Source organism: Choloepus didactylus, chromosome 2 (genome assembly GCF_015220235.1).
Source record: "Choloepus didactylus isolate mChoDid1 chromosome 2, mChoDid1.pri, whole genome shotgun sequence".
NCBI lineage: Eukaryota > Metazoa > Chordata > Mammalia > Pilosa > Megalonychidae > Choloepus > Choloepus didactylus.
In genome coordinates this window covers 93,258,209-93,402,387 of record NC_051308.1, presented here as the reverse complement: position 1 = coordinate 93,402,387, position 144,179 = coordinate 93,258,209, and the positions used below count along the sequence as shown (strand labels likewise).

The window sequence follows — 144,179 nt, the reverse complement described above, 5'->3', positions numbered from 1 at the left end:
AACACCACTACCACCACCACCAACAGTATTATCACTTACTTAGTGTCGACTATGCACCCGTCACTGTGCTAGGAGTTTCACACTGACCTTTTTAGGACTATTTGAGATGAATGCTCTTATCCCTATTTTAGAGATGAGAAAATTGACACTCAGAGAGGCTAACATTCTCAGGTTGCAGAGCCAGTAAATAATGGAAGCAGAATTCCAACCCAGTTCTTCCTGATTCTAAAATCTTTATTCTTTTCATATTGATGCAGTTTGTCTGAAGGGTTATATTAGTAGAGAATGTGGTGCAGGAAATTCTACTCTTTGAAGGAAGCAGAATGAAATAGAGTAGATGTTGATGATTCTAGAAATATTCCTGAGCTGGAAATTAGACCTAAGTTTCTATTTTCTGCTATTTTCACTAATTAACTTAACCTTGAGCAAGCCATCTCACATGGGCTTTGGTTGTATCATCTCTTCTATCAATTAAGAAGATATATTTAATGCTATTAAAGATTTCATTGGGAGGTTTTGTAGTACAAATTCCAACCCATCCCTGAGGTTCTCTTTGAAGGAGCTATTTGTGCTGTCTGTGAAAGGCTAAATTGTCAACTGGGAAATGATTTGCCAGTGTTTCAGTTGCAGGGTTCTAGGCTAAATCATACTAGAGACTCTTGGGCCTTGAAGCTGGACTTTTCTCTATTCCCATCTAGAATGATGAGGTCTGCATGGCATATGCCAAATTTACTTAAATAGCCTCATGGATAAGGACAGCCAACCTGCCTCAGACAGCCAAGCTCAAAGGAACATAAGGTAAACAATATGAGTGGAATTTCCTCCTGATCAGATGAAGGCAGAATCAGGGGATGGAAGAGAAGCAGAGAAGAGAACTTTTTCTCCTCCACAATGGCTTCTAGGCTCTTTGCTGGTATTAACGGTCTATGAATCTAGGAAGCCACTGACCATAAACAACCACAACCAACAGTTAATGAGCAGTACTCAAACTGAAGCACATAGTGAAACTGCTATTTACCAATCTTGATTACCAACAAAGAAATAGCAATGAGATTAAAGGCAGACTTTAATTTTTTATTAGAGCAGTTGTAGGTTTATAGGAAAAATAATGCAGAAGGTACAGAGTTCACCGTATCTTTGGACTCATATTTTCTGTCACAAAACACTATCCAGGAGTTTCCAGGTTACGATGGCAGAAAGGAGCTTAAGCACAGATTTTCCCTCTCATGATACCTAAAAAAATGAACAAAAATCATTTTTAAAAGATAAACTGTACATATGTGTGTATTTTTTTAAATGAAGATGAATTGTTACCCAACTGAGATGGTTTACACATGATCCCAGAGGTCAAGAGGCTAGACTTAAAATTTTTTAAAAAACATTGTGCTTTCTGAATTTATGGTGTTGCATGTGTGTATCTGTGTGTTTCTACACGTAAAGCTATCTGTCTCTAAAGGGAAATTTGCAACCTAATATAATTTCTCTTAATCTAGCTGAATTAGTACATATCAATTCAGTACAGGCCAGAACAGCTCATTTTGGTTTAACTAAATGTGACTACTTGTTCTAATCTTGGTCCACTTCCACATTTGTGTAAGAAAGTAAAAATCTAGCCCCAGATAATAACTCTCTTTGCCAATGTTTCCTCTAGCCACCCTCCCGCTTCACCACTTACTCACTTAACCAACTTTTTCCAGCTTTCACCTAATGGACCTTTGATCTCTTGGCTTTGTGATTCAGCTTCTGTTACCTGCTAATCCCTTATTGTTTTAGCAACCTATTTGGACCAGTTTCTGTGTCCTAACCAATTTCAGTTTATTTCAATAATCTTTTGACTTCTTATGATCCATTCAATTTCAGAGACTCTGCAACTTGAAATAAGAGAAACTTCGCCTAAACAGCTAGTTTTAAAAATAATCACCGGTTTGTACCTTGGCCTCCTGATGTAATGCACAATGTTGGGGAAGACATAAAATGGAAAAGAAAGACCATGTATGCCGTGGACTAAGAAAGCAATGATGCCTCGTCTTGTTAACCACTATGCTTACATTTGCTTCTTTGTCCTTGATTATTTACACCCATAGCTTCCAATAATTGGACAGAGCCAGAAAGGCTAGGCCCAACCTAAAACTCCTTTTATGTGTGCCAGTGCAAGTCCTTAAGAAGGAATTGGGAGAGGCAGGCACATAACTGAGAACCAGCATCAGTCCAAAGTGTCTCAAAATAAATTACTTTCCAAATAGTTCAAAGGGATTGAGAAACCAGACAGACTTTCTATGGTTGGTAAATGTTGGCATCAAAGGCAGATGATCAATCTGAATTGCAGTTTGCTGTATTTTTATGCTTTGATTGGCAGCATAAGTGTCTTTCTGTTATTCTTGGCAAGGTAGAAAACTCAAATTTTGCCTTTGGTAATTTTTTTCTTTATTATTTTTAACTGTGGTAATGCAGTATTTTCCAACATTGAGAAAAAGCATTAAATCATCTTCTCTATTGCTCTGGCCAAATAATTATTCCTATGATGTGTATTCTAGGACTTTTCTGAACTAAGTTAACCTTAAATTAATGTGATACTGTCATTATTTTCTCTGGGACATGACTCTGAAATTTAATGATTCTTATTATTGGATATTTCTTTCTGATTCTGTTTCCTTTCTTAATTTTCAAAATTTCTGTTCATAGTTTCTTGAACGACATGTGGCTATATTATGCTGTAACTCTGATGTGGTACTATGTCCTTATGTCCTTCAAATTAAGAAAGGTATTTCAACATTTTCCTCAGCTATTGTACCAACAGCAGGGATAGAGTTATGTAAGGGGGTGGGGTGCGATAGAATTTGATTAAGAACGTACCGTTCCCAAGATACATAAAATAATAATTGAGAGGTACCTCGAAGGAATAATAACCATCAAAAGACAGGTAGGTGGATGAATGCAGTAGAGCAGTTCTAATTCTTCACGACGGTAGGGGGAGCAAGTCAACAACCGGTTAGGCTTAGCATTTATGGGGTCTTTTTTTGAATTCTCAGTGTTTTCTGTAATGTCTCTCCACTCTGTTTCCCACCCCTGTGTGAGCTCTAGTAACTTGTTCAGTGCCCAGCTTCTCAGTAGCTGTTCTTTCCTTATTAGATGTGCTTTGCCTCGCCCTGCAGATTCTGGCCCTGAACGAGGTACATCTTACTATTAGGCTAAAGATTCAATACAGATTTCTGGAGCAGAAAAGGCAAAACATTCACTTCACCACTTCTATTCAACATTTTTCTGGAGATCTTAGCCAATAGACAAAGCAAAGCAAAAATAAAAGACTGAGATTGGAACGGAAAAAATAAAATTGTCTTTAATCATAGATGAAATGATCAGGTACACAGGAAATCCTAAGGAAGCTATAAACAATCTACTATAACTAATATGTGAATTTGGCGAGGTCACAGGATACAAGGTCAATATACAAAAAATTAATTGCATTTCTAGATACTAACAATGGCGTTTGGAAAAAAAAATTAAGAAAAGTTACATTTATAATGGCAGATAACATACTTAGAGCTAAATTCAGTGATCTATATTTGTACATGCAAAACTACAAATGCTACTGAGAGAAATTAAAGACCTAAATAAATGGAGAGAATTGTTGTGTTCATAGATTAAACATGTCAATTATTATTCTAATGTCAATCCTCTTGAAATTAAAATGGATTCAAAACAATATCAACCCAAATCGACAGGCTTTTTATCACATTGACAGGTTGTTTCTAAAATCTATAGGAAAATGCAGAGAACCCAAAATAATCAAAACAACTTTGAAAAAGACCTAACTTAAAGGAAGCACACTACCTTATTTCAAGTCTTACTATAAGGGAATGATAATCAAGATGGTGTGACATTAATGTAAATAAGTTAATGAAAAAAAATAGAGAGTTCAGGAAAAAAAACATATGTTTTAGCTTCATAATTGCTAAAACAAATACCATACAATGGGTTAACTCCTTAACAGGAGTGTGTTGGTTCTTGGTTTCAAAAGCTGAGAGGCTTGCTTCCTCCCAGGGTTGGTATCTTCTGCCTGGCTGGCAATCTTTGGGTTCCATGGCTTCTCTGTCACATGGCAACACATGTTTCCTTTCTCCTCCAGGTTCTGCTGACTTCCAGCTTCTGGCTGCTCCCCATGGCTTCTCTCTGTGTCCAATTTCCTTTGCATATAGGACTTCAGCCATATTGGATTAAGGCCCACCCTCATTCAGTTTGGGCACATCTTAACTAACAACACCTTCAAAGGTCCTATTTATAAAAGGATTAAAACCTGCAGGACCAGGGGGTTGGGACCTGAACATGCCTTTTGTGGAGGACATGATTCAATTTTCAATGCCATACTTTTATAGTCAATTGACTTTTCTTTTACTAAAGATCCAAAACAACTCAAGGAGGGGAAAGAAAGTGTTTTCAACAATTAGTGCTAGATAAATGGTGCAAAATGAAAATAAATAAATCAACCTTGACCTACCTCTCAAAACATGCAATTATTTTGAGAAGGATCATAGAGCTAAATACAAAAGTTAAAACCATATAGCTTCTAGTAGAAAACATAGGAGAATAACTCCACAATGTTGGTTTAAGCAATAATTTCTTAGACTGGACACAGTAAACTATAACAACAAAGAAAAATACTAAGACTTTATTAAAATTAAAAAAATTTGTCCCTATAAAGAGTATGTTAGGAATATTAAAAGGCAAGTCACACAATACTGACTGCAATCGTCTTCAAGAATCAAGGCTACTGGGTTACAGTTCGACAGTTACAGGTATTTCCCTCTAGCCACTCCAACACACTAAAAACTAAAAAGGGATATCTACATAGCACATAAAAACACCTTCCAGAGTGACCTCTCAACTCCATTTGAAGTAGCCTTGATTTTTGAAAATGATTGTATAACTATATAGGTCACACAGTGTGACTGTATGATTGTGAAAACCTTGTGGCTTACACTTCCTTTATCTAGCGTGTGGACAGATGGGTAGTAAAATGGGAACAAAAATTAAGTGAATAATAAGAGGGATCGGGGGGATGGGATGTTTTGGGTGTTCTTCTTTACTCATATTTTTATTCTTATTTTTATTTTTTGGAGTAATGAAAATGTTCAAAAATTGATTTTGGTGATCAATGCACAACTATGATGGTACTGTGAACAACTGATTGTACACTGTGGATGATTGTAGGGTATGTGAATATATCTCAATATAACTGAATTAATAAAAAAAGAAAGGCAAGTCACAGACTAGGTGACTATATCTAGAAAATTTAAAAATGGAAACAAGACTTGAACAGGGATTTTACAAGAAAGGTACACAAATGCCACTATGGACATGAAAAAGTGCTCAACATAATTAGTCATCAGAGAAAGCAAATTAAAATCACAATGATAGACCAATTCACACCCTCTAGAATGGTTAAATTTAAAGACTGATAGCACCAATTGTTGATGAAGATGTGAAATGATTTAAACGTTGAGATACTGCTGGTGACAAAATTGCATGGGGAAACCACTTTTGAAACATTTTGGCAGTTTTCATAAAGTTAGACATATACCTATCCACAATCCAGGAATCCCACTTTTAAGAACATGAAAACACATGTTCCAGAAAAGACTTGTACATAAATTTTTAGTGCCACTTCATTGTTAGTACTTAAAAAAATTGTTAATGACCCAAGTTTCCGTCAACAGGCAAATGAATAGACAATCTATGGTATACAATGGATTACTACAGCAACAACATGGTTGAACCCCCAAAACATGCTGATTTAAGAAATCAGACACAAAAGAGTTCATATTGTTTGACTTTACTTAATAGTGTTTGATTTTCATTCAACTATGTTGTATCAGTTAAAACTCATCTATGCTGGAAGTAATCAGAACAATGGCTCCCTGGGGCAAGGAAAGGGGTGGGCAGCAGGGACTGACTGTGAAGGAGCAGAAGGAGTTTCTCTGATGTGTTTAAAATGTTAGATATCTTGGAAAAAAATATAGGTTACACAGGTATATGCAATTGTCCAAACTCATCAACCCTTAAAATCTGTGCATTTCACTTGATGTAAATTTTACCTCAAATTTAAGAAAAAAATTATAACGAAAAAAATTTGTACCATAAGTTTACTCTTTGATCTCATCTCTACAAATGCCTACCCTATATTTTCCTCTCTTGATGAGTAATTGAGTGTAAAATTAAAGTTCATTTACTTACAAAATTTGTGACTGTATTTATTTAAGTCAAAATATATAGAGAGTACCAGTGCCATGTTTTGTTATATGTCTTGGAAATGCAGCAATGAAAACACAAAGTTCACACTCTCATGAAGCTAACATTTAGTTGAAAAGCTCAGAAAATAAATAAGAAAATAGATATATATCAATTTATAGCCAGGATAAGAACAAAAACAAAGCAGTATAAGAGAATGAAAGGATGGGACATGACCACTGGTACAATACAATAAAACATTTGCAACATCACCTGTGACTTGCCCTTGCAAAAATCAAAAGTGTATCTGATTGAGGAGATAGAAAGAGGGCAGAGACCAGCCATTTGATGCTGAAGGGCTACAAAATGTTTAGGATTGATTGTATAGATCCAGAAATAGATAGCATAATACTGTGTGGTGGTAGCACAATACTGTGTGGTGGTAGCACAGTATTGTAAGTACGCTGAACAAAGATGTCTGTAAGTAAAGCTGAAAGAAGTGGGATAGAATGCAGGACACCAGAGGTAAAGATAGATGATAAAGACTGGGACTGTATAACTTGGCAAAAACTGGAGTGGCCAATGACTGTTACTAAATATACAAATACAAAAGTGTTTTTGCATGTGGGAGAGCAAATGAATGTCAACCATGTAGAGTGTTTAAAAAGGGATGGTATTTGGGAAAAAACATAATCAAAGCAAACTCGAGTCTATGGTCAACAATAACATTGTAATATACCTCCATTAAATGTAACAAAGGCAATGCGCCAATGCTAAGTGTATATGAGAGGGAGATACATGGGAGGAATATGGGATTCTTGGTAGTGGTGTTATTTTCTGTCCTTACTATTATATTGTATTGTATGATGTTATTTTTCTTTTTATCATTTTTTGTTATTGCTAAAAAAAACAATCTTTCTTGTAGTAATAAATATATTCAAGTGCTGATTGTGATGATAAATGTACAACTTTATGATGATACCATGAACAACTGATTGTACACTGTGGATAAATGTATGGTATATGAATATAACTCTATAAAATTGTAGGAAAAATATACATAGGAGTAAAAGTGTTGGAGAAAATATGGTGAGAGGGATGTACCTATTTACTGTTGATGAGCAGGTAGAATGGTGTAGCCTTTCTGAAGGTCAGTGTGGTGGTTCCACAAAAAGTTAAGTATGTGGGGACCATAAGGTCCTGCAACCTCATTATGGGGTATGTCATTTGAAGATCTGAGCGCAGAGACATGAATGGACATTTGCAAATTGGTGTTCATGGAGACAGTAATCATGATTTGCAATGGGTGGAGGTGACCTGAGGGTACATAGACTGAGGGACAGAATGGTTAACTGTGGCATATGGATACAGTGGAACATTGAGCAACTACGAGAAAGAGTGAAGCTGTGCGACACACAACGAGGTGAATGGATCCTGTACACAGTATCTGAGTGAAGTATGCCAGAAATAAAGGCAAACACTATAATGCCTCACCAATATGGACTAACTACAATGTGTAAACTCAGAATTGAATCTGAGAACATAGCCTAACGTGGACATGATTATTGTCTAGATTGTAAGCTCTTACAGCAGTCAACTCTATTCCTGAATTGTAATGCCTATCTCTAACTTTGAGATGCTGATCCCCTAGTGTATATAACCTGATTGGTCTCTGGAACAATGTGTATCTCTGAGACACCTGAAACTGACAGCTAGAGCTCAGCAGATATGAACGTCAGTATTAGTGCATACAGCAACTGTTAAAAAAAAAGCTGAAAAAGAGCCCAGACTTCAATTAGTGACATGAATGAAGCAGATCTGGTTAAGATTAAGGCAAACCAGGCCAAAGGGTAAAGGTCGAAACTTTGTGTTTTAAAACTTCAGCTTCCATATGAGACCAAGGGAAGAGATGTCTATTTGGTGCAAGATCTATATTTTTTAAACAGTATAACTCTACAGTCGGTTTATTCAAACACCACAATTACATGCAACTTTGAACAGGAGGTGAGATACAGTAGGTTAGTATAGGATGGAGTGAAATAGTGACACATCCCAAAGTAATTTGGGCAGAGAATAAAAAATATATTTACAGCCTCCCCCCCACCCCCACCTCAAGGAGCTGAGGGAAGATGCAAAAGTGTTGGACTTCCTCACCTGGACTGGTGTTCATGTTGTCACAAACATTGGGACTGGTGGTTTGATGTGCTGAGCCCTCGATTGTGTGACTTGCCCTTATGAAGCTCATTACCGCAAAGGAGAGGCTAAACTTGCATACAATTATGCCTAAGAGTCTCCTCCTGAGTACCTCTTTGTTGCTCAGCTGTGGCCCTCTCTCTCTCTAACTGAGCCACCTCGGCAGGTGAACTCGCTGCCCTCCCCCCTACATGGGACCCAACTCCCAGGGGTGTAAATCTCCCTGGCAACATAGGATATGACTCCCAGGGATGAATCTGAACCCAGCATCGTGGGACTGAGAATATCTTCTTGACCAAAAGGGGGATGCAAAATGAGACGAAATAGTTTCAGTGGCTGAGAGATTTCAAATGGAGTTGAGAGGTCACTCTGGTGGACATTCTTATGCACTATATAGATAACACCTCTTAGGTTTTAATGTATTGGAATAGCTAGAAGTAAATACCTGAAACTACCAAACTCCAACCCAGTAGTCTGGACTCCTGAAGACAATTATATAATAATGTAGATTACAAGGGGTGACAGTGTGATTGTGAAGACCTTGTGGATCACACTCCCTTTATTTAGTGTATGGATGGATGAGTAGAAAAATAGGGATAAAAACTAAATGACAAATAGGGTGGGATGGGGGGGATGGTTTGGGTGTTCTTTTTTCACTTTCATTTTTTATTCTTATTCCGATTCTTAAGATGTAAGGGAAATGTTCAGAAATAGATTGTGGTGATGAACGCATAACTATATGATCATCCTGTGAACAGTTGATTGTATACCAGGGACGATTGTATGGTATGTAAACATATTTCAATAAAACTGAATTTAAAAAAAAAACTGTATCTGATTGAGCCTCTAGAGGAAATTACTGGATTACAGGAAATACGGGAGACAAATGTGTTAGTGACACCACACAATACAATATGTAAAATCCAAACTGTGGTAAATTCTACAGAATAAACAGCTCAGTTTCTTCCAAAAATATATGGCAAGGGTGGAAAAGAGAGACAGGGTAAATCTATAGTTTGAAAGAGATTTAAAAGACATAACAACCAAATGCAATGTGAGAACGATTTTGGATCCTAATTTGAACAAACTACAAAAAATTAAAAAAAAGTTTTGTGGGCAATCAGGAAAGTTTTAACCCTTGCTTAATATTTGCTTGCAATAAGGAATTATTTATTAATTGTTTTAGGTGTGAATATGGTATTTCTAGTATATAGAGATATATACTAAAGCATTTATGGATGAAATAATTTGATGTGTGGGATTTGTTTCAAAATAATCTTATTGCAGAAGGTAAGTAAGGAATGTACAGATAAAACATGCATAGATAAAATATAATTATTGAGGCTAATGATAGGCATATGCAGATTTATTATAATGTTCTCTCTACTTTCATATGTTTTAATATTTACATAAATAAACAGTATAAAGGAGGAAAATAGGCAGAAATGAAGATTGGAAAGAGTACAGTGTTGTGGTTCAGAATGCCTGAGATTTAATTTCAGTTCTAACTACTTACTAGCTTACTGACCTCAGCACATACTAAAATCTTTCTGTGCTTCGGTCTCCCCATCTGCTCAATGGGGATAATAATGACACTTGCCAACCAAGGTTGTCAAGATTCAGTGAATTAACACTACATATAAAGCATTTAGAACAATGACAGTTACATAGTATGTGCTGATAAACACCAGGTATTAAAAGAGAATTCATTGAAACCAGGAGTTAATTTTGAAGCTCAGCTGCAAAATGTATTTTTATTGTATGCCTATCCCAAACTGGTTTAGTTACTTTCTAAAGACTTGAGTTGAATATGATTGTTAGATAAAATGTGGGCAAGAGAAAAGATTACTCTGCAAAGGTGGGTTGGGGGTGTGAATGTGAAGATATTTACCAACTCCCTTCTTTGGAGCACAAGAACCAATCGTAGGATAGTCTTCAGATAATTTTGGCTCTTTGGAACTGGAATCATCTACTTTACCCCTTACTTTTGCTAAGGAATAAAAATGGGGTCCAGAGAAGTCGGGTAATTTGCTAAATATCATATCGCTAGCAATTAAATAGGCCCTAGAATCTAGGTATCAAGATTCCAGTTAAGACAAGTCATGTGTTTCTTATATTCTAGAGTTGCATCCATGGGGAAAATCCATTCATCCACGAAGCCAATTATGACTAGAGTTGTAAGTTATCTTACATCTTATCTTATTTTGCAATTTGGCAAATGGTGCTAAAAATTGGAAACAGGAAAGAAATCAGCGCTGTGAGGGCTGAAGAGGGCTGGAGCAGACAACCAGGGCATCACTCCCTGGCTAGCAAGGAACCGAATCATTCCCCATCACTCATCTCTTTGTTCTACAGGGTCAACTTTCCAAAGGATCTGGTTAAGTCAAACCTCAGGCAGTAATGACTATTATCTTTGGGGTCTCAGGTTTCCTTCCTTGTTTGAACCCTCATGACTGATCAGGCCCCTTTAATTGGCCACTCCACAAACTCAGTAACTACAGTGGCATGGATCATTTGAGGTCTGTTGGGAGGCATCTGAAAATATCATTTATTTGCCTTGAAATTCAGGAAGTATTTGTTTTATTTGATAGTGTCCTAACTGTTCACAGGGAACATCCAAAGTAAGCATGTTCTTTCCCAGCAGGGGTTTTCGAGGAGTGTGTATTTCTTGCACTGCCAAGAACAAAGCATTAATTTGCAAGGCACTTGGGAGGTTGAGTATATTTCAAAGGCATACTCAAACTTATTTCCTACAGATCAGTTGTTCTTGGGGGATTTTAGTGGCTGAATTAAAAAAAAAAAAATGTTTACAAGGAAACTAAAAATTGTAGGCATTACTCAAAATACTGTCTTTAAAAACATACTATTAGTCAAAATGGGCCTTTACAAGGATCTGTAAAACCCTCTGTATGCTTCCTCACTATGTAAATTGTTGACAGGAAGAAAATTATGAAGCAGTTACTACTCTTAGAGACTACTTGCCCACAGACAAGCATTTCCTAAACTCAGCAGGATTATCAACAAAATATTTTAGTGGTTTAAACAACTTTTCAATAGAAAATAAGCTTGCAAGAGAACTTTTGTTGTAGTAATTTTTGTAGTTTGTAGTAATTCTAGTAATTTGCAGCCCCCTTGACATCATGTCTTTTATATGCCAGTGATTCCTAAAGTGTGGACCAGCAGTATCCACATGCCTGGAAATCTGATAGAAATAAAAATTCTCAAGCCCCACCAGAGACTTACAGAATCAGAAACTCTAGGGAAAAGATCCTGAGATCTGTATTTTAACAAGACTTCTGGGTGACTTTAAAGTGTACTGAATTTTGAGAACTTTACGTTTTTCCTGAACATTAACATAATGAAGTTCATTTACCAGACCAATTCCCACTGATTTTTAAGTCTCACAGATAAATGCAAATACTGTCTTCTCCAATAATACCCTGTATTTATCTATATGATTGAAATCGGTTTTTATGATAAATACCTGCTTATGTTTCAGTGTTAACCAAGAGATTGTGTGTGAACTACTTGAGAGCAAGAATTCTGTGTTATTCATCTCAAAATTCCAAGTGATTAATGCCATGCCTGGGGCAGAGTAGACAGTAAAAAATTTTAATGGAGTCATTGCCTGAGAAAGTCATCTCTTATCCTATGATTAAATGTGAAGTTTGGGTTTATAACTGGACACATCCAGTTAAAATGTCTAACCATTGTGTTGAGCTGTTCTGAAGAACGAAGCACTGTTTTAAAATTGCCTGTCTCTGAGATCCCAGCACCCATAATGGTGGATCTTAAGCCTCTTGATCTCAAGACTCCTTTACATTGTTAAAAAAGTATTGAGAACCTCAAAGAACTTTGGTTTATCTCTTGGTATTTATAGCATCAGAAAACTGAGAAATTTTTAAAATATGTATACATTAATTATTTTAAAATAACAATAATAAAACATCAATAAAAGCAACAATAATAAAATAACGCATTACATTTTAAAAATGACATTTTTATTTTTAAAACCTATGTTTTCCAAAACAAAAAAGTCATGAAAAGAGTGCATTTTACATTTTTTAAAATCTTTCTAATGTCTTTCTCAATAGAAGACTGTTGGATTTTCAAATTAGCCCCTGCATTGAATTTCTTGTGATATGTTGTTTCGGTTGTAGTTTATGCAGAATATCAGACATGACACAGATATACAGTTAGAAAAGAGAGTAGTATTTTGATAACATTTTCAGATCCTATTCTTTTTAAGTACTACGTGAAAACATGTTAAGCAGTAATTTATTAATGGTGTTGCAATGTGGAATTGAAACCATCTCAATAAACTGTGCCTACTCCATAACATTAAAATCAATTTGTCCTGCACTTTGGGGAAATCTTTTACCCAAGCATGACTGTATCATCATGCACTGGAAATTTGGAACAAACTGGTTTACCGAGTTATGTAGATCTTCCAAATGTTGACACATTTCATTATACAATATCAAAAAACCACATTCGTTAACATAACCACTGATCTCATCAGAAAAGACTTCAAGTATTATGATGTTCTCAAGCACTGGATGGTGGATGAAAGTTTTCCAAAATTCTAATTTTTCTCTTGAAATTTTATCATTGGCAGCATTACTTGTTTTTCCTGAATTAACAGACTAACTTCATTCATTTTTGAGAAAATGTCTGTCAAATACCCATCTGAATAATCATAATCTGCTATTTGTCCTTTCAAGTAAAAAAGATGTTTCACATATAAAGTGACTAGTTCAGTTCATGTTACTCAATCATGTAAATACTTTTCCTTGTAACAACCATGTATTTCATTATGTAGCAAAAGTACTTTATTTGTACTCCCAATTTCATTACAAAGAATACTAAAAGATGTATATTGATACTGTCTTTATTTTCCTTTTTTTTCTTTTTTTTCTTTATTGTTAGTGTATGGTGGTGAAGAATATAATGATTACTAATACAGTTTGATGCCACTGTAGTGATTCATGCTAAGGGATTACCAGTTTTAAGCATCAGTGCATTTGCACCATTAGTGCAAATAATATCTTAACATTATTATGAAAATAGCTTTGACCCCCTAATAGGTTCTCATTGGCCTCCAGGAGTCTGTTAACACACTTTGAAAACTGCTGCTCTATAATAAAATAAATCTTGGATAATAATTCTGATAGAATTTTATTTGAAATGAAGATATAATTTTAAAAAGGAGTATGGGAGAAAAGAAAAGAGGAAAAACCCTAGCTTCGGCCCTCAAAAGAATAGAGTGTGGTTTCCTACTGGGATTGTGTCCAAGTAACTTTTAATGGAAGATGCTTAAGGGATTATATCTTAGGGGCATACTATGAACCTGATCATTGCAGTTTAATGATAAAAATGCAATGAAAAATAAATAAAAATCTAATACAGAATTACAGAGTAAATGAAATACGATGAAAAGAATTTTGCATCTGAAATGCAAAAAATACATTTTGGATTATCCCTTTTATTTCCTTTTTACCATGGAATAATGTTGATTTGACAATACCGCACTGGACAAATTTAGGAAAGGCTCTTGTCTTTTCTTGTATAGCATATGAGAATGACAATTTTTTTTTAAACATTTAGAATTGCACTTTAACTTTTCAAAGAAATGTAAAATCCATGGCTTCAATTTATCAGCATTGGACAGCAACACTACTACCAACCTCAGAACTGGGGGGAAATTTACCCCAAAGTATTGCCAACAGATAAAGTCAGTTTACATGCAAATTGTACCTCGTTTCATAAATAGGTGTATGGATCAAATAAAAAGTATATTTTTGCATGTGACACATTTAAATTTCATCAAGGATGCTTAGTTTTGAAAGGAATTCTAAACTGAGCCTTTGTCAAGCATGTAATTCCTATTTTTTCAAAACTTTTCTACTGGTTCTGGTTCTTTTCTAAACATAAAGTATTTTTCTTGTAAAAGTGCAAAAAAGATTTTACATTTTTTTCTAGGAAAAAAGGGAAAGAGTAATGGGAATAAATATAATAAGAAAAGAAATAAATTTTCATTAGGGAAAAATACATACTCACTATAGAGAAATATACAAATAAAAATTTACATAAGAAATAGGAATCATAAAAAGTGGTAACCACTGTTAAACCCCTCCCTTTAATTAAACCTGTTAACTAAACAATCTGAACTTGATGGAGATAAAAGCATTATGTTTTTTCTAATCTTTGCCTTCAACTAGGACAGATTGAAGCTTTATTTTCTGTCCCTTACTGATATATAATACCTAACACAAAGCTTTACAATTTCAATGTCACAGCCAATGCAGCATTCAGAGCCTCCTGCATCCCCAGAGCCAGCCCGACCCGGAGTGGAGAGAGGGCATTGTCTACTAATTTACTCCTCCTTCCCCATTTCCCACCCCTTAGTAATCATTAGCAATCATTGCTAATGTTCTTTCATGCTGTTTTTGACCTTCATGTTTGTGCTCTTTCTCTCTCTCTATATATATATACATATATATATATATATATACACACACATGCACACACACACATTTTCTCATGTTGGAACAGTTTTATGACTGCATATTATGTTGTCTGTCATTTGATTATTCTATAGATCACTGTTATTATTGGACTCACTTTGTTTTTTTTTCTTTTTTTTCTTTTTTTTGCATTTTTTTATTATTGTAAACTTTAACATATATACATAACAGTGATAACTTTCAAAGTACGATTTCACAAGTAGTTAGAGAGCAAATTTCAAAGAATGTCATGGGTCACAGTTCCACAACTTCAGCCATTTCCATTATGGTTAAAACATAACATGCATACAGAAAGGTGTTGAATCTCAATGTACAACTCAACAAGCAGTTACATAGGTAATTTCAAAAATTTTTATGGGTTACAGTTCCACAGTCTCAGTCCCTACTATGCAATTCAAGGTATATACAGAAAGGTGTGGATCTTCAAGGCACAATTTAATGAGCAGCTATAGAGCAAATCCCAAAGGATGCTATAGGCTACAGTGCCACCATGTCATTTACCTCCTTCTAGCCACTCCAACACCCCAGAATCCAAAAAAATATAAAATTTCAGTATTCATAGACCTTTGTTAAATCTTATCTTGTTTGTTGTTGCCCCTTCCTCTCAATCTCTTTCTCCATCTTCAGGGGTGTCTAGGCAGTGAGCACCCTAACTTGTTCATATTGAAATGGGGTGTTGACAGTATGGGGAAGGGGGCTGCATCTGATTGTTGTTCTTAAAGAAGTTGTTGTGTCTGGGTTTTAGGACTTGTTTGGTATAGTAACATTGGTGGATTTAAGTTTCTGAAAGGTAAAACTTTGTGACTGCATCTTTTATAGAATCTCAGGTAGGGACCTAGGTATTTGGGAACTACTTTTGGTAAGAGCATGGCATACTGTGGCCATTTGGGTTGTCTAGCTTGAGCTTGCATAAGAGAAACCTCTAGCAGAGCCTCTCAACTCTATTTGGGATCTCTCAGCCACTGTGACTTCAGCTTGTTAACTTTCTTTTTTCCCCCTTTTGGTCAAGTAGGCATTTTCAATCCCTCACTACCAGAGCCTGGCTCACTCCTGGGAATCATGTCCCACATTGCTAGGGATATTCATTCCCCTGGGAATCATGTCCATTGTGGGGATAGGTTATTTGCCAAGTTGGGTTTAGAGAGAGAAAGGGCACATCTGAGCAACAAAAGAGATTCCCTGGAGATGTCTCTTAGGCATAATTATAGGAGGGCTCAGCCTCCTATTTACAACCCTAAATTTCACAATAGCAAGCCTCAAGTTGAGGGCTTGATTTCTTAAGCAGTGGGTTCCTAACTTCACTTAATCTATATTCTATCCCAAGATAATGGTCAATTTCTTACATTATCTTCATTTTGTTGTACAATCATCACTCTCGAGTTTAAACAATTATAACATAATACATCCTAGAGCTCTTATTAGCTGCTAATTACTCATCCCCAGTATTAGTGTAGAGTTAGTAAGATATTCATATTAAATATAATCTTTAATACATAATGGATAGTTTTTCCATACCACTCTGTTGTTAATCCTCTGCACCAGTGTTCTACCTTATAAGTATATCGTGCTAACACTTACTTAGGTTTGTGGAGCTGCTCTGTAGGTTACATGCCTTTAAACAACCATTTACAAACATGTTCGCCTTTAATGCATCACTGACACTTATAATCCCATTAACAAACCATAGTCACACCTAACCATTCCCATTTCGTTAAGATCACCTTGATTATCATATCTGTACATATTAGATTATTATTCCCCCTTCACTAGCTTCTGTCTATCTCTAGGCCCCTTATATTCTACATTAAGAAACAACTTAATTTACATTTTTCACAGAGTTCACATTAGTGGTAACATACAGTATCTCTTCTTTTGTGTTTGGCTTATTTCACACGGCATTATGTCTTCAAAGTTCATCCATGTTGTCATACGTTTCATGACCTCATTCATTCTTACTGCTGCATAGTATTCCATCATGTGTATATACCACATTTTGTTTATCTACTCATCTGTTAAAGGACATTTGGATTGTTTCCATCTCGTGGCAATTGTGAACAATGCCGCTATGAACATTGGTGTGCAAATATCTGTTTGTGTCACTGTTTCAGATCATCTGGGTATATACCAAGAATTGCAATTGCTGGATCATAGGGTAACTCGATATCTAGTTTTCCGAGGAAACTCCAAACTGTCTTCCAGAGTGGCTGTACTATTGTACAGTCCCACCAGCAATGAATAAGTGTTGCAATTTCTCCACATCCTCTTCAGCCTTTGTAGTTTCCTGTTTATTTAATGGCAGTCAATCTAGTTGTTGTGAGATGATATCTCATGGTGGTCTTAATTTGCGTCTCCCTAATAGCTAGTGAGGATGAAAATTTTTTCATGTGTTTTTTAGCCATTTGTATTTCCCCTCCAGAGAACTGTCTTTTCATATCTTTTGCCCATTTTATAATTGGTCTGTTTGTACTATTGCCGTTGAGTTGTAGGTTTTCTTTATATATGCAAGATATCAGTCTCTTATCAGATACATGGTTTCCAAATATTTTCTCCCATTGAGTTTGCTGTCTCTTTACCTTTTTGACAAATTCCTTTGAGGTACAGAAGCTTTCAATTTTGAGGATTTCCCATTTATCTATTTTTTTCTTTTGTTGTTTGTGCTTTGAGTGTAGGGTCTAAGAAGTGACCTCCTATTACTAGGTTTGGAAGATGTTTCCCTACCTTATTTTCTAGGAGTTTCATGGTACTGTCTCTTATATTGAGATCTTTGATCCACTTTGAGTTAATTTTTGTATCGGGTGTGCGGTAGGGATTCCTCTTTCATTCTTTTGGGTATGAATATCCAGTTCTCCCAGCCCCATTTGTTGAAGAGACTGTTATGTCCCTGAAGTTCAGTGGATTTGGGGACCTTATCAAAGCTCAGTTGACCACAGATCTGGAAGTCTATTTCCAAATTCTCATTTCTATTCCCTTGATCTCTATATGTCTGTCTTTGTGCCAATACCATGCTGTTTTAGCTGCTGTGGCTTTATAGTAAACTTCAAAGGTAGGAACTCATTTTGCTTTATAAATCTGACTTCTGTACATAAGATATTTTTTTAAAACCAGAGCATAGTTAAGGCATAATGAAACCCTACAGTACCCTTCTAGAGGATTTCTTACCTATAGAATTTCAATTTGGCTGCAATGGTCTTAGTTGGACATGTGTTTATCTGTCAGACTTCAGAATATTGACTCCATTGGTGTTATTTTCTAGAAAGAAATATGTGTAATCTCCTCTTTTTTCAACCCTCAGGCACAAACCAATGCTTGAGGAGATTCTTGAGTGCCTCTTTTTTGTCTGCTGCAAAATGAAAAGCTTTACCAGTTAGACACCAAAAATCACAGTTCCCAGCAATTCTGACCAAATATGAAGGCCTATGGCTTCAAAGACTGAGCCAAAGGGTGGTGTGTGTGTGTGTGCGCATGTGTGTGTGTTCTGAGAAGTAAGTTCCCAAAGACTCCTTTTGAAGTTTTAGCTTCACATAGTGTCTGAATTTGGGATTTTTTTTTTCCTGTAAGTTCCATCTAATATGAATGCTTTTCAAGTTAATTTCAGAGAAATCTGGTCCTTGGGGCTTCCTGGGAACTGTGCTGACTTCCTCAGCAGCCAGAGCCACTTCAAGCACTGGCCAGATGTGGGGTTGGGTCATCCCAGATGCAGGCAAGTAAACTCTAGGGTAGCACAGCCCACCCCCACCCACCCACCCCCAACCACAGGGAGGGTGATGAAGTCTCCACAGATGAGGAGGAATTCCCAGCCTGAATTAATAATGGGCTTTTCCCACATTGAGAAAGAGGATAAGAGCTTGACCTTGAGCATGTATTTCTAATCTTATAAGTCTTTGTGTATCTGGAACGCAGGATTATTGAAGGGTTATACCATATAGACCCTCAATGCAAGCAAAGGCTTAGTGGATCTGCCATGGGATGCTGTTATCTCAGAGCATGTCACACTGAAAGCAAACAGCTCTGCAGCTAGAGATGGAAATGTGGTAAGGACTGCATCTATGTCTGGGATGCAGCACCCCATTACCCACCTGGCTTAATAGGCTTTAAGTCTTGTTCCAGTAGAAGGCCTCCTTATTATGACAGCAGATAAGTCTTATCAAGTCAAATTTTTGACATGATCCAAATTCTTATGGGATTTACAGGGAAATTCCGTAGTATGTCTCTCAGTAATTAAGTTCACCTGAGAACATATTCCTAGCTGGAAAGGAAGGATTCGGGGATCTGTTCAATGAAATCTGTGGTCATTCTTGGATATCCGCCTAATCTGACTCAGTGAGATATGTGCGCTCAGCCTGAAGGCTGAGTGAGTGAGTCTGAGGTTGGGTGTTTTGAATTCATGCAGTTCTCTTGAGAGTCTTGCTTTCTAAGGCCACTCTCCTCTTCTCCGACCACATGCCCTGTCAGAGGTTGTTTCCATAGAGACTTTTACACAATATTGGGCCACTATTGTATGCATTTGGATATTGACTGACTTCTTTTGCAGTAACAATCAATTAGGAAAAAAAACAAACCCTCAGGTACAATATCCTTTTTCAGTGTAACCTCCATACTTATGTTGGGTTTCTCAGTCTGAGAAAATCCATTAAGCCCTTATCTGCTTAATCCTACTCACCCTTTAGGGTGCAGCTTGAATATCATACCTGGTATAGATTGAATTGTGTCCCCCAAAAAGACATGTTCAAGTCCTAATCCCTAGTCCAATAAATATGGCCCTATTTGGAAATGGGATTTTTGAAGATGGGATTAGGAGGGGACCAAGCTGAATTAGGCTGGGTCCTAATCCAAGGTGGTGTTCTTATAAGAAGGGGAGACTTGGACACAGGCCCAGAGAGAGGATGGCCCCATGCAGACTAAGGTGGAGAGTGCTGTGGGTTGCTGGCACACCAGCAGAAGTTGGAAAGGGAACAGGACAGATTCTTCCCTATGGATTTTAATTGAAGCATGCGCCTACCGACACCTTAATTTTGCACTGGGTGGGACAATACACCCAGTTCATGGTACTTTGTTACAGTAGCCCTGGAAACTAAAATAACTCCTTAACACTGAAACGTTGCTAAGCCTCTACCCTGGGAATCCTCTCCTCATCCCTTGAACTCCTAGAGAGCTGTCTTTATTATCATTTTACCAAAGCAATGTTATTATATTGAAATACCGAGATGAAAGCACATGCTGTTTCCAGAGGCTATGTTTTCCTCTCCACCTTACAAAGGTCTTAAAAATATTATATCCTCAGTGAAGTGTTTGTCAAACAGGTGAAAGGTGATTTCTTTCCCTGATACAGAGTTTTATTTAACCCTTTGCTAAGAGAGTTTTATATATTAGTGACTTTGGGGAGTAGGAGGACTATAAAAATTATTTCCTAAAATTGGTGAATTTTATGGGCTTTTTAAATGATTATTCTGGAATAATAGATTTAACCTAGAAGTGACTGCTCTGGTCAAATGGGAACATGGGACTCCCCTCCTTAAAAGCGAACACTATTTAAAAGCACAAGCATCTTCTTGTTTGCTCATAAACTAGTTCCTTACCTGCAAACCAACTAGTTACCCCCTTCCTCCTTATAGGTCTTCTAAAAGCAAAGTCAATGGTTCCAATCATGTGTCATTTAATTAAGAAATATTTCTTTTACCTAAAAAGTGCTTATCACAACAGGAATGCTATGCACATTAGTAACAATAAAGTCCCAAACTGCAGGATCTAGAAAGGAGCCCCTGCTTTTTACTAATAATAGCTAACATTTACTGTGTGTGCTGCATGCCAAAGATTTTTAATGCACCATAAATAAATTAAATCATTTAATCCATATAATAACCCTGGGGAAGTAGATACTAGGCAGATTAAAAAAAAAATAAAATAAAGAGGTATGGAGGTGTTCAACATTTTACCCCAAGTCTACAGCTAGCAAGTGTCAGAGTTGAGATTTAAACCCAGACCACCTTCGCGTAGGACCCAGTTACATAACCACTGTGCTGGAGCTATCTACCTGATCCACAGAGCCTGCCTTTTCTCCCTCCCTCAGAATGTGGGGAAGAGAGGCAGCACAAACGCAGGTGAAATGGCTATGTGAAATGACTATGGGCCCATTGTCTCTAATTACAGTCTCTCATCTTGGATGACATTGATAATTTTCACAGACAGATCCCTGAGGAAGATGAACACTTAAAGGGCAGATAGAGGAAAAGGGGTCCCTGAAGGAAACCAAGCCAACAGACAGGTAAGAAAAGAGTCAGTGGAGTGGTGCCCTGGGAATCTGCTTAGGAGAGCTGGTTTGCAAAGTAAGACGCCCCCTAATATTCAGTGCAATGGAGACATCAAGAGGAACATGCCCTGCCACGTGCCCCCTGCCTGTAGATGTGTTAATGGAGCTCATTGGGCACCCTCAGCAAGAAAAGTTTTAATTTTTATTAACCCTGGAATTGAGACAGATTTTAGGAGTTGCGCAGTGTTTGAGAGATCAAAGCATGAATGGAAAGAGAGTGGGTTAATCTTCCTAGAATCTCGGTTAAAGGGGAGGTGATAGAATGGTATAGAGACAGAGGGTTAAGGAAGAGTCTTTAAATAGGACACCTGTGTTTGCTTATATCTTGATCAGAAGGCAGCAGTTGAGAAAGAGTACATAAGAGTGAGGATAATTGATGGATCGAATTATCTGAAGGGGATATTGGAATAGGATATAGGGGACAAATGAATGAAATGATTTAGGAAAGGAGGCAGGATGATGCTCCTCTATCATTCAGTGCTTTTCTCTAGAAGTGTTCATCAGATTGAGTCCATTCAACGTCACTAAATAGATTACTTAATTCTTTCCAGGAGAATATTCTTCTCTCCTGGGCTACAAGGGTTGCTCCAAGTGAGTTATCATAGTTCTTACTGAACTTAGGTACTTATGTACACATCCTCTTAGGCCTAGAGTCCTTTATCATTTCCAGAATGGTCTGAACATTCTTTTCCCCAAAGTAATTCCTAGTTGCTTAGGGCCACCAGGACCATCTGGTTTTCTTCATTTTGTTCTATCAAGTAGGGGGAGCATTAAAGTAACTTATCCAGGTGAGCCTCATTTCCCACATGAAGTTGCATTCCAGTAGTTTTCCCAGGGAGCACTTCCTCTAAGTGTGTGTGCTCTCTGGGAGAGGCAAGGTTCAGAATTTGTTCTTCCAGTAAATGGAATCATCTTTTAAAGGCTCACTGGAAACAGTTTTAAAAAAACATTGTCATGAGTTAAGTGTAAATGAATCACAAACATTAGGATTGACTTTCTCTGGAAATGCCCATGGGCAGAAAAATAAGGGGAGGGAAAAATTTCTACCCAAAGTTCTTAAGAAAGAACTGAAATGTGTTGCAAAGAAATGACAACCTGATTTTCCAACATTCAAACTCCCTGCCTTTCCTTTTCAGGCACCTGACAAAAAAAATGTTCAATGTTCAGATGCTTTCTACCTCTCCAAGGGTGACTTTATTAGTTTAATTTACTCAGGTCCATCTTTTCCCCACTAAGTAAGCTAAAGGGCACCAGGAGTCTTACAACCACAGCTGATGGAGCCGTGGGAAGCAGGCAGTCCTCGCAAGGTTCTTAAGCTTTGGTGAGCCTTGGTGCACAGGATTCTCACAGGGCACATACAGCATTATGTTACCACTCATAGTTAAAAAGGAAAAACTTCCTTCCCTGATAAATCCAGTCTTTCTTGAGGGGAAAAGTGTGGGTGATGAGGTAGGGGACCCCAGACTCTGCCCTTTGCCTGCTGGTTCACTTACACCATTCCTCTTATTGAAAATTGAATCCTTCCTTTCCCAGATTTACAATAATTGGCTTGGGTAAGTAAGTGTAAACATTAGCTTTTGTGATGTAACAAATCATACCAAAACTCAGTAGCTTAAAACAACAACGATTTATTATTTCTCAATAGTCTATGGATTGCCTGGGAGGTTCATTTACTCTGCACTGGCTCAGCCAGGGCTGGATGGTCTAGAATGGCCTCACTTGCATGTCTGGGGCTTCAGCTGGACAGCAGGGACAGCTGGGCCTCTCTTTGTGGTCGCTTATTGTCCAGAAGCTAGTCTAGGATTCTTTTTTTTTGATACAATTTTATTGAGATATATTCACATACCAGATAATCATCCAAACTGTACAATCAGTGGTTCATGGTATCATCATATAGTTGTGCATTCATCACCACAATCAATTATTGAACATTTTCATTGCTCCCCCAAAATAAAAATAATAATAAAAAAGAGCACCCAAAACATCCCATACCCCTTATTCACCTCCCCTGCCCCGTTATTTATCTAGCCTGGGATTCTTCACATGGTGATCATATTCCCAACAGCAAGAGAGGCCAAGCCCCAATGTGCAAGGACTTTTCAAGATTCCTCTTGCATGATTGCTAATGCCCATTGGTCAAAGCAAGTAATATGCTTAGAAGCTAGTCAAGAGAGAGGAGAAATCAACCACCTCTTGATGGAAGAGAGGCAAAGTCACATTGTAGAGGGGCATGTGGGCAGGGATGAGAAGAATATGTGTGTGTGTGCATTTCTCTTTCAATCCCTGTCTCTAAGAATAAGGTGTTGGATTGTTATTTAATGTCATCTCAGGCCTCAGATAAGTGTATGTTATTTAAGTCACCTTAACTAGACTGTCACTTGTTTGAGGATGGGGGTTTGCCTTGTACAGTCTTCACTGCAGCTATTCACGGGTACACACAGTTAGATTTACCATGAAGTGAATTAAATTTCAGCCTCAGGTCCCTTACTTGGAATGTAACATCCTTACAACATCCTGGGAGAAACCCTGGGAGGAGCCCCAGCAATGTATTCACATGATCATGTTTTTATGCACCTTGCAAAACTAAGATATTTTAACTCTAATCAGTTACAGCCATTTCCTTTCACCTTCCCCTTCTATCATACTTCCTCTTGTATAAACAATATTGAAATGGCTGTGGGCAGTTTTGAGATCTGGCTAAAGGGAAATTGAGTTGGGAATACATTTAGTTTGGTTTCATTGGAATCAATTTATGTGTTTCATAACATTTCTGTGTACTGCTAAGTTGTATTTAGCATTCCTGGTGTAGGAAAGGCATCCAGGAATATCTTATTAATCTAATATATTGACATGAAGGTGCAGGAAGTATCAGGATATGAATGTGCTGCACTGGAAGAAGGTGGTAAGTGAAGGAAAAACAAGGTTTGTAATATAGAGAGCCTGAAGTCAGTCTGACAATTTTTCCAGTCATCAAACATGGAAATTTTAAGTGAGGATTCTGTTTTCATCAAGGTTCACTCAAAATGGATATTCTCTTCTGTCAGGAATATATGCAGTAATGCAGCTCTAAGTGTGTTTTGTTTTTTTTTTTTCTTTTCTGCTGGCAATCATGAGAAATAGTTTATCAGAATTCCTACATTTGAAGGACACAACTCTAGCAGTACTACAAAAAGTGAGTTTATCTTTGTGTGGAGCTGCATGGTCTTTATGCATTCCAACTTATCGAATCATAACTTTACATATGTATTATTTTGTTTTTTGATATTTGTGGTATTTTTGGCTTTTTAAAATGTGCCGTTTATTGTGATTTTTCTCACATTAAGTAAATATTAACTTTCATTATGAATTTTGCATTCATATTTTCATACTCTTTTTCTTAAAAAGGGTCTCCCCAAATTGCACAAGCTTCAGATTAAAAAAAAAATATATATATATATATAGAATCCACTTCTGGAAAAGCACGTAATTCACCTACATCAAAAATAGTGAAAGATTTCATCATCAAAGAGCAAATGTGTGCTAGGGTTGGGATGGGCAGTAAGGTCCTGGGGGAGGGTGGGGAGGGTCTGGCAGGCCTTGCACATGTGGACTGTGAGAAGTGAAGTCATTTGCACCTTGGCTCAATAGCCAAGGCTAAAGTAGTAGCAGTCCCATGGATGGCCATTCCAGCTTGGAAGAAGAAGGATAGATTTTTCTCCAATAATTCTTTATTTCATTTTGAGCATCATGTTTTAATCATTAATGGAATATTAATATATATGATTTCAAACACATAGGAAAGTAAAAATAAGACAATGAAAATAACTCAGAACCCAGAGATTACCATAATAAATTTTTTTTTTTAATATGGGAAGGTATTTTTTTATAACATTTTTTTCTTTAATGATTACATAATTAGATTCATGATGAATCTAGTTTGGCATTCTACTTTTATTGACTAAACTTTACATTGTTAGAGTTTCCTTATCTTTAAAAATTCTCCAAAACATAATTTTAATGGCTACATAATATTCTTTATTTTAGATGTGCCTCATAATTGGGTAAATCATTTTACTTTTGTTCATACTTACATTATTCCTAATTTTCACAGTATAGATAATAGTCTTGTCTGATAATGTCTTTGTAAAAAAAGTTTTGTCTGATAACTATTTCTTTTAGATTTCTGAAGTGCAAGTATTGTGTCACAGGGTGTGAATGCTTCCAAGCCTCTTGATTTATATATCTGAATTGCAAAATTGCAAGGCAGGAAGATGTACATGTGTGTTCCCATCCATGATGGAAAAGGCCCAGTCTGAGTGTGGCCCCACTCAGTGTTCTCATGCAGTGCTGCTGGGACACACATTCTGACAAGCGGGAGAGGAGGGAGGAAGCTTTGCTTTAATTCTCAAAATTTTAATTATTGGTCAGTTTGAACATTTAAAAATATACTTATTGGCCTTTTTCCATTAGCTGTATGCTAGTGAGCTTTCCATTAGTTATTAGGGTTTTTATCATTGATTTCTAAGGCTTCTTTATATAAGAGTATTGATACATTGTCTTCCATATTTTTGATACATTTTTCCCCAGATTTTTATTCACATTTTATACTTTTGATGGCATTTCAAATTTGTAGGTAAATCTATCTTCCCTTTTGATTATTTTCCATTATTTTTATACTCAGACAGTATTTTCTTCATTCGGAGGTCAGAAATTTACTCATATTTTCTGCTGTTACTATTTTTTTTTTACATTTACCTCTTTAATTCAACTTGAATTTATTTTGGAATACTGTGTGAATTTAAGCTCTAAACTGATTTTCTCCCAAATAACTATTTTGCCTGCATGCTTTGTTGACTAATCCATTCTTTCTACACAGTCTTGTGATGTGTCCTGCATCATAAAATAATTTCTCTTGTTCAAACATGTACTTGACACATCTATTAGGACATCTGCCAGTTAACACATGAAAACGAAGCTCTTTATCTTCTACACCACCTTGCTCCTCCCACAGGCTTTCCTTAGAGAACGGGAGAGCTATCCTTTTATTTGCTCATGACTTCTCCGCTTTCCCTCACACCTCCACATTTAATCCATGAGCAAATATAGTAGATCTGCTTTCAGAATAGAGTCAGAATCTGATCACTGTTTTTACCGCTTCCGCTCTGGTCCAGCCACCATCATTTCTTGCCTGAATTAGTATAACAGCATTTTCACTTGTATGTGTACTTCATTCTGACAACTTCTGGCAGCAGCCAGAAAGATATGTGAGATCACATCCCTCCTCTGCACTATTCCCCAATGGTTACCTTCTCATGCATTGCAAAAGCAAGGCAGCCATGATAGCTTACAGGCACTCTCTCTGCCCTCCTCTCCTCACACTTGACACCTCTCTCACATGTGCCCACCTACAGTAGTAACCTTGAGGTCCTTCGAGATGTCCAAGCATGCTGCAGCCTCACAGCCTTTACAGGTGCTTTTCCTCTACCTGGAATGCCCTCCCCCCAGATATATGCATGGCTCTCACCCTCCCTGCCTTTAGTCTTTGCTTAAATATTACTGCCTCACCAAGGCATTTGCTGTCCACACTATTTAGAATTGTAAACCACACCCACCATTTCCTTATGCCCTAAATCTCTGCCCCCTTCTTTACCTTGTTTTTCTATGCTAGCACATCAACCATCTGACATTCTACATTCTGATCTTACTTATTTACATACTTATTGTCTGTCTTCCCACATTAGCAGGTAGTCTCCATGAGGGCAGGGACCATGTTTCTTTCTTTTTTAGGTCATTTAAAATAGTCTTTATTTCAAATTCACTCTTTTTTAATAAATAAACTTCATTTTTAAGATGGTTTTAGGCTTATATAAAATTTGCACAGAAAGTACAGAGTTCCCATATACCTCCCCCAACACAGTTTCCCCTGTTATTATTATCTTTCACCAGTGTGGTAAATTTGTTACAATTGATCCAGTATTGACACATAATTAGTAACTAAAGTCCATAGTTTACATAAAGACTCACTCTTTGTGGTGAACAGTTCTATGGGTTATGACTAATGCATAGTGTCACGTATCCGCCATTATAGAATCATATAGAATAGTTTCACTGCCGTAAAATGGCCTTGTCTTCCACCTTTTCATCCCTTCCCCAATCCCATACCCCAACCTTTGGCAACCACTGATCGTTCTACTGTCTCTATTAGTTTTGCCTTTTCCACAATATCGTAGCGTTAGAATAATACAGATTATAGCCTTTTCAGACTGGTTTCTTTCACTTAGCAATGTGCAAATTTAAGGTTCCTCTGTGACTCTGCTTGGCTCGATAGCTCATTTCTTTTCATACCTGATTGATATTCCATTGTATGGATATACCACAGCTTGTTTATCCATTCACCTTTGGAAAGGCATCTTGGTTGCTTCCAATTTTTGACAATTATGAATAAAACTGCTGTAAACATTCATGGGCAAGTTTTTGTGTGGACATAAATTTTCAGTTCCTTTGGATAAATACCTATGTGTGCAATTACTGGATCATATAGTACACCTATGTTTAGCTTAGAAAGAAACTCTCAAACTGTCTTGCAAAATGACAGTACCATTTTGAATTCCCACCAGCAATGAATGAGAATTCCTATTGCTCTATATTCTTGCCAGCATTTGGTATGGCTAGTGTTTTGGATTTTAGCCATTCTATAGATGTATAGTATTATCTTATTGTTGTTTTAATTTGTAATTCCCTAATGATATATGATGTGGAGCATCTTTTCATGTTTATTTGCCATCTATATATCTTCTTTGGTGAGGTGACTGTTCAGCTCTTTTGCCCATTTTGTAGTTGGGATACTTGTTTTCTTATTGACGTTTTAAAGTTTTAAAGCTTTTTTTTTTAATTAGAGAAGTTGTGGGTTTACAGAACAATCATGCATGAAGTACAACATTCCTAATACCTTGCTTTGGTGTGGAACATGTGTTACAATTGAAGATAGCAATAGCACATTTTTATTATTGTACTTTTAATTAAAGGCCAGGGTTTAACTTAGGGTTCACCATTTGTGTAGCATAGTTCCATGGATTTTTTAAAATTTATTCTGTTACTATATATACAATCTAACATTTCTAATCACATTAAGATATATATTTCAGTACTATTAATTGCATTCACAATGTTGTGCTACCATCCCCACTATCCATTACCAAAACATTTCCAACATTCCTAAAAGGAACCATGTACATTTTAAGCCTTAACTTTTCATTCCCTAACCCCACTGTGTCCTGTGGTAACCTATATTCTAGATTCTGACTCTATGACTATGCTTATTCTAATTGTTTCAATACAGTGAGATCATACAGTATTTGTCCTTTTGTGCCTAGCTTATTTCACTCAACATGATGGCTTCAAGGTTCATCCATGTTGTTGGGTTTATCAGGAGTTCATTTCTTTTTACAGCTGAATAATATTCCATTGCATGTATATACCACCTTTTATTTATCCATTCATTGGATGATGTACACTTGGGTTGTTTCTATTTTTTGGCAACTGTGAATAATGCTGCTATGAACATTGGTGTACAAATATCTGTTCAAGTCCCTGCTTTCAGTTCTTTTGGGTATACCTAATAGTGGGATTGCTGGGTCATATGGTAGTTCTATACTTAACTTTCCAAGGAACCACCAACTGTCTTCCACAGGGCTGTACCATTTTACATTGCCAGCAGGAATAAATGGGTGTTCCTATTTCTCTGCATCCTCTTCAACACTTGTAATTTTCCATTTTTTAAATATCAGCCATTTGCATTTCCCTGATGGCTAATGATGTAGAATGTCTTTTCATGTGCTTTCTAGCCATTTATATATCTTCTTTGGAGAGATTTCTGTTCAAGTCTTTTGCCCATGTTTTAATTGGGTGGTCTTTTTGTTTTTAAGTTGAAGGATTTCTTTATGTATTCTCAATATTAATCCTTTATGCGATATGTGGTTTCCAAATATTTTCTTCTGTTTTGTTGGTTGTCATTTTACTTTCATGATAAAGCCCTTTGGGGCACAGAAGTTTTTAATTTTAATGGTGTCCCATTTATCTATTCTTTGTTGTTGCTTGTGCTTTGTGTGCAAAGTCAAAGAAAACATTGCCTAACGCAAAGTCCTGAAGATGCTTCCCTTTGTTTTCTTCTAGGAATTTGATAGTTCTAGTTCTTACATTAATTTTTGTTTTGTTTTGTTTTTCACAAATGGAGATCCAGTTTTCCAGCACCATTTTGTTGAAGAGACTATTCTTTCCCAGTTGAGTGGTCTTTGCCACTTTGTAATAAATGTGAGGGTTGGCCATTGTCCTAGTTTGCTAATGCTGCAGAATGCAAAACAACGGAGATGGATAGGCTTTTATAAAACGGGGGTTTATTTCACTACACAGTTACAGTCTTAAGGCCACAAAGCGTCCAAGGTAACACATCAGCAATCGGGTACCCTCACCGGAGGATGGCCAATGGCCTCTGGAAAAACTCTGTTAGCTAGGAAGGCAGCTGGCATCTGCTCCAAAGCTCCGGCCTCAAAACGGCTTTCTCCCAGGACGTTCCTCTCTAGCAAGCTTGCTCCTCTTCAAAACATCACTCCCAGCTGCACTCTCTTTTCTCTCTTTGAGTCAGCTCATTTATATAGCTCCACCAATCAAGGCCCACCCCGAATGGGTGGGGCCACGCCTCCATGGGAACATCTCATCAAAATTATCTCCCACAGCTGGGTGGGGCACACTCCAAGCAAATCTAACCAACACCAAAACTTCTGCCCCACACAAGACTACAAAGATAATGGCATTTGGGGGACACAATACACTCAAACCGGCACATTCCACCCCCTGGACCCCAAAATGACATTATCTTTCCAAATACAAAATATATTCATTCCATCACAATATCACAAAAACTTAAATCATTTCAGTAACAAAAGTTAAGTACAAAATCCCATCAAAATCAATTTAGGCTTGGTCAGTCCTAAGGCATAATTCCCCTCTAGCTGTGGATCTGTGAACCTAGAACAAGTTATGTGCTTCCAATATACAAAGGAGAGACATTCATAGGATGAACATTTCCATTGCCATAAGGAGAAACAGTAAGGAAAACAGGGTTAACAGGAGCAAAACAGTTCCTAAAACCCGCAGGACAAACTCCATTAGATTTCAAAGTCTGAGAGTCACTAACAAAACAACGTTGCATCCTTGGGGCTTGAGAGAGCGGGAGCCTAACCCTTCCCAAGGGCCTTTTCGGCAGCCCGTTCCTCTCCAAACGCTTGGGTGAGTGCTCCAACATATCCACACATTGGGGAGACCACCTTCTCGGCTCCACCCTCCTCAAACCTCGGGGCAGCTCCCGGATTCCCTTCCATCTCCGGGGCACACGCTCAACCCCTTCAGAACAGTGTCATGGCAGCCAGGCTCTCCTCAATTCCCTGGAAATGTGCTCCACCCTCTTTGGGACCTGAGGTGGCAAAACTCTTCCAGAGCATCGAGGCGGAAAGCCCGCCCTCGACCTCCAGGGCAAACTCACCCTTTCCATGCATATGGGCTGCTCTGCTCTTCCAGCCCGAGACCTCCTGACTCCAGACCTCAACCTCCATGGCTCTGTCTTTGAAGAGATTTTTCCTTTAATTTTTTCCTTGTCTGTCTCCTCCAGTCCAGACTGGCAATGGCTCTGTCTATAAAGATCTCGCAAAAATTCTGTTGGCTTTGCATGAAGCATGAAGGGGTCAAAGCCATCAGACAATAGGACTTTCCACAAATCCTTTCTGCTTAACTCCTTTTCCAATCTTGGCTTGTACTGAAATGGCGGCTGGCTTCCACGTTTGGTTACATCCTCATGTTGGGCTGTAGCTTCTGGGATTCCACCCCCTGGAAGCCTGTAATTTTCCAAGCCATCAACTTCTGGTTTCTTTGAACCCAAGAGTTCAGTTCTAAGTTTATCTCTCTCTGCTCGCATTTTACTATAAGCTGCAAGGAGAAGCCAGGATACGTCCTCCACACATAGTCTGGAGATCTCCTCAGCTAAGTATTCCAGGTTGTTGCTTCCAGATTCTTCCTTCCATCTCACACCAGGACTCAATTTTGCCAAATTCTGTGCCACTTTAAAACAAGGATCATCTTTATTCCAGTTTGCAACAACACATTCATCATTTCTGCTCAAGTCCTCATCAGAAGTATCTTTAGAGTCCATATTTCCACAAACAGTCTCTTTAAAGCAGTTTTGGCCTTTTCTATCAAGCTTCTCACAATTCTTCCAGAATCTTCCCCTTATCCATTTGAAAAGCCGTTCCAACATGTTTGGTATCTGCAAACTCAGCAGCAAAAGCACCCCACTTCTCCGGTACCAAAATCTGTCCTAGTTTGCTAATGCTGCAGAATGCAAAACACCAGAGACGGATAGGCTTTTGTAAAACGGGGGTTTATTTCACTACACAGTTACAGTCTTAAGGCCACAAAGCGTCCAAGGTAACACATCAGCAATCGGGTACCCTCACCGGAGGATGGCCAATGGCCTCTGGAAAACCTCTGTTAGCTAGGAAGGCAGCTGGCATCTGCTCCAAAGCTCTGGCCTCAAAACGGCTTTCTCCCAGGACGTTCCTCTCTAGAAAGCTTGCTTCTCTTCAAAACATCACTCCCAGCTGCACTCTCTTTTCTCTCTTTGAGTCAGCTCATTTATATAGCTCCACCAATCAAGGCCCACCCCGAATGGGTGGGGCCACGCCTCCATGGGAACATCTCATCAAAATCATCTCCCACAGCTGGGTGGGGCACACTCCAAGCAAATCTAACCAACACCAAAACTTCTGCCCCACACAAGACTACAAAGATAATGGCATTTGGGGGACACAATACACTCAAACCGGCACAGCCATATATTCTGAGCTCTCAATTAAATTCCAGTGGTCTGTATGTCTGTCCTCATGCCAGTACCATGATGTTCTGATAATGGTGGCTTTGTAATAAGTTTCAAGATCAGGAAGCATGAGTCCTCCAACTTCATTCTTCTTTTTCAAGATAGCTTTGGCTATTCAGTGCCTCTTACCCTTCCATATAATTTGATGATTGTCTTCCATTTCTGCAAAGAAGGTTAGTGGAATTTTGATTAGGATAGCATTAAATCTATAAATTGCTTTTTTTCTTCATTCTGTTAATGTGGTGTATTGCAACTTGCATAACTGGGATAAATCCCACTTAATCATGCTCATAATTCTTTTAATATGCTCTTGGCTTCAGTTTGCTAGTATTTTGTTGAGGATTCTTTGCATCTATAGTCATAAGAGTTATTGCTCTGTAGTTTTCTTTCCTTATGGTATCGTTATCTGGCTTGGTATAAAGGTGAAGTTGGCCTCATAGAATGCATTAGGGAATGTTCTCTCCTCTTCAATTTTTTGAGGTTTGAGCAGAATTGAAGTCTTCTTGGAATGCTTGATAGAATGCCACTGTGAGGCAATCTGGTCCTAGGCTTTTCTTTGTTGGGAAGTTTTTGATTACTGATTTAATCTCTTTAAGTAATTAGTTTGTTGAGATCTTCTATTTCTTCTTAAGTCAACGTAGGTACTTTGTGTGTTTATAAAATTCGGCTATTTCATCTAGGTTAGCTAATTTAGTTGTCCATTGTGTCCTCTTATACTCCTTTTTATTTCAGCAGGGTTGGTAGTAATGCTGCCCTTTTCATTTCCTATTTTCATTATAATGTCCTTTCCCCTTTTCTTTGTCAGTCTAGCTAAAGTTTTGTCAATTTTATTGATCTTTTCAAACAATCAACTTTTGGTTTTGCTGCTTCTATTTTTTTTGTTTTTTCATTTATCTCTGCTCTAATCTTTGTTTTCTTATTCCTTCTGCTGGCTTTTGGTTTAGTTGGCTTTTCTTTTCTAGTTCTTCCAGTTTTGAAATTAGGTATTTGATTCAAAGTCTTTCTTCTTTTTAATGCAAACATTTAGAGCTATATTTTTCCTCTCAGCACTGCTTTTTCTGCATCCCATAAGTTTTGGTATGTTGTATTTTTATTTCCACTCACCTCAAGATATTTTCTAATTTCGTTTCTGATTTCTTTTTTAATGCTTTGGTTATTTAAGAGAAAGTTATTCAATTTCCAGATATCTGTGATTTTTTCCATTTCTCCCTCTGATAGTGATTTCTAGCTTCATTTCATTGTGGTTGCAGAATATACATTGCATGATTTCAATATTTTTGAATTTACTGAGACTTGTTTTGTGACCCAATATTTGGTCTATCCTGGAGAATGATCCATTTGCATTTGAAAAGAATGTGTATTCTGTTTTCATTGGTGCAATCTTCTATGTATGTCTGTTAGGTCTGGTTGATTTAGTGTATCATGCAAGTCCTATACTTCCTTACTGATCTTCTGAATAGATGTTTTATCCGTTATTGAGAGGGGTGTGCTAAAGTTTCCTAATATTAATATGGAGCTGTCAATTTCTTCCTTTAAATCTGTCAGTATTTGTTTGCTTTATGTATTTGGGGGCTCTGCTGTTAGGTGCATATATATTAATAATTGTCACATTTTCCTGTTGAATGGTTCTCTATAAAATGACCATCCATACAATGTCCCTTGTAACTGTTTTTGACTTGACATCTGTTTCATCTGATATTAGTGTAGCCACCTCAGCTCTCTGATGAATACTACTGGCATGGTTTATTTTTTCCACCCTTTCACCCTCAATCTACTTGTATCTTTGACTTTATGGTGAGTCTCTTGCAGACAGTATATATTTGGGTCATGCTTTTTAATCCATTCTGTCAATCTCTGTGTTTTTGTTGGGAAGTTTAATTCATTTACACTTAAAGTAGCTACTGATAATCTAGGACTTTCTCTGCCATTTTTCTGTTTAGTCATTGTCAGTCATATCTTTTTTGTCCCTCACTTCCAGTAAAGCCTGCTTTTATATTTGTCTTGTTTTGTTTTGTTTTTTTGAGTGTTGTACCATATTCAGTGACTTTTTACTTCTATCTGGATATATTTTTCTTCTAATTTCCTTGTGGTTACCATGGGTTAAGATTTAACATCCTAAATATATAACAACCATATTTAGTTTGATACAACTTAATTTCAATAGCCTGTGCATATACTTTTCCTATACCCCTCTGTTCCCCCACCATTTAACTTGTTAACACTTATTTCCTTGTACATTGTATTCTGAAAACATAGATTTATCCTTACTTTTATACACTTGCATTTTAGCACCTACGGGAAGTAAGAAGGGAAGTTATATACCAAACAATATAATACAATAATACTGGCATTTTAAATTACCCAAATGGTTCCTTTACCACAGGTCTATATTTCTTTGTGCAGCTTTGAATCACAATCTATTGTCCTTTCCTTTCAGTTTGAAGAGCTCCCTTTAGCATTGCTTGAAGGGTTTGGCTAATGATGATGACTCTTTTACCTTTTGTTTATCTGAAAATGTCTTAATTTTCCCTCATTTTTGAAAAAGATTCTCTCCAGATATAAAATTCTTGGCTGGCAGTTGTTTTACTTCAGCACTTAAAGTATTTCAAACCACTGCCTTCTTGCCTCCATGGTTTCTGATGAGAAATTAGTACTTAATCTAATTGGGACCCCTTTGTATTTAACACATTGCTTTTCTCTTGCAACTTTCAGAACTGTCTCCTTGTCCTTTGCATTCGATAGTGTAATCAATATACAATGGGGTGTATTTTTTTTCATGTTTATCCTGTTTGGTGTTCTCTGAGCTTCTTGGATGTGTGTATTCACATCTTTTGCTAGTTTGGGAAGTTCTCTGTCATTATTTCTTTGGCTATCCCTTCTACCCCTTTCTCTCTTTCTTCTTCTGGGAGTCCCATAATGCATATATTGGTGCATTTGATGGTGTCCCATAGCTGTCTCTGGCTATTTTTACTTTCATTATTTCTTTTTTCTTTTTGCTCTTCAGCCTGACTCATTTCAAGTGTCTTGTCTTCAAGTTCACTGATTCTTCTGCCAGCTCCAATCTCCTCTTGAAACCCTCCTGGGCATTTTTCATTTCAGTTATTGTGCTCTTAAATTCCAGTAGTTCTGTTTGGTTCCTTTTTAAAATTTCTGTCTCTTTACTTAGATTCTTATATTGTTCATTCATTGTTTTCTTGATATCCTTTAGTTCTTTCTCTGTACTTTCCTTCATCTCTTTGAGCATTTTTAAGACCTCTTTTTTTTAAAGACTTTGTTTGGTATGTCCACATTCTGGTCTTCTTCATTGGTGTTATCTGTATTTTTATCTTCTTCCTTTTGAAGGGCCATCGTTTCCTCTTTGTTTGTCTTGTAGTCTTTTGTTGCACATTGTACATTTTAATATTTTGAAATGTTAACTCTGGGATTTATTCCCTGGGATGTCTGTTTCTTGGTTTTGTAACCAGTTGGTGATAAGCAGATTTTTTTGAGCTTCAGCCCTCTTATAAGGATGGTCTGCCCAAGATGAACATAGAGTGCAGGGTTTTCCCTGTCTTTCTGGGCCTTTTTCTTGTCCTGGGCTTTTACTTGTTTGTTATTTTGGAGTTCCCTTACTTATAGGAGCATGGTTGTTGCCTTTGTTTCTCAGGAGACAGAACTTACACTCTCAAATATTTGACACTGACAGATCTTTATCCCAAGCTGTCTGCTGCCATAGATTTTTTATACTCCTTTCATTGTCTCATGCTGCTTTTGCCTGGAGGGCAAATTCTGGGAGGAGGATCACCTCAGAGAGGATTTTTGCAAGTCAGTCTTTCCCAACCAAAACAGGGCCAGGGATCCACAAAGAGGGTACAGACCAGCTCCAAAGTGTCTTAAGGAGGGGATCAGGAAGGGCTTCAAAAGCTTTTCTGATGGCTCCCCAAAGCTGAGCTTTCCTGGCCTGCCCAGCAAATGTAGCCTTTCAGCTAACTATCTTCCACAGCCCTGAGATAGCACTGCTTCTTTAAATTTCCATGCCTCTGCCCTGGCTGGGGACAGTCAAAGCAATGGCTGCCACTGTTTTTGTCTGGGTGTGTTGAAACAATACCTGCCCTCTAAGCAGGAACCCAGAGATACAAATTTGCTAATCAAAAGACATGATCAGTGATTGGCTGTGCCCACCCCTGTTCCTGGGGAACAGGATTTCCATGCCCCTTTCTGTCACCAGCTGCTAGTCAGGGACTAGAGTCCAAGGCTGCCTGCCATGAGAGTGGGGGTTGGGTGCCAGTAGCCACTGTGCCTTGAGAACAATTCATAGTTCTTTCCCATTTTTCCCTGGATGCTGTACAATGCACTTCTGGCCTCTGGAGTTTCAAAATATTTATTTCAGACAGTTCCTCACTGTTTAATAGTTGTTTTAGTGGGAGGTCTGAGTCCTGGAGTGCTCTACACTGCCATCTTCCCCAGAAGTATTATCTTAAGGGTTTTTTCTGTGTGGATTTGTATATATTTTTGATACAGGTATTTTGTCATCTAAGTTTTGTTCCAGTCTGTGGCTTGTATTTTCATTCTCTTAACAGTGTCCTTCACAGAGCAAAAGTTTTTAATTTTAACGAAGTTCAAATTATCTTTTTTTTTTTCATGGATTGTGTTTTTAGGGTTGTTATCTAAGAAGTCATTGCCAAACCCAAGGTCACCTACATTTTCTCCTGTATTGTCTTCTAGAAGTTTTATAGTTTTGCATATTACATGTAGGTCTGTGATCCATTTTGGGTTGATTTTTGTGAAAGGCATAGGAGAGTGTCTAGATTCATATTTTTGCATGTGAATGGTCACTGTTTATTTTTCCTAAACTGAGGAATCATCATAGTCTTTATATTTTTATACTTCATAACCAAAGTATTTTCTTTTATGTTCTCATTCTGTTAAATGCTTTGAAAAAAAGTAGATATTTGACTTATTCATAATTTTTGAGAGTTGTTTTTTGTTTGTTTGCTTGTTTTTGTTAAATGTGGATAAGTTTCTGTATTTTCTGTCTACATTTGAAATTTGGTAGGGAAAGGCCAATAAAAATATTATACAATGTCCTGGTATCCTACTTATATAGAGGAGTCTTTCAAAATTAAAAACTTGATGGTGAGGTCCCAAGAGTATTACAGATTCTTCATACTTAAAGACTGCCAGTTAAAATCTTGACAACAAAATAGAATGCAATTGAATAGATTATATACTATAATGGTCTATGGAGATTCCTTTTTTCCTTTTCCATTTCCTGTTACAAGAATTTCATTCTAAGTTCAATAATCTGTTCTGATAATCACCATGTCTAAGTGAAAATGCAACATAACTAGTAGTCTTTTCCCCTAAATCTCCTCATCTTCAGAAGGATAATTTTAAAAATTAAGGTCTATTGTTTTGTGAGGAGTTTTATTTATTGGAAGAGTGGGAAGTATTTTTTTTACAAAAAACGGATAAAATTAATTAGTTATAGTTGCAAAGAAATTGTCTTATAAATTAAAAGTTTAAAAATAACAATTTAAAAGCAAATACAATGAAACTACATTATATGCACATGCTGAGGAACAGGGCCAACATCCTGGCTTCCAGTTGGCTTTTCCATTAGGTATTGTTTTCATTAGGTCTTGATGAATCCCTAATTATAGGAATGGCTTCCTATGCTATTCCTATAATTAAATGCTAGGTAATAAAAGAATCACAATGTTCCCCTGTCATCCTAATCATGTCCTTTCCTCTTTGGTATATGATGAAAAGAGGTAAATGAAGGGAAAAAAGGGTAACATTGCAGGAGAAAACAAGAAAGGTGCTTTGGGACAGTTTATATCATGTAAAGTGTGGACTTGTTAAAAGTTTCCATTCTAAAGAAAGAATGGAGGACTCATCTAAGATGGCAGCATAGAGAGGAGTGGAAGCTAGTTAGTCCTCCTGGAACAACTAATAAGCAACCAGGAACAACTAGTAAATAATCCATAATAACTGTGGGGAGACAAATGTGACCATCCACTCATCATACACCAACCTGAATTGGAAGGAATGCCCAAGATCGCAGCATAAAATCTGTAAGTAAAAACTGCAGATCCAAGCTGGGAGCTGCCTCCTCCCATGGCCTGAGCTGCAAGGCCTTGTGGTGCTAGACAGAAGCTCTCTCCAAGTAAGTGAATACAGCTCAGCTTAGCTCCAGCTGGGGTTTTAATTAACAAACGTGGACTGCTCAATACAAGCTATGAATCCCCAACAAGCAGACAGAGGCTTTGAGTGACAACTGACCTTGGAGAGCCAGAGGGTAGCCATGGGCTGATCTGAAGGGGGCTTTCTGTCCTTAATTCAGCTCAGTGGAGAAAGCCTCAGCCATTTTCAGTTCCCAGCACTCTGCCCCAGACAAGAATGGAGATAGCACAGGCAGAGAGAGTCCATTCAAATGCTAATAACCTCTCCCTAGGAGGTCTATCTTCCCTAAGAGGAAAGAGGTGGGGTCAGCTCTATTACCCACCTTCCATTCAGCACCTACCCCAGAGCCTGAGGGAAAATAGCCATGGGCCACACCTCCTTACACCAGTCTGAATTTACACGCTGACAGGCGCCACCTGCTGGGCAGAAAAGCACAGTTACCTGAGGCCTCACAGGGTGTACCAATTTTCTAAGACACACCCTCAGGGAAACTGGATATTGAATAGCTCTTCCTTCTGGGACTGGAGCCTGTTTCAGTCCAGGAAAACCTGATTGGGGTAATCAAGGAAACCATGCCTAGACAACAGAAATCTACAACCTTCACTAAGAAAATCAAAGTTAGGGCCCAGCCAAAGGACCAAACTTACACTTCAACTGAGATACAGGAATTCAAGCAATTAATACTGTCAATTCAAAAAGTTTAGGGAAGATATGGCGAAAGAGATGAACCATATAACGAAAACACTGGGCATACAAAAGGTAGAAATTGAAAGTTTGAAAAACCAACTGGAAGAAGACACAATGAAAACATACAACAGCAGATCTCAAGAGGCAGAAGAAAACACTCAGGAACTGGAGAACTAGGCACCTGAAAGCCTACACACAAAAGAACAGATAGAGAAAAGAATGGAAAAATATGAGCAACATCTCTGGGAACTTAAGGACAAAATTAAAAGCAAGAATGTACATACCACTGGTGTCCCAGAAGGAGAAGAGAAGGGAAAAGGGGCAGAAGCAATAATAGAGGAAATAATCAATGAAAATTTCCCATCTCTTATGAAAGACTTAAAACTACGGTTCCAAGAAGCACAGTGTTCCCCAAACGGAATAGATCTGAATAGGCCTACTACAAGACACTTAATAATCGGATTGTCAAACATCAAAGATAAAGAGAGAATCCTGAAAGCAGCAAGAGAAAAGCGATCCATCACATACAAAGGAAGCTTGATAAGACTATGTGCGGGTTTCTCAATAGAAACCATGGAGGCAAGAAGGAAGTGGTGTGGTATATTTAATATACTGAAAGAGAAAACCGCCAATCAAGAATCCTATATCCAGCAAAACTATCCTTCAAATATGAGGGAGAGCTTAAAATATTCCCTGACAAACCAACAATAGCAGTTTGTGAACAAGATGCCTGCTCTACGGGAAATACTAAGGGATGCACTTCAGACAGAAAAGAAAAGACAGGAGTGAGAGGTTTGGGAAACAATTTTGGGAGATAGTAGCACAGCAAAGTAAGTACACTGAACAAAGGTGACTGTGAGTATGGTTGAAAGAGGAAGGTTGGGACCATATGGGACATCAGAACAAAAGACAAAAAATAAAGACTGGGACTGTGTAACTCAGGGAAACCTAGGGTGTTCAACGATTGTAATAAAAGGTACAAATATGTTTTTACATAAGGTAGAACAAATGAATGTCAACATTGCAGTTTTAAAAATAGGGTGGGATTGGGGAAAATACAAGTAATGCAAACTAGAGACTATAACTAACGGAAACATTGTATTATGCTTCCCTTAATATAACAAAGGCAAGATACCAAAGCTAAATACATTTGGTGGGGGGGGATTAGGGGAAGGGTATGGGACTCCTGGCATTGGTGGTGTTGTCAGACTCTTTGTTCTACTTTAGGTTAATGCTATCTTTCCTTTTGTTGCTTTCTAGCTGTCATGTTTTGTTTTTGTTTTTTGTTTTCTCTCTCTTTTTTCTTTGTCTTTTGTCCCTCTGCCTTCTTTGACTCTCCCTCCTTCTTTGTGGAAGAAATGGAGATGTCCTTATATAGATAGTGGCAGTGGTGCTGAATACATAAATACGTGACTATACAGGGAACCAACGATTGTTTACTTAGGACGGAATGTATGGTGTGTGAACAAAACCATCTTAAAAGAAACGGGTTGATGAAGAAAGCTTGAGGGCACTATATTGAGTGAAACAAGACAGACATATAAAGGCAAATATTGCAGGGTCTCACTGATATGAAGCATGTTCTGAGAATAACTAACAGTGCTTAAAGGTGTGAAGGTGGTGGAAAGGGTAAGCTCAGAGTCACGTATGTTACCAGAAGGAAAGCTGGAGGTTAAAAGATGGGTATGTATAAAACAGTGAATCTTGCAGTGGACAATGTCCGTGATTAACTATACAAATATTAGAAATCTTTCTCACAAACTAGAACAAATGTATGACACTATAACTAGAAATTAATAGAGAGGCATATAGGAAAAACATATATACCTATTGCAAACTATATACTACAGTTAGTAGTATTTTAACATTCTTTCATCAATGGTAACAAATGTACTATACCAAAACTATGAATCAATAATGGAGGGGTGGGTGGTTAGGGGTACAGGAGGATTTAAGTTTCCTTTTTTTGTATTTATTTCTTCTCTGGAGTAATGAAACTGTTCTAAAAACTGAAAAAAAAATAATGGTGGTGATGGATGCACAGCTGTGTGATGGTCCCATAGGTAATTGATTGTACACTTTGGATCTTTGGATAGTTATATGGTATGTGAACAATCTCAATAAAATATATATACATATATATATAAAGATAATCTATTGTAGAACTGTAACCCATAACATTCTTTGAATTTTGCTTTCTAACTACTTGTTAAGTAATACTTTGAAGGTTTTCACTGTTACGTATATGTAAAGTTCACAATAAAAAATGCATAAAAAAGAAAAATAAATTAATTAATTAAATAAATCTTTAAAAAAAAAAATGTCTCCTCTCCCTCTGGCCTTCCTCCCACCACCTTCTAGCTCTTTCAAGTGCTCACTCTTCAATCCAAATTGTGATAGTTCTCAAGTTCCTCAACTGCACATTTGAGATTCACCATGAAATAATGTCAAAATGTACTTTATCATAAGACATAGGAACAATTTCTAACAAATGCATGATATCTTATATGTGCAATATAAAAATCATAACCATGGAAACTGTTACTTTGGAAAAATACATCATAAATTTAAGTATGAATGGCTATTTGAAAATTTTTTCAGTACTAATTACTTGTTACTTGCTCATTTATTTTGTCAATCAGATAATAATTGGCACAAAAGTTTTAATAAAAATTTATGAGAGAACAATTTTAAATTAAGGAAATTCTCTCCATGAACCTAAACTTTTTTCTGAAAATTAGGAGAAGACCATCAGTTTTCAGTTATAGCAGTATTTAGACTCATGGATCATTACCACAGGAAGCACAAGGAACTCATGTGACACCCCAAGATATACAGAGTGCTCTTTTAATAAATGTTAAAGAAATTAAGTTAAAGATCCTTTGTGATTACATCCCATGGGTATTGCTTGTACAAAGCAATGGTTACAATAACTACCTGACTGGGTTTTTGTGAAGGTAATGTAAAAAAAAAAAAAAAAAGGAATGTAAAAAACAGAACAGTAGAAAGCAAGGCATAGAGAGCTACTAAATAAATGTTATTAATTCATACTATTCATTTAAAAATGTACTGAATTCATACAATTTTCCAATTATGGTTGTCAAAATATAGACATAGAAGGGAAAAGAATCACAGTGAACAGTAGAAATGGATTTAGAAAAAAAGTTTTATCTCAGTTCTCCTTATCTAAAGAGAATCCACATTGTCTGGCTCACTACCACCTGTTGATGTTTTAAACGCGTTTCCCAGGGGGAACGCCAGAAAGCTTAAGGCTTGGGATTCCAACTCCATTTTATTGCCAGCAGTCATCATTATAACATACTTCTTTTCAGAATTACTTTTCTGTCAAAAGCTGATGCCAACCCAAATGGGTTCACACACTACACAGAAATGACTCAGAGGGCCTGAAAGCATTTCCTGGAGGTAGCTAGGCTAGAATGGGGAAACACTTTCTATCATGTCACCTGAGGACTGAAATTCCAGTGTTCTCCAGTAGCAGGTGAAATCCACTGGCATTTTCTGCTCTCCCAAAGCTAAGTCTCTAATATTATGCCTGCAGGTTTTATCTTTAGTGACACCTAGTGGTTCCATGTTGTAATGAGGGCACTTTTCAGCTTTGAAGCTTTCCCTGGCCAACAGGTCAAGAGAAGCAAGGCTGAGTTTGTTCTTCATCTTTACTCTTGTCAAATCTGAGAAAAATGACTTTGTATCATAGCCTTTCAGATTCTTTCACTTCCTACTTGTAAAATAGAATGGGTATTTGTGCTCCCACTTCAGTGATGGGATGGCAAAAATCTCTGGAGTGGGAGTGCTATGTCTTTCAAGTGATTAAGATTGTAAGGCACCTGCCTTCCCCTGCCTTTGGAATTCTGGAGGTGTTACAAGCATTGATTGTGTGTGCATCTGTGTCAGGGTGGAGGTGAGGCACGAAGAGAAACAGCGTCAAAAGTTTACCTACCATGACCAGAGCAGAGAAACACTATGGAAATTTTTAGATAGGAAGAGCCATTGTTCACATTTTTCTGTCTAGTTTGAATTGTTGATTATTCAAAAGCAAAGTAAAAACCAGAATTTGACATTCCAGATTTGGAAACCATTTCAAAATCATTTTATAACAGACCCAATTGTGGTCCCACAGTTATTTATCTTAATCTAGTCTTTTGTTTTCTTTCCACCCATAAATTATAAAAAATTGGACAGTATCAAAAGAATTCCCAGAAAGAAGAGGAATCCAACTCATTGTGACTTTCTTCTTCTTTCTTCCTGTATTTTAAATACTGAAAATAATATAATAAACACCTCATGTATCCAGGCTTTCTTCAATAAAAGAAAGAAAAGATTATGGAAAAAGTTGGTCTTATTTTTTTCCTTTTCCAATCCCATTCATCATCACTCTCATGTATGTGGCATTTATCTACCTAGTCTTATGGTTTTTTAAAAGATTTACTCCATATATATGCACACATCAAAAACATTATTCAATGTGTACTTTAATTACACAATATTGTTTATAAGTATCTTTCTGTAATTTACTTAATTCTAATTTTTTATAGCAATCTATACTTAGTTATATAATCTTAGTCCATTTTTTAACTGCTGAGTTCAATTGTATGAAGAGATCACAATTTCCTTTTCCATTCTTTTACTGATTGAAAATTATTTCCAATATTTTTTTCCTTTCAAATCCAGTGCTGTGGAAGCACTTTTTGGAATGGTGGAGTAAGGACCTCTGAAAATCTGCTCCTCCATAAAAGCAACAAGAACACTGGTAAAATAGTCAAAATAAACATTTTCAAACCTCTGGAAATTAATCAAATGCTTCTAACAATCCAAGAAGTCTTCATTAAAAAAAGTCTGGATCTCAATAAAAATGGAGCTTTGTAGTGTTTTAATTTCCCCTATTCTCACTCTTCTTCTCCTCAGTTACATGGTAGTCTTTAAAACCAACAGCTTCACAACCACAGTAGCTGGGGAAACTAGCAGCCTAACAGTTACTAGAGGGAGTGGAGTGGGTTCAGAGTTCCTCAAAAGTCCCCCACATAATCATCACTAGTTGACGTTACCGACAGCCTCCTAGAAAAGCACCATTCATAGGACTTGTCTTTATTTGATCTAACTCAGAGCTCATTCAGTACAAACAGCCCTATCCCCAAGGCACTTTCTGTAAACAATCAGCAGCCATTGTTTAAGATTGCAGCAGCCTGAGATGGAAATATCAATTGGAGCAAACAAGAGACTGACCAAAAAACTTAAAAGGGAAATTTTGGGGAATGAGATGTCCATGGCCAGCTTTGAGAAGCCTTGACGCATTCCTGGGAACCTAGAAGGCCACACACATGCAGGATTGTGCATATGCTAAATACAAACCTGAGAAGGCCCCAACTGTACACCTCTAGGAGGGAGTTCATTACCATTAGACCTTCCCTACAAGCAATACCAAAGGGAGTTCTTCAGACTGAAAAGAAAGGACACTAGACAGTAGATCAAAGTGGCACAAAGAAATAAAGACCTTTGGTAAAGGTAACCATATGGGGAATTATAAATACCAGTACTACTGTATTATAAATTTTGGCTTGTAACTCCACTCCTTACTTCTTACAGGTGCTTAAATGAAAATGAATAAAAAATAATGATAAATCTATGATTTTTATCAGACACAGATACAAAGATATAATTTGTAACAAATACAAAAAAAAAAGGTTGAGGGACAGAGGAGTATAGAGACAGTGTATGTGTATGCTATTGAAGTTAAGTTGGTATCAAAACAAATATTATTGTTATAGATTTAGGAAGTTAAATTTTAACCCCATGGTAACTACAAAGAAAACATATGAAAAAATATATTCAGAAAGAAATAAGGACTCAATATGATACAAATATGGCAAAAATCAAACAAATATGAAAGTAGGCACTAACAGAAGAGTTGAGGGTCACAAAAGATAAAAGTCTTACAAAGATAAAATAGCAAAATGGCAGAAGAAATTTATATGTTATCAGTAGTTACTTTAAATGTAAATGGATTAAACTCTCCAGTCAAAAGGCAAAGATTGACAGATGAATTAAAAAGCATGATCCAAATATATACTGTTTACAAGAGGCTCACCTTAAATTGAAAGACCTAAATAGACTGAAAAAAATATATACCATGCAAGTAGTAACCAAAGGCAGCTGAGGTGGCTATATTAATATCAGATAAAATAGATCTTAAGAAAACTTTTACAGAGGCAATGAACGTTATTAGATACTGAAAAAGGGGTCAATTCTACAAGAAGACGTAACAATTATAAATATATATGAACCTAACAGCAGAGTCCAAAAATATATGAAAGAAATATTGACAGATTTGAAGGGAGAAATAAGATGTTCTACATTAATAGGAGTCTTCAATTCACCACTTTCAATACTGGATAGACCATCTAGACAGAAGATCAATAAGGAAACAGAAGACTTGAACAATACTCTAAAACAGCTAGACCTAATAGACAAACATAGAACCCTTCACCCAGCAGCTGCAGAATACACTTTCTTCTCTAGTGCACATGGATCATTTTCAATGATCGATCATATGCTAAGTCAAAAACAATACTACATAAATTCAAAATTATTAAAATCATGCAATGTATTTTATCCAAACAAAATGAATTAAGAAAGGACTACAAGTCAATAATACAGGGAAAAACTGGAAAATTCACAAATATGTGAAAATTAGACAATGTACTCTTTTTTTCTTTATATTGTGATTGTTCACATACCATACAATTATCCAAAGATCCAAAGTATACAATCAGTTGCCCCCAGTACCCTCATACAGCTGTGCATCCATCACAATTAATTTTTGTTCAATTTTTAGAACATTTTCATTATTCCAGACAAGAAATAAAGACAAAGAAGAGAAAAAAGAAAAAGAAAAAGAAAGAAAGAAGGAAAGAAAGAAAGAAAAGAAAAGGAAACTCAAATCCTCCCATATCCCTAACCACCCCCCCCCCATTGTTGACTCATAGTATTGGTATAGTACATTTGTTATTGTTTATGAAAGAACTTGAAATACTACTAACTGTAGTATATAGTTTGCAATAGGTATATATTTTCTCCCTATATGCCCCTCTATTATTAACTTCTAGTTGTAGTGTCATACATTTGTTCTTGTTCTTGAAAGAGGTTTCTAATATTTGTACAGTTAATCATGGACATTGCCCACCACAGGATTCAGTTTTATACATTCCCATCTTTTAACCTACAACTTTCCTTCTGGTGACATATATGACTCTGAGCTTCCCCTTTCCACCTCATTCACACACCATTCGGCGCTGTTAGTTATTCTCACAGTGTACTTACATCACCTCTGTTCATTTCCAAACATTTAAGTTCATCCTAGTTGAACATTCTGCTCATACTAAACAACCGCTCCCCATTCTTTAGCCTCATCCTATATCTTGGTAACTTATATTTCATGTTTATGAGTTTACATATTATAATTAGTTCCTACCAGTGAGACCCTGCAATATTTGTCCTTATGTGTCTGGCTTATTTCACTCAGTATATTGCCCTTAAGCTTCCATCATCAACCCATTTTTTTTCTTAAGATGGTTTTGTTCCCATGCAATACATTCCATCCTAAGTAAACAATCAATGGTTCCCTGTATAGTCACATATTTATGTGTTCACCACCCTCACCATTATCTATATAAGAACATCTACATTTCTTCCACAAAGCAGGAGGAAGAGACAAAGAAGGTAGAGAGGCAAAAGAAAGGAGAAAAGAAAGAGAAAAAAAATGACAGCTAGGAAGTGGCAAAAGGAAAGATAACCTTAAATCAAAGTAGAATAAACAGTCAGACAACACCACCAATGACAAGTGTCTCACACTTCTCCCCAATGCCCCCTCTTTTCTACATTTACCTTGGTATATTGCCTTTATTACATTAAAGGAAGCATAATACAGTGATTCTGTTAATTATAGTCTCTAGTTTATGTTGATTGTATTATTCCCCCAATGCTTCCCTATTTTTAACACCTTGCCAGGCTGACATTCATTTGTTCTCCCTTGCGAAAAAACATATTTGTACATTTTATCACAATTGTTGAGCACTCTAGGTTTCACTGAGTTATACAGTCCCAGTCTTTATCTTTCCTCTTTTCTTCTGGTGTCCCACATGCTCCTAACCTTCCTCTTTTAACCATACTCATAGTTATCTTTGTTCAGTGTACTTACATTGCTTTGCCACCATCACCCAAAATTGTGTTCCAAACATCTTACTCCTGTCTTCTATCGGTCTGTAGTGCTCCCTTTAGTATTTCCTGTAGGGCAGGTATCTTGTTCACAAAGTCTCATTGAGTGTTTGTCAGAGGATATTTTGAACTCTCCTTCATATTTAAAGGACAGTTTTGCTGGGTATAAGATTCTTGGTTGGTGGTTTTTCTCTTGCAGTATCTTAAATATATCACACTAATTCCTTCTTGCCTCCATGGTTTCTGCTGAGAAATCTGCACATAGTCTTACTAAGCTTCCTTTGTATGTGATGGATTACTTTTCTCTTGCTGCTCTCAGGAGTCTCTCTTTGTCTTTGACATTTGATAATCTGATTATTAAGTGCCTTGGCATAGGCCTATTCAGATCTATTCTGTTTGGAGTATGCTGCACTTCTTGGATCTGTAATTTATGCCTTTCATAAGAGAAGGGACATTTTCATTGATTATTTCCTTTATTATTGCTTCTGCACCTTTTCCCTTCTCTTCTCCTTCTGGGACACCAGTGATATGTACATTTTTGTATTCCCTTTTGTCCTTAAATTCCCAGAGACATTGCTCATATTTTTCCATTCTTTTCTCTATCTGTTCTTTTGTGTGCAGGCTTTCAGGTGTTTTGTTCTCCAGTTCCTGAATGTTTTCTTCTGCCTCTTGAGATCTGCTGTTGTATGTTTCCATTGTCTTTCATCTCTTGTGTTGTGCCTTTCATTTCCATAGCTTCTGCCAGTTGTTTTTTTGAACTTTTGATTTCTGCCTTATGTATGCCCAGTGTTTTCTTTACAGCCTCTATCTCTTTTGCCATATCTTCTCTAAACTTGTTGAATTGATTTAGCATTAGTTTGAATTCATGTATCTCAGTTGAAGTGTAAGGCTATTCCTTTGACTGGGCTATAACTTCATTTTTCTTAGTGAAGCTTGTAGTTTTCTGTTGTCTGGACACTGACCTCCTAGGCCACCCCATCAGGTTTTCCCAGACAAGAACAAGCTCAGGTCCCAGAAGGAGGAAATATTCAGTATCCGATTTCCCTGATGGTGTGTCTTAGAGGATTGACACACCCTGTGCCCTTCTGCCCAGCAAGTGGCACCTGTCAGCCTGTCACTCCAGGCTGATGTAAGGAGGTGTGGCCTGTGACTCTCCTCCCCCCAGGCTCTGGGGTCTGGTTCTGAATGGAAGGCAGGTAATAGAGCTGGGCCCCTCCTCTCTCCCTCTCTTCCCTTCTCTTGGGAAGCTATGCCCACTATAGAGAGGTCATTTGCATATATATATAGATTCTTTGTTTCTCTGATTCTGCTGTCTCCACCCTTGTCTGGGTCAGAGTCCTATGAGTTTAAAATGGCTGAGGTTTTCTCTACAGCAGAGCACTGTGAGCTGAAAATATCTGAGGCTTTCTCCACTGAGCCGCCCAGGTTGAGAAAGAGAGAAAGGGACAGAAAGCCACCGTCCACAGCCCCCAGATTCACCCATCAGCCAGATATAGCACCCAATCCTTTGAGCTCCCCATCCTGAGACAGTGATACCTCCCCTGACTCTCCCAAGATCAGTTGTCACCAAAAGCCTCTGTCTGCTTGTTGGGGATTTGCTGTCTGTATTGAGTAGTTAATGTTAAAACCCCAGTTGGAGCTGAGCTGAGGTATATTCACTTGTTCAGAGAGTGCTGCTCTCTAGCACCAGGAGGCTTCCATGAGGGAGTGGCTCTCTGCTCAGATCCACAGTTTTTACTTACAGATTTTACGCTGCGATCTCAGGCATTCCTCCCAATTCAGGTTGGTGTATGATGTGTGGACAGTCACATTTGTCTCTCTGCAGTTATTCCAGGTTATTTACTAATTTTTCTGTTGTTTATTAGTTGTTCCAGGGGGACTAACTAGCTTCCATTCCTCTCTATGCTGCCATCTTAGCTCCTATGACAATGTACTCTTAAGAACCAAGAGATTAAAGAGGAAATCACAAAGAAAATTAGGAAATACCTTGAGGCAAATGAAAATATAATATATCAAAATTTATGGGATGCAGCAAATGCAGTGCTGAAAGTGATATTTATAGCTCTTAATGTTTACATTTAAAAAGAAGAAAGATCTCAAGTCATAGAACTAACCTCACAATGGTAGGATCTAGATTAAAAAGAGCAGATAAACCCAAAGTAAGCAGAAGGAAGGAAATAACAAAGATCAGAGAGGAGATAAATGAAATAGAGAATAAAAAATCAATAGAGATAATCAAAAAACATAAAAGTTCATTCTTTGAAAAGATCAATAAAATTGAAAAACCTTTATCTAGAATGGCAAAGAAAGAAGAGAGGACACAAATAAATAAAATCAGATATGAAAGAGGGACATTACTACTGACCCCACAGAAATAAAAAGGAATATCAGAGGGTACTGTGAACAAATGTAAGCCAACTAATTAGATAACCTAGATGAAATGGAAAATTCCTAGGAACACACAAACTACATACACTGACCCAAGAAGAAATGGAAGCTCTCAACAAACAAACAAACAAACAAACAAACAGATTTAGAGATTGATTGAATCAGTAATCAAAAACCTACCAAGAATGAAAAGCCAAGGACCAGATGGCTTCACAGGTGAATCCTACTGAATATTCGAAGAAGAAGTAACACATACCTGTTCAAATCTTCTAAAAAATCAAAGAAGAGAGAACATCCTCTAATTCATTCTATGAGGCCAACATCAGCCTCACAGCAAAGCCAGATAAAGATATCACAAGAAAAGAAAATTACAGACCAATATCTCTTATGAATATAGATACAAAAATCCTCAAAAAAAGAATAACAAACTGAATCCAAGAGTACATTAAAAGAATTATACACCATGATTAAGTGGGATTTATCCCAGGTATGCAAGGGTGGAGGTTCAACACAAGAAAATAAATTAATGTAATACACTATATTAATAGAATGTAGGCATAAAAACCACACGATCATCTCAATTGAAGCAGAAAGGGCATTTGACAAAATCCAGCACCCCTTCTTGATAAAAACACTGAAAACAGTAGGAATAAAAGGGAACTTCCTCAACATGATGAAGGACTTCTATATAAAAACCCACAGATAGCATCATACTTAGCGGTAAAAGACTGAAAGCTTTACCTCTAAGGAACAAGACAAGGATGTCCACTACAACCACTGTAATTTAGCATTGTACAGGGATCTCTAGCCAGAGCAATTAGGCAAGCATAAGAAATAAAAGCCATCCATATTGGAAAGGAAATAAAACTTTCCCTATTTACAGGTGGCATGATCCTATATACAGAAAATCCTGAAAAATCCACAACAAAACTCTTAGAGCTTATAAATGAATTCAGGAAAGTGGTAGTGTACAAAATCAACCCATACAAATCATTAGTGTTTCATTACACTAGTAATGAACAATCTGATGAAGAAATCAAGAATAATTTCCATTTACCACAGAAACAAAAGAGTCAAATATCTAGGAATAAATCTAACCAAGGATGTAAAGGACTTGTACAGAGAAAACTACAAAACATTGCTAACAGAAATTAAAGAAGACCTAAATAAATGGAAGGTTATTCCATGTTCATGGATTAGAAGACTAAATAATCTTAAATTGTCAATACTAGACACAAAGCAATTTACAGATTCAATACAATCCCATTGAAAATTCCAACTGCTGTCTTTGTAGAAGTGGAAAAGCTTACCATCAAATGTATATGGAAGTGTAAGGGGCCCCAAATAGCCAAAGCCATCTTGAAACAGAAAAATGAAGTTGGAGGACTCACACTTCCAGATTTAAAACTTATTACAAAGCCATAATAATCAAAACAGCATGGTACTGGCACAAGGACAGACATGTAGACCAATGGAATTGAATTGAGAGTTCAGAAATCAACCCTTGAATTTATGGCCAACTAATTTTTGACAAGTGTGCCAAGTCCATTCAGTTGGTAAAGGATAGATTCTTTAACAAAATGTACTGGAAAAACTGGACGTCCATATGCAAAAGAATGAAGGTGGACTCATACATCACACCATAAACAAAAATCAACTAAAAATGGATCAAAGACCTAAAAAACTAGAACTACAAAATTCCTAGAGGAAAACATAGGGAAACATCTTCAGGACCTTGTGTCAGGCAATGTTTTCTTAGACTTGTACCCAAAGCACAAGAAACAACAACAAAAAAATAGATAAATGGGACCTCATCAAAATTAAAAACTTTTGGGTCTGAAAGGACTTTGTCATGAAAATAAAATGACAACTTACACAATGGGAGAAAATATTTGGAAAACATGTATCCAATAAAGGTTTCAATGTGATGCCATTTCACACCCATTAGAATGGCTACTCTTAAATAAAAAAAAAAAGAAAATTACAAGTGTTGTAGAGGATGTGGAAAAATAAGATCACTTATCATTTCTGTTGGGAATGTAAAATGGTACAGCCGCTGTGGAAGACAATTTGGCAGTTCCTCAGAAAGTTAAATAAGTTAAATGTAGAATTATTATATCATTCATCAATCCCACTCTAGATATATACTCAAATGTATTAAAAGCAGGAACTTGAGCAGATATTTGCACATCAATGTTCATAGGGGCATTACTCACAATTGCCAAAAGATGGATGCAATCCAAGTGCCCATCAACTGATGAACGGAAAAACAAAATGTGATATATATACAATAGATATATATATATTACATATCTATATAATGGATATTACTTGGCCATAAAAAGGAATGAAGTTCTGATACATACAACAACACAAATGATCCTTGAAGACTTCAGGTTGAGTGAAATAAGCCATACATAATACACAAAAGGGCAAATATTGTATGATCTCACATATATGAAATAATTAGAATATGCAAATTCTTAGATCAGAAACTGGAATACAGGTTACCAGGGGTTGGGGTGGGGGTAGGGAATTGGGAGTTAATACTTAAATCATACAGAATTTCTATTTTGGGTGATGGGGAATGTTTTGGTAATGGATAGTGGTGATGGTAGCAGAACATTATGAATGAAATTAACAACACTTTATTACATATTTGAATGTAGTTCAAAGGGGAAGATTTTAGATATACATGTTACTAAAATAAAAAGCATAAATAACCATAGGGCTGAACAACACAGTGAAATGTAATGTATACCATGGACTATAGTTAGTAGTACAACTATAAAAATACTCTTTCAATAATTGTAAATGTACCACACTAATTAATGGTGTTAACAATAGGGTGGTATTTTGGTTTGCTAAAGCTGCCAGAATGCAATATACCAGAAATGGGTTGGCTTTTTCAACAGGGTTTTATTAGATCACAAGTAATTTACAGTTCTAAGGCCATGAAAATGTCCAAATTAAGGCATCAAGAGGAAAGGTTGCTGGCATCCGGGGTTCCTCTGTCACATGGGAAGGCCATGGTGATGTCTGCTGGTCCTTTTCTCCTGGGCCCTCATTTCAAAATGGCTGTCTCCAAATGTCTCTGAGCATTTCTCTCTCAGCTTCTCTCCGCCCTCTGAGTTTCATCTGTCTTTTATCCTCTCATAGAGGACTCCAGCAATGGATTAAGACCCACCTTGAGTGGGCTGGATCACATCTCCATGGAAACAACCTAATCAAAAGGTCCCACCCAACAATAGGTCTGCCCCTGCAGGGATGGATTAAGAGAACATGGCCTTTTATGGGGTATGTAACAGCTTCAAACCAACACAAGTGGTATATGGGAACTCTATTTTATGCATGATTTTCCAATAAACCTACAACTTCTCTAAAAAAAAAAAACTAAGGAAATCTGAATGATGTATGAAATTTAGTTAAGAATCTATCAATATTGGTTCATTAATTGTAACAAATGTACCACACTAATGTTAAATGATAATAATATGGGGAAACTGAGTGTATAGTATCGAAGAATTCTGTATTATCTTCTCAATTTATTTTTGTAAATCTAAAACTGCTCTAAAAATGGTCTATTTAAAAAAAAGGAAAAAAGCATATATCTGATAAGCATCTAGTATCTAGAAGTATATTTTAGAAACACCTGCAGCTCAACAATAAAAAGACAAATGGCCAAATTTTAAATGGCAAAAGACTTGAATAGACATTTCTCCAAAGAAAATATGCAAATGGTTAATAAGTAATGAAAACATTCTTAACATCATTAAGAAAATGAAAATCAAAATCACAATGAGCTATCACTTCATATGCACTAGGATGGCTATAAAGAAAAATTCAGAAAATAGCAAGTGTTAGCAATGACCTGGAAAAGTTGAGCCCACACACATGGTGGGATTGTAATTATGGTGTGGCTACTTTGAAAAGCCGTTTGGCAGTCCTTCAGAAAGTTAAAAATAGTTTTTGTATAAACCAGCAATTCCACTCCTAGTTATATACCTGAGAAAAACGAAAACATATGTACACAATGTTCATTGCATCAACATTCATAATAGCCCTAAAGTGGAAAACTATATATATATATATATCAACTGATGAATGGGTAAACAAACCATGGCATATCCATACAATGGATTATTACTCAGCCATAGAAAGGAATGAAGTACTGATACATTCTACAACATGGATGAACCTTGAAAACATTATTCTAAGTGAAAGAAGCCTATCATAAAAGCCACATATTGTATGATTGCATTTATATGAAATATATAGAATAGGCAAATCTATAGAGACAGAAAGCAGATCAGTGGTTGTTGGGTGCTGGGGAAGCAAGGAATGGGGAGTGGCTTCTAATGGGTATGGAGTTTCTTTGAGGGTTGATGAAAATGTTCTAAAATTAGATAGTGGTAAAATTACATACTCTGTAAATGTATTAAAACAAAATTATAACCCTGTAAATATACTAAAATCCACTGAATGTACACTTTGAAAGGAAGAATTTTATGGTATGTGTAGTCTATCTCAATAAAGCTGTTATTTTTTAAAATGCTACAATGAACACTCATTTCCATGTATCTTGGTGCCATGAATATATATATATATATATATATATATATATATATATATATGTTTCTATAGTCTATGAACCTACCATTGGAAATTCTGGGTTGCAGGGTTCTAATAATGCTAAAACTTGCCACATTGCTCCATAAAATACTTATATCCATTAAAAACCAGTAGTGTGTGGAAGTTTGTTTTCTCCTATCCTTGCTAATATTTGAAATAATCAATTTTTTTATTTTTACTTATTTTTCTTCATTTTATATCTACTTATTAACTGTGAAATGCTAATTTCACATTGATTTGCATTTACATTACTTAAAGTGAGATTAAACATCTTTTCATATATTTATTGACCATTTAATTTTCCCAGTAGAAGCTGGGTAAAGGATATGAATAGGAAATTCACAGAAGAGAAAAAACTAAATTGTAACAAGGGAGCATTAACTTGGACATGTCAGTACCTTCTAGACAGACATCATACCCCTCTCAGAATGGAATCTTTGAAATGCATAGTTGCCATGACAAATTACAATACCTCAAAGGATTCTGTTCATTGATGACTATCCAGTATTTTACCTTTGGTTATGGGGTAAAATACTTGACTTTCTCTTCACTACTCTCCCTTTTCAACAATTACAGGGAAATTTCAGACAAGTAAGTGTTTTGTCTCCTATTAATCCCTCAGTCAAAAACCTTTTTTCATTCTAATTTTGACTATTTCCTCTAGTTTTTTGTTCTGTTAAAAGAAAGAACTAAGGATACATTAGGAAGTTACTTTACCATGGGCCCCCTTATAGAATACTTAAAATTTTACAAGTTGGAGAGGTCATCTTTACTAATTAATCTCTTATCTTCATAGCTGTTTTCTTTCCCACCGTCTGATCATACAGCTTTGCCTAACAGGCATCTTGAGAGTCTGGTTAACTTCTGACTCTCTAAATGACCTAAAAGTTGTCACCCACCAAAACTTGGTCTCAACCCAAGCACCAAGCTCTAAATTAAATTTCCCTCCAGAAAACATTCTTTTCCTTGATGAAACTTGATTTCAAGGAGATAGGAAATAGAAAAAATTATCAGGTGGTGAAAAGCTCATGAGATGAAAGAGTTTAAACATCAATAGAATATGTTGATCACAATCTATTTATTAATATAAATTATACACACATCACAGAGTAACTACTAGACCTATTCTAAAAATTCTTAATGTAAATATTTAATCTTGTGAGAATTTTAAAGAGCAAATTTTGCTAAATCAAAGTCTTTTATAGGTAGTTATATTCCATTCAGTAAAATACAGAATGCTTGGAAATAAAAATGAAAACACTCCAGTTATGAAACAAGAGATGAATCATGAATAAATATGAGATCTCTGGGATGGGGCTCTTTTTTTAAATTCAATTTTATTGAGATATATTCACATACCATACAATCATCCAAAGTGTACAATCGTTTACAGTACCATCATATAGTTGTGCATTCATCATCTCAATCTATTTTTTGAACATTTTCATTGTACCAGAAAAAGTGAAAATAAGAATAAAAAATAAGAGTAAAAAAGAACACCCAAATCATCCCCCTCACTACCACCCTATTTTTCATTTAGTTTTTTGTCCCCGTTTTTCTACTCATCCACGGGATGGGGCTTTTGATCACATGTTAGGGTACAGAGATACCAACCTTGGGGAAAATGATTGATGTTTTTTTGGGTGACGGAGGCATGAGGGAAACAAGGAAAGCAGCTTAGGAAGAAAGATGGAAATGGGCTGTGCACACTGCAGGGTCTTCTTTGGATCTGGTTTTGAATGAAGAATAAGCTTGTGAGGATGGACAAAACAAGAAGTCACAGAGACAAGCCATTGTTATAATTGAACAAGTTGGGGGAGATAAATTCTGAACTAGCTCTGAAACTGCCAAGGTCAAATATCTGGGGAATAGTAAGGCTAGAATAGTAAATTTACGCATATAATTCTCACTTGAAAAAAGAATTCCTCCATGTGAAAGTCCTGTAAACGTTTGATCCGGGAGTAACTCGTCTCATTCAATAAAGAGTAATAATTAAGCAGGAATCAATATAGGCTGTGAAAAAAATATTTTGCAAGAAATAAAGTGAGAGAGTAACTTGATAATCAATGACAGTTAAATAACTCTGGATGAGGCGACATGGATTAAATACAATGTAGGATCCTGGGCTGGATCCTGGAACAGGAAAAGGACATTAGCGGAAAAACCAGTGAAATCCAAATAAATGCTGTAGTTTAGTTAATACTGTTGTACCAAAGCTTTCTGAGTTTTGACAAATGCAGCATGGTTCTGTAAGATGTTAACATTAAGGAAAACTGAGTGAAGGTATTTAAAGCTGTACTATCTTTGTAATTTTTCTATAAATCTGAATTGTTTCAAAGTAAAAAGTTTATTTAAAAAAAGGATCCACATGACATAAAAAATCTAAACAGAGCAATTAAAATGGAAGAACTTAAACTAACTATCAAAGGGCAAGACCCCCAAGCAAGTAAACAAAAACAGACTCTGCCCTGAAGATTTCATAAGCAAATTTTACTGAACATTTCAGTAATTGATAAGTCCACTTCTGATTAATTCATTCTGATAACACAAAAAAAGAAAAAAAAAAATCATAGTCTTTCCTATGGTGTTATTAATTAAAGAAATAATTACTTTGACTCTTCCTTTCCAATTTTAGTACTCATTTCCTCTTTTTTCTGATACTTGATGGTACTTCCAGAAGTGCTAAATTATATTGGTAATAATGATCGTCTTTGTCTTATTCTTTACTTTAATGGGAATACTTTTAATTACTTCCTTCTTACATATCATCAATGCTGGCTTTTATGTTTCTGTATCACATTAAGAAATTAAATAAATATCTATTTTATTAAGACTTGTCATTAAGAATAGATTTTAAATTTTATTAAACATTTTTTGCCACAATAAAAATTGTCATGTAATTTTTCTCTTTTTAGCCATTGGTGCTGAGAAATATATGATAGATTTTCTTTTGTTGAACTACACTTTTACTCTTGGAGTAAATAATGCTTTGTCATAGGACATTAGTCTTTTAATATGCTGTTGTATACTTTTTCTACTATTTTTGTTACATTTTGTTAGTAATATTCATAGTGAATTTGTCTGTAGCTTTATTCTGTATGCACACACACTGTCTTTGTTGGACTTGGCCATCAAGGTCATACTAGCTTTGGATTTGAGGGTAAGTTTCTACCAAGGTGATAAGAGATTATTCTATTCATTCTCTTAACTAGCCTGTTTTTGCTTCCTATCTAGTGAGTGGTCTCCATATACTGCAGGCCAGTGTCAAATGGCGCCACATGGTAAGTGATATTCTATAAGGACAAATTATATTATCTAGAATTGCTTGGGAATAAAGACAAAACAAAACTTGTGTGCTGTCTCCATTATGAGGCAGTTATAATTAATGTTTAAAAAACATGTGTGTGGGTTGAAGGGGAAAAAGGCAATTTGGCTGAAAACTGTTCTCACCATTTTCTTCCCTGAAGAATCAAGTTCTTGCTCCCCTACTGTGCCTCTGAAATGACCTTCAATACTCATTCAAAAGGAACTTTTTACCCATCCCACAGTCTTTCCTGCTCACCTCCCGTCTCCTGGCTGGTCTGCTGCTCCCTAACTCATCTTCTTCATCATCCCTGTGAAAATCCTTCCTACCAATTGCAGCCCCTCCCACACAGACTCATATGCTTTCTCTGATTGAGGACATCATTTCCTTTGAGAGCCATAATTATTGTTCCATTCATCTTATTCTGCAATGTTTCCTAGGCCTTTGGACAGATTTCTTTGTCCTTCCTCCCTTGAGAGCAGAAATGGTGATTATTCATCTTTGCATTTCCTGCAGTATGTAGCACAGTGCTGTCGTAGTGGGTGTTCATCCAGTAATGGTTTTCATCTTGAAATCCACAGCCTCTAAGACACACTACCACCATTTTAAAACCTAAGCCCAATTAATGCAGAAGACAAGATGATATATAATCTTCTACTCTTGTAAGAACAAGTCAGTGTGAATAATAAAACTTTTTCAGGCTGTTATTTCATGATGCTAGGTCAAAGTTACTGATAATTGACATAAAAAGTCAGTTAGGGCCGATGGGCAAATTTATTTTTGCCTTGAAGACAAAATGAAACCTCACTTTATTGTTTTAACCTTTTTAAGTTTTTACATCTCTTAAATCTGAAACATGCAGTTTAGTATTACAGTCACTCGTTCACTCAACCAATCGCTCATTCATTTATTTAAGGAATATTTGTTGAGCTTATGCTCTATGTCAAATATTATGCTACCCTTTTGAGATACAAAGCAGAATAAAACTTGAACACTGGCCTCAGATCACTTATAGTCTAGTAGGAAAGAAAGAAAAAATGTCAGTAATTAGAAATCATTGTTAGTTATGCAGAAGCTACATCAGACAGGAAATGATAGAAGGGCATTTGGAGGCAACTTCAAAGCAGATTTTGGGTCAGAGAAGGCTTGAGCTGAACTGTGAAGGATAAGTGGAGAAGGTGGGGTATATTCCAGGCAGTGAAAATAGCACTTGTAAAGGCATGGAGAAAGAAACTAGTAATACACATCTGTGAGCTACAGATATATTAGATATGTTTTCACTAGAAGCAGACTTGAAGGTGGAGATTTGCATCTAAGAAATTTATTGAATGTGCTCTTTGGATCAATACCTGCCTGGGGGTAGTGGGTAAAGGAAGCTGGATTGGGTAGAGGGAGGAGTTTAATTGCAATGCAACTTCAAAATAGTCCTCAGCTACATCTATTAGGAGCTCTAGAACTGGAATAGCCTTTCAAAGTTGACCCTCTTTGAGGCCAGAAGACTGGACCTTTATATCCCCACTTGAACCTGTCATGGATGCAGTTGCCCTCAGGGAAGGGGTATGACCTTAGGTGAGGAGGCTCCCTCTGCTGAGGGAATTCTCAGAGACTACTCTTCTGGGACCTATCAGCTGACAACACTTCCAGCAGCTGGAGAAAGTGTGCTTTGGTTTTTAAAAGGGGCAGGAGTCTAACAGTGTGCCACAGCATTTGCCCACCACAACAGGTTTGAAGATTATGTGAGCAAAATGGTAGGAAGTGTGGGTAGAAAGTAAGTATGGACCGAATCAGAAAAGTCCCTTTGTACTTTGCTAAGGAGTTTAAACTCTATCCTGAAATCTGCAGGAACTTGCTGCCTTGAGGGAGTGGTGTTGCTTTGAAAGAATTATAGATAATGGTAAATGAGAAGACTCATTATAAGTTATTGCCATGATCTAGAGGTCCTTTCTCCTCCTTAATGTCCATTTCAAAATTGGCAGAGCTCTGGTGTGTTTGTCTTTGGGTAGGATAGCAATGGTTGTTTAATGGTCCAAGTCTCAGAAAAGGCCCAGGAACTGTGGTGCCATCTTTGAAAATTTCTAAATTTGTCAGCAGGGCTTCAGGTGTTGTTCTCTAAAGCAAATGGAAGTTCACATCAGCATGGGTCTTTCCATCTCCCTTCTATGAATATGTGCAATTTAGGACCATATTTAAACTCATTTGGTGATTCTGCCAAAGAAGAACTCAATTTACGAGTGATGGACCTTGCATTATTGGCATGGGCTGTCTAGCACCCTAGGGAATTTGAAACCAGAAATCCTTTCTCATTTTCTCTCTCACACTTTTTCAGGCTATAATATCTCAGGTAGCAAAAAGCCTCTGCTCTTGACGATGGCTGATAGTTATAATATTATTCTTGATGATCTCGTATAGTGGATTTGGGGAATACCCTTGCAGCATGGGAAATGTTATTGTTTGACGTAATTGGTGTTTAGCTGGTAACCTGTTTTGATGGTCATCTTTGGTTTTGAAATTTCCCTGTACTTTCTAAAATATGTAGGTGATAATCTTATGTATAATTTAGACTCTCTAGAACTTGGAATAGATGGGACACATGAGAGATCATGGGATTAGAGTAATTAAACTTTGGAGATGCTGTGAAAGAGATACATACAACTAATAGAAGGTATTCCAGATTTCTCCTTCTGCAGAAGGAACCCAGGTTCCAAAAGGAATGGAAAGATCCCCTCTGTCTGAGACTGAGCAAAAAAGGACAAATGTAGACGAGACTTTTTTTTAATATATTTTGAAATTTTAATTTTTCTGTGGATTAACCTGTGGGGATTTAGGATATTAATAATAGGAAGATTGTGTTAAACTTGAAATGGTAGTGGCAAATTTGAACATAATTTCATAATTTGAAATGCAAATAAATTAGGGAATGTCTTCTTGACCAAGTTGACAGGGTAGCCTTGGAGTAAAATGATTTGAAATAATACCCTGGTCCTTGTGGTCTATTAGAAGCCATATCAAAAATGAATTTATACCACTTGGTTGACTTTCCTGTGAATGTGATGCCTGCCTGGCCTGAGAGAGCCGTCATGATCTCTCCATGACTTCTCACCCTGGACAAAGGAAAGGAGACACCGATGATCACAACCTAAGAGAGAAATGAAGTTTCATAGAACAACATTGAGAGAACCTACCTGCCCCAGGACTCTGTGTGAGAAGATTAGCTTATCTTCATGAAGGCGGGGCAAGATGGTGGAGTGGTGAGGAGCAGAATTTCGTCTCTCCCCTAGAGCAGCTAGCAATTACCCAAGAACTACATGAAACAGTGTTTTCGGGATCTCCAGTAACTAGTCACACATTGGACACAAGTTTGGAATTGGAGGAAAAGCTGAGATCGCAGCGAACATTGTAAGTTCCCTGGACCAGGGGTCTGGCGCCTCTCCCCACCCAGACCTCACAGACTGTCTTGCTACTGGCTCCCTGAAAGGGGGGGAAAAAAAACCAAAAAACAGCAATCTGCTGAGGGCAAGAAGGGAGGCTCAACCCAGCCTCAATTGCAGAATTAATTAACAAATTAATTAACTAACTTTGGGAGCTGGGGTGCTAAAGAAGGGCTGGGCTCCGAGAAGTGGGGGCACGTAAAAGCGGGCACCCATTCCCAGACTCCAAAAAAGCCATTTTTTCCCCTACATTTTGTCCCTTCTGGCTTCTCACTGATCCCTTACCTTTTGCATTTCAATAGCCACCTGCAGGGGTGGAACTGAGGCAGTTGGAGAGTAATTATCAGACAATAGCCCAAAGCATATCTTTAAATGCTCTATTCTGACACTGACAAAACTTCCAGGCTAGGGAAAGACTCTTAAAAGAGACTCTTTTTTTTTTTAACTTTTTTCTTTTCCTTGATTTATTTATTTATTTATTTATTTATTTATTTGTTTATTTTAATCTAAAAGTAATATATGTGGTTATTTTCTATCGGAAAGCCCAGGTTGAGGGACTAGGCTGGGCTTGGGGGAGACAGAGTACCCACAGTGTCTTTGAATTCCGTATTCACTACTGAAGGCCTCCACCCCCGTCTTTAATTGGCAACTTAGGCTGACCAAGGAATCTACCTGGAGAGGCCCCAAAGAGGAGAGGGGAGAAGGGAATAGTGCCCCTGAGAGACAACTGGAGTTCTGAGGATTTGGAGAGTGGAGGGAGGTCCAGCTCAACTGGCAGTACTCCTTCTGGGAACTCAGACCCCAGGGGCTGGAATTCAGATTCTGGCTTCAGTCAGCCATGCCCCTGACAGGATCAGAGTCACCAGGAGAACTAAAGGCTCCATACCTCCTTACACTGGTGGGGGAGCTGCAGGCTGGCAAGCGCCACCTGCCAGACAGGAGAGGAAAAGCACCAATTCTAAAGGCCTCATAGGAGAGTCTCATTCTCAGGAAAACTCCATACCCTCTGAATGAGATCTGGGCCTCACTAGACTGGGAAAATCTGACTAGGGTCGACCATATCTGAGGAGACCCACTCACAAAAAGGTTACATAGAGGCAGAGCAAGAAACAGAAAAAACAAGAGGGGAAAAATTCTGATCAACTAAATAGAACCTAAGTTAGAGGTCTAGAATAAGTTGAACTGAATAATAGAGGCCAGAGAAGAAAGCCAATCAACAAGAAAACCACTAGGTAAAAGACAGAAAACAAGCTCCAAAATAAACTAATTAAGAAAATCAGATGCCTAGACAACTTAAGATAACAAGCCATACCAGGAAACAAGAAAACATGGACCAGCCAAAGGAACAAACTAATAGCTCAGCTGAGACACAGGAGTGGAGGCAACTAATGCTAAATAAATTTGATGAAATGAAGGAAGATATAGCAAAAGAGCTGAAGGATATAAAGAAGACACTGGCTGACCATAAAGAAGAATTCATAAACTTAAAAAAACAAATGGCAGAACTCATGGGAATGAAGGCCACAATGGAGGAGATGAAAAACACAATGGAGGGACACAACAGTAGATTTGAACAGGCAGAAGAAAGGATCAGTGAACTGGAAGACAGGTCATTCGAATTCATACACACAAAAGAACAGATGGTGAAAAAAATGGAAAAATATGAGCAGGGTCTTAGAGAGCTGAGTGACAACATGAAACGCACAAATATACGTGTTATGGGTATCCCAGAAGGAGAAGAGAGGGGAAAAGGGGCAGAAAGAGTAATAGAAGACATATTCACTGAAAATTTCCCAACTCTTATAAAAGACAGAAAATTACAGATTCAAGAAGTACAACATACCCCAAATAGAATAGATCCCAATAGACCTACTCCAAGACACTTACTGGTCAGATTGTCCAATGTCAAAGACAAAGAGAGGATTCTGAAAGCAGCAAGAGAAAAGCAATCCATCACATACAAGGGAAGGTCAATAAGACTATGTACAGATTTCTCTGCAGAAACCATGGAGGCAAGAAGACAGTGGCATGATATATTTAAGATACTGAAAGAGAAAAACTGCCAACCAAGAATTCTATATCCAGCAAAACTTTCCTTCAAAAATGAGGGAGAGATTAAAACATTTTCAGACAAACAGACACTGAGAGAGTTTGTGAATAAGAGACTGGCACTACAAGAAATACTAAAGGGAGTGCTACAGGCTGATAGGAAAAGACAGGAGAGAGAGTTGGAGAAGAGTGCAGAAATGAAGATTATCAGGAAAGGTAAAAGGAGAGGAAAAAATAAGATATGCCATATAAATTCCAAAAAACAAAATGGTAGAAGAAAGTACTGCCCTTACAGTAATAACACTAAATGTAAATGGATTAAACTCCCCAATAAAAAGACACAGACTGGCGGAATGGATTAAAAAACAGGACCCATCTATATGCTGTCTACAAGAAACTCACTTTAGACACAAGGACAAACATAGACTGAAATGTTGGAAAAAGATATTTCATGCAAACAACAACCAGAAAAAAGCGGGAGTAGCTATATTAATATCAGACAAGTTAGACTTCAAAAGCAAAACAATTAAAGGAGACAAAGAAGGACACTATATATTAATAAAAGGATCAATTCATCAAGAAAACATAACAATCATAAATATTTATGCACCAAGCCAGAATGCCCCAAAATTCATGAGGCAAACACTGCGATCACTGAAAGGAGAAATAGATACCTCTACAATAAGAGTTGGAGACTTCAATACACCACTCTCATCAATGGATAGAACATCTAGACAGAGGATCACTAAAGAAACAGAGATGTTGAATTGTATGATAAATGAACTAGACTTGACAGACATTTATAGAACACTACATCCAACAACAGCAGGATACACTTTTTTCTCAAGTGCTCATGGAACATTCTCTAGGATGGACCACATGTTGGGTCACAAAGTAAGTCTCAACAAATTTAAAAATATTGATATTTTACAAAACACTTTCTCAGACCACAATGGAATGAAGTTGGAAATAAATAAAAGGCAGAAGGTCATAAAATTCACAAACATATGTAGGCTAAACAACACCCTCTTAGAAAACCAGTGGGTAAAGGAAGAAATTACAAGAGAAATTAGTAAATACCTTGAGGCAAATGACAATGAAAACACAACTTATCAAAACTTATGGGATGCAGCAAAGGTGGTGCTGAGAGGGAAAGTTATTGCCCTAAATGCCTATATTAAAAGAGAAGAGAGAGCAAAAATTGAAGAGTTAACTGCTCACCTGGAGGAATTAGAGAAAGAACAGCAAACTAACCCCAAAGCAAGCAGAAGGGAAGAAATAACAAAGATTAGAGCAGAAATAAATGCAATTGAGAACAGGAAAACAATAGAGAGAATCAACAAAACCAGAAGTTGGTTTTTTGAGAAAATCAATAAAATTGATGGACCACTGGCTAGGCTAACAAAAAAAAAGAGAGAGCAGATGCAAATAAATGCAATCAGAAATGGGAAAGGAAATATAACTACTGACCCTGCAGAAATTAAGGAGATAATGAGACGATACTATGAGCAACTATATGCTAATAAACTAGACAACTTAGGTGAAATGGACAACTTCCTAGAAAAGCATAAACAGCCAACATTAACTCAAGAAGAAATAGATGACCTCGACAAAACAATCACAAGTAAAGAGATTGAGTCAGTCATCAAAAAGCTCCCAAAAAGGAAAAGCCCAGGACCAGATGGTTTCACATGTGAATTCTACCAAGCATTCAAGAACGAATTAGTACCAATCCTGCTCAATCTCTTCAAAAAAATTGAAGACGAGGGAAAGCTACCTAACTCTTTCTATGAAGCCATCATCACCCTAATACCAAAACCAGGCAAAGATACTACAGAAAAAGAAAATTATAGACCAATTTCTTTAATGAATATAGATGCAAAAATCCTCAACAAAATACTCACAAATCGAATCCAGCAGCACATTAAAAGAATTATACACCATGACCAGGTGGGATTTATTTCAGGTATGCAAGGCTGGTTCAACACAAGAAAATCAATTAATGTAATACACCACATCAATAAATCAAAGCAGAAGAACCACATGATCATCTCGATTGATGCAGAAAAGGCATTTGACAAAATTCAACATCCTTTCCTGATGAAAACACTTCAAAGGATAGGAATAGAAGGGAACTTTTTCAGTATGATAAAGGCAATATATGAAAAACCCACAGCTAACATCACACTTAATGGGGAGAGACTGAAAGCTTTTCCTCTAAGATCAGGAACAAGACAGGGATGCCCACTATCACCATTGTTATTCAACATTGTGCTGGAAGTTCTAGCTAGAGCAATTAGGCAAGAAAAAAAAATAAAAGGCATCCAAATTGGAGAGGAAGAAGTAAAACTTTCACTATTTGCAGATGACATGATTCTATATGTAGGAAATCCAGAAAAATCTACAGCAAAGCTACTAGAACTAGTCAATGAATACAGCAAAGTAGCAGGCTACAAGATCAACACGCAAAAATCTGTAGTGTTCCTATACACAAGTAATGTGCAACAAGAGGAGGAAATCAAGAAAAAAATCCCATTTACAATAGCAACTAAAAGAATCAAGTATTTAGGAATAAACTTAACCAAGGACACAAAAGACCTTTACATAGAAAACTATAAGAAACTGCTAAAAGAAATTGAACAAGACCTGAAAAAATGGAAGAACATACCATGTTCATGGATTGGAAGACTAAATATAGTTAAGATGGCAATTTTTCCTAAATTGATTTACAGATTCAATGCAATACCAATTCAAATCCCAACAACTTACTTTACAGAAATAGAAAAACCAATAACTAAATTTATTTGGAAGGGTAAGTTGCCCCGAATAGCCAAAAATGTCTTGAGAAAGAGGAATGAAGTGGGAGGTCTCACACTACCTGACTTTGAAGCATATTACAAAGCTACAGTGCTCAAAACAGCACGGTACTGGCATAAGGACAGATATACTGATCAATGGAATCGAATTGAGTGTTCAGAAGTAGACCCTCACATCTATGGACAACTGATCTTTGATAAGGCAGTGAAGCCGAAGCAACTGGGAAAGAGCAGCCTGTTCAATAAATGGTGTTTGGAGAACTGGATATCCATTTCCAAAAGAATGAAAGAGGATGTCCATCTCACACCTTATACCAAAATTAACTCAAAGTGGATCAAAGACCTAAACATTAGCACCAAGACCATAAAACTCTTAGAAGACAATGTAGGGCAATATCTTAACGATCTTGTGAAAGGAGGTGGTTTCTTAGACCTCACACCCAAGGCACGAGCAACCAAAGAACAAATAGACAAATGGGATCTCCTCAAAATTAAACAGTTTTGTACATCAAAGGACTTTGTCAGAAAAGTAAAAAGACAACCTACACAATGGGAGATGATATTTGGAAACCACATATCAGATAAGGGTTTAATATCCCGAATATATAAAGGAATCCTGCATCTCAATAGCAGAAAGACAAACAATCCAATTAAAAAATGGGCAAAAGACATGAACAGACATTTTTCTGAAGAGGAAATACAAATGGCTCAAAAGCATATGAAAAAATGCTCAACTTCACTGGCTATTAAGGAAATGCAAATCAAAACCACAGTGAGATATCATCTCACACCTACCAGAATGGCCATTATCCAAAAAACAGAAAATGACAAGTGCTGGAGAGGATGTGGAGAAAGAGGCACACTTATTCATTGTTGGTGGGAATGTAGAATGGTGCAACCACTCTGGAAGACAGTATGGAGGTTCCTCAGGAAGCTAAATATAGATTTGCTGTATGACCCAGCTATTCCATTGCTGGGTATATACTCAGAGGAACTGAAACTTAAGACACAAACAGACATTTGTAAACCGATGTTTATTGCAGCATTATTCACAATTGCCAAGAGATGGAAACAGCCCAAATGTCCATCAAAGGACGAGTGGATAAACAAACTGTGGTATGTACACATGATGAAATATTATGCAGCTGTAAGACAGAACAAAGACATGGATCATGTAATAATGTGGATGAACCTTGAGGACATTATGTTGAGTGAAGTTAGCCAGAAACAAAAGGACAGATTCTGTATGGTCTCACTAATATGAACAGACATTAATGAACAAACTTTGGGAGTTAAAAGCTGACAACACAGGCGACCAGGAGATAGAAAGAGGGCAGAGATCAGCCATTTGATGCTGAAGGACTACAGAATGTTTAGGATTGATTGCATAGATCCAGAAATAGATAGCATAATACTGTGTGATGGTAGCACGGTATTGTAAGTACACTGAACAAAGATGTCTGTGAGTAAAGCTGAAAGAGGTGGGATAGGAGAATGTATGACATCAGAGGTAAAGATAGATGATAAAGACTGGGACTGTATAACATGGCAAAAACTGGAGTGGCCAATGACTGTTACTAAATATACAAATATAAAAATGTTTTTGCATGTGGGAAAGCAAATGAATGTCAACCATGTAGAAATTTGAAAAAGGGATGGTATTCAGGAAAAAACATAATCAAAGCAAACTGGAGTCTATGGTCAACAGTAACATTGTACTATACCTCCATTAAATGTAACAAAGGCAATATGCCAATGCTAAATGTATATAAGAGGGGGATATAGGGGAGTAATATGGGATTCTTGGTAGTGGTGTTATTTGCTGTCCTTAGTAGTATATTGTATTGTATGACATGTTATTTTTCTTATCATTTTTTCTTATTGCTAAAAAAAAACACTTTTTCTTGTAGTAATCAGTATGTTCAAGTGCTGATTGTGGTGATAAATGTACAACTTTATGATGATATCATGAACAAAAAAAAAAAAGTCTATGTACCATACTTTATTACTCCGCCTATGGAAATTTGAGCCAGTTGCCGTGATATAAGACCCCCTAAATAACTGAGACATAGGGTTGTGATTCAGTAAATCACAGCACCAGTCAATGGGTTGGAAAGGGCCTCGGGTTTTCTAACCCCAATCCACTGTTGAATCCCCTCTACAACATCGCCACCAAGTGGTCATAGAACTCCCTACGGGAGGAACTGGCCTGGGTTAGAAAATAATTCACACTATAAATAAAGCCATAATGAGTTAAACGCTAGAGATAATCAATAAAAAGTGGTGAATTTAAGTTAAAAAAATGAATTTATAAAAATCCTTAAAAGTATTGAAGAACCATTTTCATTGGTCTTGGGTAAATGTATAGAAATAGTGCCAGGGACTGGAACTAAGTCCTCGTGAGGATGTCGTCCGACTACTCCAAAAAAAGGCACAGCAACACCCTGTTTAACCACATGACCAGATTATCATTCTGGTTAAAAGGAGAAAAACAAAATACTGGGATTGTTAGAAGCACACTTTAACCTATAAGAAATTAAGACTTTCATTCTCACAAAATGTACAACTTCCCTCAACCCCCTCTCCCAGGAAGCTCTGATAGGAATCAAGGGGAAAAATTGAATGTCAAGGACATTGGATGACTACACTAGGAGGTAGAAGAGAAAGAGTAAAAAGAATTGTAAGCTGAATTGAGCTGATAAAATTTATTTTGGATTGAGTCTCATCTCAGAACTCTTATGTGTCTAGTGCTAGAGAAGAGGCCCAGAGCAACCTTCCTTTGGAAAGAGGTGGGTCCCGCAACAGAGATACAAATGGCATTTTGTACTGCTCAGAAAATAATTACTTCACCTTCTCATTAACCCTTGGCCTAATTGTCCCTGAGACAATTAGTAGTCAGGATGAGACTGGTGAGATTAACGGACTGAGATGTAACGAAAGGCTTTTGATTCATTTTGATGAATTTCATTATCTAAAACTCTCTTGAGACTCTATTTATGGTGTCTTGGAGAATAAAATTTCAAGGTTGAACTGTTATCTGGGTAAATGCGGGAGTTGTGCTTCTACTTTGATAAAGACTGTCACATGGCTAAAAGCAATCCTGTTTGACAAAGGGAAAGGTTGGAGGAAGACTCCTGGGATCTTAGCAAATATAAACAGTGCCATAAACTTCCCATTGTCTCAAGAATATCCTAAATTATAATAAATTCTAGAAGAACTTAGGTTTGACTGTTAGATCAAGTGTAGAGCAGACTCTATAAAACCCATGACTTGACTCTATTGAATGGAATCAGGGAAGCCCAGATGGCTTAGAAACTTGCAGTTCTTAACATCATAACCACAGACCCTTTTATGATAGAACATAGACCATAGTTCATAAAAGTAAAATTAAATGACTCTTTCGGTGAGGACTCTCTGTCATTGGAACTGTTTCACTATTTAACCCTGTGCGGTTGATCTATTTACTTTCCTGGACTCTGCAGGCATGGATCTGCCTGGATGGGTTCAGAGCATAGCCTCTCACATGTACAAAGAGAAATTCTCTAAGCTCCCAAATGAATATTCTCTGCATATTCAACAATAAATTAGTTTCCTCCTGGATCAATTTCAAGTTCAGTCTTCTCAATCGATATTCTACATGAGGAACAGGTGTCCGTTAGGCTCATTCATTATTATTTCACTACCATTCATTATTATTTTATCAACTTGACAGAAATCAGATAAGAATAACATGGTTGTTAAGCTTTATTAATTTTTCCTCAGTCTTTAACTCTAAGGCATATAGACTAAACTAGAATATTGTTATAGAATCCCTATTGCTCTTCTTTTCAAAGAATATATACCTGAATACCACTGTGAGAGTCATTTCTGAAGCTTGGCTATGAGTGCTGTTGTACATGTTGTGCACTACAAAAAAATGACACATCCCAAGGGCTGGATTCACGTTCAGATTTGTACAATAACTTTCCAGCACAGGGCAACAATGTGTCTTGTTCTAACAAAGTCAGTATTTGAGGCTAGTTTCCCAATAATTGGAAGAAAGATGCCTTAAGGAAGAGGAATATTTTTTCTATTTCATGCAAAGCATAGCCCTGCATTGTGAGAAGAGTCTGAACCTGGTCAGATAACAATTTCATGCAGGGTTAAATGGAGCAGTGCCTTGGACCAGAGTTCTTTTTGAGGATTATGATTTCCTTTTGAAAAAGTGGAATCCTGTTCCACAACTAGCAATGACAGGGAAATAAGCAATTGTCACTATACTTGTGGTGTAGACTTTCTTTTGAGCACTCATCCTGTGTGCCAGCTTCATTGGCCTTTCACTTCCTCCTTCTGACCTCAGAGCCTTTGCATAAGCCCTTTCCTCTGCCGAGAATACCATTCCTGTCCCCACCCCTTTGTACCTACTTTGCCTAATTAACTCCAATTCATCCTTCAAATCTCAATTAAAATGCCACTTACTCAGGGCAGCCGCCTTTGACCTCCTTGTGGAGGTGCCCTTTTGTCGGTTCTCATGATATAGTATGTTGTATATTTTCCCCCAACATTCATCACAGTTTTTAATGACGTATTTATTGTGTGATCATCATCTGTTGGCCTCATTAGACTGTAGGCAACCTGAGGGTAGAGAGTATCTGTTTTTTGTAAGAGCAAGAGCTCATTGAGATATGCCCATGAATGAAGTAGGAGTGAGCAACCTCAACAGACAAGTGATACATCTATTTAGTTGTTGTGAGAACCAGTGGGCCAAGATCATCTATTCTATAACCAAGTCATTAGTTTGTAAACTTGTCCTCTACCATATAGTTAGTCTTAAAGAACAAGTCAAATAGTTCAATTGCCTGGATTTGCTTAGCTTCTCTACAATTTATCTTGAAGGGTTCATTGAGAATTTCATAGGTTTAAGTTACATTCTGCATTTACCCCTGAGATTTTCCTAGTGACTGTTCTCAGTTCTGGAAAATGCCAGCTTTGAAATTTTTTCATGCTTAAAACTACTGTAGCCATATTCTAAGGACTTGCTTTTGGCCCTTAATCACCCGTTTGCCTTGTTCCATGCAGAAGTGAGCAGTTATTCTTTCAGGCTTATGTGGAAATATGTCCGCACTGCTTACTACAAAGCTTTACTGAAAAAGCATATGGATCCACCCTTCAGGGAACTATGTACTTTTATCTAAATTTACAGCCCAGCTGTTGCTCTTGTAAGTGGGCTGTTTACTATGCATGTCTGTAAAATCCTCAATTTTATCTTAATTTTCATTTTTATTTTCTTTTAGCCTTTAGTTATGTTTATATTATTGGATGTCTTATCTTTGTCTGTAAGCCACCAAAAATCACTACTTTCCCAGAGGGTCTTAAAGTAAATAAACAGAGAGCAAGATGATATCTTCCTATGTGGATTTGAGACTTTGTTTTTGGCTGGTGTATTTCTAGGGATTTAAATAAGAGATTTGTCGTGAATAGGAGATAACCCTACTCAATTTTGTTCTAACTGTATATAAATGCTATTGGAAAAATAGACCGTCCATATACAGTCATTGCCAATAGAGTGGTGAGGGTTTTATTGAAGATATGAAAAATCAGAAAGCCTAGAGTTCATTTACGATATGCTGAGTAGACCCACCATTTTGTCTCTGGAGGCATAACAGGAATTGATGAAGCAGCTGCTGAGCATGTATAATAAGAAAAGTGGTTCTAAGGAGGTAAAAACTGCACTACAATTTCAGGCATTATTTGTATTTTAGAAGCAGATTAAATTCTGAATTTCCCTTAGCTGTGGAAAAGATCAAGTCTGGAAACTAAATCGTATTCAATGGAATGACAGAGTCACATTGGAAATGGGAGTTGTAAATAGAAAAAAGGAGACGGTCAAATGGCTCATGAGAAACGAAACATAAATTTGTGGTAGAGGTCAGAATTTGAGTCTAAACTCAGTTCTCACTAGGATTCGGGTAAGTCTGGACCACTCAAAATGAGGTAGGACTTGCAGGGGGTATTCACATAAGGGATGGAAGAGCTTGCAGGGGAAGAACACATCCTAGGTGAAGATGATCAAGGTGCATAAGTGTGATTCAGGACATTGGGCTAGTAGAGGGGTGATGCTCACTATAGCATATTCCCAGCTGCTGAGTCCTAGAGGGGGCTGCTGTAAGAGAGGACAAAACAGTGAGGAGCTGGAAGCATGAGTGAGGTTGTCTGCCACCTTAGCTATGAAGCAAGAGCACCTTTTCTGCAGACCTCGGCTCTCGAATGATGGCCAACAGCAGGCATGGGCGATATCAGCCAGCATCAACAGCAAGGGCAATGTCTGTCAGATGGCAGCAGCAGCTTTTGGCCTCAGCAGGGGTAGACAGTGCCACCCCAGCAAATAGAGCAATAAAGGAAGTATTACACTTTTATATTACTGCAGCTATCACAGATATGTAACACAAAATCATTTTATATCTCCAAGACAAATCTACCCAATTATTTATCTTTTTTGAAATTGTATTTGTTAAGTTTACTCATTTATACTTTCAGATGAACTTCGGAATATACGTGCCAGATTACTCCCAGAATATCTTTTGGCATGTTTATTAGAACGGCCCTAAATGTGTAGATTAATTTTTATAGAATTGACTTCTTTAAATTATTGTCTTGCCTTCAGGAACATTTTTTTTTTACTTTCCACTTACTTGAATCTTCAGGAAAGTTTTTTTTTTTTTTCCTTCATGTAGACCTTCTATATTTCTTGATCATTTATCCAGAGGTATTTTGTAGATTTTATTATTATTGGAAGTAGGATTTATGATTTGCAAATATTGTTCCCAGTATGTGGCTTGTCTTCTTTTCCTTAATGGTGTCTTTTGAAGAGCAAAACTTTTAAATTTTGTTAAATGCAATTTTTCTCTTTTTTTGGTCCTTTGTGTGTGTGTGTCATACTTTTGGTGTCATACTTAAGAAGACTTTGCTTAGCCAAAGATGACAATGACTTTTTTCCCATGTTTTCATCTAAAAATTTTATAGTTTTCGCTTATATTTAGGACTATGAACCATTTTGAGGTTTTCTTTAATGTATGGTGTGAGGTAGGCATGTAAATTCATCTTTTCACATATGAATATCTATTGTACCATTCTTTTGTTTTTAAATGATCATCTTGTAATTTTGCAAGAGAAAGTGACCTGCATAATTTCTATCTTTATGAATTTAAAGAGATTTTCATTGTGAGGTAAACATATGTTCAATTTTAAATGATTTTATAGTTTACAAAAGTGGTATGTTCTCATTTTTTAAAATTCATGAAATGTAGAAGAGTCCAAAGATGAGTTAAAAAATATTCTACCACCCGAAAACACAGCCATTTCTCTCTACATATAAACTCATAGAAGGAAATAGATAGATACTAGGTAGAAATTTTAATCAAGTGGGATTATATTATACATTTTGTTTTAATTTTAGAAGTATTACATTTAATTTTACTTTAGTTTAACAGAAGAAAAAGAAACTGAAATTATACTTAAGGCATTGCTGAACTTCAGATAAATATTTTTTATTACAAGTTATTATATATCTCTAATATATCTCTGTTTTGAGAAAAATATTTATGAAAAAATATTTAGAAGCTATAGTTGTTTATTTAAACCCCATGTTTTATTTTTAGACAGATTTGAGTAATTCTCTGATATGGAAGTAGAGGAAATTAGTTCTCTTGAAATTTTCCCCTCCATCCCTCCTTCTACCTCCTAACTTATTGGTTATTTTGTTACGTTTTCTTTGTCAGGGTTTATGCTTTGTTTTGTAAACAGAGCTGATATTTATCTGGTATGTTTAGGTCTCACTCTACCAGATTTTTGTGGCTGGTATCCTCTTCTGACTTGTCGAACCTGTGCCACACAGGCTGCTGATTATTTTTTTTATTGACCCTGTATATAATGACATTCCCATAGGTGTTTAGCCTTAGTTCTATAATTAGATGGATGCAACATTAATCAATACTTCCTTTACCATGGATTTTCCAGTCCTTAATTTCTTATTTCAACTTATTCTTAAGTTGTTTTGATCTAAATGGGGCCCATATGTGCTATAATAACTATGTTCCTAGATAGATGGTTGGTTGTATTTTTCCTTTCTTTCACTGACTCCATTATTTTTTCCTCAAATTACAAGATTTTTCACTCCTAGACAACTATTTTCTTCTGCTTCAATTAGGAATGGTTGTTCCCCATGCCTATTTCCCAGTTGTACTGTGGGATTTCTCTTTTCCATTTCCAGTGTTGGACTTGCTATGCTCTGGGTCCTCTTTGTTGTTGTTGTTGTTGTTTTGTTTTGTTTGCTTGCTTGTTTTTATCCCTGCTTATTTCTTCTGAATTACATCCTCAAATAACTTACTAAGGAATGACGTGTGGGTGATGAGCTTTCCAAAGTCTTTACGATCTGAAAAAAAAAATTCAATATGTATTCTTTGGAAAGGCAAAGAATTCTAGGTTACAAATCATCTCTTAAAAAGATGTTGAAGTTGTAACTTCCATTATTTTCTGACATCTAGTATTATCAATGAAAAATCTGATGCTATTCTGACTCTATAGTCTTTGCTACCTGTTTTCTCTTTCCAGAAGCCTTTAAGATTTATCTTTATCTTTGATATACTGAAATTTCATAACAGTAAATCCAGGTTTATTTTTAATTCAAATATACTAGGCAATCACTCATGTCTTTCAATCTAAAGACTCCAGCCATTTCTGTCTGAGAAATTATTTTGTGTTATTGATTGGATAATTTTCTCCCTTATGTTTTCTCCATTCTTTCCTTCTGGGAGTCCTATCTGTTAGATATTGAATTGTAACATATTAGAAAATCCCAAGGTATCACAGCTTTTAATTTTGGTACTCCCCAATGTCTGAAAAACATGAAAATATACTGAAAAATGAACTCAGGACAGAGCTAACGTCCATTTTCCATGTAAATGTGTTGGGTATGTGTATTAGAGAATTGGCACAGCAGAATGTTAACTGATGGGATGATTTCAATAATGATCTAGAAGATCATTACTTGAGTATTCACAGAATTAAATTATAGTTTTGTGATTCATTCTAAATGTTGTTTTTAAATGTCTAATCATAAAAGTAAAAAGAATTTGGAAGTTTTCGTAAAGTGTTTGCATGTATTAACACGATTGTAATAACCAGGCCATTAGCGACCAGTATACTCTCTCTTATCTCCAAGGGTCACCGGACTACTTGCTGGGATGTCTTTGGTTTTCCACAGGTTAGATTTGCTAAGCCAATTTTACCAGTCCCAACTTGACCAGATAACATTGACTGATGAGGATAATAATAAGGATGTTTTCTGTCCTCTGGAGACTTATTAGTTTAAAGGCTGTTTCAGGTAAACTTTCATTACTTAATGGAGAATCTGCTTGGTCATAGGACCTATCCAGAAGTATTAGTGTTCATCGATGACATTATTGTCTTCAAAAGAACAATCAAAGGCATGAGAGACGGTAACTTAAAGTCCTAGATGGACTGGATAAAGCTGACTTGAATGTGTCCCAAAGTAAGTGCCAGTTCTGTAGGCTTTTTAAAATGTGGGGATAATGAGAAGATTTCTGCTACCCTCACCTGGCTAAATCTTATCAATTATTTAGAATTAGAAGTGTTTTCTGTCTCAATGGCTATCATAGGAAACTTGTGAAAAATTTTTACTTTACTACAATAATCCTTAATTCAGGTCTAAACTTGGGATATGTTAGAGAGAAGTCAAAAGGAACATTCTAAAGATAAGAGGGAAATCAGGAATTCTGACCCTATCACACCCCTTGGGGTTGATGAGAACATGATGATTCTCATGGTCTATTTTACTCAGGCTCTTGTTCTAGAAATTTACATACTAATAATCCTAATTCTATGTATTGTTAGCATCATATCAAAACAATGAAAGGGAAAGAAACCAATAAATTTTATTATCAGAATTATTTCATATATGGAGACCTGATATCATTTGTACTTGGAACATACAGCTCCAAAGAGGGCAGTTACCAAGTTCTGGAATGCACGTATCAAGTCACATTGACATTAGGACTTAAAACAACACTTTGGCTAACCAGTAAAATATTACCACACAGTGATGTAGGAGGCACTAACTGATTGTGATGTCCATGTATACTTAAACTTAGAAATAAAGTTCCCCTTTTTTGCCAGTCCCAGCCATTAAATGTGGAAACTTTCGCCATTTACAGAGTCAGGGATGTTTGAGTCTCTGTGTTTGTAAGGGTTCTCTGCTTTACTGTTCCGTGCTAGAATTTTTGCATTGTTAGAGAGTATACTCCAGTGACCATCAACAATGTTGTCCCCCAGATACTCAGTGCCCTATCTGAGGTGGAGAAAACAAAGAAAGTACAATGGCAAGAAGTTCAACTGAAAGATGTGATAAAGGGGAAGGTAAAAGGTCTCTAGCCATGTCAAGGTCTCATCGAGTATTGTACACACTGCCCTGCAATGGAAACAAGTGGTTTCTCCCCAGTAATAAAATCTTGCTTTTTTGAGAATCTTACTTGTTGACTTTGGTCATGTAGAAAGGAAAAAGAAATTTTGACTAGTAGAGTCTTTTCCTTTGTTACTTTGTTTATAGATTTATTTGTGTCTGAAGATAGCTGAGACCTCAGATCCAAATGTGAGCCTTGAGCTGAGTGCCCAATGTGATCATCTGCCAATGTGGCCATCCCCAGAAGCCCTCTGCTGAACTGTTTCAAACCAGATCTCCATGCCCCCAAATCCAAAGTATAACCAGCATTTGACACCACTACCAGTCTCCACATATCTCTTGAATCTCTTCTCTCTATTTCCACTGCCAATACCCTAGTCCTAGTCCATTACCATCTGCTTGCTGGATAACTGTTAGCCTCTTAACTGATAGCCTTGCAACCATTTCCCCTCCTTCAATCCAGTATCTACACAGCAGCCCTCATGATCTTGTCACTCCTCTTATATGGCTCCCCGTTGTCCTTAGAGTATCAGTCTTCATCTGGGGCTCACAAAGGATCAGTGATCCTGTTGGCTTCTCTGACCCCATGACTTACCACTCTTCTTCTTAACTCTCTTTGCTCCACCCATAATGCTCTCCTGTCACGTCCTTGAATGCAGCAGTTCTCAATTCTGATTTCATATTAGAACAATATGTGGGAAAAAAAAAAATACTGTTGCTATGATCACACCTCCAAAGATTTTGATTCACTGGTGTCAGGTGGAGCCTAGGCATTTATTTTCTAAAAGCTATGAAAAGTGATTTTAAGACTTCTCTCATGTATCAAACCCTTTCACAATTCAAGTCCTTTGAACATATGCTTCTACTGTTTGAAGTACTCTTCCCCAACTAGTGCTTCCCTCACTCATCTTTCACTTGGGCTTAATTGTCACTTCCTTTAATAAATCCCTGTAATTCTTCCTTTGAAACACTTATCATGATTTCTGTTGTTTGTTCCAAGGTTGCTTCCAAAAACTGTCTTACCCTGTAATTTTTTTTTTTGAAACACTTATCACAATTTCTGTTGTTTGTTCCAAGGTTGCTTCCCTGGGAGACTATAACCAAAAACTGTCTTACCCTCTGCTCTACCTCTACTGCCTAGCACAGTGCCTGGCAAATCATCAGCATAAACAAATATCGGTTGGTCAACTGACAGTATCTATGCCTCGAGAGTTCAAACCTGATATTAGAATTAAAGAATTATATAATCCTCCATATTTCTATGACAAGATTCTTGGTTGAGGGGGGAAATTTGTAAGGATGGCAAAGACTTTGTACTGAAGGAAGTGTGTATTTGGGGGTCCCATCTTGAGTGTAGGCTATGTTCATCCTAAATCCTAAGGTATCTGGAGAACTGGAGGGGCAGGCCTTTCAAGAGTATGAGAACATGAGGTCCTGAGCATCTTCCTGGGAAAGAACTTTCCAGGGAAACAGAGTTGAGGCCCCTACTGGTTAAAGAGAGTTATCCAGTGACAGAAGCACAGAAGTCTTTTTCAGTGATTTCTCCCACCAACCTTCCCCAGAGCTTAATTCATAAGCAAGGGGGTGAATATACAAGCAAGGAAAAACAGAAAGAACTGAAGCATTGAGAGCACAGAGGGTAGGTGGTTTCTATGCAGCAAAAAATAATTTAACTATCTTTGGGAGTAGGAGGTAAAATTATTCTGGGAGCAGGAGGTAAAATTATTCTGGAAGCAGCTTTCAACGCTCTCAACCTCTGGCCTTGGTAGGGATGGTAGGGACAAGAGAGAGCATCAGCAAGAGAGCACCTTCAGGGGGCGCCAGCACAGACAGGGAGCCTTAGAGCTAAAGGCATGGATATTCACGCCCCCTGTTCAGATGCCTCATGTCTCCGCAATTTTGATATCTTGCAGTTAGCAGAGAAATGAGACATTTTAGTGAACTGGAGATGAAGAAAAAATGAAGACTCATAATATACTAGATAATTAAGTTCATGCATCCCTTTGAGCATTGCAAGGATTATTTGGGACTTTCCTGAAGGGAATTCAAATACTCTCAAAATAATGATTATTATTATGACCCCATCTTCCCCCAGGCTAATGTAGCATTAGAAATGCACACTATATGAATGTGATTTGAAACAGCTGAGATTGAAGAAATCAGTCAATTTGGCATGTCTCCACTTTTTCTGGCTAAGATTAAAAATAGATATGGAACAGATATATCCATTATACATATATATGCATATATACACACATACATACATACATATATATATACATACATATATATATACATGTATATATATATATACATGTATATATACATATATGTATATATACATACATATATATACATACATATATATATATATGTGTATATATATATGTATATATATACACATAAGATGGTTAGCATTAGAGAAGGGAGTCCAAATAATGGACATAGAATCTTAAGCCCCACCAAACTGATCCTAGAACCCAGCCATATGAAATATATCACAAATGTACAAATTTCCAGGATTGCAAGCACTTTATCATTCACTGTGAGTTTCCAATGAAGAGCTATAGTGATGAAGAAGTAATTAAAATGAGATAAAAGAGAACTTCGGCAGATAATAGAAGTTAAAGCCAGAATGCTAATCATCTCACTCTGGAGGCATCACTGAAGTGTTGCTGGGAACACTGATGTGCATGTTATATATTCTGAACACTAACAGAAAAGACTGATTGGGGAAAGTGAGTGATATCCCAGGCTAATGCCTACAACTTCCTATGGTACAACTGGAGAACCAGCTTATTATGTTAGACAACCCTTCCTACTGATAAGTGTGCTTTTCGGCTTTTGGCATTAAGTAAACTTTAGTGGTACACAAAGGAATTAGGTGCAGGTTAAAGCATGCATGCAACAGTGCATGTAAGTCTGTGAATCAGCAAAAAGGTGTGATGGAGTTGTAGTAAAGAATTTGACTCCATGATAAAAAGAGAAGCTAGCTAACAGGTGGGAATCAGGGACCCAGGTGATTATTGAACAACCAAATGACAATTTATTACTGTGCAAGCAAGCTCCAGGATTGAGTAGAAATGGTTCACTTAAAAAGTGGTTCTCAACCCTGGCTCCATATCAGAATCACCTGGAAGGTGTTTTCTTAAAAAAACACTGATGTCTGGGCTTGACTACAGACCTGTGAAATTGAAACCTCTGGAGAGTGTGGCCTAGGAATCAAAATAGTCATTTTTTAGCCCCTTAAGTTACTGCCAGTCTTGAGAACCAGTGATTAAGAATATTACATGTGTTACAAAATTGATTCCAAGGAAGTTAGAAGCTAGCCTACCAATCGAGGCAACAGCTCTAGAGGAACATGGCTTATATACAGATAGAGTGTCATGTGCTGCCCAGAGAAATGGAACTAGTGAATTTCTGGTAAAAGTGAATGAAAATGGTGAAAAGGAGAAAAATGTCTTATTTCAAGATAGATAAATCACCACATAGTTCCATGTTGCAGAGTTGTCTGCCACATAGAAGATTTTATACTTTCTAAGTAACAATAACGTGTAATGTGCTAATAAGCAACACAGCAAATAATTATTCTCTCATGATTAAATAAAATCATGTTTGGTGTTATAAGGGATCAGTGATAGCAATGGATGTAAATATTTTAGAGAAAGGAAAATAACCCCTCTGCACCACTCAGTCTGAGCATGTTAAGTGTGTTAGGGAATGTAAAATATGCCATTTCATGGCAGGATGTTTATAGCTGGAGGGGAAATGGCATTTTTTTTTTAGCTCATAAACGAGTCAGGAAGAGACAGCATTTAATCCTACCCACTGGGATTAGAAGCAGAATACAGATCCCACAGAGCACCTAATGTTGGAAACAGTAGAGCAGCACTGAGCTTTGAAGGGAATGAATCCTCTTAGAAATATCATAAATAGACAGTGGTGCCTAAAAAGAGAACTCAGTAGACACTGCGGATTTCTGTGAACTGCACTGATGGCCCTGAGGCAACAAAGAGATACCAAAATAAAGGCTTGTCTATAAGGCTTTCTCCAGTTCTCCAGTTTCTATGCTAAAGAACGGGAAATTTTTAATGGAATCCTATTGATTATCATTTATAAGGTAAAATAATTGTTAGACATTTGTACAGTGACTTGTACATGGTTCTCATTCTGTAGTGTGAATCTAGTCATTCTTAAGGGAGGCATGACTTATATCACCCTGCCGGTATTTTGTAGATTGACTCTACACTGAGTAGATTTTACATAACAGTTACTGTTTTGAACAGAAGAGCACCTGGCAAAGAGTGCCCTTCACAGAATTCTGACTGGAAATGCTAATTATATAAGCACAGTGGTTGGCTGTAAGAGATCACCATTTAGGCTAAGATGGGTTTAAATTACAATTTGTCTGGTTTCAACAATTGTGTGAACTTGTGGGCTTACTTTCCAGTTCAATTTGGTTCCCTTTAGTCTCGGGAAAACAGAAAACTACACACTGTGATATAAGCTTCACAGGTCTGTAATTACTGACTCTTCTTTTTTCCTGACACTTACAGGAACATATGGCTGGTAGCCTATTGGATATATATTCGGGCCTGTTAAGTCATCAAGCCATGATCCTAGCCATGAACTCCAGGTAGGATGAGCTGTGATGCTTTCTTACTTCACAGACTGAGTATTTTTAAAATGTGATAGAAAAATCATAATGGTGAAAAATTAAAAAAAAATACTCCATTTTTCCACCATCCAAATTAAGCAACTATTGCATATTTCTTCCTTATGTTCCTTCCCAATGTTCTGTACTACATGGACAGGTAGATAATTTAATTGTTACAGAATCACAATCGTGTTACATATCCAATTTTCTGTTCTACTTTTCATTTGTATTAGCTTAAGTTTTCCATTTTTCTAAATAATCATATTTCCATTGTAATGGGGGCATAATATTCCCACATTTTCTCAATTATACTGTATTTTAACCAATATTATCATAATCATCTTTGTACATAAGATATTTTATCTTCTGAAACACTTCTTTGAGATGCCCTTCTGTCTTAGTTTCCTAGGACTGATGTAACAAAGTACCACCAACTGGATGCTTACACAGTAGAAATTTATTGTCTCTCAATACTGGAAGGTAGAAGTCCAAAATCTGTAGGGGAGAACCCTTGCACCAATCTTCCTAGCTTCTGGTGGTTTACGGGCAATCCTTAGGTTTCAATCTCTGCCGTAGCTGTCACGTGGCATTCTCCCCTGTGTTGTGTCCAAATTTCCTTTTCCCATAAGGACACCAGTCATATTGGATTAAAGGTGCACCCCACTCCAGTATGACTTCATTTTAACCACTAATTACGTTTGCAATGAAACTATTTCCAGATAAGGCCACATCCACAGGTACTGTGAGGTTAGGACTTCAACATGTTTTTTTTTTTTTTAATTCAATTTTATTGAGATATATTCACATGCTATACAGTCATCCAAAGTGTACAATCAGTTGTTCACAGTACCATCATATAGTTGTGCATTCTTTACTCAACATATCTTTTGGGGAACACAATCCAACCCACAACAACTTCTAAGAATGAGTTTACTGGTTTAGATGACGTGGCAGCCATGAAAATGTGCCTCTGGGTAGAAAGCCTGATTCACAACAGCCCAAAGCCACAGCAGCCACCCCTGCCCATCTATCAGCACATTTGCGGAGGCCACCAGGGCACGCCTCCTGCCAGCCTCCCACAGGTGACCCAGCAGGGTGGAAACTTTCTTAGAATGTGCTACCTGGTCGAAGCTTTCTTAGAACTTGCTGCATTCTAAACTCTTCCTACCATAATCATCCTTCCTTTCCCCCTCTCCTTTTGTAAATTTCTTGCACCTTGAATCCAGTTTTGGCATCTGCTTACTGTCAACCTGAACTAATCCAGATGGGATGAATATTCTTAGAGCTTTTGATAAATACCGTCAATTTGCTCTCTGGAAAAACTACACTAATAATAAATGTTTCTTCAAAGCCTACTCATCTAGAAGGTATACATATATACATACTTACATTCCTTTTCTATTTATGCCTCATTATTATTTTAATTCATATTTCTTTCAATACAAGCAAGGATCAATATACTCTATATTTATATATTTGTGAATTTTCTCATGTGGGAATTTTATCATGTTCTTTGCCAGTTTGTATAACATTTTAGTTATGGTATATACTTTTTAAACATCTCAGGATATTTTTATGGTTTCAAAATTTTTTCTTTTTGTTTATCTTCATTGTTGGAATTGATTTTATGTTGTAATATCTATATATTTTATTTATTAGAGAAATTGTGGGTTTACAGAACAATTATGTGTAAAATACAGGATTCCCATATATCATCCTATTGTTAATACCTTGCATTGGTGTGGAACATTTGTTACAATTGATGAAAGCACATTTTTACAATTGTACTATTAACTATAAGTCAATGGTTTAACTTAGGGTTCACTGTGTAGTGTAGTTCTATGTTTTCTTTTTTTTTTAATTTTTATTCTGTTAGTATATATATATCTAACATTTCCCCTTTTAACGACATTCAGATATATTTCAGTGCTGTTAATTATGTGCACAATGTTGTGCTACCATCACCACCATCTATTACCAAAACATTTCCATCATTCCAAATAGGAACCCTGTACATTTTAAGCCTTAACTTCCCATTCCCTATTCCATCCCCCAGTAACCTATATCCTAGATTCTAACTCTATGAGTTTGCTAACTCTAATTATTTCATATCAATGAGATCATACAATATTTGTCCTTTTGTGTCTGGCTTATTTCACTCAACATAATGTCTTTGAGGTTCACCCACATTTTTTCATGTGTCAGAACTTCATCCCTTTTTATGGCTGAATAATATTCCATTGCATGTATATACCACATTTTGTTCATCCATTCATTGGTTGATGGACACTTGGTTTGCTCCCATGTTTTGGTGATTGTGAATAATGCAGCTATAAACATTGGTGTGCAAATATCTGTTCAAGTCCCTACTTTAAATTCTTCTTGGTATATACCTATAGTTGGATTGCTGGGTCATATGGTAGATCTACACTTAACTTTCCAAGAAACCACCAAACTGTCTTCCACAGTGGCTGTACCATTTTACATTGCCAGCAGGAATAAATGAGTGTTCCTATTTCTCCACATCTTCTCCAACACTTAGAATATTCTATTTTTTAATAGCAACCATTCTAATGGGTATAAAATGTATCTCATTGTGGTTTTGATTTAATTTCACTGATGGCTAATGAGGTAGAGTGTCCTTTCATGTTCTTTCTGGCAATTTGTATATCTCCTTTGGAGAGATGTCTATTCAAGTCTTTGACCCGTTTTTAATTGGGTTGTTTGTCTTTTTGTTGTTTAATTGAAGGACTTCTTTTTATATTCTGGATATTAAACCTTTATCAGATATGTGGTTTCCATATTTTCTCCCATTTCATTAGTTGTCCTTTTACTTTCATGATACAGTCCTTTTAGGCACAAAAGTTTTTAATTTTGACGAGATCCCATTTATCTATTTTATCTTTTATTGCTTGTACTTTGGGTGTAAAGTCATGGCTATATATTTTTTCTGTTATCTTTTTTTGGATGTGACATTAGTATAAGATTACTTTTAACATTATGTTCAAATTTCTCCTAGTTTCTTTATATCATTGATTTTTATACTCCCTATGATATTTATTTTAACTTATGAACTAATTTAATTTATTCTTCACAATTCCATTATGCAGACCAGAGATTGACAAACAACAGCCTGTGGGCTAAATCCTACCCGCCTCCTGTTTTTGTACAGCTTGCGAGATAAGAAAAGTTTTTACATTTTTTAATAGTTGGAGAAAATTTTTAAAAAATGAAGAATCTTTCCTAATGTGTGAATAGAATATGAAATTCAAATTCCAGGATCCGTAAACAAGGTTTTGTTGGCGCACGGCCACACCCGTTCATTTGTGCTGTATGTGACGTAGCTGCTTTTGTGTTGCAATGGCAGAGTTAACAGATACCATCTGTCCTGCAAAGCCTAATATATTTATTATCCGGACCATCCCAGAAAAAGATATTGGCACCCGATACAGATAATATTTATTTTAAAATGCTTCGTTTCCAAAGGCTTATTTAACCCTCTGAAATTTTTCATATTAGTCTGTATAAGGGAATAGTTTTGAGTTAAAAAGGGTTCTGAATTATTCAGCATCTTGACTGTGGTGGTGGATACATACATGAACCTACATATGAGATAAAATTCTATAGAACTAAATACACACACATACACACACACTAGTACAAGTGAAATTGGGTAAATCTGAGTAAGATCAGGGCTAATGTATCAATGTCATTATCCTGGTTGAAATATTTTATATAGCTATAGCTAGATAGATTTAGATGTAGATATAGAGACAGATATAAATATAGATACCTATACTATCCGTATTAGATGGTGTACTATAGTTTTGTGGAACCAGATGGGGGAAACTATTCATGGGAAACCGAAGAAAGTGTACATGTCATCTCTCTGTATTATTTCTTGCAACCGCATGTGAATCTATAATTATTTCAGTAAAATATTCTATTTAAAAGCTTTCTGAAGCTGCATTCTGGCCCAACATGAAATACTGATACAATAAATTAATGCCGCAACGAAGACAGTTGTCCTGGACATTTGTATAGCATATGTTCATCTATTTGCTATTCCTTTATTAGGGTATTTTTCTAGACTCTCTACTCTATTTCATTGATTTAGCATTTTATTGTGCTGCCAATTTAGTGTTATTGTCTAGTAGGTTCTGTTATCTGATTGAGCTAGGTCTTCCTCATTTTCTTGAGCTTTTTCATCATAATAGTCTATGATAATCCTTTCCATTTATTTCTCCAAATAAAATGCAAATGTATTTTGTCAACTTCTGATGCAAATATTCAAAAATTTTAATTGGGGTTTCAGAGTTTGTAAAGTAATTGGTGAATAATTGACATCTTATAATAATCTTCGTTTTTTATAAACTTGATACATTTTTCCAATTAGTCAAGTTTGGTTTTATATCTCCCTTGAAAGTTTGAGGCATTTCTAATATAGATCCTGTACATTGCTAGATCAATTTCTTAGATACATTGTATTTCTGGTTACTTTTAATTTTATTTCTTGGAAAGCAGTTACTCATATACTGGAGTTTTTTGGTATATTTATCCTGTATTTGGTTGAGCTTACCAAACATTTTATTAGATTACTTCTTAGAAATATAAGAAAACTTGAAATCTGACATTTTAAAATATGGAAATTGATTCCTTATGTTGTTTGTGTTTTTAATAAGAATACTTACCTGTTTCTCCATTTTTTAAAATGTTGGTTTAAATAAAACCTTTTAAGGATCTACCTCACTTTTTTTCTTAGAAATTGATGCTGATATTTATTCAATATTTTTCCAGGATTCATTAAATAACTATTTTTATTATTTAATCTATTAATAATGTAGTCATTAATAGTTTCCAGGGTATTAGGCCATCTTTATATTTCATTGATAAATCATATTTCGTTGTAGTACAGTATTCTTTTATTATTTTGCTAAATTGTTGTTCTAGAAAATTTAAGAAACCTTTATGCTCATAAGTGAAATGGGTTAATATTTTTAAAATTATTTTTTATTTTAACTTAATAGAGACTGGATGCCTGATTTTCTTTCTTTGATTATTTTTCTGAATTTATAAATTTATTTATTATTCTATTTTTTGGTGGGTTTTTTTTTTTTTTTTTTTTTTTTTTTGGTAATTTCAATGAGCCAACAATGATCATTTTCTCTATTCCTTCCCAATACTACCTTTCTCATTATCTTGCTCTGTTGAATTAAGTAGAATTTACAACATACTGCTAAACAGAAAGAGAAACAATGGTTGAGCACAAAAATTCTGGAGTCGGACAGACTGATCTCCTGCTACCAGATCCACTGTACACAGGTTTTGTGATTTTGATGAAGTTATTTAGCTTCTCTATGCCTCAGATTCCCTATACATAAACTGGGAATAATGACAGTACTTCCCTCCTAATGTTGTTGGGAAGATGCATTAAAATATCAAGGCATATAAAGTAGGTAAAACACCTCGTGCCTAGTGGCAAAGTCCTCTATATCAGTGCTTCTTGCTCCCTTTTAATACTCCTTCAGGAATCAATGAAACTTTTGGAATCTTACTCCCAGAAAAATACAGATGTAAATATATTTTTTCATACTATTTTACATGGTTCATAGAAGGGCAGACCCCAGATTCATGTCACCTCTTCTGTATTTTTATTTAATTTTTTGGGTTTAACTAAATGTGTTAAGAATCTCCCACATAATAGTTTTGCTTCTAATTTTTTCTATTTATTATATATTTTGCTTTCCATTTCTTGGTCAAGTGGTATTTGCTACCTAAAGATTCACCCATGCTGTATTTTCACGTATACCTGTATACTTTAGTAACAAAAATCAATTTTATTTGTTTCTATTAAACCTATTGAACAGTTTACTTCTTTTATTGGCTAATGTAGCCATTCTTAATTATTGTTTAGTTTCTGCTTCCTCTTTTTCTATCTTTTAAAATATTTATTTAAATTTGCCAGGGAGGATCACTATACTTTTGTTTTTCACTTTTTCTCATTTCATAATGTATTTATTTTGTTGATGTTCATTACTTTGATTATATTTTTAGTTCCTTTTAAAATCTTAAGTTATATGCCTAATTTATCATTTTTCACAAATTTCTGAACAATTCTGTTCAGAAAGCATTCAAGTAAGGTTAAGTGCTTTCAATTTTCTAATTTTTAAAATAGATTTATTGTTATCACAGAACAAAGCATATGCTTTTTTATATATATTGACATTTTCATTGTTGAGTATATGATAAATTTTTGTCAGCATCTCTTGATTACCTAAAAAATCATTGCTATCCCATTTAACACAATTTATTTACATCATCATATTAATTATACTAAAGGCATCATTTTGCAGAATTTTGATTTTCTCCTACAACTATTTTTATTTCTCCTTGTATCTTTAATAACATCATATATATCTCATAACATTTTTTATGTAGTATACTTTTTTCATATTAATATGGTCCTTTTTTATTTCTGATCATGCTTAATATAATTAATATAATTTCTCCATTATTTTATTGGAAGACTTTTACTTTCTTTTTTTCAATTATGATTCTTGAAATTGTACTTGCAAAAATATGTATTGATTTTTGCTTATTGATCCTCTTTGTTTCATAATAGGAAAACATAAACAATTTACATGTTTTTTTTAGTATATTTGGTCTATCTTCTTCCACTTCTCACTTCACACCAATCTTTGAAACAAGTATTTAGCTCAATAATTTACCCAAAGCAAACTCATACAGTATTATAATGAGGATGCTTATCTTTCGTCTCAGGTTCCTTCCTACCCCACTTGGTCCTCCATCCTGAAATACAAGAAAGCACTTACACTGGATTGCTTAATTCTATGATGCCATTTGTTGTAAGGCACATAATCAATTTAATAACTGCTTTGTGGAAAACAAAGTATATGTAGACACAATAAAAAGTATACTTGCTGAAAATTGCCTATGTTTACCCATACATTTACCTGTGACTTTCTACTTCAGTATAGCAACCTAAGTCTGATTCTCAGCCTTCTTCACATTTAAAGTTTGAGCATTTAAACATGGCATCAGAGTGACATGCTACTTTCCTAACCATTCTTCAAGACCTGGACCATTTTAACATCTTTAGAACTGGCAATATGATTTCAGAGTATTTTGAAAGACCATTTCCTATGTTGGCAAGATCTTAAGTTTGCATTTTCCTGAACTGAATCATAGATATTCATGGAATTTAAATACCTTCCACTGAAAGTTCTATTTGGAGTTTTGATAGATAGCTGCTCAGAGTCTAAGTGATAATCTATTACAGCCCATGCATAAGTCAAATCAGTCTGTCTTAGATTTGAAATTGTTTATATATTCCAAGAGATTCTTTTCAGGTCACACATGCCGAGGAATAACAAGTTAACTTTTTATATGTTGATGGGCAGGTTTCATTTGCTATCAATTTGAAGATGCATTCCAATATCAGAGTATGAAAATGCTAGAAACTTAGTAACCTGGAGTAGATAAAATGTGCCAATAATACAGCTCATCTGCCTGTAACTCAACATGGTTTCGGTTGGCTTGGCTGGGAATGTAACCACTCTTTATGATATTATGTCTATAGAGAAATATATTCTGATTTCCAAATAACTGATTAGAGATGACTTTTATAAAGAAATCCATTCCCTTACATTTAAAGCACTATTGTCATTTTGAAGAGAATATGTAAGACCATGTGCCATATAAAACCAGAAGGTGGAACTCATTTTCTCATACATAATCATCACTAAGAAAAAGCCACTACAGATAAGATACATTTGTTTTCTCATTAATTTAATAATTACATCTTTTTCTTGCAAGCTTTGTGAATCCCTTATGGCAATTTGAATCTCAATTGAAGATAGTAGAGTCATCCTTTAAACTGGCATTTTCTATGCCAAGTTTTATGACCCTGAAAGAAGTGGTGGAAAACGATGATGACCATGAAGACCTGGAGGTAGGCTTTGTCTCCCTCTAATCACAATGAGACGTTATACAGCAGAGCAATCCCTCCCTCTGCTGTCTTCTCCTCCACTCTTCTTAGATATAATATATAAACAGATTTTATTAGCAAGTGCTGCAAATAAGAATATAGGAGCAGAGAAAGGTGGCGGTAGGCGGAGTCCTATGGCGAGGTCAGCAATGCCTGTGGTCTCTTCTTCCTTGGTGTCACACTGCACAGTGCACCTGCCCTATAAGCTGGAGAAGCTGCTCCTGGCAGGTGGCGGTGGGAGGAGTTCTTGTCAGCATAGCTGCCCCTCTTCTCTCTTGCCTTTGGTTTATGGAGGATTCAGTGCTATAGACTGTAAATTCAGTAAATTTTACCTAAGTCTGGCTGTTTGTAACTGTTTTGTTGTTGTTTTTCAGCGTTTATATCAAAATATTTTAAACATATATGAGGACACTCTTCTGATCTTAGTGTCTAAAGACCTCTATAAGCTACAGATCTTGAAGGTAAAGTAGACAGTTTTGAGAATAGGTTATCTTTTCAGCTTGTGAATAAAGGAAGAATAAGCAGTTGTTTTTTCTTGTCACAAATCTAGAGTTCACTAGGTTTCACTTATTTCCCATTTGCCATGTTTGCATTTTCCTCAAATACTTAATGGCTGAATTTTTTTTTTTATTTTTTTTTTTTTTTACCTTTCAAGGAGTGAGATTACCTCCCAAATGATATAATTTCTCTTTTTTTGAAATACAGATGCATTCTCTTAAGAATTCAAATTTTAGGGGACGGCATCAATAGACAGTTGAGAAGTCAAGTGTTATGCAGCAATATAAAGGTGGACACAGTAGAAGGTGGCAGAGAAAAGTAGGATTATTGGCCTAGATTATAATGGAGTCCACCTAACAATGAACCATGCTGTGATGGGGTCTTTATGCATGCTTCTTCCCCACCAACTCTGGGGGATTTCACTGCATCAAAGTAAGGACTAACAACTGCTCAAAACCCCACTGTTCACATCTAAGATCTCACTGCCTTTTTACTGTCCCAGCCAGAGACAGAAGACTGCTCTGGATGCCTTATGGTCTTCAATTCTGCATTTTAATGATGATGGCATCAGGGGTCAGGGCTCTGGAAATACTGGGAAAACAGATTGAATTACTCTACTGGAGCATCCATGGAAGCACTCCAGCCCATAGGTTGTACAAGTCATAAAATAATCCAAGTTAAAATGAAAGATTGGAATCTATGAAGACAAGAAGGCAAATAAAGGAAAATTACATTTATTGAGGCTATTTGTCTAATTTGAGCCAAATAGTTTACTTCCTTATTTTGTCCCCATAACTCTTTAAGGTGTATTATTATCATTATTATTATCCATCTTCCCCAATCCATGCTTTTGTATCCACCCTATGCTGCTTCCATTTATTGAGTATTTACTCTATGTCAGGCACTATACTGAATATTTACTATATGGGTTATCTCATTTAATCCTTAATATAGCCTTATGAGGAATTTACCATTATTTCTTCCATTCTGAAGATAAGAAAATGGAAGTAGAGAGAAGAGTAGTAATTTTTCCAAGAGAATGAGTGGAAGAGCTACTAACTTGGGAGCCTGTTACTTAATAACTTTGTATATCTACTGTCTTTAAAGACTCTCAGGTTCCTCCAATTGAGTTGAACCCGGGGGTCTGGCAGGAGCATGGGCTGCAAAGCCCTCTGAGATTTAGAGACTCATGCCCTAGCAAAGGGACGTCAAGACAGTTTTCCATGATAGCAAGTTAAGGGAAAGATATTGTTTGGCAAACCATTGGCATAAACGCTATGGACTCCAACAGACAGCCTTAAACGTCTGTTAATGGTGGTTGGCATGTGAAGCAAATTAGCAATCTTCTTCTCTCCCCAAATATATCCCTGCAACTAAAGTTACAGCAAGAGAGATTTGAATTAAAATTAGCAAGAACTTTCTAACTGAGCTGCTCCCAGTAATGTGTTCTCCAACCATGAGCAGCAAAATTCCTGGATAATAAATTTGCAAAGAAAATTCTTGGATAAGTTAGCATTTCAGGATCAGATAACATTCCCATTTCCTTTGAAAGCTGAAAATCAGATTCTGTAATTGAAATAAAAATAAGAAAGCATACATATTTTGAAAGAAAAAGAGAAGCAGCAGCTGATAACCATTCCATAGCCTCACGATAAACTCTACATGATACTCAACGATGTGACTGTGATAGTAAATGTTGGATGAAATTCAATAAAATAAAACCCAGGTGAAGTTACTCTAGTAGAAGTTACTATACGAAATATTTATTGTCCATATTTTAGAGATAAAAATAGGTAAGACATAAAATAGGAGTAAGTCAAAGACCACAGGGACTACTGAATTGAAGTTGGGGGCTAAAGAAGGGATTTGGGAAATTGAAACACCATGGTTCTAAGATGACTCATCTTTCAACAGGAAATGGCTGTGTGGATGAGTAAAGACAAATCATTCGTACAGGAAAGAGTCATTGTGATCATAAGCAGGGTGCTAAGTTTCGCATCCAAGAAAGTCAGAGGATACGTAAGTCACCAAGTGCTATCATGCAACCTGATTCTGAAGACCACATTTCTATAATGCTGCTTTCCAACTCTTAGGTCTTGAGAGAGTTAGATGACTGCTTTGTGTTACTGTGCTGGTAGGTTGGGTATCAGGAAAAGAGTCAGTATCCTACATGATTTTATCAATCGGTGCAATGTTGCTCAAACTCATGTTTTGCACAGACAAGCATGAGTGCATAAAAATCAGGTTTTCAGCAAGTGGATTCTCTTCTATGAACTTTCAAAATCGGTGTTATTTGTAACCTTTTAAATTCTTTGATCCCTCTTTTCCTTTTTATGTTTTCCTTTTTTCCTAAAATATTTTTAAAACCCTCTATTGCTCCCAGGGGTGTAAATCTCCCTGGCAATGTGGGGATGAGCTTGGCCCTGACATAATGGGATTGAGAAAGTCTTCTTGACCAAAAGAGGGAAGAGAACTGGAACAAAATAAAGTTTCAGTGCTGAGAGATTTCAAGTAGAGTTGAGAGGTCATTCTGGAGGTTATTCTTATACATTATATAGATATCCTTTTTAGTTTTTAGTGTATTAGAATAGCTAGAAGGAAATACTGAACCTGTTGAACTGAAACCCAGTAGCCTTGATTCTTGAAGACGATTGTATAACTATATAGCTTACACTGTGTGACTGCATGATTGTGAAAACCTTGTGGCTCCCACTCCCTTTCTCCAGTGTACGAACAGATGAGTAAAAAAATGAGGACAAAAAGTAAATGAATAATAGGGAGGGATGGGGTGTTTTGGGGTATTCTTTTTTACTTATATTTTTATGTTTATTTTTATTTTTTGGAGTAATGAAAATGCCCCAAAATTGATTGTGGTGATGAATGCACAGCTATATAATGGTGCAGTGAACAATTGATTGTATACTGTGGATGACTGTATGGTTTGTGAATATATCTCAGTGAAATTGAATTTTAAAAAAAAGGAAATAAAAAAATCCTCTGTTAAAGTTATAAAATTAATTCTTGAATACTTTTGTTATAGGAAATGCTAGAGATAGAGCATAAGTCTTCCTTTACTATGTTCCCCACCCTTACCCTCTCCCTAGCCATCAGTGTGATGTATCCTGCCAAACCTCTTTCTATGTTCACACACACACATGCAAACCTGAGATATACAGCTTTGTTACTTAGTGTTTCTTTACTAAAGGTACATCATATTTATTTATGTTTCTGAAATTTACCTCTTTCATGGAACAATATGTTCTACAGATATTTTCATATCAATACATGTAGCTTTATTTAATTCTTTTAACCACAGTTTATGTCCCTCAGTTTTGATGTTCTATATTCTTCAGTTGATGGACATTGAGGCATATTTTAATTTTTACTACTTCAAACAATACAAAAATGCTAGTATGTGAGTTCATACTAAAAAAAAAAAAAAAAATGCTGCAGGGTTAATCTCTTCAGGTGGAGATTGGATGGCAGATTCATCAGGGCAGATTAGAAGTCCAGAGGCTGATTACTTAGGGCAGACCATTACAGGTTTACCTCGCAAAGACTCAGCAGAATGTAAGGTTTCAATGTCCCCATAATCATCAATATCAACTCATATGTCCCCATTCCAATTATTAGGATCCCATTCCTTTCCAATCAATGCCCTCACGTTAACAGAAGATACCCTGCAAGTTTGAGAATTTAGTTTACATTGTAATTCAGCCACACGCACAATGAGACTCTGGGTTTGATTTTCAGAAATCTCAAGTCTGTGGCTAGATGAAATAAGGTTTTCTTTCAGGGCACACTTAGAAACTTTCATGTCCTTCTCATGGTACTTAAGTTGGGAATTTGAAACTTTGAGCTCATCCCTTTCTTTTACAACTATATCCAGCATATTTAGGAACAACCAGCCAATTTCATTATACCTATTAACTCCACAAAACTCGGTGAAGGTGTCAAAAACACTCTCACCCAGAGCCTTGCCTTTTATAAGTAAGCATATCCAGTGGTGATATTTTTCATATCTCTATTGCCAACTCACACCACGGACTATCAGTGCCCTCTTGATTGTTGGAAATAGAGTTACTAGTGCCTTTGAATCTAATCAGGTTAGAGAAACAATTCCAAGAACCCCAGAAATTTCACCCGTAAGATTCTATTTCTAAAGAACCATTCCCGGTATCAGAGCTGTATTAGTCAAGGTTCTTTAGAGAAGCAGAATGGACAGAATGTAGATATTATGAGATTTTTATAAGAATTGTCTCACAAGACTGTAAGGATGGGCAAGTCTAAATTCCATAGGCCCAGCTGGAAGCTAGGAACTCTAATAAGTGTTTGTGATGAATTCCCCTGGGGAAGCTGACTGACTGAAATAGAGATGGATAATTCTATCTTCTTACTGCTGAAATCTTCACTTCTCCTTTCAAGGCTTTCAACTGATTGGATGGAACTTCTCTCACTGTTGAAGGCAGTCTCCTCAGTTGATTGTAGATGTGATCAGCCATAGATGCAATCAACTTTCTGATGATTTAAGTCCATGAAATATCTTCACAGTAATCATCAGGCCAGTGTTTGCTTGACCAAATAACTGGATGCCGTAACCTAGCTAAGTTGACACATGAACTTAACCATTGCAGAAAGATAAGGGCAGATCAGAAAGTGTGAACAGGCTAAAGTTTATTAATGTACAGCTGTCCTTTAACTTGCATACCTATAAATAGTCAAGTGCCCATTTCCCCACACATTCACCAACACTGGATATTATCAGACTTTTTAATTGTTACCTTTCAGTTGGAGAACAAATAGGTGTCTCACAATTGCCAATTTTTACTGAGGTTTCTGTACTTTGAATGATCTCACTGATCACTTTCTCAGAAACCTTGTACTGTCTATTAACACCTCTATTTTGTAGATACTGTGCATTCAGTCTCTGTTTCTCAACTCAGCCCTTGCAGTGACTTCTAAACATCTTCCTTTAATTTCTTATCTGATTGCTTCCATCATTTCAACAAAAGTTCAGAACAAAAGGTTAGAAATATGCATCCAGGATGCTATCTTCACATATCCATTTTTTACTAATTCTATAAACTGTCCCCAGTCATACTGAGATAAAACAAAACAAAACAAACAAACAAACAAACAAAAAAACTAGAGCAATGTAATAATATACTTGGATTTTTACTAATTTGGAACACAAGTACAATTCACTTACAGTAGAAATACAGTCCATGATGTTCTTTACATAATGCTGATCCCCTATTTCAATGTCCAAAAGACAGACTGAATGGTTTATTTAAATCTTCTGATTCTCTGGTCTGGGAAGGAATCCTTCTGCTTCTAAATGGCTTGCTTTTTTTTAATCATTATTTTTTATTATGGAATATAAATTACATATATACATAGAAGTGATAACTTTCCAAGTGCAATTATCAAGCAGTTGGAGGAAATTTCAAAGAATGATATGAGCTACAGTTCCACGGTTTCAGTTATTTCCTTATTGTAAAATATAACATATATGCAAAAAGGTAATATCTTTCTAAGTATGATTTAACAAGTAGTTATATAGGAAATGGCTTGCTTTGCTATTCAAATATTCAAATGTTCACCATAGCAAATTTTGCAAGTGAGTCTTAAGATTAAGTGTAATGCAATACTTTAGCCTGCTTTCTTCACAGCACTTAATACATGTTACCTACTCAGCAAATATTTGCTGCAGACTGACTGTATGATTAGGGCCCTATTCACGTGCTTCTCTCTGCATTTGAACAGATATATTCTATTGAACTTCAGTCAGGTAGCAGGTCAGATGGTTCAATGTTTCTTCTTCTATCATAAAATTATGTAGAGAAAGTCCTGGAGACCCCTCAGAGCCCAAAAAAATCCTTCCTCTTTGAACTCCTCCTTGAAGTTTCTGTTGAAATCTTTTGAAATTTGAAACCCCCACAATGTGGGGGACCCAGATAGCCAACCAAGCCTCTGGTTAATTACATTTGATCCAACACAAAATAAAGCCCACCTGCCCTAAACCTGTCTCTATAAGATGTGAAGAAACCCCATTCTATAAATAAGACTTACGCTGACTTCCACTTTATGTCTGTAAAATCACTTGCCATCCCTAGAAGCATGAAGCTGCTTCTGTTTTTGCAACTGTTCCAGCCTCTTTGGTGCAGCAAAACTTTTGGCATACCAAATAAATGCTATAATCTGCAAATGCAACCCTATTTGTCTTTCAACAATCATTTCTTTCTCTTCTCTCTTTCTTTAGTAAATTTCATTCTCCCTTGCACAGAACCCATCCCTCAACTGAGAAAGAATAAATGTGTCCATTCATGTGTGCAGCAGAAGCCTCTCATAACTTGTTAGCTGTATTTGAGATTTGTTTGCAGCACCAAATGGGATAACCTATTACTCTGTTCTGCAATGTTCACTTATTACCACCAGGTGGAAGCAAGTCAGCATTTTTCAGAACATTGAAAGGAAGCTAGAGTCAACCAGCCCCTTCATTATAGTCATGGAGGTATAAAACTTTACTACATTGCCTTTCTTTTTAAAATAATGTCTAAAGATGGTTGAGTCAGTGAAATCAATGAAGGACCAATTATAAAAACAAAACAGCCAAGCCAAACCCTCAATCTTGGGGCTTGCCCTTATGAAACTTACTTCTGCAATGGCAATGCTAAACCTTCTTGTAATTACGCCTAAGAGTCATCCCTGGAGAACCTCTTTTGTTGCTTAGATGTGACCTCTCTCTTTAAGCCAACTCTGCAGATAAACTCACTATCTGCATTCCCCCCCATGACTCCCAGGTGTATAAGTCTCTCTGGCAACATGGGACATAACTCCCAATAGTGAGCCTGGACCTGCTATTGTGGGATTGAGAAAGCCTTCCTGACCTAAAGAGGGGAAAAGAAATGGAACAAAATAAAGTTTCAGTGGCTGAGAGATTTCAAATAGAGTTGAGTGGTCATTCTGGAGGTTATTCTTATACAAGCTTTAGCCAGATATTGGAAACTACTACAGTATGTCAAGCCCCAACAAACAGTATTCCTGAAAACCCTAGGGAGTGCTCTGGGCTCTATCTAAGGCTCTATAAAAGTTTTTCTTAGTTAGTTTACTTTTTCAGAAACTTAAGGCCTCCAGATTGATTGATCCCATGCCAGATAAGCCCTGAAACCCAGAGGTATCAGTCTCTCCAAGAACATCAACCAGTTTCATTCCTCTACCCCATAAGGTCAACACCCCATTCCAGCATGAAGAAATTAAAATGGTCATTGCTCAGATATCCCTGAAGATTGAGAGAAAGATAAAATGAGAGGATGGAGGTATAACTCAGAAATTAGGATTTAACAAATGATTATGACTACTGACTCAGTATATAGATATTTCTTTTTAATGTCTAGTGTTTTAGAATAGACAGAAGGAAATACCTGAAGTTGTTGAACTATAATCCAATAGCCTTGACCTTTGATAATGATTGTATAACTAGAAAAATAAAAGTTGTGGAAAAAAGATCCTGCTTAATTTCCTTAAAAATTTGTAATATCTTCTTTTGTAAAGAAATTTAAAATTGCATAATTAAAATAACTAAACAAAATCAGTTTAAAAGAAAAATAACAAAAACTTCTTTGGTTTATCCCACTTTCATTCCTAGAAGAAGAATTACATCACAAAGTTCTACTTCATTTACATTTGGTTACTTAAAACACTTTCTTATAACTCTTTGAACAATTACAAATGATTAGTTTACAACAGGAATAAAGAATAATGTTTTAAAATTCACTTAAATTTGGCTATTTGATGATGTGATTAATAGTAAATAGAATTAAAACAATTTTTAATGAATTTTTATGATGGGGCTTTGAAATGTTTATAAAAGTCAACAATTCACTGAATATTAGAAGAACAATATGAAAAGAGCAGGGAATTTTATAAGGTGGTAAGAGAAATCTCTAACCATCTATACTAGTTTACTGTGATTGTACCAGAAGTGCCTTTTGAAAGTTTAACCTATTGTGTGCCCATTGTGTTCTCAATTGTCCAGTAATTTGTTTGTTTTAATATTGTCCAAAAGAAAATAAACATCTTTCACAGAGGAAAAAAAAAAAAAAAAAAAAAAAACAAGGTGTCAACTTTATAATAAATTATATTTTAAAGCTGGGGGTCTCACAGCCTAGACCTAGATATGTCTGTACCTGACACACTGTAGGTGATTAATGAAGATCTGTCCTGCCCTTTTCTAAAAATAATTCATTATTCTGTTTTACATTTCTGCCCATACACTGGATAAAGGCTCCTTTCTTCATAAATCACTCCAGTCTTCCAGAGTCTCAGAGACCCTTGTCCTATTGAGCAATCCTGGCTATCATTTGTGTTGTCAGAAGCATTTTTTTAAAGTGTTATTCCCCACACGTGACCCATGTGCTACACTCAGAGAATAATTGTCCTCCAACTAAACTATTCAATTTTTAACAGACAAAGAAATGTGAGCTAAACATGCCATCCTATAGCCTTAGCAGAAAGGGATTTTTCTTAGGTCTGTTCCCTTGGCACATGAGCATTTAAAAGATGGTTGGAATCCCTCCAGATTCCTCACAAAAAAATGATAGTAGTAAAATTTGCTACAGTTATAAATGCATAGCAACAAAGAATTAGTGAGGGGTTTTTAATGGGCTAGAGATGTCAACAAATTTCTGCAGTACAGAGTAGATACAAGATGTTAACTGATAAAGCCCAGCAAAGAGAGTTAAATAGTAGGAGCATATGAACACTGAGGATGGGGACAGATGAAAAGGGAAGCAATTTGCCCTGCACAACTCTGGAGATCCTGGAGCTTCAGAAGTCCAAGTCACAATGGAGAATGGGAGTCAGAGAAGAGCTGAAAACATGTGCATTAATTGAAATGGTTAATTCAAAGTTTATACATAGCAGTCTATGTCACTTCCCATCCCACCCCATTCTACCCACACACACCATATTTCATGGAGACAAGTGTCCATTGGTGGACAAAATTTGAGACTCTATTTTTCTTCAGAACTGTGGCAAGTTGTCTGAGAAAAGAATCTTGCATTCTGTTGTTTAGATACACCACAGCACAATGGCAGCCTCCTCACCTGAACCCCTTAAAGCAAAGCCCACCTGTCAACACACCTTGCCCACCCACAAAACCCCATCAAGAGGCATTTTATTCTTAAACATGGATAGAAAACAAAGATGTACCAGACATTTGAGAAAATACTCCAAGTTAAAAGAGACAGAAAAAGATAAATAAAAAGAAAACAAATAATCATTAAAAATTGATAATTCAGGGTACAGATGAGAACTTATTCTCAGAGAGAGTAGAGACATATTCATAAGACTTCTATAGCCAAAAGTTAATTTAATTAAAGTAAGCATGATCTATGCATTGAACAATTTTATTTAGTCACAATGAGAATATTCTTCATTATTTTCAACTTTTAAAGTCAATACAAAAATTGCACGAGTTATTGAACATAACGTGAATTTATTCAACAATGCAAAAATGGGAGTGCAGGGAACAGAAGTAGGGAAGTAGAAGCAATGGAAGAAAGTTGAAGAGACATTAGAAAGTGGGGGATCAAAAAGATATCTCCATGTTATGAAACAAGAAATAAAAGTATCCCTGTTATTATTAAAGTGAAATGTAGAAGAATTAAAAAATAGAAGTATAATTATATTGAGATGATCATGGCAAATATAGTTGTATTGAGATGATACAGCTGTGCCATATCATATTGAAAGTTTTCAAAGACTGGTGTAAGTTTGAGGAGGTGTAAGTGAAGTTAGTGTGCTTTGGAAGGGACTGTGCAGGGCATAATCAGTGTGCTCCACGGTCACACAGCCTTACCTCTCTCTTCGCGACACCTAGGACATGCCCCACCCTCCTCAAACACTCCTTTTAAGTCAGTGAAAATAAGTAAAATTGCAATCCAGACGTGGATGCACCTACTCTGCTGGAAACACAAACCTAGCCAGAACCTGTCTAGCAAACAGAATACACAGAAGCCACTATGGCTCCATTTACAAAAACACCTGCTAAGAATTACACATCCAGAAGTTCATGAGAAGGGAGAGTGGGGGAAGAGGGATACACATGGCAAAATTTGTAATACAATAAGATTTTAGGGCCAATCCCCCTCGGTGAACTAAGCTATCAGAAGTACTTCCCCTCCATCCTGCCCAGTAGGGAAAGAAAACTCCTTGCCCTTTTTCCTTAGGCCCGTAATATAGTGGTGGTCCTTAAGGTCATGTCATCAGATGTAAAGGAGAAACCTGGAGTTCAAATCCAAAGAACAGAACACCCAATCCAATGCATTATTTCTCCCTAGGAACTAATGCTGTCTGCTTTTACAGTCTCTACCTCCCAAAAGGAGGAGCCCCATGCAGTCTCAGCCATGGGCCACAGAGGATGTTGGGGATGGAATCACATCCCCTGACAAAAGATATGTTCAGGTCCCAACCCCTGGTCCTGGGGGTGTGAACCCATTTGTAAATAGGACCTTTGAAGATGATTTTAGTTTCGGTGTGTCCAAACTGAATGACAGTGGGCCTTAATCCCATATGGCTGAAGTCCTTATAAACTAAGGAAATTCGACTTAGAGAAAGAAGCCACTGGGAGCAGCCAGAAGCTGGAAGTCAACAAAACCCAGAAGAAACAGGAGAAGATGCTGCCGCGTGCATTGCCATGTGACAGAAAGGCCAATGACCAAGGATTGCTGGCAGCCAGGCCCAGAATGCCATAGTCTTCAGGGAAAAACATTGCCTCAGTGATGCTTCAATGTTGGATTTCTCCTAGCCTCAAAACTGTGAGCCAATAAATTTCTTTTGTTAAACCAACTCATTTTATGGTATTGTTTTTAGCAGCTGGGAAATTGAAACAAAGGAGTATGTGTAGAAAGAATCTAAGGAAAACATGCATGAAAGCAAGAGATTTACTATCTCCCCTCCTCCCACTGAGGCCATCACTCTCAGCATCTCAACTCAACTAACCCTCGGCTATGACCTGGGTTATTTCACAGTTCTTCAGGAATGCCTCTGTGTGTGTGTATGTGTGTGTGTTTGAATGTGTGTGTGGCAGAGGTTAGGTGGGTCAAGCAACATGGGGGTTGGGAGTAGGAGGCATGGGAGGAGTTAGAAAAAAGTAGGCCTAAGGTTCCTCCTGGAGGGTTCAGATGGACCCTCCGTTATACCCCCACCATTTGCTCTAATGATCAAAGCACCTGTTCCGGTTTGCTAATGCTTCCGTTTTGCAAAACACCAGTAATGGATTGGCTTTTATACAGGGGGCTTATTTGGTTACAAGGTTACAGTCTTAAGGCCATAAAATGTACAAGATAAGGCATCAACATACGGTACCTTCACTGGAGAAAGGCCATTGGCATCTGGAAAACCTCTGTTAGCTGGGAAGGCACGTGGCTGGCATCTACTTGCTCCCAGGTTGTGTTTCAAAGTGGCATTCCCCAAAATGTCTCTGTGTCAGCTTCTCAGGGCAAACTCTGGGCTAGGACCTCCAAAGCATCAGCAAAAATGCTTTCAGTGGCCGTCTACAAAATGTCTCTGGAAGTTGCAGTAGCAAGCTCCTTCTGTCTGAGCTATTATATAGGGCTCTAGTAAACTAATCAAGGCCCACACTGAATGGGCAGGGCCACACCTCCATGGAAGTTACCTAATCAGAGTTATCACCTACATTTGAGTGGGTCACATCTCTGTGGAAACAACCTGATCCAAAGGTTCCAACTTAATCAACACTAATATGTCTGCCCCCACAAGATTGCATCAAGGATACGGCTTTTTCTGGGGGACATAATATATACAAGCCTGTACAGCACCTATGTAGAAGAAGTAATCACTTCTCTTAGAGATAAGAGGACCTTGCAGGCCATGACACCAGTTTGTTGAACCTACATTTAGGCAGTGCCTTTTCTGTCTGGAAAAAAAAATCCACAAAATTTCTTAAGGCACTCATAAAAGCAAAACGTCTCTCCGAGCTCTCCTCTCTTCATTCCTTTCTCTACTTTCTTCTCTATTCATATTTGGTCTGGCCAAATAAGTTAGTGGAGATGAAAATCTAAATATTTGAGCAGCCTGTGTGTCAAGGAAGTTGTAGGGAAAAAATACATAAATGTTGACATAGCAGCTTTGACATCAGAAGGCTTTTAAAACGTTAATCACTCAAGGCAGAATCAGAGCATTTGATGAGGAAAAGAGGCACTTTCCAAGTAATTTCCAGGGTCCTCTGAACTGTTTCATGTATGCAGAAGGGAGCATTAAAGTTGTTAGAAACCCACCGAATGTCCTGGTATCCTGAGAATTTTCTTCCTACTTCATTGAACAGAAACTAACATTAGCTGAGTCACTATTATTTCCAAGCACTTTTCTAGGAGCTTTCTTTTTATAAAAGTTACCTTCTTAATCCCTATAATAACTATTACAAGGCAGAATTTGTTATCGTCATTTGACAAATGAGGAAATAGAGGCTCAGTAATAAAGCCAAGAGGTGAATACACGTTTTCCAAATTCTGAAATCCACCCTCTAATCCTAGTTGGATAGGCAAGAAGAGTCCATTCAGACATATAGGGTTAACTATCCACAGTAAATTCATTTTTCTCATTTGTTCCTCCATTAGACAAGTGTCGATGCTCCATGTTTGGGTGACCTGGCAGCAGAGCTATGTCTTTTATGCTCCCATGCTGATCCCTCAATCACACAACAAGCATCCTTTGGAATGTATCACCTCCTATGCATTGCAAAGTGTCAGAATGGTAAGAATTGTTCACCTTTTCTAAGTGTTACTAAGAATCCATCCTTACTTATTCTATCCGTGGGTCCCAGGAAGGCTCTGTGTCTGTGGATTTCTAAATCCTGCTCCAAAATCTATAGCTTCACCTCTTAAAATGTGCTTTTTAACCTTTATAGAATTGTCAAGAAATGCCAGTAATGGTATGCTGTTGGTTGCTCAAGATCTGTAACATCTTGTGCTCAGATGAGTGTTGGGTACTAATGGGGGGTGGGCAGAATGCGGGGTGGTGCTGGAGGCAGGGAGGAAGGAGAGGGAGAAAGATTACCAAGGGACTTTTAAAAAAATACAATTTTCCCTTGATAATGCCACTAGTTTTATTAAGTGTCTTTCAACTTCTCAATTAGGTTTTAAGGCGTATGCAACTCTCAGAGTAAGTGGAAGGCTTGGTGCTCCCTAGCACGCTCATGCTTCCCCAAGTTAAGAATTGCATAAGGACTGGGCATAAAACAATATGCTCCCAATTTTTAAGGAAGATGCATAGTTTTACGAATTTATGGTTATCTCAAGATTTTGAAAGGATGGCCCAACTATCTCATTAACAACAAGAAGGATTGGCATTATCATGGAATCATCCCATTATTTGGGGGACAATTAGGAAGTTTTAAAATATCTTCTTCCCTTAAAATCCACTTAGATTTAGTAGGGAATCAGAATACTTGGAAGATTTCGTGCTTCAGTGAGGTGGAGGTAGGGGTGGGGCGGGATGGGGGAGGTAGGATAAAATAGACTAAAATAGACTCTGCTCTGACTTGCCTAACAAAGTATAAAAGCAAGACCTGAAAGTGAGTTTCAAATTATTTCCGAGTAAGTTATCTACATCTGAGAACAAAGTTCAAGAATTTTTATGCGGCATTTCTGTTTCCATGCGATCAGATTTTCCCTCCCACCAGAAACAAATATATAGATATGTTTCCCAAGACACTGGACATCAAATAACAAAGGACAGTGACATTGAGAGAATAGAACAAATGAGACGGGTTCAATAATTGTTCCAGTTTAGTGCCTAGAATAAGTTTCCAGACCGAAGCACAGGAAGGGGTAACTCAGGCAGAGCCCAAACGGTCTCTCTGAGTTGAAGAGACAGAACTGGAAGTACATGGAGGTGAGGTGGCTGGAGTTCACAGGGAGCGCACCAGAGAGGAAACAGATGCACAAAGAACTCCAGAAAGCTGCAGAGGACCTCTGCACGCCACATACCTCACATCATACACAAAAGTTAATTCAAGATGGATAATACCCCTAAATGTAAAACTTAAAACTATGAAAATTCTAAAAGCTGTTTAAAAACAAAAAAAATTGTTTAAAATCTATATCTTCTCTGGAACTAAAGACAACTGCACTTGGAGCTATTGTTGAGAGCGTCTGGCTTTTCTGGTATACCGCTCCCTCAACTATTTGAAAAATGCCTCCAAGTTTGCTCTTCTACCAATAGACTCTACACCTTAGCAATAGCTTTTCCACGGCACTGAACAATGTATTTTGATGTCCTAAATTTACTTGATATCTGGTCAACCTATAAAAATTATTTATGTCCTTCTTTCATATTTCACATAGGCTTCTCTTAAACACGTTACAAATTTTAGGTTGGTGCAGTCATGATATTTCATTTGCCTAAACTATCAGAAGAGTGTTAAATACTCAGAAAACTTCAGCTCTCTAGGATTAGACAGGAAGAGGACACTGAAAATAGCAATGTCATAGAAATAATCAGTCATAGTCATCATATAAATACCTTAAACTCTTTTCCTTACTTACAGCGGATTTTGCCAAAACTAAACACACAAAGTTCGAGAAGTCTGGAAATCATAGCCACCTGTTACATCCTTTTGATATAAAATTACTTCCAAAGTTGTTGTCAAAAGAGAGAAGTCAAATTGCTCAGGTAACTTAACCCTTATTTTATCCTATGTCTTTTGTTTTATCTGTGTTATTAATTCTAGTGGTGACTTATTTCAACAAAATTTAGGTATTTAATGAAGATTTTTTTCATGCTTTTTTTTTTTAATTCAGAGGGGCCAAGTAAATGATATATAGAGCATTTGGCTTCCTGAGTACCATCTCTATGAATAAGAATTATGTCCATTATTCCTTCCTATAGCAATTATTTTATCCTTATAGATCACAAAGTCGGTATTATGCTTCCTTTTGTCTGGCTAACAAATAGATAGCTGAAAATGAGGAACTTCTGATTATTTAGCAAAATTAATGGAGTCATTAATAACATGCTCTTTAATGCTATTATAACTTACTCAGCGAACATTATAATAACATCATGATATAGATTTGTTTAAAAGAGCTATCAAATGAAAACAAAAAAAATGTTTAGATGATACACCTCAGTACCAAGTAAACCATTTTCTTCTTTGGGAAGATTCACGTGGCTCTATAGCTCTATCTATTCCCTCATCTTCAAAGTATATGGGCTCATCTGTGGCTTGAGAAGTCACCCAGGACTGGGACCCAGGTTGGGCGATCCAACAGATGACGTTCTAGCTATGCACGATGAGCTGCTAACTCAGCAAAGCTGCTGGCTTAGTCTCTTCAGGCTAGCTTATGCCTTGGAGGTGGGAAGGTCAGGTAATTTCTCTAAAGCTACATATATAAAGCAGTGCCTTCCACTCTTGTGACTGAGGTTGTTAGAATTGTGTAAGTCTGAAGGGATACAGAAGCGACACATCTTACATAAAAAAAATTACATCTTAAATACATATGTGCATGATGTCATACCTTTTAAAAATCAGGCATAAGCCTTTGCTTATTCTCATTCTGCCTTCCCTCAAAAAGCACAAGCCTGATTGGCTGTGAAGTCATCTATTTACATGAATAAACCAGGTATCTGTATTGGTTTACTTGAAAATCCCTCTACACCCCTCCATCCTCCACTTCAGTGCCCTGGCATTGAATTCCTCAGTGCCATGATTGGGCAATTGAGCCTGGGACTGGCAGCCTCCTCCACGCCTCTTGCAAGAGGTTCATAAGGCTCACTATTGCCAACGCCAGTTTGGTGTCGTCTCTTATCTGAGTTGAATGCTCAATGGTTTGCAGGGATCTGCATCTCTGTGCTCATGACACGCTGTTCAGTTTTTACTTGAGAGGCCAACCCAGAGCCAGCACCAGCACTGAGTGCCGGAGCAGTGGCTGGGTTGTGGGATTTTCAGAGAGAGATTGGAACAGGTCGGCTGAGAAAATCCAAGGGAAAATCCAAGATTGTAGCAAGTGGAGCACAGCCAAAGACAAAGTCCAGAGAGTACTTAGCAGCAAGGAGTACAAATAGGAGTACAAGCAACAAGGTTGCCAGCCAAGAGAGCTGGAAGCAGGATGCCATTAAATGGGAGGAATGGATTGAAAAAAAGCAATATGTGAACTAAGAGGCTCTCCTTTTACACAGTAACTGTAAGAGATGGTAAGAGAGGAAGCTGTCTTCTAAAGAAGTCACAGAGGATTATGAAAGTGTCACAAATTAAAAAAAAAAAAAAAAACAACAACTAGTAACCTCACCCTTTGGAATTTATAGAGAGGAAATAACTCAAAATAATACATTTACATGTGTGTATATGTCTACAGATGTATGATTTTTTTAAAAAAGAAAGTGATAAATTGTGGAACATCAAGTTAATAGTATAGTATGTAGCCATTAAAATGAATAGCATCAAGAACATGTAGCAATGTGGTGGAACAATAAGAAAGAGCTGAGATAAAGGTGAAGTGTAGAGAGTTCAAATAATTCTATGGAATTGATATATTCCTGGAGAGTTATATATAAGTCATATTTTATAAAGCAAACCGTATCATTTGATGTATTCTACTGCCATATCTATGCCTTCACATGGCAGAGATTTCTCACTAGAGCACTAAGTTTCCCTGGTAATTACCTTCTTTACTACTTTTAAATAGACACTAAAGCAATTTTTTGTGTTCAATAAACAAATAAATATTTACAACAGAATATTCCCCCTTCCAATGACTTTATTTTTAATTTCAGCATCTTATATAATTAAATCTGGCTTTCTTAAAGTAGGAAAACTGTTTATGAGTTTGAGTCCACCTCACCAAGCCTTAGTACTTTCCTTTAGCTTTCTTCCTTAGTTTCCCAAGAATAATATCCCTCCCCTCTTTGCCCAGTGGGAGGGGTCCTGGTAGCCATCTGTTTTCACTTAGACTTCAGTCCGGCCCTAGTGTTCAAAAAGAACACTACACAATCCCTTTCAAGGGGACACAGAAAAGTTCTTTTATTGGAGACACTAGGTATCTTTCTTTCCTACACAGGGGCAAAAGGAGAAAATTTGGATCATTCATCTGAATTGAGAGATCCATAATCAATTTTTTTTCACATTTGATGGTCCATGGATATTTCTCTACTCTGACAAGGGATTGTGTGAATTGTAGCTCTTAAACTTCAGATAAATGTATATATATACCTTTTATCTCTTCCTGCCTCTTGAGTCCTTTCTGCTTAAAAGTCCATACCCTCAAGTCCCTCACCCCATCACCTCCTATATCTTCAGAATCCTGCTTTTCTCCTGTTTCAGAACCCCCAACTTCTACTAACCATACTTATTTCTGATCTGAGCAGATTCATTTTCAAAGCTGATGAAGTTCAGGATTATTTTTAACATTTGAACAGCTGAATTGGAGTAAAATCAACATTTTATAATTCCTCTTAAATTTAATGTCATGGTTTCCCATTCCTCCCTGCCCTCACCCTACAGCTGATTTACCCATTGGCACAGTAGGAAAAGGGCATAAGAACTTGTGGGGACCCACAAAAGTGTTTTAACTGCTTTTACGATAAGAGAAAAAAACAAAAATAATCCAGCTTGGATTATAGTCCTCTTCATACAAGCTTTAAAGTATCATTTTTAATATTTTTTTCTGAAGAAGAGACCCATGATGACAAAGGTTCCTAGAGCCCACAAAGTCACGATGTGGTCCTGCCTGGCCCTCTGCTCGCTCGTGTGTCTGGGTTTAGCTGTCTTTCTCAGTTAGGTTGGAGTAGTGAGGCTGTAGGTCATGGCTCGCCTTTTTTGGTTTCAGAGTGTGGGACAGAGCTTAATGCCATCTTTGCTGACTGATTTTGTTTGGAATCTCCTGATGAAACTCTCTGCATCTGATTATACAATTGCATCCGAGGCAGCAACCATGCTCAAGCTGACTCTGGAATATCATGCTGATAAAGTCACCATGGTAAGAGACTTGAAAATGAATGATAGAGCAGAGTCTATACTCTAAAGTGCCCTTGTTTCCCCTGTTATATGCCTACTTCATTTCAGACACAATTCTTGCCATTATGCATTTTGTCATTTTAATCAAATGAGGCTTATTTGTGAAATATTTCAAGCATGCAGAAAAGTTAAGAGAATAGTGTAATGAGCATTCATGTACCCATGCCCCAGTCATATCAAATGATAATATTTTGCCATATTTGCTTCAGATTTTTTAAAGAAATAAATTAATAAAGATAAGATAGTACAGCTATAGTTGAAATCTATGTAACCTTTAAGGAAGGTTTTTCAAGGGCCCTCAGCTTGTTATAGGACTGGCTACATAATTTGTGGGATTCGGTGCAAAATGAAAATGTGGGCCTTATTCTGGGAAAAAAGTGCCATCCAACACACTAACATATAAAGTAAACTTTTTTTTCCCTTTCTTCCACACATTTCATGGATCCACTGGAATCCTGTGCTCATAGGACATGTGAATGCTACACATCTGTTGGGCCATGAGAACCACAGCAGATACAAATACTGCGCATGACTCTTCCACTCACACTCATGCTCCATTGTCCCATGAGACTTCACTTACAAACCACAAGTACAAAGATAAAACAATTAAGAATTTCAAGGGGGTGACAGCAGAGCATTAAACAAAGCGAGGGGAACTTCTGAGCATGGGCCCCTGTTCTACTGTACAGATCACCTGCCCAAGAGGCCAGCCTTAGATGGTGACATGAGTGCTGAACTCCCAGGTCCCTCTCCTGTCATAGCAGTGTGATGTGACTGAAAATAAGCTGAGAGCTCTTGCTCAAATCCAGAGAGCAAGAAAGGGGAAGTAAGCCTTGTTACTGAATTCCCAATGCAGCTACAGAGGGAGCATTCCAAAGGGCAAACACACTGAGGGGAAGACTGGAGGACAACAATCATCTCCTTGACAAAAAGGGAGCTCTCTTCTACTGCAGTGGGAAAGAGCACTAGAAGGAGACTATGCAACACCATACCAAGTCGCTGGAGAGGAGGTGAGGCCGAACAGGAAATAAGACTTGTCAAACTAGAGTGAAGCCACTAAACACAGAGGAAAAACTGAATTAAATGGAGTTGATCAATTTAGGCTACTGCCCCCCTCCAGCTCCACAATCTACTGGATTACTGAATACAGGGGATTTTTAAGCAAAGTTAGGTTCTAAAGTCAGTTATAATTAAAAATTTATATGGTTAAAATTATCCCTGAAAATCTCCCAAATTGTACATATAAGATATGGGTTTACAATCTTTAGGTAATTCTAATACAAGTCTCTCCTCGGGGATTAAAACAAATCATCATTTCTGTAGTTGAGAAAACAGTGACTAGGGTAGCTTGTTTTAGGGACATGCTGCATTTAAAGGAGGAGGAGAAGCTCACAATCCTATGGTTAAGAGGCCTGTAAAGAAGAACAGTGATTTAGTATCTCTTATTTCATGGTCGCTTTGAAGCATAAATTCACTAGGCGCCACTGTAAGAGGAAAGCCCTACACTGCTTAACACTACAATTATTTTCTTTTTTTCTTTTGTTTGAAGCCGAGGAGCATACACAGATAATTAAATGTATATACGATGCAACTGCAATGTAATGTAAATTTACATCAACCAGCTTTTCAGCTTATGGTCTCTGGGGAATATTTTTCAAAGTAAGAAGTAAGGTGATCTGGGTAGATTAAATTTGATGTTGAATATATAACCATTTAGTTGTGACAAATTCCAGGTCTTGCTAGAACTCTCTTTGTTCAAGAATGAAGAAAACAAACAAACAAACAAACAAACAAAAAAACACCAAAAACTAACATGGAGCCTATGAAAACAGCTGGCAAGATTATGGTTCAGTGTTTACCATTCTGGGCTATTCCTCTCCTACATGGTTCACACCTTCAATATGTGGATATTTAATTTTCAGAAAGTTTCCTGAAGTGTACAGTTCTGCTGTTCGCTATTCTTTTGTTCCACCTTTTTTTACTTTCTTCTTTAACGTTTGAATGATATATATGTTTTCTCTACTGAGCTTGCGTCATTGCATAGCGTTAGAGATATGAATCTCTAGCTGCCACCCACCTCCAACAAAATATACTTAATTCTTTAAAAATGCATATTTCCCACTATCCATAAATGCACAAGTTTATTTCTCATCCAAATGCATATTTTGCATCACGTAGTCACATATGTAAATATAGTTTCTGCTAATGCTTGTTCATGTACTCATAGTTTCCTTGGTAATTCTGAGAATGACTGGATTCTTCCATCCAAGAAGCATCTTTAAGAGATAACCATGGAGCAGGAGACTCTTGCTGACCTATGCAATTTCTCTTTCAGGTGTCTAAGATTGTGGATACTATTTATAAGCAATTGTGTGGAGAGGCTTCTCTCATTGTGAAGCAGGCCATGTTGCAGGTCATCACGTTGTTGACACGCACTTCACCGAAGAAAGTCATCTTTCAACTTATGGACTACCCAGTCCCAGCAGACAAGTAAGGAAGGCCCCTCGCCCCACTGTGAGGGTTTGTTCACAGGCTCCAGAGTCACATGGATATGGGGTCAAGTCTTGATCTAGCACGGTCAGCCTGGTTTCTTTTTTTCCTAAAAATGAAGACTTATTTTCCCATCTCATAGGATGAATGTAAGACTTAAATAAGATCATGAATGTTATTCATATCCTAGTACAATACCTAGCACACAGTAGGCCCTCATTAAATTATCATTGTCACTATTATTTATGTGAAGCTTTAAATTGTGTTCTGGTACCTATCTCATAGGAACAAACCTCTCCTCCAAGTGATAATAGGTTTTTCTTCCCATATGTGAATTTACTCATTTTTCCTGTAAAAAAGGTCATTGTGTTTTTCACATTTGTGAAGGACAGATGTAAGATATTTCTAACCTCCAAGGAAGTAATGAAACATTTAAACTTCCCAGATATAATTGGGATTCCCCTGTCCCTTAACTGTTAATCTGAAATTCATGATCAAGGATCACAAGAAATGTCTAAGAAGAAAAACAGCTGCATGGGAGCATATGGTATGATCTGACAGGTACATTATAAGAGCTTGGCCAATCACATCACTCTCTTTCTATAGCTTATACCTTGGAAAGAAAGGTAGTATCTCTCTACTGTTAACACTGGAAAGGCAGGAAATTATATTATGGAAAGGATTCAGGCTTTGGAAACAAATGAATTTGTTTTCCATCTCAACCTTTACCCTAACAATCGGCATAGCATCATGCACATTACATAGCTCCTTGATCCTCAATTTCCTCATCTGTGAAGTGAAGAAAGTTCTTTCTATTTTTAAAGCTGTACATGGGTTACATGAGTTAATGTCTGTAAAAGTGTATTGAAATTAATAAAGTGTCAAACTTTCTTTGTCCTACTAAAAGATTATTTAGGAAACTTAAACTCAATGTATTTTACTATTCAGAAAATTCCTGGAAACTTAAGCTCTTCATAATACTAAAAGTGTTTTCTGGTTCTGAAACTAAGTACCCACATTTCATTGAGCAGAGGGAATATACACACATAAGACTGAAGCTGCCAATGAATCCAGTGCAAACAATATGAAACTGTGGGGGAACCTCAGAAAACAGGCATAATTAAAGTTAGGCGAACTTAATTGGAGAAGTCAGAACCTGGTCTTATGTGGTGGTAGGAGAGGATTGGGGAAGAAAAGGCCAGGATTTGGAGTTGAGCAAAACCAGAGAAACATACGGAGGGTCTGGTCAGCCAGAAGGTAAGATCAAATACAATGACATAAAGTTTATTCAACATATGTTATATGATAGGGCAATAAGATAGGGAAGAAAACAAAGATATTTGTTTGATGTGTATATGCAAACATGCTCATAACAAAACAAGGAAAATGCTCATAAACATAGTACTCCTTATATCTGCAACTGGTTACATGGCTGTAGCTTGTATTTATAACTACCTCCCTCCACTACCCATTCCATGTTCCCTTTACCCTCAGCAAGCACTTCAGCTGGTGTTGGGGTGACCCAAACCTTCACCCCTGAAGGTTCTGTGGCATTAGTAGCCCAGCCTAAATTGGGTTGTTGTAGTTTTCCATTGACTTTAATCACAGTGCATGGTAGAACTAAGAGATGCCCCAGGGGTTTTCCTGTACTCCAGGTAAACTCTTCTTTACCTCCATTGTGTATAGCAGTCCCATTGTCCCTTAATAATCAGGATCAATCACCCCAACCAGTACAGCCTTCTTTGCCTGTTGATTCAGAGGCATGAGGAGCCCAACGTGCCCAGGTGGCAGTCTTAACTTCCAGTTCAATGGAATCATTGTCTCCTGATGGCAGCACTCCTCCTTTTGGAACTAAGAACTCTAGATCAGCAGAGCATAAAGTTAGAGGGACAAAAAGCGAATTTTTTTCTGGTGAATCACTAGGGGTAATAGTGAGTGGTGCCACTCCTGTTTCCACCCCTTGATTCCTGGACCCATGAATCCTGGCTATGGGGGAAATAGCACCGTAGAGTGGACGCTGATTCAGAGCATACGCAGCATCCTGGAGAACACTGCCCCAGCCCTGCAAGGCATTGCCACCTAGTTAGTGCTGTAATTGAGTCTTCAACAGGCCATTCTACCTTCCTATCAATCCAGTTGCTTCAGGGTGTTGGGGATCAATAGTAAGAAATGTGAATTCCATGAATTTGTACCCATTCCCGCAATGGCAAGAATAATCTTGAAGAGTGGCCAAGTGTTTAGGGGAAGGAGCTAGGAAACTGGGGTTCTGGTCATATCTGAGCCACTAATTAAATGTGTGACTTTTGGCAAACTGGTTCACCCCTTTGAGCTCAGTTTTATTAAAATAAATTTTATTAATAAATGTAAAATATGTTTTGGTTTATTGTCTCTGTGGTCCCTCTTAGCTCTAATTTTTTTTTTTTTTTTAGTGTTAGAAGACATTTTCTAAGGCAAAGACTCTTTCTAATTTGCTTTTTGCTCAGTTATAAGATATGAGCAAGAGAGAGCCCACAGAAGGGAAAAGCAAATTACTAAGATACAGAAATACTGGTGCTATCCTACTCATCAAAATATTAAAATATTGCTGTACTGTTTTGTAAAGAACTGCTGCCCTGAGTCCCTTGCTGGCCTGGCCATTCCCGGATATTCTCCTGGAACCCCCTTGACCTTGCCACAATCCAGCAACCAGAACGTAAATCCCCAGCACAGGCACCTCTGGGACCCTCTCTAGGGCTGCGGTGTCCACTGATTAGCCAGTGCCTGTGTCAATACCACCCCCTCCCAAAGACCTGCCTCCTAGGATGACTATTCAGCCCTGAGACCCAAAGGGCTGGCCTGTGCCTTGTTGTCCTCACCCATTTTTATCCCTAGAGAGTCCACCAATTTGCCAGCTATTTCACCACGTCTCCTGCCTCCAGGCCTCGTTCCTGTGAGTGAACTGTGGAGAGGCTAGCTAAACTGATGCATGAACTACAGGCCAGAAAAGGCCCAGGACTGGATGGGGAAGGTGGTATTCCTGGTAACCCAAGGCTATGCTTGCAGCCACCATCCAGGGCTCTCCTGGAATCACCCTTGCATGGCTTGAAGCCTCCATGGGACCTTGGCTCTGAGTGAGCCCAAATGGAGGGTTCTGCAGGTACCCACAGGTGTTATGGACTCCAATAGCATGACAGACTGCTCCCAAGACAGATAGAAAGCCAAAAGGCAGAACCAAGGATTTGGGGGAGATCTGAAATTAGAGAATGACAGAGGTATGTGGCTCCCTTTTCATCATCCCTGTAGGATTTCATGCCTATCTAATGTGACGTGTTCATGAAAGCCCTTCAAATTCCCGCTCCTCGTGGGCATTAACAAAATTATTATTAGTCCTAAAAATCAAAGCACATGCCCATAGATTACCTGTTCGGGGCCAGAAACTGTTTTAAATATATTGTTAACTCATTTGATAACTCTAATTATCATTATTTTCCACACTCTAGAGACGAAAATATTAAGAAAACAAAGTCTATTTAAGCTTAAGCGACAGGACTGGGAGTCCAATCAAGGCAGTCTAGTCCACTTATGCAACCTCTTCTATAGCCTCAGTGATTTAACTTATTTAAATATGACATTCTGATAAATGATTTTGAGGGTTAGTCCATGACAGAGTTTATTAGTTCATTATATATTAATAATTATTTATTAGCTCATAATAGAGCTTTACTGACTATATGAAAAACCCAGCATAAGCTGGAAGAGGATTGAACATCATGAACTACATCAGTGAAGCTGAGAGAAAGCCTCTAGTTTTTGAGGCTATAAGTTGCCTAATGATCATCAGTCTAAAGGATAAGTGGTTGAGTTTGTTGCAGTGCTTTATGTCAGGTCACATTCAGACCTGGTGACAATTGCATCAGAAGAGATCACACCATCGATTTCTAAAGTCAATAAACGTGGAAAGGATTAGAATGATTCAATAAATAATTTGCCTTGTGTCTTATATCCTTTGTAGAGAGTTTAATGTGTGTGTGTGTGTTGATACACACACACACACACACACACACACAGGCCTTTGGGAGGGGGTGGGTATTGACAAACACACTGGCCAATCAGTAGACACTGAAGTCCTGGAGAGTGTCCTAGATGTGCCTGCCTGTGCTGGGGATTTACGTTCTGGTTGTGCGATTGTGGCAAGGTCACATGTATAAATATATAGATATATATATATATAATTTAGTTTATTTAGAAAACAGAAAAGGAATATGTTTCAAATATTCTTAGGTTTTTATTTACTTATTGATTTAAAAAATAATGTATATTTCAATGCCTGTTTTTAAATACTCTATTTTCCCTGGAAAAGCAAGTTCACATAATGGGAAAAATAGAGTATAGGGTACAGAAGTCGAATCAATTCTTGACCTTGAGTTGAACAGATATTTAAATAGCAGTAGAAAATGAACTTGCAGACTATTTTCCATATGATCTTATTTAAATTCTTCCTCCGATTTCAAAGACAATAGACTAATGAGACCATCTGGAAATATGAATAACAATTTGTTTTGGAGTTGTTTGCACAGTCTTTGTTTTATAAAATACTAGAAGTGTAAAACCAAGAATCTTCTTGGTTCATGTCAATGTGTGAAGAAGGAGATGAAAAAAACTTTTTCATCATTATTTGTTTGGTTGGGGGGGACTGTGTTTGCAGTACTCTGATCCTGATGTGGCAGGCAGCAGGTTCCGAGTCAAGCGTGGCCCCTCACGTCCTGAAGACAATCTTGTTGATACTGCGAGGAAAGCCTGGGGAAAGGGAGCCCACCCTACTGGAAAGAAGACGTTTCTCTCTTGATGCTACTAACATGATGCCAGTGGCGGTAAATAATGCAATGAGTGTTTATTTTTTTCAGTACTGTTTTTCTCATCATGAAATTCCTTATCTGTCTGCAGACTCATTCATTCATTTCCTTGCTTCAGTCCTGCTCTCATGCATTCATTCATCCAACACATGTTTACTGAGTGCCTACAGTGGCAGACGGTAGTGGCAGATCATGTCTGGTGAGAGTCACAGACAATGAATAAGTAAATGTGTAATGTGTCAGATGGTGGAAAGCTTAGAAGAAATTTAAAGTGGTGTGGGGGAAAGAGAGTAACAGGGACAGTTTAGGTACACTGGTCAGGGCAGACCTCTCTGATGATGTGACATCCAGTCAGAAACCCAATGAAGTGAGGGAGTGATCCATGCATCTATGTGGGTGAGAGTGTTCTGGACAGAGATAAGGCTGAAAGCCCTGTGGCAAGTGGGAGTTTAACTGGTACATCAGTGAATGCGAGGAGACCAGAGAATCGGGTGTGAATTGGGAAAGGGCATAAGTGAATGATATGATATCAGAGAGGTAGGCACAGTCTAGATCATATAGAATTGTGAAGCCAGGTAAAGGTCTAATCTTATTCATATCCATCATAGTATATCTCCAAAGGACCAAATTCACCACTCCTGGGAGTAAATTTAGCGCTTATAAAGATACAATAGAAAAAAATCAATGGTGCTCCAACAAATGTGAGATGTGGGGATGTGTGTTTCTGATGTGGTGGGTACTTCTGTGGTTAGTGGACCAAGGGGTCTGTTGGTGACCTGGACTTCCACCCGGAAATATCTCACTCTCCCATATAGTCTTCAGCACTGGGAAGACCTGGGTTATTAGCAGAACTATTCTTCATGGTCACATATAAATGGACCTTGGGATGTATGTCTCTAAAGGAAGTTGACAGCATTTGCAACGTCCTTCCTGCTGGTTTCTGTCTGGGGATTGTTTCTAGTCTTTGGAAGCTCCTTGCCGTAGAATGCTTAGCATGGTTCCTGGTTCACAATTGACTTAATAAATATTGTGGAATGAATGATTAAAGACACACACATGCTTTCAGCTTTATTCTTCAGACTTCCTTCAAAGATGGGTGGGGAAGGGCTCCCTGTCTCTCCTTTCTTTGGCTGACTGGGTGTAGAGGGAGACGAGAATAGAGAATTTCAGGGTTACATTATTAACTCCTTTTTCCTTTCCTTATAGGCATCCCAGGCCCTGTGCACATTGCTGCCTGTTAGTTCTTACAAGAAAGCTGTGGCCCAGCTTTTCCCCCAGCTGTTGATGGCACTCATGCTTCAACTCTTTTACGCCAGTGACCTGAAACTGACTGCAAAGGAGAGGCCTTTGTGAGATAGTAGCAGTTACTTCAGATTGAATAAGAAAGCATAAGCTTCCAGCTGTCAACTCTTTCCTCTCCCTTGGGTTCATGTGGAACTCTTTATAATACCCATGTGCAATGCATTGATTTATCACCATTTTCTCTCCTCTGAAAGGTAGAAGGCCCTCAAAAAATTAACTCTACAGAGCACCTAGAAGATAGCATCTTCAGTGAGTGTGTGTGCAACATATGAAGAAACAGTGCCACATAACACTGTTTATTGCTGCCACACTCACTGTTAGATCATGAGAGGCCATGAGGCCATAGAGGGAAGAGAGAGCAGAGAGGAGCAGTTAAATCGAAATCAGATACACTCCAGCTCACGCTCTGTTCTCTCTGATAGGAACCAATCAGAATCATTGTACATCAGATGAAATGACATGCACGACTGTGCTTTGTGAATTGTAAAGCTGTTTTGTGTTTGTTGATGTGATGTGTGGGTTTATGACAACATGCAGTCACTCTGTCCATATTAGGGTGAGGAGGGTCTGGGAGGTTTGGCTGTAGCTTTGCTCAAATGAATACAGTATGCTTCTCTGTACACATTCTGGAAATCTGAACCCAATTGTCTGCTATTTGCCCTGGTTTGGTGTGGGCTTCTAAACCAGGGAGAATTCCAAAACCCAATAAGTCCCATTAAGATTATTTAATCCATTCCCTGACCTCTAAGCAGATATACACCAAATCATCCCAAACAGATGAGAATATATCCTATTTAATTTAAGGGATCCAAAGAAGAAAATCAATAAACACTCTTGCTTGTCAAGTCATGACATTGTTTAACATCTCCTTCTAATATGCTATTTTATCAACCCCAGATTTTACATTTTGCAATTTCAATTTATCCCCTTACATCCTCCCATCCTGTCAATCAGGGGAGATGAAGAAACATCCCCTTTCCCAAAACCTGTATCCTGCCCAAAAGCAGATGAAAAGGCAGGTCACGTGTATGTAGTAATGTGAGGATCATAGCCAGGTAATGATTCTTCTCTTCTTGGGGTCTTAGATTTGCCCGGGATGCCCTGAGAATTCTGCTGAAATGTTCTGGACTGCAACAGGTGGACTTTGCGCTTCAAAGAAAGAATTGCTGGAATGAGTTTGCGGTGCTGTTTCACCACTATGGGGTTTACCTTATTGCAAAGTAAGATCAGAGGGTTCCATGTAGGATTCTCAATCTCCTTTCCACCTTCTCCGTCTTCTTTCAATTAAGCCATTCCAAACACAAAATCTCCCTTAAAGAACTGAGTTACCGTTTGATTTCTCGCCCTTTAATTATTTTCAGAATTTTTGTCTTTGGTATATGTTTCCTTTTCCTTGCCCTCTGGCCTGATGAGACAAATATCCCACTCCCTGCCCTCCATAGAATAGATTTCTCTTTCAGATGCATAGGACAAGAGGTGACTCTGCCTTTTTATTCCTCTAATGTTAGATGATTCCTGTTCTTCAGGAATCACACAATTACAGGTGTGCCCCCACTTTAAGTAGGTCTGGTAAAACCTGAGCTTAACGAGACAAATTATAAAAATAAATTTGGGAAGGGATAATGGAAAAGGACTTTTATTTTTCTTATATCAGAAGGGAGGCATTTCTAGTTAGCCCTTTAGGAATTGCAAGCTCCTGATTATAGGTTCAGATTTTCAGACTCAAAATACATGGTCTTAACAACATGACAGACCATTTGAAGTTGTGACTGACCCAGGAGCTAAAGTCTCCATGGTCTCTGTACTCTTGGTGCTTTTAAAATGTCATCTTATTTGCATATGCACTTTGGGCACGCATATTATTTTATACAAGTATAGCATGTCTGCACCCTGCAAGTGGCCCCAATTTAGAGCCACGGTCTCCTTGGTTACTTTGGACCTTTTGCTCAAAGTGTGGTCCACGGACCAGCAGCAGCAGCATCACCCAGGAACTTGTTAAAAATACAGAATCTGAGGCCCCACTCCAAACCAAATGAATCGGTCTGCATTTTAGCAAGATCCTCAGGTCACTGGAAGGCACATAGTTTGAGAAGCACTGTTTCAGAATACCACACTGGAGTCTTGAAATTAAATCTTGTCATACCATCCTTCTCAGTCCTGCCCTCACCAATCTGGTCCAAATGGCCAGAGCGTCAGGACAGTTGTGAGCCTGGTCTCAATAAGAGCTCACTACCTCTTCTCCTGAGCAACCCAGGGTGGCCCCCAAATTGTGGACTCTTCATTATATCATTCAGAGAAAGGACTTGGTCCAAAACCACACAGGTAACCTACACAGCCACCACAGATGGAACACTAGATATTTATTTTCTTTCCCTTTGGGCAGGGATTGATGGGAGCTTGTGATAATATAGGGCATTCTGTTCTGTGGCAAAGGAAAGGGAGAAAAGAAAGAGAAGTGACATCAAGAAAATAGATAATGTCAAGGATCCAAGTATATATCATGCCCCAGAGTCTATGTAGGATTCATAGTGGGGATGCAGTTTACCCAGGATTAGGGAATAATCTTTCTTTTTATCTGGGTGGGTGTGACATATGAAGATAATGTTTCTCTCTTTACCACAATTAGTATTTGCTAATGCAGAACCTGTTTTCTTCTTTGCTAACTCAGCACCTTATTCTCCCATACAGAACTCTCAGTGACTTTAACTTTCCACAGTTTCCAGAGACCTTGCATTATCTCTACAAACTCTCAGTTGAAGGTCCTAGAAGGTCAGAAGACACTGTCATCACAATAATATTCTTCACCGAAGTGAGTGTTATTAGGAGACTGTGCACCACTGGGTTCTCATTCCTTTTCCTTATCCAAGCTTAAATCAACACTCCAGCCTCTCACCTCCCTCTCTAAATACTGGTTCTTGCCACAAGTTAGGAGAATGGCCGATATTTGCAGTTAGGGAGTAGAGTTAGATTTGGATTATTGGAAATGTCCTAGGGTGGGTGGATTTGCCACAAACTTTAATTATTTTTATAGTACCGGTTTATATATCTCTGCTTGCTTGTTAAAGTATATCCTGGGATAATTCAGCTTACTAAATATGGTAGGTAACATTTAGGGTCTAAATGGTGCTTCAAACTGTCTTTTTTAAAAAAAAAGAGGATGTGGCCAAATAACATGTCATCTATATCCAGCAAATTGAAGCAGTCTATTTGCTTGCAAAAGGTATGTAGAAAATATACTTTAAGTTGAAATTATCTGAGTCATGCCCAATTTTTCCATAAAATATTGTCTATTAAGGCAATTATTGAACTAAGGTGTTTTGCCCGATATTTTTAAAAATTCGAGATGATTTCAAACATATTCAGGAAAACCATTAATAAACTATAAAACGTATGCCTATACACTATACTGTCTACTTCAAAAGTTTCTGAAGGAGTGTAAATCAATTTAAGTGATTATTGCAGTAACAAATCATAATTGTTTTTCCAACTTGCTTAATCCATTTGGCTCTTTCATTATTTTTAATGTCTGACATTATTTTTATTGCGTATTCCTTTAAGCATGTACAAACATTAAATACATGTAAACACAATAAGAGCTCTGATGAAATGATACATTCAAAGGAAATTTTAAAACTAAGTAAAATTTAAATTAACATTAGTGTGACAAATGATGTTTAATGAAACCGAATTGCCTCTCACATCATGAATTTAGTGCTTGCAGCTATTGGTGTTTGGCATAACTCTTGTTTCAGTTTCCTAAGCTGGTCAAGCAAATATCATGCAATGTTCAGCTTAAACAATGGAAATTTATTAACTCACAATTTTGAGGCTAAGATAGAATCCAAATCAAGATATCATCAAGGTGATGCTTTCTCCCCAAATCTGTGGCATTCAGAGCTAGCTGCTGGCAATCCTGGGTCCTTAGCTTGTCACATGACAAGGTACATGGGGGCGTAGCCTGTTTCTCTTTCTTCTTCTCTGGGTTCCGTTGATATTTAACTTCTGGCTGTTCCCTCTGTGACTTTCCACTGAAACTTTGCCCCTTGGGGAAATACGGGGCTAGCTCCTTGCAGCCCCAGTTCACAATATTTGTTAATCCTTCAATAAATAACCTTTTTAAGGTGAGTTTCTGTTTAAATTCACCTTCTTTCTGCCTTATATTTGCATACAATGATTCCTTAGGAAGTTTTTTTGTCTCATCAGTCTTATAAAGACTGCCTCCATTTAACCCCATCTAGAAACAGTATCATTGTCTTCAGAACATTTTAGAGCAACATTTAAACAAATTCTCTGAATATAAGTTTAAGAAAGTTTAATCACAAATGGCATTGGGGGACAGGTAATTGGAGCTCATTGAATAAGGTGTGGATTCATTAACATTGAGCTCACAGACAACAGCACTATAACTCGAGTCTGAACAAAACTTACCTAACACGTATTTTCTCCAAAACCACAAAACGGCCTTCTTGTGCTTAGGAACACTTGACAGCACTTCAGCACTATGCTTGGGGACCATTTTAAATAGCAAAATCATCAGCATAAAGCACAAACAAGTGAAAAACATGACACTAAATATACTGCAAAAAGATCCCTTTTTTTACAGTGTGAGAATTGAAACCACAAGGCAGAAAATAACCTTGTTCAACCTCAGGTGAAACGTGATTCTCTTCACTCTGCACGTCTCCAAATAATAGCAAAAGTGCAGTGAAAATCAATTTGGGGGTTACAAATACATTTTAGGGAGTAGACAAATTTGAAAATATAGAATGGATGTGTGAATAATGAGGATCCACAATGTTCATCATTTCTAATTTTTAGTGATGAAAATTAATGAAAAAACTACAGTATGCATCTTTGTGCTGAAATACTTTTATGGTATTTTTAGATTATTTCCTTCTAATAGATTCCCAGATTCTGAAACAGTACTTAGAGGGTATAAACATTCCCAAACCTAAGGATTTTAATGCCAAACTGATTTCTGAGAAGGCGATGTCAAACAGTGCTCCCCACAGCTCAATTCACTGCACTCTCACCACCACTAAAGAACTTTCCAATTTAATAGGTAGACGTGGTGCCTTCTGGTTGATTTTATTTGTCCTTAATTTGTTAAATTCTAGAGTGATTGGAAATCTCTAAAATATACTTATTAGTAATTTAAAGTTCAATTTTGTAAACAATCTGGTTTCTCCTTTGCCCACCTAATTATTATGGTCCTAGTGTTTTTCTCCATGAACTACATGATATCTATTTATCTATCTATCTATCTATCTATCTATCTATCTATCTATCTATCTCCCCCTCCCTCCCTCTCTCCCTCCCTCTTCTCTTTCTCTCTCACACACACAAATACACAGGCACCATGCACAATATGTGAAAGATATCATGGATATTAAACATTTGAATACAGTAACTGCTGAGAGTCAATACTTAGTTTGTTGCTTTCCTTTTAATTCTATGAGATTTGATTTTTTCATAAAAGTTAAGCCTTAAAATAAATCTACCCTGACCAAAGAATCAAATATTCATTTAAATTTTCTTCTAATATATATTAACACATATGTATTAATTTTATATATAATTTTTGTTTTGCATGGAGTTATTTGGTATACCATGAGTTGAGGAACTAACTTTAGTTTTTGCTGTATAATAAACTACCTGTCCCAGCATCTTTTATTGAAAGCCTTAAAGTCACTTCTTATTGGTGATTCTACCTTTATTATTTATTTCATAGACGCACACACACACACACACACACACACACACATTAGGGTCTTTCTCAGCATATTCTATTAAATTCCTTTTTTTTTATTCTTGTGGAGGACACCACACTGTTGAATTATGGTAATTTAAAAATAAAATTTTAATATATGGCAAAGCAACATTCCATCAACTCTCTTCAAAATTTATTTAGTCCTCCCTAAATATTTGTTCTTCTAGTTAAATTTTAAAATAACTTTGACTAGTTTAAAATGAAAGAAAATTTTGGTTTAAATTATGATTGCAATTACATGAGTTTCTTAGGAATAATTGATATAATATTTTCACTTCTCTTTTTTCATTAGATATTTTATCATTTTAATATAAATCTTACATATGAATTTCAGAATTATTAAATAGCTTTTACCATTTTTTATTGTTAATTTTTGTTGTGCAAAAGTGGCCTTTTCCATTATATTTTCAGGCTCATTGCTGTTGGGTGTTCAGGAAAATTAATTATTACACTGTTTAACTCCAATCCAGTGACTCTCCTGAGCTCTTACAGTAATTCTAATAATTTTTTAGTTGATTCTCTTGGCTTTTCTATTTATGTGATCCTGTCATATGAAAAATAACAGGATAATTTTATTACCTCTATTCAAATCCTTACTTTTTCTTTTGAGATCATGTATTTTGTTAGGACTTAACTTTTAAGTACAGTTTTAAATGATCATGGGATAGTACTCCATTCTTGTTTCATTATGGATTTTAATGAAAATGCCTTAACTGTTTCACCATTAAGAATGTTAACTATTGTTGGAAATATACTGTTATTAATTAGCTACCATTCTGTTCCTAGTGTTCACTGAACTGTTGACTTTTATTGATTACCTGTTAATATTTAATAATGTGTTGCTTTTCTTATGTGACTTATTAATGATACATGCTGTATTTCAGATGACCTATTATTAAAACTATCATTGCAATTTCCTGGAACTAGATATATTTGGAAGTTGATTTGTTAGCATTTTGTTAAAGATTTTCACATATATATTCAGAGATGATTTTGTTCTATAATTATCTATTACATGTTGCCTTCCTCAATTTTTGATATGAAGTTTACATTAGATTTTAGAAATCAACTGGGTAATTTGAACTGTTTTCCCATGCTATTGAATAATTTGTGAATCTTGCAAATTGTCTATTCCTTGGAATTTTAGAAGAATTGTCTGTTTAAAACCATTTGACCTCCACACTATTTTAAATACTATGTAGTCATAAAAAATGAATGAAAAAGATCTCTATATATACAGATACAGAGTGATTTCCAGGAGACGTTGTTAAGTAAAAAAACCCAAGGTGTAGAGCAGTGTACATAGCTTTTGTTTTAAACAAGAAAAAGAAATGTATTATATCCTATAGAAGTATATGAAATATAGACATTCTTTGGGAATAACATACATATATACATACACTCACATGCACACACATACCATATATAGTTTATGTATTATTTAAAATTCTATATTTTTCTATTATATATTATTTAAGAATATATACTTACTCTTTGGGGGGATATAAAAGGATAAACCAGATATTAAAGAAAATGATTACTTACAAAAAGTGGGAAGAATTAGGTAGAATGGAGAGGAATGGGAATGAGACTCTCCAAGTACAACTTTTTGTGTATTTTTCTGTTCCAGTTTGCTAATGCTGCCGTTATGCAAAATGCCAGAAATGGATTGGCTTTTATAAAGGGGGTTTATTTGGTTATAAATTTACAGTCCTAAAGCCATAAAAGTGTCCAAACTAAGGCATCAACAAGAAGACACCTTCACTGAAGAAAGGCCAATGGCATCCAGAACACCTCTGTTATCTGGGAAGGGATGTGGCTGGCACCTGCTGTTCCTTTGCTCCTGGGTGGCATTTCAAAATGGCTTTCTCCCTTAGTTTAGCATCTCCAAACATCCTTCTGTCTGTATCTCCAAGCATTGGCAAGCATCTTAGTCTCTCTAAGAAAGTGACTCTCAGCTGCTTTTGGGGCGTTTTGTCCTCTCTTAGCTTCTCCAGAGCAAACTCTGGGCCAGAATCTCAAAGCATCAGCAAGCATCTGGGCGTTGGCTTGGCAAATCCCAGGATGTTGTCATTCCTTCTCTCTGGGTGAGCTACCTTTAAAGGACTCCAGTAAATTAATCAAGATCTACCCTTAATGGGCAGGGTCAAATCTTCATGGAAATATTCAATCAAGAGGTCACACCCTAATCAAAAAGATTAATAAATCTGGCCCCACAAGATGGCATTAAAGAATATGGCTTTTTCTGGGAGACATAATATATTCAAACCAGCATGTTCCACCCCCAGACCCCAAAAAGACATATTCTTTCCAAATACAAAATACATCCATCCCTTCACAAAATCACAGAAACTTAAATCATTTCAATAACAGTAGGTAAGCACAAGATCTTATCAAAATCAGTTACAGGTGTGGTCTGTCCTGGGACAAAATTCCCCTCTAGCTGTGGACCTGTGAAACTTAGAACAAGTTCTCTGCTGCAAATACACAAAGGAGGGACAGTCATAGGATAAATGTTCCCAAAAAGGAAAACAGGGTTCACAGGACCAAAACAGTTCCTAACAGTTCCTAACAGGGCAAACTCCATTAGATTTCAGAGTCTGAGAGTCATTTATAGAATGACGTTTTATCCTTGGGACTTGAGAGAGCAGGAGTCCAACCCTTTCCAAAGGCTTACATGGCAGCCCTTTTCTCTCTAAATGCTGGGGTGAGTGGTCCAACATGTCCATACATTGGGGAGACTACCTTCTTCTCAGCCCCACCCTCCTCAAACATTGGGGCACCACCCAGCCTCTGCCTCTCCAGGGCAAAAGCTCTACCCTCTCCGAACAGAGGGGTGGCAGCCAGGCTCTCCCCTATCCCTGGGGAATGTGCTCCACCCTCTCTGGGGCCTGGGGTGGCAGAACGCTTCCTGAGCATTGAGGTGGAAGGCCTGCCCTCGACCTCTGGGGCAAACTCACCCTTTCCACTTGCAAGGGCCACTCTCTGCTGCCTGCCTAAGACCTCTTGACTGGAGATCTCAACCTCCATGACTGTGTCTTTGAAAATTGTTTCCTTCAGTTTGTTCCTTCTCCTTCCCCTCCAGTCCAGACTGGCAGTGGTTCCATTTATACAGATCTCACAAAAAATTTTTTGGCTTGGCATGAAGCATACAGGGGTCAAAGCCATCAGACAATAGGACTTTCTGCACATCCTTTCTGGATAACTCCATCTCCAATCCCAGCTTATACTAAAATGGATGTCAGGTTCTATGTTTGGTTAAATCCTCATGTGGGGCTGTTGCCTCTGGGGTCTCACTTTCTGGAAGCCCAGAATTTTCCAAACTATCAGTTTCTGATTTCTTTGTACTCAGAAGTTCACTTGTCAGCTTATCTCTTTACACTCACATTTTACTATTAAGCTGTAAAGAGAAGCCAGGCTGCATTTCCATATTTAGTTGCAAAATCTTATCAGCTAAGTATCCTAGCTTGTTGCTTTCAAATTCTGCCTTTCATCCAACACCAGGACTCAATTTTGCCAAATTCTCTGCCACTTTAAAAGAAGGATTGCCTTTCTTCCAGTTTGCAATGACACATTCATCATTTCTGATGAATTTCTACCGACAGTCTCATTCATTTCTACCAACAGTCTCTTCAAAGCAATCTAGGCCTTTTCTATCAAGCACCTCACAATTCTTCCAGAATCTTCCCCTTATCCATTTTAAAAGCCATTCCAGCATGTTTGATATTTGCAAACTCAGCAACAGAACCTCACTTCTCTGGTACCAAAATCTGTTCTGGTTTGCTAATGCTACCATTATGCAAAGTACCAGAAATGGATTAGCTTTTATAAAGGGGTGTATTAGGTTACAAATTTACAGCTCTAAGGCCATCACAGTGTCCAAATTAAGGCACCAACAAGAAGATTCCTTCACTGAAGAATGGCCTATGGCATCCTGGAAACCTCTGTTAGCTGGGAAGGCATGTGGCTGGCATCTGCTCTGGGGTTCTGGTTTCAAAATGGCTTTCTCCAGAATGTCTCTGGGCTTGTCTCTCTCAGCTTCTCCAGAGCAAGCTCTGGGCTAGCATCTCCAAAGCATCAGCTAGCATCTCTAAGCATCACCTCCCAAGTGTGTCTTCAAAATTTCTCTCAGCTGCAGCACTGAGCTCCTTCTGTCTGTGAACTCTTATAGGACTCCAGTGATTTAAGACCCATACTGAATGGGCAGGGGTAACACCTCCATGAAAGAAATCTAACCAAGGTTATTTCCCACAGTTGAGTGAGTCACATCTCCATGGAAACATTCACTCAAGAGGCCACACCCTAATCATAAAAATTGATAAATCTGCCCCTACAAGATTGCATTAAAGAATATGGCTTTTGGGGGGCATAGTATATCCAAACCGGCACGCTTGTGAAGAATGAAGAAAAGAAATAAAGCAAAACCTAAAACGGTTTCAAATGAATTAACCTTATATCAAATTAATGACATAACCACACAGGTAATACAATTACCTCAGGTAACTTATGAACACAGTATTGACTATATAGCCTTAGTGAGATATATTCTGGAGACAAAAATATTTGTAAAATTATCTTAACTTTTACTCAGGAGATTTAGTGGTATTGTATATTGATATGATTTTTAAACTGTATTATATATTATATAGTAGAAAACAAGTAAATATATCTCCTGTTGGTTCTGTGTCCTTGGAAATCTCTGATTAATATACTCTTCCTGGAGGGATCCTCTCCAAATACTTTAATACCACCTCAGTCTTCAAGTTCAAATCTAAATATCACTTTCTCAATCTAAATTCAATCTAGACCACAGAACCAAAATTTCATTCTCCATTTAATGTTCTTTCAGGATCCCATAGCTTTCCTTCCTATTAATGCTTACACATGGCAATTCTTTCATTGAAATTGCAGTGTATAAAATCATTATATAGTATTTTTCTCCCCAGTTATTCTATAAACTCCCCAAGGTCATGGATTGAGACTGTTTTGCTTGCTACTGTATTCCCATTAAATAGCACAGTGGCTAGTCCATAGTAGGCCTCACTAGCATATGTAAACACTCACTGTCAAGGAAATCACTGACCTGAATACTTTACTAAGTCCAGGAGGGGAAGGCAATTTAAATTGGGTCATGCAGCTTCTAACAATAAAGAAAAAAATCATATGCATACAACAAAGCAGCTATTCCCTATCCTGTTACTTTTCTCTCTTTTTTTGAGCACAGAAATATATGTAGGAATAAGGCCTGAGTCATTCGAGTTTTTATACAAGTTGTGTTCTTGTTTTATTGAAACTATCTTAATTTTTGTGATGAAGGCAGAGATCTTGCACTTTGGTCTTTAACCTGCTTATGACTTTATTAACTGTGTTTTATTTCAGCTTCTGAATAACTTCTTCAAGGACCCGTTCCCAGAAGAATTTCTAATACTTTTCCAAAACTGGGTCAATGACTCAAATTCTACAGTTAGCAAACTGAGCCTTCAGAAAATTGCAAGCTTGGCACCAGTTGTCAATCAGGTATGTGTGTGTATGTGAATTGTGTCTGCCAGCACCATCAAAGTCATAATCTGAGGTTTTGATATTCCTTAATATCCTTATTGATAAAACACTGATATTCTCAGTTTCTGTACAGCTAAAACAATATCAAAGTCTAGTGTTTTATAATAAGGAAATTTAGTTGAATTGATAGGATGTGTTAACTTAGTGATGTTATCGCCTTAATTATATTTTTTTCCATAAAATCATTCATTTCACTCAGCGTTTACTTATCAGTATTGCCCTACAAGAACACTCCCTTTAAGACAGTCTAGCAGAATTAACACAGATTGGACCCAAACAGCAGATAATTCTCCTTCCAACACACACACACACACACACACACACACACAAACACATTAATTTCTATCTCAGAGCACTCGCTCCAGCTTCTCTTCTACTCGCTGTACAGTCCTCCATACTTACCCACATTTGTCTCATTTTTCAGTGATAAGCTCAAGTCAAACTTCGAATGTTCTAATCTCCAGCATCCATCTCAGAGCCGTACTAAGTATGAGCTCTTGCTTGTATAATACTTTACATCAGTGTTTCTCAAAGTATGGTTCCTTGAACCAGCAGCATCAGCATCACCTGGGAACTTGTTAGAAATTGTCAGACTCCACCCAAGACCTAGGGAATCTGAAACTCTCGAGGTGGGGTCCAGCAAAGCGTGTTTTCAGAAGTCTTCCAGGTGATCCAGATACAGGCTGAAGTTGAGAACCAGTGTCTTATAATGTTTCCCACTGTCGTGTGAATAGATCTTGAATATAAGCATATTCTTATGTTTTGTAATTCTCTTGTAAATTCTAAAGTACCTTGCACAGTACTGAGAGTGTAGATATTCCATAAATAATTGTTAATTTAATAATCTAATAATAAATCCTTATTGAACTATTAAGCATAGTCTCTAAAAGCTTGAAGTCATGGGTACCCATTTGGCATTTAGAATGAAATGAGCCATGGTCTGTTTGCTTTAAATAAATCATAAAGTGAGTGCATTTATTAACAATGCACATTCTTCTTTTAGAATCATTTATTTTTTCCAACTTAAAAGTATTATTTTGACCAAGAGTATTTATTTAATGAAAAGTTATTTCTTTCCTTCACTACTTTTCTTTGCTGCCTATCTTTTTCTTCCTTGGTGCCACCATTTCATGTTTTTCCTTGCCTTATCTGCTGTTTGGGTCCAATCTGCAACTGACTTCCATGATCTTGCTCAGCCCCACCACCAGTGGCTTTCATGTCCAAAGAGATCACTGTCACCTGCTCTAGAGATCACACTGCCAGGGGTGTGATGATAATGTTTAACTACTGGCTTTGCAGGAAACAAAGCCAATTTCCCTGGTGTAAATACTCCCACCTTGGCTAATTTCAATCTATCATTGTCATGTCACCAAACACAGACTGGGAAGAGGTACACAGTAAGACACCATTATTTAGTATATCGACCATACAGATATAATAGGTGTTAATAACCTCCAGAGCATAGATAATATAAAAATGTGGCAGAAGAATTAGGAAATGATAACTTTTGAGTATTTGTTGCCATTTTTATTTCATTGTAAGTTAACGTAATCTAATTTTTAGTAATAGCTTTTTTAACAACCAGCTCACAAAACTTTTGACGGTCAGACAAAAGACTCTTGTGAGCTAGCTCTAGCACACCACCATGTGCTGCCCAGACTCAGAGGAATGCATTACAAATGCTAGCTCAAGTCTCCTTCTAGTTCCGAAATTCTACCATTTTTCTCCTTTCATATGTAGATTGAAAATGTCTGCAGCTTATTACTGTCTATCCTGGATGCCTTCTTGTCCAAAGACAAGACTGTAATAATCCGGGCCTTGTTAACCCTCCGAAGACTTTTAGGCAAACTGGACAAGGTGACCTACTCCTCTGTGTGTTCCAAAATTGCTTCTAGCTACTATCCTCTTATGGATCATGTAAGTTTCACTATTAGATACGCTAGGTCATTAGATCTTGTAGTTCAGCTGAAGCCCCAGTTGAGGCAATGATGTTACATCCCAGAATAAATCAACAGAAGATGGCATTTTGTACAGAGCCACCATTTCTTTTCCAGAGATACCCAATATTGTCCAAGCAAGTACTGTCTTTTTTTTTAAACTACACTCTGAGAACATGAGAAAAGTCTTTCCATAAGAAAAGAGAATCAAAGAACAGCCTCTGTCCTTGGATGAAAGAGGAAATGTAGCCTAGTGGCTCTCTATTGGGTGACCCTGGGACTGGACTGCAGGGGTTCAAATCCCTGTTTTACTTTTTACTAGCTGTGGGATCTTGATAAAGTGATTCAGTCTCTTGATGCATCAGTTTCCCCATATGTAAAATAGAGACAGTAACAGGCTTATTATGGGGATTAGAGCTGATACATATAATGCCCCATATAAGTGTTTATTATCATATAAAACTTTAACAAGTATTTTGTTAGAAAGTTGTACACTTTGAAAATTCTCATTTTACCTGGAAAATGTGTTCCAGAAAATTTGGGTGGCAGCAATGTCTATGTAATTTATTTTTATTAAATAAGTTTATATCATAAATAAGAATACTTTGATATGCCATGGAGAGTCTTTTTATTTTTAGATCTCTATGATGAGTTCTTTGTGAATCAAAGAATTATTACTTAGTAAATAATCTTGCCAAAACTTTTAAGTTCTTAATTACTCATTTCATTGAAAAAGGGCACAATATTTTTAAATTATAGAAAGAAGGAATTTAGTGGCAAAAGATTTTCATAAAGACATAATGATAATAACATTAACAATAATAGCGGCTAAAATTTATTGAGCATTTACTATGTACCTGGCATGGTTCTAAGGGATTTACATGAACTATCTCATAGAATACTCTGAGCAATCCTATTATTATCTCCAGTTTACAGATGAGGAAACTGAGGAAGAAAAATTAAATTCTTTGGCCAAAGTCACACAGCTAGTAAGTGGTTGGAATGTCCACATAAAAATTATTTTTGAATGATATCATAAATATTTCTTTAAGGCTGGTAGTTTCTATCATATTAAAAAAAACTAGCCTGCTCCTCTGATTTGCAGTTTTGTCTTCTGGAACCTTTATAATCCAATCACCATGCTATTTGGCACAAGTAGCACTTAGAAACCTAATTCTATGCCAGAATGCACAGAACTACCACCTGTATACTCTGGCAACTCTGAAAAGGTCCCCTGTATTTGAATGCAGAATGGTTAAAGTATCTTTTTAGAAATTACCCCCAAATCATAAAGATTATTCAAGTTCATAATTTTAAGATGTTATTATATCCTAACCATCTTCCTGAATTTAAGAAGCTCACTTTTTACAGGGGATTTTTTTTTAATTTTGGTAAGTCAAACCTTATTTTAAAATCAAGAAGAAAAGAGCTGACTACTAGACAGTGCAAGATAAATGTTTTCTAAAACCAAATGATAATAATTTCATATATATATATACATACATACATATCCCATTGCTTAAAGAAAGAAATCCCATTATTATCCTCCAATGAGGCCTTTTCTCTGTGTGCGTATTCCAGAATCATGGAGGCATTCGGAGTGTGGCCATCCACCACTTTGGAGATTTGCTCAGAGATATGAGCCAGTACACGTGGATGCTGAAAGACGTGGTCCTCCAAGCCTTGGTGCCTCTGATCCTGTTCTTGGAGGATACAGAGCTTAGAGTAGTTAGAGTAAGTCTTGTGACCCTGTTTTCCTGGGAATCACAGTGCTTCCTGTAACATCAGACGAACAGTTCCTCTTTGGCCTTTTTCTACCTCACAGGCATGTAAATATACGCTAGATATCTGTGTCTTGCAATTAAATTGGTCAATAGCAAGTTTGCTTGAAGATGAAAACTACAATTTTGAGGGGGTGGTACTCAAAATCTGTAACAATCTGGTAAGTGACCCTTCAATTTTTACTCCCCTAAGAGTTATAGAGAGAACTTAAAAGATACCCAAAGTGATGAAAAGTGTGATAGGAATAAAGGGTGGATCTTAGGGAAGAAATGTGAAGAAAAGATAATAAATGGGTGGTTATAGTCAGGGACTGAGACCAGAGAAAATTGGAATTCTCCACTTTTTCTTCTTCAGCACCAATCATCAGTGTTTCCTTATCCTTCCTCCAAACCACCTACTTTGAGCTATGAATGGGTATAAAAGTAGGAAGAGCATTCCAGATCACCAAAAGGAAAATTGGAATTACTTTGGCACAGCCTCATGAGCCAGTCCTCTGAAAACCAGCATGAACTGGTGGGGATGGAAGACTGCTAACCAAAGTTCAGAAACACGTATAATAAAATGAATAATATTTTCAAGCGGAAGGGTGAAGTTCATATATGGAAATCCCCAAGTTTTAAATTGGTCCTTATTTAGTATGAGCAACCAAGTTCTTTTCTCTTGAAGCTTCTCTAGAAGCAGCAAATGTGCTTTTTCAACATTTGAGAGAGTATTTTCTTTCCCTTTTTTATTCCCAGTTCATTTATCATTCAAGCTATATTACATATTTGATATCAGACACCTTAGCATTCCTGAGGAGCTCCCGAGCATATCTGAGGAGATCATCAATTATTTTATTAGGTAAATAAAATTCAACATTCATTTCCTAATTTGTTCACCTTAAAAACAAAGTAATGGGGTAACAACTAGAATCCTTGAAAAATTTTCTTTGTTTATGATAAACAGCTCCTATCATGGTGATATTTATGATGAATAACAGGTTAATATATGTAGGGGGAGTAGAGTACTGTTTTATAAGGCACAATGAGTATAGCTATGTGATAGATTACTAAACAAAGTGTATACACCCAGTAAGGGGCAAGGAGTACAGGGTCATTAATTGCTAGCAAAATGAAATGAAAATCAACAACAAACAGTTTTTAAAAATAGCAATAATATAGAAGATGTAATAAATGTAAATATTTAACAAAAATAAAAGCAAATATGCATAATGATATCTCTGAAGAAGAGAAATGAACAATTGGAATAAAGAAAAGTATTCAAATATATAATTTAAGAAATAAAAAGGACTTGATTAAATATACTGACATGGCATGTTTCAAGAAATATTTTATACAAAATGGAACATGATGATATTTATTAGTAGAATTATGGAACTTCAGAGCTAAAGATTTCTTTGAGCATTTAGGCAAAAAATCATATCATTCTATAGGTTAAAAAAATTAGATCTGACATTAGACTTCTCCACTTCAGTATTCAACTCTAAACTACAGTAGTATAAGGCCTACAAAAACTGCAGTAGAAAAAAAATTGTGACTGAAGAATTTTATATCCAGCAAAAAATATCCGACTAAGAAGATAACAAAAAAATATTTTTTTCAAACACACAATAACTCAGGATAAATCATTGCCATGAGTCCTTCTTGAAGAAATTAATAGAGGTTAGAATTCAGCCAACTTAAGAATGTATGCATAAAAAAACATTTCAAACAAACCATAGCCAGGGAGTAAGAAAAAGACAATTTTTTTTGATATAGTTAATAGTTAATTAAAAATAAAAAAAATAAAAAAAATGCAGTGCCCCCCTGAGGAGCTGGTGGAGTATGCAGGAGTATTGGGCTTCCCCACCTCGATGGTTGCTGATGTGCTCACAGACATAGGGGACTGGTGGTTTGATGGGCTGAGCCCTCTACCACAGGACTTGCCCTTGGGAAGACTGTTGCTGCAAAGGAGAGACTAGGTCTCCCTATAATTGTGCCTAAGAGCCTCCTCCTGAATGCCTCTTTGTTGCTCAGATGTGGCCCTCTCTCTCTAGCTAAGACAACTTGGCAGGTGAAATCACTTCCCTTCCTCCTACATGGGATCTGACAACCCAGGGGTGTAAATCTCCCTGGCAACGTGGAATATGACTCCCAGGGAGGAATCTAGACCTGGCATCATGGGATGGAGAACATCTTCTTGACCAAAAGGGGGATGTGAAATGAAACAAAACAAAGTTTCAGTGGCAGAGAGATTCCAAATGGAGCCGAGCAGTCACTCTAGTGGACATTCTTATGCACTATATAGATAACCCTTTTTAGGTTCTAATGACTTGGAATAGCTAGCAGTAAATACCTGATACTATCAAACCTACAATCCAGAACCCTTGAATCTTGAAGACAATTGTATAAAAATGTAGCTTATGAGGGGTGATGATGTGATTGGGAAAGTCAGTTGGACCACACTCCCCTTTGTCTGGTGTATGGATGGATGAGTAGAAAAATGGGGGCAAAAAAAAAAAAAAAGGCACCCAGTGTTCTGTTTTACTTTAATTGTTCTTTTTCACTTCAATTTTTATTCTTATTATTTTGGTGTGTGTGGTAATGAAAATTTTCAAAAATTAATTTTGGTGATGAATGCACAACTATATAACAGTACTGTGAACAATTGAATGTACGCTTTGTATGACTGCATGGTATGTGAATATATCTTAATATCAAGCTAAAAAAAAAAGAATGCATGGATAAACTAGTGCAAGAGAACATGCAGTGAGTATTGAATCTACTTAGCTGTAGGACTCTCATTCCCCAATCCATTCTCCATCATTCTTTGCCTCTCTCTATGCCTTGAGAGGTCGGCCTCTGTGTTCTATATCCCAGGCACCCTTAGCACTTGCTTCCAGGTTGACACAGCCATTGGGAGGGATCAGGAGATCAGAGGATAGGTTGAAATAGAGGTCACCTTGATCTCCCCACTACCACCCAGCCTAAGTGCTAGTTCTCTGTCATTATCTGGGTCCCTCTAAAACTTCACCTCTCATAGATGACTTGTTCTCCATGGACCCAGCTCTCACTAGGCTCAGGTAGCATTTTTCCTCCCTTTATTACCAGATAAGATTCTCAGATATCTTATGTTAATGGCTTTCCCAGTTTTGCCGGTTTCAGGGTGTCTCATTATCCTTTTTGTTCCTTAACTCTCCCTACATCTCTAGGATGGACTCTTCATTAAAGTATTTTCATTTGAAATTTCTGATTTTCCACTTTGCTTGGAAGGAAAGATAGGCAGAAGTACAGATCAAGATAGATTTATGCATACTGGTTAACATGTTGATAGGCCTGTAAAGAATAAGATTAGAAGATTGATGTGTAGGAGGTCATGGAAGAGATGTTAATAGACCTTTCAAAATGGGCACAGAATGCAAAGATATTTTTGTCCCATGGAATGCCCAATGGAAGGTACTCAATTTAGAGGAGGCTTTCAATGATCAGATCAGTGAGATGATCCATCTTGTGGATATCACTCAACCTTTTCCCACAGCTTCCCCACTGCCTGTTCAATGGGATCATATACAAAGTGGCCATGGTGACAGGGATGGAAGCAATACATGGACCCAACTATAAGGGCTTGATCCTAAGGTTGATCTGACTGCCATTATTGTTAGGCATTCTACATCCTAACAGCAGAGGTCAACACTAATGTCCCTTGATATTCCCATTCCCCACAAGGACTGTCAATCAAATTGTGGCAGGTGATCATATGAACCATTTCCATCATGGAGGGAGACGTTATTTGTCTTTACAGGAAAAATGTATTCCAAATATTGATTTGCCTTCCCTCACCACAATGCAACACCACATTTTGTGACTTTATATAATGCATTTTTACTATCATAGTATCCCACAGAACATGTTTTCTGATAAAGGGACTCTTTTGCCAACAGAAGACTTACAGCTCATGCCTATGGAATTCACTTAAACCACCATATACTCTATTGACTGGAAACAGCTATGGTGAAAGAATACTGAAGGTTTAGTTACAAAGATATCTGAGAATCAACATTCCGTAACATTTGGCCACTCTTCTACAGGATTTTATATATGTTTTAGACTAAAGGCCAATATGTGGTGGCATTCTCCTATAGCCAGAACACCCAGTCCAGGATCCAAATGAAAGGTGTGGGCATAGTTGTTTCCACCTAACAACTCACAGTTAGAATTTAGTAGCATAAAGTTCCTTGGGATCAAAGGAGGACTTATTCCATGAGAGAACATAGCAGTGGTTCCATCAAGTCAGAAGCTAATTCTGTCCTGTGTCCATTTTTGGCTTTTCAACAGGTGTTTAAGCAACATATTTATCATGCTTGTTGATGGAAACATGAGAACACTGTGCCCAACATATTGAGAATACACACTATTTTGAAGCACATAGAATATTTATAAAAATTTGCCATGAATTAAGCCATAAAAAGTATGAACAAATATCTTTTCAGAATCAATATGTTTTCAGGCAACAATGCTTTAAAATTTTTGACTGTAACTTTAAGAATCCCATATGATTAGAATTTCCTTTATAACACTTTTAGCTAGATGTAATTCACAGACCATAAAATTCATCCTTTAAAGTGTATAATTCAGTAGTTTTTAGTATTTTCAGAGTTGTGTAATCGTCAGCACTATCTAATTTTGGACCTTTTCATCACCCCAGAAAGAAACCCTGTACCCATTATCAGTTGCAACCCATTATCTTCTCTCCCCCAGTTCCTGGAAACCACTAACCTACTTTCTGTATCTATAGATTTGCCTTTTCTGGATATTTCATATAAATGGAATCATACACAATGTGATCTTTTATGACTAGCTTCTTTCACTTAGCATGTTTTCAAGGTTCATCCATGTTTTAGCAAGTATCAGCCCTTCATTCCTTGTTAGTGAATATACCACATTTTGTTCATTCATTCATCAGTTAATGGACATTTGGGTTGCTTCCACTTTTTGGCAGTTATGAATAATGCTGCTATGAACATGTGTGCTCAAGTTTTTGCACAGACATATGCTTTCAGTTCTCTTTGGTACATACCTAGGATTGAATTGCTGTGGCTTATGTTAACCCTGTTTAACATTTTGAAAAACTACCAAAAAGTTTTCAAAAGTGTATGTACCATTTTACGATCTCACCAGCAATGTATGAGGGTTCCACATCCTCATCAACACCAGATATTGTCTGTATTTTTATTTTATCCATTCTCAGTGGGCATTTGTGTATCTTATTTGAGGAAGCATGAGTCCTCCAGCTGTGCTCTTCATTTTAAAGATTGTTTTGACTGTTCTGTGTCCTTTTCATTTCCATATGAATTTTAAGACCATTTCGTCAATGCTTGCAAAAAGGCAACTGCAGTCAGTATGTAGATCAGTGTGTGGATGATTGGTATCTTAGCAATATTGTCTCCAATCCAGGAATATGGATGTCTGTCCATTTATTTGAGTCTTTATTTTTTTTAACATTTTGTAGTTTTAAAACTGACAATATTCAGTATCCAGTCTTGATTTTTTTAAAAATATGTCAACAAACCAGAGAAGGCCAAATCCTTATTTCATTAAGAAGTATAGTCAAAAGTCAAAGCAAACATCTTGCAGTGGTATCCTGGAGTCACATTTTTAAAAATCAGGAGTCATTTTTAAAACATACACACATAAATCATGTTTTAAAAATTCAAGAACCAAACAAAAAGGCCCACTATCACCACCATTTTTAAACATTGCACATTCTCACCAGGGGAATAAGGAAAGGAAAAAATACAATAAGAGACTAAAGGATTGTATTTAAAAAATAAAATTGTCATTATCTTTAGATGATATAATAATCTCCAGGGTAAACAAAAAACAGGTCTCAGATAAATTTTTATAATTAATAATAAAGGTGTTTAACAAGTTTGCTAGATATAAGAGCAATATGCCAAAGTCAATTGCTTTTCTATGTACTGGCATTGAATAGAAAATGTATTATCTGTGCTATCAACATTTAGTCAAAATGAGGAAGATTAAGTATTATAAAATTTTTCTGAAACAGTGAACTGTCATATAGGGGTGGTGCTCCCTCAGGGTATATTTGAAAATGTGTGCACAGGGGGAAGGGGGTTGGTTTTTGACTTTCAAGTCCTGGGAGTGGTGATGCATTCAATGAGAGGGGGTCAGGAATGCTTAATATTCAGTAATAATATTGTGACAGTGCTACTGAAAAACAAATTGTCTCACCTAGAATGCCAATTGAGCACCTATTTAAAAATATTGATCTACATGTTCAATACATTGTAATAAAAATACCAACAGATAATTTATTAATTAAATTCAGTTTTATTGAGATACATTCACATACTACACAATCATCCATGGTGTAAAATCAGCTGTTCACAGTACCATCATATAGTTGTGCATTCATCACCCCAATCTATTTTTGAACATTTTCCTTACACCAGGAAGAATCAGAATAAGAATAAAACATAAAAGAGAAAAAGAACACCCAAATCATCCCCCCCCATCCCACCCTGTTTTTCATTTAGTCCTTGTCCCCATTTTTCCACTCATCCATCCATACACTGGATAAAGGGAGTGGGATCCACAAGGTTTTCACAATCACACTGTCACCCCCCATAAGCTACATTGCTGTATAGTCATCTTCAAGAGTCAAGGCCACTGGGTTGGAGTTTGATAGTTTCTAGCTATTTCAATACATTAAAACCTAACGAGGGTTATCTATATAGTGCATAAGAATGTCCACCAGAGTGACCTCACGACTCCATTTGAAACCAATAGATAATTTTATACATCTTGATAACTTGATTCTAAAATGTTTGTGGAAGCCCAAAAGACCAAAAAAATAGACAAGACAGTCCTGAAGGGAAAAAAAAACTGTGGGCTTCCTTGCCCCACCAAATATAAGAATTTCTTATTATACTATAGAATTTAAGGTAATTTTACTCACCCATAAGACAAACAGACATGGAGAAGAGAAAGGAAATTCTAGAAACAGATCTACACGTATACAAGAGAACAGAACTAGTAGTGCAGATCAGTGCAGAAAATGTGGCTGTCTAATAAAAGGTGCTAGGACATTGATAGTGCACACACACACATGCAGAAGAAAACTTACAATAGAAATAAGATCCAGGATATGCATTTAGAAAGAGTTGAAAAGAAAATTAGATATGTCAAAATAACATATTCAGCCCAAGATTAAACCTTAAAGAGATAAAAATGGAAAATCCAGAAAAGAGCATAAGATCATATGAGAAGTGGTTGAAAGTTCTAATTGACACATTTCAGATGGAGAGTGGAGAGAATTAGACAGAATAAATATTTAAAGAGGTAATGGCCAAAAATTTGCCCAAACTGAAATCAGGTAGCAAAGGAAAATCAAATTATATTTTTGAATAAAATAATTAAAAATTTCAAAAGTCTCACCAGGAGTTTGTATGTTTGTGATGTGTGAAATTTGACAAGCAGAATATAAAATTTGTATGAAAATTTAAAGTTTCATGGATAGCCAAGATAATCGGAAGCATAAAGTTGAAAGAATTATACTACTGGATAACAAGATAATTTTTACATTAAGGCAGTGTAGTAGTGGTATAATGATAGACAAACAGACAGAATGGAGTCAAGACACTGAGCCCCAAATATATGAACACAATTTATAATACAGGTAACCCTGCTAAGCAGAAGGGAAAGGACACTTTTTTTTCTTAGTGTTGCTGGGTCCATTACACAGCTGTATGAAAATATCTTGACTCCTACTTCATGTCATATAATTCCAGTTGGATTGTAAATCAAAGAGTGAAAGTTAAAACAATAACGCTTCCAGAAGTGACAATAAGAGAATATCCTTATGACCTTGAGGCAGGCAGAGATTTTCTAACACTCCAAAATTCACTAACATAAATGAAAAGATAAATTGGACAGCATTAAAATTAGGATGAACACTTCTGTTCATCCAAACACCAATACAACTGGAAAAGTTTAGTCATGGGATGGGAGAAGATATTTGTAAGGCATATAACATTTTGATAGATTGGTATGCAGACTAAAGAAGGCCTATAAATAATGTAAAAACAGAAAAGAGACTCTTTGAATAGGCATTTCATAAAAAATAATATACAAATGGTCAATAGCTATACAAAAGTCTCATTAAACATCACAAAAAATGCAAATTAAAATCACAATGTGGGACTATCACCACTTCCATGAGAATGACTGAGAGGAAAATGACTCAATATCAAACACTGGATTATGTGAAGAGCAGTGGGAAGGTTCATCACACAAGGCTCGGGGACTGAAAATTGTACAACCACTTTGGAAAACTGTCTGGCTATAATCACCAAATGGAAACATAAGTGTACCTCATTACCCACTCCTAGTTATATACCAAACAGAAATGTATACAACTAAATACCACAATTTGTATACAAGAATGTCCATGATAACATCATTATTTGTAATAGCCCCAAAATGGAAAAAACACAATTGTCCATTGTTCCAGTTTGCTAATGCTGCCGTTTTGCAAAATACCAGAAATGGATTGGGTTTTATAAAGGGGGTTTATTTGGTTACAAAGTTACAATCTTAAGGCCATAAAGTGTCCAAGATAAGGGGGTACCTTCACTGAAGGATGGCCATTGGTGTCTGGAAAACCTCTGTTAGCTCGGAAGGCACGTGGCTGGTGTCCGCTTGCTCCCAGGTTATGTTTCAAAATGGTGTTCTCCAAAATGTTGCTCTTGGGGCATTTTTTCCTCTCTTAGCTGCAGCTCCTCTTCAAAACATCACTCTCAGTCACTCTGAGTTCCTTCTGTTTGTCAGCTTCTTATATGGCTCCAGTGATTTAATTCAGACCCACCCTGAATGGGTGGGATAACATCTCCATGGAAATTATCCAATCAGAGGTCTTACCCACAGTTGATTGAGTCATATCTCCATGGAAACACTCAATCAGAAGGTTCCAACCTAATCAACACTAATATGTCTGCCCCCACAAGATTGCATCAAAGAACATGGCCTTTTCTGGGGGAGATAATATATATACAAACCAGCACACCCATCAACAGCAGAACAGATAAAAAAAACTAGTGCTTTCATGAGATGGAATACCAGAAAACCTTTCTGTATATGCCCAGATAGTAAATATGTTGGGCTTTGAGTGCCATATGGTCTCTGTTGCAACTATTCAACTCTGCTGTTGTGATGGGAAAGCAGTCAATGAGCAAATGAGTGAATGAGCATGGCTGTGTTTCAGGAAAACTTTACTTAGCTAACCCCAGCCATGTAACAATGGGAATGAATGAACTACTGCTACAGGCAAGAACATATTTGTATCTCACAAACATAATGTTCATCAAAAGAAGCCAGACACAAAAGAATACATTAGGAAGTGTGGAGGGGGAGATTGGGAGGAGCATGAGGGAAGCTTCTGGGATGCTAGTAATAGTCTATCTAACGACCTCAGTGGTAATTAGAGTGTGTGAACTTTTTGGTCACTCATTGAGCTGCACAATTATGATTTGTGCATTTATAAACACACACTCACATATATTTCAATTAAAGGTTTTATTAAACAATAATCATTTGAAAGCACTAAAAGATGACAAGGGTTATCTAGAAATGCATTGCTTTGAATAAAGCAAAGAAGGTAGCCAGATAATATGTGAGAATTATTTTGGTAATGTATTATGGGGTAACTTTAATTTTACTTTGTACATAGGGTACTTAGCAAAATTCAGCAGCCATTTACTGCTCAAAGTTGAAATTGATTTCATGCTTGATGGTAAGTATTGAAGTTATAACGAAGCATTTATGGATAGGCTAAATATTCATTATTTGTGATTCTCATCACATTATGAATTCTATAATGATGCTGAGGATGAGAAGAGCATGGTAGTGATGAGTAGGAGGGTTGGGGGTATCAAGAAAAGGAATGGATTAAGGAGCATCTTCTTTTTCTCCTTCCCTCTCTTCCTATTTCAATCTCTCCATCTATCCCCCTTATTAGTCTGGACCTAGCTATCTTCCCAGAACGTTTGGGAGTGACAGAGATTTAAGGATTCTTTCATTCATTCATCCAACAAATATTTTTCTAGCTTTCACTAGGTACCAGTGCTAGACACTTGGGATACAGCAGCAAACACAACAAAGTTCCTTCCCTCAGGAAATTTATGTTTTAATGGATAGGAATGTACATTTGCAGTAGAGTAATTAAAGAAGGGTAATGTTTATTCTATCAAAATGTCTGGGCCTACAGCATTTCTCTCTCAAACCTCTGGGATACAGCAGCAAACAAAACAAATTTCCTTCCCTCAGGAAATTTATATTTTAATGGATAGCAATCTATATTTGCAGTAGAGGTAATTAAAGAAGGATAATGTTTATTCTATCAAAATGTTTGGGCCTCCAGCATTTCTCTCTCAAACCTCTGTCTGTTGGTCCACTAGGATTGTAATTACAGACAGATAAGTAGAAAATAGAGTGACTACCCTCCTATATTTTTCATTTGTTTGTTCACTAATTCATTCATTCAATGCAAATTTTTTTACTGCCTGCTAAATGCCAGACAGGGTAATTCGCCCTCCTTTTCTTTCAGAGTCTTTTTCTTCTTTCTTTCCTCGTCCTCCTCTCCTGTTGCTCCTTCTCTCTCTCTTTTGTAAATCACCCTCTTTTTTTTCTCTTTATTTTTATTGAGGAAGAAAATAATAATTACCCATAATCCTACTATTTGGAAATAAGGATGTTAGCACTTTGGTGTGTGTGTGTGTGAGTCCAGATATGATTGGAGAATATAAGCATATTATGTATTCATTGTAAAAAACAGAACCATAACTGTCTTATAACTTTCTCACTTAGTCATATATCATAAACAACTTTCCATGCCAAAAAATATAGGTATGCATCATCATGTTAATAAGTGTATAGTATTTTGTGCAATTGATGTCTTAACAGAAGCAGTCTCTTATTTATGAACATTTGGACTGACTCCAACTTTTTTCATTACTATGAGCAATATATGAATATTGCTCTTAATGAATATATGCTTTTGCTATCTAGCAGAGTGCTCAGCACATAATAGGCACTCAGCAAATGTTTAGTGGACATTTCCATAGGGACGATATGTTGAATGGGGATATCGTAATATTTAATTGGGTCTGGTGGGTATAGAGGATAAAACTTCCTGGGTGCTGCGCATCAAAGCAGCAGGATGGGGTAAGGCTGGTGAGGGTGCAAGAGGCTCTTGAGAGGTGGTGGGGCTATTCAGGGCTAGAGCTTTTAGGGCTCTGAGAGATTGATGTCTTGAACTAAGGACCCTTCTGCTGTTCCAGCTGTAGACCGAGTGAGGCGGGATGCAAACCCTCTGACCGCAGAGCTGGCAGAAAAAACCTACGAGCTTTTTAAGGAAATAGCCCATGAACTGACCTCCTCAAATGTTAAACAGACCTTCCGAAAATTGTTTAGACACCTCTATCTAAAAAAAATGAAGCCTATTTATAATTATAATCATGCCCGTGACCTGAAAGACAGTGTCGAGGAGATTAAAGATACTAAGAGTGGCAAGGAAGGCCTCAAAGAGGAGAATTTTGAAGATATTTGGTAAAGAATGAGAAGTTCAACAGTGCCATGGAGCAGACCTCAGAAAAGGAATGCTTTTTCTTTCCCTCGTGTTAATGGGAGCTTGTTTGTAGATGTATTTCTGAAGGATGCTAGAAGCCTTTAATGTCCCTTCTTAATTCTCTACTCATTTTGAGAAATCTGTTGCCTATGTCTGACAGTGATCAGAATTTCGACTTCATCAAACCTACTAATAAAACTGAAAACCCGTGTACGCAAAGTATTTGATGAGAGGCTCTTGGAACTTGGAACTTGGTTCAATCAATAAACATCCAGTGGGCACCACCTGAGTCCTCCCTGTGGTGGGCATCGGGGACACGTGGATGGTATAGACAAGTCCCTGCCATGAGGAAGGTCAGCCCAGTGACACCCAGTGCAGTCATTTCTATTGTGCTGGGAGAAATACTACCTAGGATAGTTTCACAAATGAGGAGACGGAACTTGGAAGGGGAAGGGAAAGAGGAAATATTTTCCACGTAGAGGCACTGAGGCAAAAATGGGTGTTGGGGAAAGCTGGGAGTGTGTTGTGCATCTGACTTTGGGTAAGGAGAGAAGTGCAGGGAGAGCTGAGGCCTGAGGGGAAGGTTGTGCTTGTCATGGTTTGTCTCCTTACACCTCAAACCTGTCATCTCTGTTGGAAAAGGCCTGAAGCCTTATCAGGTTGTGATTCAGTTGGTTTGGGCTTCATTTAAGCAACCTCTCACTCAAGTAAGAGTATAGGGACAGACAATAGTTTAAAAGTAAAGAGCAGTCAAGACAAGAATATATCTTCAACACATCTTACTGAAGGAGCACATAGGTTAAAGGAACAAGTTTACAATGTAAAAATTGATAAACATTGCAAAGTCTAGGTACTCCTGCTTCCTCTAGAAGCAGCTGAATATGAGATAAGAGTTCCCTCCTGTTTAAGTTTACCGAGAATTTATAGAACTTTTGATTTAGGATATTCAATTAAATGATTTTATTTTGTAAGAACTACAGATGGTGAACTATGGTTGAGTCAAAAACAAAAGAGGGTATTCACAGCATTATTAGAGATTAAAACTTAACCTTGAATGACTGCAAAACTTTACTGAAAATATTTCTACTAATTAAGCTCTGACTCGTAGGAGCAATATAACACACCTTTTCACTTATATAAAAATTAAAAATTAGTAGAGAGAATATTATTGCTTAAATTTAACTTCCTAATATAATTTTCTTATTTCATTCTATAATTAGTCTAGTCATTACATCATATTATGTCCATCTCTTTCTCTTTTTCTACTTGGGCCTGTTTATCCTCTCCCTCATTACAGTCCTCTAATACAGGACTTGAAGGATATGAATCATCTATCCCAGTTACTATAGTAAGGCCTTTCCACTTTCTATTATCTG

At 37.0% G+C, this 144,179-nt stretch overlaps 1 protein-coding gene across 1 annotated transcript; it reads left to right on the top strand.

Moving 5' to 3' along the window:
• Positions 1-79,207: 79,207 nt before the first annotated feature.
• On the top strand, positions 79,208-142,788 carry MROH9 (maestro heat like repeat family member 9). The gene is made up of 20 exons (XM_037806906.1): positions 79,208-79,225; positions 80,866-80,945; positions 88,803-88,938; positions 89,349-89,435; positions 91,387-91,491; positions 102,114-102,275; positions 104,083-104,169; positions 107,322-107,471; positions 109,845-109,999; positions 114,684-114,849; positions 116,038-116,180; positions 117,219-117,353; positions 118,822-118,942; positions 127,283-127,420; positions 129,203-129,379; positions 130,981-131,133; positions 131,225-131,341; positions 131,919-132,021; positions 140,908-140,970; positions 142,517-142,788. Exons 1-20 carry the CDS (start codon positions 79,208-79,210, stop codon positions 142,786-142,788), a joined length of 2,568 nt encoding a protein of 855 aa, XP_037662834.1.
• The last annotated feature ends 1,391 nt before the right edge of the window (positions 142,789-144,179 follow it).

Excerpts from the sequence above, each read along its gene's own strand:
- MROH9 (XM_037806906.1), top strand. Across the intron at positions 80,946-88,802 it reads ATCCTAGCCATGAACTCCAG|CTTTGTGAATCCCTTATGGC; the intron begins GTAGGATGAGCT and ends TTTTCTTGCAAG. Across the intron at positions 140,971-142,516 it reads AATTGATTTCATGCTTGATG|CTGTAGACCGAGTGAGGCGG; the intron begins GTAAGTATTGAA and ends CTGCTGTTCCAG.